We start from the raw sequence: 138921 nt of genomic DNA on the forward strand, positions 1-138921 counted from the left end.
ATGCTGCCCACGAACGCTTCTTTTTAGTTTTGCCCTCGTTTCAGGCTGCGGGGGAGGGTGAGAGGAGGGAAAGAGGTTTCCCCAGCTTGGGGACAACCTCCCAAAGCAGCTTCGTGCTCTGGGGGATGCTGGTGAAGGGACTGATGACACCCCTGAGCTGCAGGGCATCTCCAGTGCTCAGTGGGTGTCTCAGATCGTGGCTCTTCACCCGCGTCCACTGCAGCCCTTCCTCTGAGCAAGGGTTTTGCTGTCACCCCCAAGCAGAGGACACTGGGCTTGTCCAACAGTCCTTGATGGGCATCTTTCTGCCTGGACACCTCAGAAGCACCCAAAGGGGCTCAGAAAAGCATTTCCCACTCCCTGTGTCGTGTAGCAGCCAACACCATACTACAGGCAGGGGCAGCAGCCAAATCTGCAGAGGGCACAAATGACAGCTGGCAGGGTAACATGCCCCTGTAAGGCAGGCAGAGGTCCCATACCTTCTCACTGGCATTTGCTTGCTGTGCCAAGCCCAGCTTTCCTCCAGTGTGGTTGTGGGCATTTGCCAGGAGGGGACATTCACCCTGCCTAGCGCTTGCAACTGCATCACCCACTTATCAGCTTGACTTTTTCCCAGCAGAGGCTCACACTGTACTGCCAGCCCCTCTCCCTTCTCCCAGTCCGAGTGCCTGGTGCTGCAGCCTCCAAACCGAGTGCCTGGCCTGATGTGGTTCAGCTGATAGTTGGGTGCAGAGGTCGGCACTGGCTGTGCAGAGGGCAGATGCAGAGCTGCTCTCCCTGTGCCGTGGCTTGTACCATCTCATTTCTGTCCTGTCAAGCCACCTCTACTATGCCTTCGCTCTTCACCTCCTCCACAGCCTCTGCGAGCAGGCTGCCTGGCAGCATCCCTCCCTGCACCAGGGTCTGGATCTGGCTGAGCTGTGCACTGGGCTGGCGTGGGCTGTGCCGTGTCTCTCTCTCAAGGCCTCCTGCCTGGGACAGAGCACTATCTGTGATGCTTTGGGAGCAGCTCCATCCTCCTTGGCATCAGTTAGAGCAGAGAACTTTCCCTGAGAAGGAAACGATATGAATCAGCTCTGCTTTTTCATGCTCTCCACAGGCAGAGAGAAGAGGGGAGTGAGCTGGGCTGGGCATGGGCACTGTGCACCAGGGACTGTGAGTCCCTCTGACAGAGGCGCCTGCAGCTTCGCCTGCTTCTCTCCCCATCCCCATCACTTTCAAATCATCTCTCTCTGCCACAGAAATGCCTCTTGTTCAAGCACTGCAAAAACACTCTTTGTACTTTGAATAGGACTCTTGAAGGCGAGGCAACGTGCCAGGCACTGGCAGCCAAGGCAGGGAGGGAGCAGCTAGCCCTGGCAGGCAAACCTCACTCTGCTTTTGGGGACCAGCCCCTGCGCAGACCCAGCACCGGGTGAGTGCTGCCGGGCCCTTGCCTGCAGCTGGGGTTCCCCTTGCCTGCACCCTGGCCCTGCACGTGGTTGCTGGAGTTTGGACATGTGTGTGGCACGTCCCTGCCTGCCACACATGGGTGTCTGCCCTCCGCAGCCAGCCCGCTCCTGGCTTGTGGTGTTATAGTTTTGGAGCACCATCTGTGCCTTGCTTGTAAATACAGATGGCTTGAGTGTCCCCAGGGATGTGCTGTGGGCTGCCCCCAGCACAGGGGAAGGGAGCACGGGCACAGAGCAGGGCACCAGAGCACAACCTGTGCCTAACCCCCTGCTAGCCCCTGCAAACTGTCCTGCCGACATGGCGAGCGCTCATGGGGCAGAGCCTGATGCTGAGGACGAAGCCAAACCCGAAGAGGCTGTCTACGAGGAGGTGATACCCTGCGAGAGGATGGAGCTGAGCCAGCGGCTGGCTGTGGAGGAGCTCATCACCACTGAGGCCAGCTATGTCCACAATATCCAGCTCTGCGTATCGGACATCCGAGCACACCTCCAGAAGAAGCAGGTTAGAGGGGGGTATATCCCTGACCAGGGGCTGGGGACTGTAGGGTGAATCTGTTGAGAGCTGTGAGATGGCCAGATCATTGCAGGGAGGTCACCACATGCCCACCTTCCACCTTCCTGGGCTGCCTCCAAGCAGCTGAGGGTCCTGGGTCAGATGGACATTGGGTCTGACCCAGTACAGCCATGATATGGCTTTAACCCTGTATCTGCATGGCCTTATTGCCCTCCACGGGAGCACAGCCATGTCTCAGCATTCCCAATGCCTCCTGAAACAAAGCATTGCTCCAGCTCCTTGGGTGTTGCATGGGACAGCTAGAAGGACACGAGTGCTCAGGAGGGTGTGAGTACCTGAAGAACACATGGTCCACCTCTGTCTGATGCATTTCGCTTACCCTGGGACGTCTTTGTTCCCCTCAGCTGCCTGATCTTGACCTGGAAGGACTCTTCTCTAACACTGACGACATCCTCCATGTCTCCAGACGATTTCTAAAGGGTCTTGAGGCCACAGCCACCCAGGAACACGAGCAGCTGCTCTGCATCAGTAAGCGATGCAGCGCCGAGAGCCGACCCGCGCCCACCCGTGCCTTTGCTGGTGCTGGCAGTGCTGCTGCCTGGCACTGTGCCCAGGTGCAGCCCTCAGCCCACCCGCTCCAATGCCTCCTGTGCCTCCCTCTGCTCTGGGAAGTGCTGCTGCCTGCACCCCACCGTCCATGGGAAGCCACCCAACCTCACCCCAGAGGAGTAAGGTGGACCTGCCCAGCCTGCAGAAGGCGAGACAGGGGCAGCATCAGGCCCAGCTTAGCGGAGGTGCCCGGGGACGCAGAGCACTGCCCCAGCGTGTTTGGCTGGCACCACTCTGCCGCCTTCACCCTTCCAGCAGGCTGGGGAGAAACCTCCGCCTTTCCCTGAGGCCGTACGAAAGGACCATCCTTTCCAGCCTCATTCTCCTTCCCCAGGCACCCTGTTCCAGGAGTTCAAGGAGGAGATGGAGACCGTCTACAAGATCTACTGTGCCAGCTACGAGCATGCCCTCCTGCTCGTGGAGAGCTACTGCAAGGACCCCAGGCTGCAGGAGGAGATCTTGGAGACCCTGAATGCAACAGTGTAGGTACCTACTCCTGAGGTGACCACCTCCCTTTTCCCTGTTTTACCTTCTGTCCTTGCCCTTCTCTTGGGACAAGCTGCCTGCACAGATATGTGCCATCACCTTTGTGGCATTGCCTGGTGTGGTCCCTGGCACCCTGTCCTGCATCCTCGGGGCCATCTGCCAAAGGGTGCTACAGGCTGGTGGTTTTTATGGTGGACACCAGAGCAAGGGATGGGGTGGCGTCTACAGGTCCTGCCTGTTCCACGCCCTCACATCGCTCACAAGCCAAAGAATTTGTGTCCACAGAGGGCATGTGTTCCCCAGCTTCAGCCTGGCCCCAGGGCACCTGCTGGACCCCTCCTGCACTATCAGGGTGGCCACAAACACTGTTGGAACCAGGAGAAGGAGAAGTGCCAGCAGAGATGCTGCTGGGATTTCTGCTCCCTGTTTCTGGGCACAGAACTCTCTAACGCACCATGCCTCGCGTGCGGGTTGAAGGGGAGCCCTGCCTGTGCTGTGCCCACACCCTCCCTCATGCTGCCCTCGGAGCAAGCGCTGATCCCGTGTTTCCTAGCTAGACAAGCGCAGCGCTGTTCAGCGAGGCAGGGTGCCCGCCCGGGGCTGGCACTGCCTTCGGGGCTGGCGGGGATGGCGTCCTCCTGCCAGCACTCACAGGGAGGTGGCCCCACAGCTGGCAGGGAGCAGGCGTTCACAGCCAGAAGCCCCTCACGGCTGCTGGGCACAGCTCACCTGTGGGTCCAAAAGCAGCAAAGCTTCCCCGCAGCTGGAGAGGTGCTGCTTTCTCCCCAAAATGCTTGCAGAGAAGCTGGGAGGAGCTGGAAGGCGGAGGGGCAGCCCTCCACACTGACCTCAAGTGATTCCCCTCTCTATCAGACCTCACACAGGTGCATCGAACCTCAGCTTCTTCCTGGTGATGCCGGTGCAGAGGATCACCAAATACCCGCTGCTGCTGGGGAAGATCCTGGAGAACACCCCCACCACCTCCAGTGCCTACCTGGCCCTGCAAGCAGCCGTCCGTGCCATGGCCCAGGTCAACGCCAACATCAATGAGTACAAACGGCGCAGAGAAGTAGGTAAGCGGGCAGGGGGCACGGCATCTGGGAAGTCCCAGCCCAACCCTGGTCCTCTCCTCTTGGTGTTAGCACTAATCCCTACTCAAATCAGTTCAAAGCTCTCCTGGCCTCCACCCTTCTTGCCTGGTGGAGCCACAGGCACGTGCAGGCAGCGTGCGGCACTGCTCTGGTCCTGCAGATGCTACTCTGGGCAAGACCTGAAGGCTGCAGGAACAGGGTGCCATGGAGGGGCTGAGCACAAAACCAGTCTGTATGCATTCCCGGGGCTGGGGAGTGGGAAAGAACAGTCCTGCCCTTGGGATAGGAGAAATCAGGCTCCCCACAAATGGGAGCTGGCTCTTCTTCTTGGTTTTTGTGATACTTTCCCTGGGGCTGCTCCTGTTTGATGCGGATTGTACTTATCCTGTTGATCGCGACTTGTCAGCTCCAGCCCTCGGCACTGCTCACCCGGGTTGCCTGCTCAGGCTGCTGAGGATGCTGCCCTCAAGTTTCCTCTCTTGATCTTTTTTCCTCCCACCTTGTGTGCCCCGACCCGAGGCAGCAACCAAATACAACAAGGCCGAGCATCTGACCCTGCGGGACCGCCTCGCGCGCCTCAACACGCACTCCATCGCCAAAAAGACCACGCGCCTGAGCCGGCTCCTCATGCACGAGGCTGGCATCATGGCCAAGGTGGGCAGCCCACAGCCTCTCCTTGGCTCGTTTCTGGGGCTTTCTGCTGGTTCCCGATACGCCTGGTCAGCGGGAGGGGGAGAGCGGAGCCAAGGTGGCACGGCGGGTGCTGACACCCAGTGGCCCATGCTGTTGTAGAGCCACAAGCCTATTTTCAAGCAGCCTAAGGATGACTCCTGGTCCCCCATTCCGAGGATCAGTAGGGTAGGAGGGATGCAGGTACACACCTCGCTGCAGGGGAGCCCTTTGACCCCCAAAACACCCACAGGATCCTCGGGCACCCCGGCGAAACAAAAGACACCCCAGCGTTTCCCAGCACTGCAGTCAGACCAATAGCCCCATTTCTACTGCATCCCAAACACCCTACATCTTGGCTCTTTTCAATTTCCTGGAGCCTCTTGGGATCTCCCCTGCCTGTCCCCACCACTGTGACCTTCATGCAGGTGCCTGGCTGCTTTCTGTGTTAGCACCCAGTGAGGGGCATCAGCCCTACCAAGGCGTTGCCTGCCCGTGCTAGGGATAAGCTGCCACTTGCCTTGCAGACACAGGACAAGGAGTATGACGACCTGGAGGAGAAGTTCCAGTGTGTGGTGTCCAGCGTGACCACGCTGAAGGAGAACGTGGCATCCTACCTGGGCCATTTAGAGGTAAAACCCTGACCACTTGCAGGGGGTTGGCCCCATCCAGGCCTCAGGACCTATGTCTTGGGGTCACAGAGTACTTTCAAGCCCTATGGAAACCAGTAGCGGTGGGGATGTTCAGGGACTTACATCTCTCAGCTAAAACATACTCTTGTGCCAGGGGCTTGCACAACATCTGAGGATTGTTCAGGTCCAGAGGAGCTTAAAACAAAGTTGAGGCATTGCTGACATAGCCTGAGCTGGGTGTCATTTGAGGCCAACCAGTCCTTAAACTGATCATTATTTCAAGGCATTAAATAGCTGAAAAGGCCAAGCGTTGTTCAGCCTGGGAATTCTCGCATTAATAACAGGTATGAGGCAGAAGCATCCCCAGATCAGGCCTGACAACAAACTTCCCTTCTGAGATCACCTGCGTCAGTAGCAGCTGTGATTTTCTCATGGAAATCCCTTGGGGCATCTGAGGGAAATGAAACTGAGTGATGGCAAAGCTTGCAATCTCCAGACTCTGTATTATCAGGAAAGTCTCAAGAAATGGCAGAGGGTTCCAAAAGCAGCAATTCCAGGGCTGGAAAGACCTTGTCATGAAAATATTGACAAGGGCTCCCCATATAGAGTTGAGAAGGGGGAAAGGGGGATTGAAAGACTCCCTGTAGGCCCAAGAATAGGTAAAATAGGGTCAGAATAGAAAACACAAGGATGGCAATCTGTGTGACTGCAAGATGTGGCATCGGCTAGAGGAACAGGGGTATGACTGTTTCTTGGGACATTGGGAGCTCCTGAGGACCTGCCTGCCACGGCCTCTCATTGAGCTGCATCTCTAAGGCAGCTCCTTCGCTTCAGCTGGGGTATCAAGTGTCTGCAGATAGGCTGGGCAGCCTAGATAAGCTGTGGTTAAGAGTCATACTGTGGCTTGGATGCAGCTTCAGAGGCTGGTAGGGGAAGGTGGGGCTGCATGCGTGGTCCATCTCTCTGAAAGCCTCTCACAGCCACCCTGAGGAGCTGATGGAGATGTGTTTCCATAGGGCAGAGGTAGCCTGGCCTCTCTTTGCCCTGGCTGGCAGTTCTGTCTTGTGCATCTGTCTGTACCAGTGCCCCTACCACAAGGAACGCAAATCTAGTTTCATACAACATCATCACAACCACCTCTGCTTGTGCACTCAGGAAACACCACAGGTCTCAGAGCTGCTGCCTTCTGCTCAAAGCATCAATCCCATTTTCCCCTTCTATATTTCCATCTCCAGTCCCTCCTGCAGCAAGGAGGACTGCAATGGAAAGGCCGGGGTTGATGGAAATCAAACAGAAACTGCTCCTCCTGCTCCAGGACCAACTTCAGGAGCAGCACTCCAAGGAGCAGAAAAGTCAAGCCCAGGCAGCAGCAGGAGACCAGGTTTCCCTTGGCACTGGCAGCAGGCTGGGGCTCAGAGCTCAGTGCTCCCTTCTCTGGGTTGAGACACTGTGGGTCAAAACCTGCCTCCAGGCAGGAAAGAAGCTACTGCCCACAGGGTTAACATTAGAGCAAAGCTTCTCAAAGCAGAGGAGGGTCTCCACCCATCCCTTCCTTAGCTGCTTGCCCTTCCCCCCACTGTCCATGCAGAGGCAGGGGAAAGGTTTTGCGCACAAATACAAGGAACCGCAGAGCTGTTAGAGCACCAAACCCAAACATCAAAGCGCCAGGCAGCATCAAGCTGGGGCAGGCTGACCCGGGGCCACAGGGCAGCCTTGGCCACCTTGCTGGGGTAGGAGTACTTTTGCAAGCTGTGCACGACCCCTGCTTGAGGGGAGTTTGTTAATGCCCGAGCGAGCTCCCTGGCTCGCAGACCAGGGTAGCGCAGAGCATCGGTTGCCCTGGGCTGCTAGCACAGAGCACCCAGGCTGGGACATTGGTATGTCTTTGGGAACACAGGGACAGGTTACAGATGGGTTAGCTAGTTGCTGAGCAGCTTCTGCAGGTCAGGTCTGATGGCTTTCTCCCTTTCAGGTGTTCCTGTTGCCCACCCCACACAAGCGTGAGCTGCAAATGGACGAGGGACCTGCCCAGCAGTACCGCCACTTTGCAGAATACCTCCATTGCACCATTTTCCCAGAATTTGTAAGTGCTCCTTCCCTGTAGATCTCCTTCAGGGTCACAGCCAAGCATTGCTCTCACACCTTCTGCCAAGGCACAGCAGGGGCTGGCTGCTTCCCCAGGGCAGGGCAGCCAAGAGTTGAGGGGCACCCTGGAGCAGGCAATGTCCTCACCAACAGGCACAGTCCCCTGGGGCCTGAACATAAAGGAGCGGGTAACAGGGTCTATCAGCAGTCCCAGACACTGAAGTGAAGAACCAGCTCCAGGGTCCATCCAGGAAACAGGACCAGAGAGAAGCTACAGCACAGCTCTAAAGTCCATCCAGGGCTGGAGACAAGCTGCAACATGCATCTAAGAGCTGAGCTACCTAGAGCAAAGGTCCAAGGTCCACCCAGGAGACAGAGGCAGAAACCAGCTCACCCACGGCAATGCTCAAGTAGCAGCTGAAGGCCCTTAAATGGGTTGTGGGCAGGGGAGTGAGTGGGGACATCAGGTGAGGCTGGTCTGGTCTATTAAAGACTACTTGTGCCGTCAGGGCCTTGACACGTCTGTGGCCAGCCATGCAGGCAGGGCTGCAGTGGAGCACTGGATGGTGGAAAACCAGGTGTACTGTTTATTTGACTTGCACAAGCTGTTCGCTGCCAAACCTCAGCCCAACCTTCCCACATCTTGTGTGCACCCATGCTTGCCTTTGGGAGCCCAAGAGCCCCCCCATCCTTCCACCACCACTGCCTGGTTGTCCAGGACTCCCTCTTGGATGATGACTGCCACTGTAAATGCAATCAGGGAGGTTTTTAGGAGCGGTGAAGAGTGTGGCAGGGCAGCCTGAATCCCACACCTGGATGCTGGAATGCCCGGAGAGCAGCAGCATGGGGAGGGGAGGGAGAGCAGCTACATGGGATAACCACATAGACTCAGGGCTGAGGGCCTCTGTCAAACCAGGATGCTATGACCTGCATGGGACAGTCACTGCAGCACACTCCTTGGCCCATGGGACTGTGTGTGTGAGGGTCCTACCCGATGATTTTCATGGAGCGTGAGTTTTGAATCATGGCATGTCTGCTATCTACCAAGGGTTCATTTTGGTTGGCATCCTATGTGCCTTCAGGGAAGGATGCCTCGATGCTCCCTGCTCCACACAAGCCCTTCAGCAGGTCCCGGAGCTTTTTCTTCTGTGTGAGGCAGTGCCCCATGCAGACAGCTGGGCCTGTCTGGGGGGCTCACATGGAGATTTGGGTTCTCTTGCTCCACAGAAGCGACGCCTGGACAGGCTGGTGTGCCAGCCCCTCTGCAGCCTCTCGGACATGCTGGTGGGGCCACAGCAGCTAGTCAAGAAGCGCCTGGACAAGCTGCTGGACTATGAGGAGATCCAAGAGCGGAAGAGCGAGATGGGCAGCATAACGTACGATGAGGAGGCAGCCATGAACACCTACCTCGCCATCAATGCCCTGCTTGTGGCTGAGCTGCCACGGTTCAACCAGGCGGCTCTACAGCTCCTGGGGCAGATCCTGTGCTCCCTCAGCACCCTGCAACGGGACTTGGCTGCCCAGGTCCTGCACCAGGCAGAAAAGGAGCTAGAGCAGGTGAGAGTGACCCCTTGGCACGTGTGCCCAAACTGGTGCAAGTGCTGAGCCAGACCTGCCTTCTTCAGGCTTGGGACATCACTTGGGTGTCAGGGCGCTGAAGGTTTGCTGTAGCCCAAGCCTGCCCTTGCAGACACAGCTCCCTGTCTGGCACTTGTAAGTGATCTCTCCTCTCCTTCAGCTGCGGAAAGCCAAATTTTGACTTCTTCACTGCCAGGAACTGTCCTGCTCTCTCTTTGAGAAATTGAAATTACCACTGGTAATTTATTGATGTGGTGCCTGAAAGATCAGTGTTAACTCAACTCCTGAGGGCTCTATGCTGGGAAGGCAAGGAGGAGAAAGACACCTCCTGGCTTGAAGAATGAGAGTCCCTCAAACAAACCCCCATCCCCTGGGAGATGTCTCCCAGGACTCCTCGCTGCAGACACTCTTTCTGAGCCTGATGTTTCCAAATGTGAGGATAGTGGTTCAGGCCTTGGGGCAGAGCATGGCCCTGGCCTGACTCATGACCAAGATGAAAACAAGATGCAACCACGTGGAGGTATCCTTTCAGGCACTGCTTATGCGTAACTAGTCATGAGAGTGGGTTCCTCTTGTTCAGTCTGGGATGCTGCAGACGTCTACTCTGTAGCTACATCTACCTGTTGCACTTTATAGTCAGGTGTGACGGGCTTTGGGCTCAGGGCAGGACAGCAGGACCCAGGGCTATGTGCAGCCCAAGAGTCCTGCATGTGACAGCCCTGCCCAGGGCAGGTGGCTCAAAGCCAGTGAGGAGCAGCTTTGATCCTACATGGAAGGTGCACCTGTAGTGGCAAGGTCTTTTCTCTTGCTTCTCTTTTGACCCTACCTACAGCTCTTCCCCTCCCCAGGGCCCTCTCTGATCTCAAGGTCTGTCTTCACAGATGCCCCATGGACACATGCCTCTGCCCAGTTTCTGGAGGATGGTGGAAGACACCTTGCAGCAGTCCGGCACTCAGCTCCATACCTTCTGCCAGACATTTGAGACAGTCACGCCGAGCCCTGTGACACAGGTGGGAGCTGGGAAGGGGATGTCTGAGGCCAGCTGGATGAAGAGGCAGGACTGCAGCTTTCCAGGGCAGAACGTCTCCTTCGGGGGAGGTTGACTCAGAAAGTGGCACAGGGGGTTGCCACAGTATTTCCCCGAGGCAACCAACAGTTGGCAGGAAATAACCAGGCTGAAACAGTCTCAGCTCTTCTAGTTCTGGAGACTTGTCTCCAAACCATGAGGTAGAGCAGACGGTTAGTGTGAAGGAGTTTCTCTTCTAACCTCTCACTGGAATGTGATCATGCAGGAAGGAGAGCATGTGTACATGGAGGGCCTCAGTCTCCTGCCTATCTCATTAAGTGCTCCTCTGTCTCTTGCTCCCCACCAGCCTCTGAACCCTGCCGAGGAGCGGAAGGTCCTTTCCCTTGTGAGCAAGCACGGCCCAGACAAACTTTACCAAGTGACAAGCAACATAAGTGGCAGCAAAGACTTGGACCTGACCTTGCAAAGGGGACAGATTGTAGCTCTGCTGCAAACTGTGGACACTAAGGGGAACACGAACAGATGGCTGGTGGATGCTGGAGGTACTGTGAGTGCTACGGGGAGTCTCTTCTCACATCGGTATCTGGGTCAGAAACCAAACCTGAAGCACTTCCTCATCTTGGATGAAACAGCAGGCCATTGCCTCTTGGGTCCTCCCTTCAGGGTTTGCTCAGCCCCAACCCACCTCTGCTTTGCCAGCTGCACCCGTAGCCATTAGCTGTAAAGTTCAGGTTTCCCCATGAGGGAGCACTCGTGGCTCGTCATGGCTGGGAAAGGAGAATCCTGAGCACACAGAAATGTCTTGAAACCCCTTTTGGGGGGCATTTACTGCTGGATATCCCCTAGTGATGGACCAGTTTGAACAGGGCTGCTGTGCCCTGCCAGGCAACAGCCAAGTTGTTGTTCCTCTCTCCTCCAACCAGTCCCGCATGTGCCAGGCAGTGGGGCCCCATGACCTATATGTGTGCGTGTCCTCCAGGTCCCAGAGGGTTTGTGCCTGCTGGAAAACTCCAACCCTATTGCCCAGTACAAAGCCAGCAGCCTGGGATGCAGATGCCAGCCCTGGAGAGTGACACAGAGAGAAGGCGACATTCCTATGCGTCCCCTGAAGCTCCCAGGCCCCAGGTGGCCACCTTCACCCCAGCTTTCCAGGTGAGAGTGGGAGACAACCCCGAGGGCCATTCCTAGCAACCCCATCAGCTCCATGCTAGTCCTTGTGTGTGCAACGTGTGGGTGGGAGGGAAGGTGGACCTGCTTTTCCAGCTCACACATAGCCGTACACGTGCAGCCATGTGCCTAGCAGGGCAGTGTCACAGCCCCTGGCTGAGTGTCCATGAGGCTGATGTCTGCCTTTCTGGGACCTGGGGAGGACAGAGCAAGAGAACTGCACTTGGTGGGGTCCCTGGTGTCCCTCCATCGATGGCACTACTGCACTGCCCTCTTGGAAACAGCCTCTGTGTCCCCTCTAGGTCCTGCCCTGTATGTCCTTTCCCTCTTTGACTCTTATGTCCAGCAAGGGCTTCCTCCCTCCTTCCCCTGCCTTTTGCAGGTGGTCGCTGGCTTCTCCTTCGCAGCCAGGAGTCCACAGGAGGTGAGCCTCCAGGCAGGGCAGCCGGTGGTGGTGCTGGAGCCGCATGACAAGAAGGGGAACAAGGAGTGGAGCCTTGTGGAAGTGAACGGCCAGAGGGGATATGTGCCCTCCAGTTACCTGATGACTGTCCCTGTGCAGGAGCCTATGGGCTGGAGCTTGCCCGTGTGAGCATGGCCAGCCCAGCACCCAAGGGCACAGGCTTCGTTGGATGAGAGTGATCCGCTTGGCACCCAAGGACTTGTCACGGGAGATGCTGGAGGTGGGATGGTTGTGGTGGCCCTGGGCCAGGGAGGCAGTGGGAAGCAGCTGGCAGAATACAGTCCAGGGGCCGTGAACGCGGGGGGACAGTGATCAGGAGGCACTTTTTGATGGGTAGGTGTGAGGCTGCCATGTCCCATACGTGTTTGCACAAAGGAAAGGAGTGTGAGGGAGTGAGGGCAGGTGGCTGCAGTTTTCCGCGATGGGCTGAAATCCATGGCGGTGACGTAAGTGTCCCTGGGGGCGATGAGACAGCACTGTCCCCAGTGAGATCAGGACTGAGCTGCAAAGGGTGCAGCTCTCCAAAGGGGGTTGTCAGCCTGACATGGAGCATCTGGGGCTCTTGGAAAGAGGCTCTCGGGGGAATCGCTGGTTGTAAGGACAGAGACCGAAGCGAAGCAGCCCCAGTGACGCTGGGGCTTCCTGCTGCTCACTGGGGCACCATGTCCACTTGGGTGCCCACCCTGATGGGCCATTGCAGTCCCTTTGACAGCACAGCCTTCATGTCCTGCTAAAGGGCCTGGCAATGCCAGCCTGCTCCCGGCCGCCCCGTCAGCGATGGGAGGGTGCCAGGCTGAGTCCTGCAGCCGGGGTCCTGCCCAGCCCTCCTGGCCGCGGAGCGTGGCTCCTGGCCTCAGTTTCCCCCGGTGCAGCGGGGCTGGAGCTGCTGACCCCTCGGAGAGGCACTCCGAGCTCCGGTGACAGACGCGCTCTGTTCACCGATGCTATTTCGTGTGACCGACACGCTGACGTTGCCGGCCGTCATGCTGCCTCTCGGCCCCGCCCCTGCTAATTGGCTCCGCCCCCGCCGCGCGGCGCCGGGCCGCGGGGCTGCGCAGCGCACGTGGCGGCCCGGCCGGTGGCAGCGCGGCCGCCAGGTGGCGCAGCCGCCCCGCGCGCCGCCCGCGGCACCGCGCGGCTCGGCGGGACACGGGGAGCGCGGGCCTGGGGCACTGGGAGCGCTGGTTTTGGGGGCACTGAGAAGGCTGGTTTGGGGCACTGGGAGCGCTGGTTTTGGGGGCACTGGGAGCGCTGCTTTGGGGGCACTGGGAGCGCTGGTTTGGGGGCGCTGAGAGGGCTGGTTTGGGGTACCGGGAGTGCTGGTTTGGGGCACTGAGAGCGCTGGTTTGGGGGCACTGGCGGGCTGTGGAGGGATTCCGCTGCCGTGGTGGAGTGTGCGTGTCCTTGGCGGGCATGGGGACAGCCGAGACGCCGGGGCTGGCAGTGCCGGTGTGAGCTCGGCTGTGCCAGGCAGCGGCTGAAGGCGGGCTGTGCTCCACTCCTCCCAGCCGGTGCTGCTCAGGGCTGGGGACGGAGAGCGCAGCTCCCGGGGCCTCAGCACACCCGGTCCCCCTTGCCGACCCACACAAATCCCCAGCAGTTTGACGCATGCGTGATCTCTGGAAGCACATGCCGAGTGGAAGAGGTTTTTGGAAGAACCAGTCTATGTCGGTTGGTCACTGACCTAAGGCTCAGACTGGGGACGGAGACAGCACTCTGTCCCACCGCTGCCTGAGATGTCACAGCTCTGTGCCTCAGTTTCGCCGTGGTTTGTTCTGCTGTGTTGTTGCATGATGCTGATGGGGCTCAAGGCAGGGACCTGTGCCTGCAGCAGTGCTGACATGGTGTTGGAGGGGAATTTGGGAGCTGTCAGCTGCAGCCCCTACGGACTGGCACCGGGCTTCCTCCACCAGAGAGCTCGGCCTGTGGTGCTGCACTGCCCAGCCCTTGCTGACGGGCAGTGGAGAGCAGAGGCACTCGCTGGTGCAGCAGCCTGGCGGCATCCTGGCTGCCCTGGGCACCTGCTGCTTCCCACATCAAAGGTGCAATGGCCTGGCTGGCAAACGCTGGCATGCTGGCTCCTGCACTCTGCCTGGCAGGGAGGCAGCACACTCGGCCACCCACGGGCTCCTCACTGAACACACTTTGGTGGCATGGCGGCTGGGTGTGGGTTCCCACGGTGCTGCCCTGCGGCTGTGGGTACGGGCTGGGCAGCAGGGTAAAGGTGGCACATCCTCACCCAAGCTTGCACCATGTGGGAAGGGATGTTGTGGGTGCCAGGCAGGTGGGGACATGCCCCAGACACTGCTCTGCTTTCGCCGCGCACCCCATGTGTGGGTCTGGGTTCAGGGCAGAGCTGCCTGTGGGACTCAGCTTCCTTTGTACCTGCAGGGTCCTGGCGCTTTATCTGTGGGGAGGCTAGGGGCTTGCTACCTCTGCCCAGGTGCCACCAAAAGCCCTGAGGCAATGCTCACCCACAGAAAGCCTGGGAAGGGATGGCAGCGCCGGAGCTGGGGACATTGCCTGGGCTTGCTCCCTGCCTGAGGAAAGGCCAATGGACTCCATGAGACAGGGATAGGCGGCTGGCTGGGAGACACGGGATGGTGGGCAGGGGCTGTTTCTGAGGCTCGCCTGCCAGCCCCAACCCTGCAGTGGCGGGACCCACACCTCCAGCTTGCTGCTGATGGCTCCTCCGGATTTTTCCGTTCCTAATCAAATCACATCAGGTTGGATTTCCCTTCTGAGCCACCTTCCTGTCAGCTCAGCGGGCTGCAGATGCAATCAGCCCCACACCAGCACAGGCGATGGCAGGAGTCAGTGGCTTGGGCAGGTCCCACTCTGCAGCCCACGGGTGCCCCGAACCCTTCAGAGGGTGAAAGGTGACAGTGGAGCAAGGAGCACCAAGAAACTGCTGCTGCCTGCACCCTGATCTGCCTGCTGGAAGGAGACCTGGGGCAGGCAGGACTTAATTGACAGCTTATAAAACTGGTTGGGCTTTCTCTGTCCCACACATCAAGACTCTGGTTTTCATGTGTTCTGAAACAACAGCTCCACTTTCCCTCCCTCCAGCCACCACTGGTGCTACCTGCATCTTGGTGCTGGCCCAAGGAGCTCTGTGCCCTGCCTGCAGCCAGCGCGGTGGGTGCAGGTGGTTGCGAGGTGTCCTAGGCCCCTGCTGCCTCTTCTGGGCCCCCACTCTACCCATGAAACATCCATCTACCAGTGCTTGCCAGGGCTGGCACATCCCACCGGGAGATGGACATGAGCGACATGCCAGTGCTCTGCAGGAGGTGGCTTGTGTCAGCAGTGGCTTGTGTCAGCAGTGACTGCCTGTCCTCTGCCAGACATCACAGTTGTGCTTGGAGACGGGTGCAGCTGAGGCACCAAGAGGCTCCTTCGTACAGTGCTGAGCCAACCAGCACCAGCACCCTGCCCAGCGGCAGTGGCATCACTGCCCTGCCTACCCTGAGGTCCCGGTGGTGGCTGGAACACACTATGGACGACTCTGCTAGGCAGAAGGGAAATAGTTTGTGTGGCTCCTTCGGTTTATGGACCTGAATGGGTGAGCTGGGCTCTGTGGTACCCACCAGTCCTTATCCCAGCCTTGATGGCCATGGGACCTTCCCCATGGGGTCAATCCCCAGGACATGCCCTAGTATTTGAATGCAGGACACAGGATGCCAACATCCCTCACTTCTCCCCTGATTTCACCCAAACTCATTGCACCTGCTGCTGCCCTGAGCCTGGAAGTGCCCCCTTGAAGTCACTGGAGGGTATGGGACTCTTCCAGCCTAAACACAAGAGGGAATAAAGGGCACCAGTGTGCCTTTAAATAGCCCAGCAAGGACAGGCTCTCCTGGGAGGAATGCTCTGGCTGGCTGGGTGGAACATGCTTGTGGCCGGGGGCACGGGGGGACAGCCGGGCAGGGACGGCTCCTCACCAGGCAGTCAGGTCAAGGTTAGGCATTGCCCTGGCTGGGTGCCACTGTGCCATGGCTCAGCTCTGCAGGAGCAGGGCTGCGCAAGGGGGAGGGAAACACATGCCAGGCTGGGGTCTTGCCATGCCCAGGGGCTGATTTGGAAGGTGGCAGTGGAGCGGGGCAGGCATTGCTGCCTGCACCCTGCCTGCTGACCTGCAAGGGTTTTGGCACCGGCACAGCCTGGCTGCCAAAGCAGCCTGCCGGGCGGCTTGAATTGTCCCGGAGCGGCTGCTGCACTCCTGTCCGGGCTGATTCATATCCTGGACATGCAGGCATTTGGATAGCATCCACCCGTGGGGTGTGACAGTACACAGCCTTGTCCCTGGGGTGCAGGGTACCAGCCCAGCCACGTGTCGGAGAGCAGGATGGTGGCAGTTCCGTCTCTTCTCTCCCCTGCCTTGTGGGGCACATTTGTCCCTGGGGACACACCACTGGCCCTGGGGAAGGTGGGGAACCACAAAGCACATCTCTGGATGGAGACACCTGGATCGCAGTGAGGATGGCCATATGCCCCGGTGTCAATGTGCTCACTGGCTCTGCTGGGACACACAGACAGCAGGGAGGCACAAGAGGAAAGCAGCTGCCAGGGAAGCCCCGAGCCTGGTCTCCCAAACCCAGATCGGTCCCCTCACCATTGGGTGCCAGGAGGAGATGCCAGGAGGGTTGCATCAGGGCTGCAGAGTGGAGGGAAAGAGGGGAGTGGGAGCACCCAGCAGGTGCTGACCTGGCCTTAGGGCTGCAAGACAGGAGTGGAGGCATGAGCAGCAGTTCTCACTCCAGGCTTGTGCAGCCAGCACCTGAATTGTCTAATAAAGTGTGAAATTGCTTTCATGCTCTGCTACCTTTGCTGAGATGGACCGTCATTACGGCCCCCCCTTCCCAGCCAGCAGCCGGCTGCTGCCCATGTCCCTGCTGTCGCGGTGCTGCCAGATGAGCCCCTGGCTGGAGCCGTGCCTGGCGCGGACCCGTGTCTGCTGTGCCGGGGGCTGCCGGGTGATATCCAGGATGAGCACCCCTGCCCTCGTCCTCAGCACCCACACCATGGAAAAGCATGAGCTGCTGCGAGTGCATCACCCCGGCGGGGAGTGAATTCCTGCCATGGGGCTGGTCTGTGGGGTGGAGGAGGTCAGCTCAGGACTGAGCCCTGCCCTGGGGCTGTGTCACTGCCAAAGCCCTACCTGTTCCCAGGAAGGGCTGGCAGGGAGTGTGCCCATCAGATACAGCCTGCAAGGAGATAGGGCTCCGACTGCACCAGCAGTGCCAGGAGCCACCTCGGACCCTCACTCAGGCAGCGCAGGGCTCCTACCTCAGCAGGGACAGGGGGGCAGCCCAGCCCCCCTCGCTGGTGGGTGACTAATTGCTCCTGAACCACCTAGATGTGCACAGAAACTGTTATCCAGCCTTAATAACAATCAATCATCCTGCTCTGGGCAGGGGTTGTGGAAGGCTTTCCAGGGCTGGGGAGCTGGCAGGGCTGCCAGGGGAACTCTGATGCCATTGGTGGGGCTCCCCATGAGGGGACACAGAAGCCCCTGCTCCAGCAGTGGTTCTCCACCCATGCAGCCCGCCGGGAGAGCAATCCATGCCCAGGTACACCCTGCAAGGGGAAGTGCCAGCTCCTCGCTGGCATTGCGCCGGTGCGCCTGGGTCTCTGCAAGCCATGATTTTGGAGGGAAGATGGGGCCAGCTGGGAGCCCAGGTCATGCATGGGATGCGGGGTGCTCCCTGCCCCGGACGGTCTCGTGTGCTCCCATACCAAAGGGCTGGACACGAGTGCCAGGGAGCTGCCGAGTGGGACCCAGGACAAGGAGCCGTGTCTGGGATTTCTGCAGGGATCGAGATACTTTGCCCCAGGGAAATGGTGCCACGTTTTTCCAGCCGCTGATAAAATTAAACCCTTGATCTGGTTAAAGATTTAGCCCACAAGGCGAGCCTGGGTAGGACAACAATGCTGTTGGTGCTGCTGACTTGACACTTGCCCAGGCAGAGGGGACTAATCCCGCAGCCCCCCTGCCCTACTGCACATCCCTGCAGCCCAGCCCTGCCATCCTTGGGCCTCATCCAGCCCCCACGTGGGGGATGGAAATGGAGCATCCCTGAGTGCCGAGCTGAGGCCAGGCAGGCGGATGGCACACAGCTGGGGAGAGGACCATCCTGCCGGGAGCTGCTGTTTCTTCGGTGTAACCTTATAATCCGCACCCCCCCGCCACCTGCCCTGGCCGCAGCTCGGCCCAGTGCCACCGGCTGGGGGGAGGCTCATGCCGGTGGGAAGCCAGCCTGGCCCTGACGTGACATGAGTCAGCTGGAGCACCCAGGCAGCACTGCCCACCACGAATAGCTCGGCCAGCATGCTCTCCCCAGCACCATGCGCCTGTGCCCCGCCGTGACCCCGGGGGTCCCCAGGTGGGAAGCCCCTGAAGCCGTTGGTGCTAAGGAGGTGCACCCTCTCTCCTGGGGCTTCCTCAGCCCCGTGGCATGAGGGGCTTCGTCTGCCTGGCAGCGAAAGGTGGATCCCTGTGGGCTCATCCTGTCCCCAAGGTCACTCCGCTGGCTGGAGAGTGCTTCGGGGCTTTCCAAAGGCCACAGGAGTTAAGGAGCGAGCACCCCCTGCCTTCCCGCTGGCTCCTGTGACAGCTGCCCTTTCCTGCTGCCCAGCCCGGCAAAGGGGACAGAAACCTACGGCCACAGCCCTCCGCCCGCAGCCCCGTGCCTGCGTCCTTGGGCTGGCTGCACATAGCTGTCGCAGCAGTACTTGTGACTGCAAAGGCTTCCCAGATAAAACCCTTGGTCCATCTTTGGGGTGCTGATGCTGCCCCAGACTGCAAAGACAGCGCTGCTTTGAGCCATTTTGAGCATAAGGGCTCTGGACCCCTGCTCTGCTCCCCTCTCTGTGGGTGAGCAGATGGCCTCCCCTGCCTGCATGGGCAGGAATGTCGTCCCCAGCCAGAGCCCTGTGGCTGCAGCTGCGCCCCTGCAGCTCTGGGCAGGGGTTTCCCTCATTACACAGGGAGGGCTAAAAGGGCTGTTGAGTCCCAGACAGCCTGGGCCCCTGCTCTGCAGCCACCATGGCTCAGCCTCCTCGGCCAGCTCCTGGCTCAGCCGGCTGCTTGCGGAAGGCACGGCCCGCTGGGGGCTGGGGAGACCTCAAATGGGCAGCTTTTTGTTGGAGCAAATGCTGACGGTGCAGATGGGAAACAGGGATGGAGAAGCCCAGGTGAGCACCGAAGGCAAATGTCCGAGGGCAGAGGGGTCATCCTGCCTCCTGCAGGCTTGGGCCTCTAGGGGTGCCAGCCGCAGCCGCAGGGGGGATGGCACATACCTCTTGTGCCACAGGCCCTTTCAAAGGGGCCACCAATTCAACATCAGGAGCCATTTCAAAGCCCTCAGGCACCCGAGGCAGAAAGGCTGCCTAATTCCCCCCTCACCTCCCCACTGCCTGGAGCCATCCCATCTGCTCGGCAAAACCAGGCACTGGGAGCAGCAGTGCGGGCCAGTGGCACTCTAACCCAGCAGCATTCCCAACCCCTCCTTCATTAGCATTCCACCTCTCCCAGGCTGCACAGCCTGTTCCCAACACCCCGAGTGTTAATTGAATTACTTCCCCCAGAACTGCTGCAGCTTCGGGGACTCAAACATCTGTGTACACTCCTGGCACCCTGCGCCACACCGGCTCAGTCCTTCCCCACGCTCCCCACTTTCCCTGCGGGATGAGCCAGCTGCAGGGAAGAGAAACAGACCTGACAATGGCAAGTCCAGGTTGGTGTGAAGTTGCAAATGGCCCTATTGCAAAGACTCACAGAACAAAGCGTAGATCAGAAGCCCCGAGGGCTTGGGGAGCCCCAGTAAGGTCTGCAAGCGTCCAGCAGGCTCTGCAGGGCTGGGAAACATCCTGCTGCTGCCAAAGCCATGGCTACACCCACTGTCAGGCAGCAGTCCATCAAGCCGTCAATTCGAGGCTGTTGCTGCATCCCTACCCAGAGGAGGTGATTTCTGAGTCTAAAATTTGCCTCCATTGGGCTGCACCCACCAAGCTGCACCCGCCAAGCTGCAGACACGAAGCCCCTTTGTGTGCCCAGCACCTGGGCTGGGATTTACCTAAAACCACCCCAGGGAGGAATGGCTGGGCGGGGAGGGAGGAAGGCTGCCTGGTGTTTGTTTTTACTAATGAAGCCCCATAATCAAATAATTTCAACTTTGAAATTGTAAATTGTAGAGCCAGCAGGCGAGTTCTGTCTCCAGATGGGATGTGATAGGAATAGTTGAAGGCTGGGCATGTTCTGCTGCTCACCTTAGTACTTGGAGTAAGGCTGATGGGAGCAGCCCTGGGGAGGCTCCCACCTTGCCTTGGAAGAGCTTGGTTCCCAAAGGGTGTGGGGGCCATATGAGGTCTCCACAAAAAAAAAGACTGAGGAAATAAAAACCAGGGAAAGAGGGATTCCCACACCCCGAGCCATTCCTGGGTGGAAGTGGAGGGACATCCAGCTGTGGCGCTGACCAAGCCTGGGACCTTGTCTGGTCCAAACCTCCCCACCCCTGGGGGCAAAGAGCCCTTGGGCTTGGACAGGGGATGGCAGCAGTTGGATGGCAACGTGGGGCTTGAGCTGGGGTCAGCCCCAAAGCCTCTCCTGCTTCTTTGACACGGGAAAGCCAACCCTGGGGTGGATGTGCTGCTGCCCTACCTGGGACTGACCAAGGGAGGCAGGAGCTGTTTCTCCAGCTTTCATCTCCTGGCTCTGTCAGGATACATGAGTTCTGTTTGTGGCTTTCACCTACTGTGTCATTTTCTGGGTGCTTGGACTTTGGGAAAAGGGAAAAATAAAGAAACTGGGTTATTTTCTATTTATTTGGAGCAGTTGAGATGTTAGCCCTCCAGCTGCAGGGAGCTCTGCTCACGTCTCTGTGGAGCTCACCCAAGTAGGAAGCAAACAACAGGGGACAGGAGAAACATCCCCCTCACCAAAGATAATATGCATTTTGCCCAGCTTCTTGTTTAGGCTGGGGGGGAACTGGGTGCAGTGAGATTGGGGTTGCCCTCCCAATCTAAAGCAGCTAATTCAGGTTAAATACATCTGTTTGTTTCTCGTGATGGGAGAAATGCAGCCAGGAGGGGCTGGGTTGCTCTGGAACTGATTAACCCCTCCAGGCTAGGGGCATTCCCCTCTGCCTGCCCACCTCGGCTATCACCCAGGGACAAGGGACGGTCAGCCAGGTCCCTGGTTCCAGCTGGAGGTGTCAGAGGTGTCTCCTCTCCTCCCCATCAGGTTTATTCCTCCCAGAAGAGGACAAGTTCAGAGGGCTGGGGTGGCGCAGCACGATTCAGGCAGGTCACGCAAATATAAAATACCCAGTGATCTTGTTAGTGCGACTGCCATAGCCATAATGGGGCAGAGCCCATCTCTTATCAGGGATGGCTGCTTCTGCTTTCACTCCCTGAGCTGCTGCTCACCTTGTGACTGTGGTCCTGCTCCTGGTGCCGACAGCATTTCTGGAATCTCGTGGAAGGGATCCAGGCTGGGGGTCACCAGGCACTGAGCAGCCACCAGCATCCCTCCAGCCCGGCCTCTTTGCTCTTATCTGCTCTGGCTTTTCGTGCCTGAGTCATCAGAGACAAGAGCATCAAATCAGAAATAAAGTCATTAACTCACTAAGCAAATATAGATAAAAATCCTCACTTTATTTTTTGAAATTGGAGCCCCGGTTCCTCCCGGCTTTAAGCAGCGTCTTCCCTTCTCCAGCCTTCCCGTGGCCAGGTCTGTTCCAGCCCCACAGACATCCCGAGGGTGAGGAGAGGAGGGAGACATGGGCATCCGCCAGGCGGGGCTCAGCTTGGCCCACAGCAGCCCATGCCCTTGCTGTCGATATGACGCTTCAGCCGGGATGGGGAAAGCCCGGTGCCTGGTGCGCTCCCTCGCTGATGGCCTCCAGCCCCATGAAACCACAGCAGCTCTCCCAGCCCAGGCTCAGGTGTGCTGGGCACATCCGGCGGGAGCAACGTGTCCCTCTCCTCCACCTGTGGCACCCATCCCTGCTGCCAGCGCGGCACCCTCTGCCCAGGGCTGGGCGCATCCCTGGCAGCTCATGCCTCCTGTGCAGCTGTGGCTCACGCAATCCCCATCCCAGTCAATCCATGTCTATCCATGATTTCGCCCTTCTTCTTCTTTGTCTTTTTTTTCCCCCCTGTACAAATGGGAATTAAATTGAGGCCACTAAACTCATTCGTGCTCGCAGCTGTAATGGGATCGCAGGCAGCGTCTCACCACCAGCTCCACAGCAGCTGCCTGTCTCCGGCTGGAAAACCGCAGCGTGCTCGCTCTTGCTGCCGGCGCTCGGCGTGCCGCTGCCTGCTCCCTGCCAGGCCCTCGTGCCGGCTGCCCACACGGGAAAGCAGGGTTGGGGTTAAACACAACCAAGCCAAAACACAAGTGAGCCATTTCTTTCCCATGTGAGCGAGCCAGGAGCCAAAAGGCACCTCTCATCTCCTGCTTGGAGTCCCGCGGCTGTGCCTGGCCCAAAGCCCCACCGCACTGGGTTTACCCGGGGGTGCACACCCGTCTCCATCCCTGCCCAGGGGAGATGAGTGTCCTTTGGTGTGAGAGGCCAGTTCTCCCACTGGAGCTGGCAGTGCAGTGCTGGAGGAGGGCTGGGCAGCCACCCCTGCAGTGTGGCTCAGCCTTGGGGTGTGAGGCACCATCACGAGGAAATGGGAATGAGCCAGGGCCAGGGAGGCAGCTGTGGGCACTGGTAACTGGTGCAGGGACTGGAAGTGCCAGTGAGCACACAGGGCTCCTGCTGCGGGGTGAGGACCCCCCAACCTGACATGACCCTCTGCGCTGGGGCAGAGAGGAGGCACCGTGGGGGCTGAAGCCCCAGTGGGTGCAGACCCTTGAGCGAGCAGCCACCCCCAGCTACCACCCCCCCAGTGCTGGCCGCTTATTTCTAGAAGGCAGGAGGAGAAGGAGGGATGCTGGTCATGGGTGAACTTGCTGGAAGACCCTCTCTCCTACCGCTCAGGGAAAAAGCCCCCGAAAGCGCCTGTGGGCAGCGAAGGAGGGTGGGTGTGAGTGTGCCGGGAGGGAACAGCTGCTGGGAATTTAAATGATGGCCTGTGAATGCTGGTTTTGTTTTGTCCCAGCCACAGTTGCGCTCCACTCCAGCCAGGCAGCATTCAAATGTAGCTGTTCATGGGGCTCCTGTCTGCAAATAAAGCCCATTTGGAAAACCCAGGGAGAAACGGGGCTTGAGAGGAGCCCTGGCACACACCCTGCCTCTGCCGGGCACTGCCAAAAGCCACAGCCCCGCAGGAGAAACCGGCTGAGCCGGACAGAGCAGGCAGTGGCAGGGGTGTGCAGGAGCTCGGGTGGGCTCTCCCTGGGGACTCTGGAAAAGTTTTGTTCCCATCTGCCATGGAAAAGTGATGGAAGGAGAAGAGATGACCAGGAAGCGAGCAAGGCGTGCTTCCTGCTCTCTTCCCACATGCTTCCTGCTTGCTTCCTGCTCACCCCACCTGATGGGACACTGCCGTGGGCTGGGGAGCACAGACAGACTTTTCCAGAGACAACCTTGGGGTGAAGCTCTTGCCTTGGCCATCAGGCTGGGACGTGAAACGCTGCCCCATGACAGACCACGGCTCCCTGGGCAAATGGAGATGCCGCAGGTTGCCATGGTTTATAGCCTTGGCCACGTGCTGACTCAATGCACGCTGCCAGATCCATGCCCTGAAAATCTAGTTTTGTATGGATAAACAGCAGTTCTTATTACTCTTGCAAATGTGATATCGGCATTTTGCAACATAGATATTTTAATAATACAGAGTTCTTTTAATGAAGCAGCTTAACAGACTAATTTACTTTCCGACATTTATATATGTCCTGTTTGCTCATTTGTTCATGCAATAAAATTTAGAAAATAACAATTATACATATGAAGTGCACCTGTGTATTAAACAAAAACCCTCAGGCACTGCTTTTCCTGGCACAGATGCTGCCTGCAGGCACACACACGCTGCCGGATGTTTCTTCCTCTGTCCGTGTGGCAATGCAGGCTGGAGGGGAGTGCAGGTGGGCACTGCCAGTCCCCCATTCCAGGGGATGCTGACAGTTGTGACAACCACTGCGTTTTTATTTTTATCATGCCGACGATGTCGCTGTTTAGATCAGCTTTTATTAAAAATAAATAATGCTTTTAAAACGAAGCTGGCACCAGGGCACCAAACTGTGACAAAGGACAGGGAGGCGGTGCTGAGGATGATTAATGTGATTTTTCCAGAAAAAAACTGTAGCAGTTCTCCCAAGTTGAGGGCTCTGCTGAGGGGTGCTCAAAGAATGAAAGCACTTGGTGCTGCTTGCAGCCCCATAACTTGCTCACAGAGGGCTCAGCTTGCGCTTGTGAGAGGTCTATCTGCAGCCCCATGCTCTGCCCGGGCCAGGTTTTGGTGGCCACGTGTTAGGCAAAGGCAGGCAGCTGAGTCACGGAGCCCTCCCAGCCCCTTTGCAGCTCCTGGCTCTGTATTCATCCCTCCTTCAGCCCTTGTTCCCCACGCCTGCCTCCAGCAGACCCATCTACTTGAGCCCAGCTGGGTGATGAACACTGCGCATCTTCAAGGTAGTTAAATGGGACATGTGATGGACAAGTGGTGTACGGTGTCCCTGGGACTTTGGTAATGCCATATACCCATCTCTTCACCAAGCTGCACAGGCACAGGGTGGCCCATGCCAGGCACATCTGTACGGTGTGGGGAGGCTTCTTTCAAATTGCGGCCTCCAGGTGAAGCTGAGCAAACCTCCAGCACCCCAGAAAAACTGCCAAAAGCTGTGCAAGGCCAGGCTCGCTTCCCTGGGGCAGGCTCAGCCTGCTCGGGCTTCCCAGGAGGGTGCACCCCATCCACCCCAGCACAGGCACGTTTTGCTGCATGGAGCACTATTGGAATGACAGAGCTGCCTCTGCTTACGGCCATAGGACTGGGCTGCAGCTGCTGCCCTGTTGTGGCAACCCCAGTTGCAAAACTCCTGCAGCAAAGGAGGCTTGTGGCTGGAGGGCTGTCGCCCTCGCCTGAAGCTCGTCCAAGAAGTGCTCAACGCCTCAGCTTTGGCCCCGCTTCCTGCTCGCAGTGACCAGAGGGAAAAGTAATGAGCAAAGTCTTAGGCAAACATTTCGGGAATCAAAAAACCTCACTCTCTGAGCGCGGTTTGGCTTAACAGCTTGACGGGGGATGGCACACACTCAACGTACAGATCTGGAGACAGAGACGCTGCCCCACAGAGCCTGCAGTTATCTGCTCTGTCAGCGAAAGGAGAAGGCCCTGCCGTATGTTGCTTTGCTCCATTTATCATGGTCCCTCCCCTGCCTTTCCAGGCCTGAGCATTTTCCAAACTCTGCTTTATCCCATCCCTGCCGCTTCCTTTCCGCACTACCAGCATTGCTAATAATAACAGCTCTAAATTCTCGCCTGGCGCTTAAGTCGGTGGCAATGGATGCTGGGCAGCCTCGTTGCATCTCTCCCTGTGTCCGCTCACTCCGCAGCTGTGCGTGCACCCTTAAATACATAAAATGCGTGGGCAATCACACACCACTCCCTCCTCCCCCAGTTGTGCAATTTGGGATGCAATATCCAACCCCCTGGCTCTTTGCTCGTGGGAATATCATGCCGGTCCCTGTGGCAGGCAGAGTAGCTCGGTGGCTATATTCCTTACCTCTAGAAGGAGCCGGGAGTGCGGAGAGAGCTGGAAATAGCCCTGGCTGACACAGATACCTGTGCAAAACAGCAGGAGCCTGCACTTGCCTTGGTAATTGCATACTGCATGGCGATGAGTCACCCGCAGCCCCGCTCCGGCGGGCAGCATGCGGCCTCCCTGCCTCCTCCTGCGCGGTGCAGGCAGGATTCGCCATGCTCAACTTGGTACCGGTCGCCTGGGAAAGCGCTGCACAGCCCCCCCGGGAAGGGGGGCCCAAAGCACAGGCAGCGAGCAGCAAAGATAGCAGGGAGGGAATGGGAATGAGAACGTTGTGCAGCTTTTTAAGCTCTCGAGATGCTTTCAAGTGCCAGGAAGACTGCGCGAGCCGTGATTTTGCTGCATTATTTCTGTTGCTAGCCATCTCTGCACGGGGAGCTGCTGTGTGCAGAATAACTGCTTGCAGTGAGCAGGCATTCACGCACCACCTGGGCTGAGGTGGGCTCAGCCCCCTCGGCTGACATCGGCTGCCTCGGATCAGGGACCACCCTGGGACGAGCCGTCAGCACTTCCCAGAGCCTCTGAGATGGGTCCCCCTTATCTCAGCTGCTGGTACAACCGTAACTGAAGCAGCCAGAGAAGGAAGCAGCATGTCAGTTCACCCCGAGCTCCCTCACCATGGCAGGAAACCTCCACCAGCACAGCACTCCATCCTCCTCCTCATCCTCTTCCCCATGGCAGGGGGCTCAAGGACTGCCTCACTGCCGGTGATTGCACTGTCAGGAGGAGATTAATAAATAATTAGCCAGCAAACTTCCACCGGGGAGCTTTGTTTCTTCTCCTCCAGTACCACCGGCTGTTCAGAGGGCGAAAAGCAGGGGAGAGCATCTGGGGGAGGGGGGCTGGAGCGGGTGGCATTTTCCTTACCAGGCTGGTGGCTCCCTGAGCTCCTCTGCAGCTGGCTTCACGTATCAAAGGGCTACAGGAGGGAGGAGGAGGAATGGGTAAAATCAATGAGGACCTATTTGGCGGGATAAAAGAGTGTGTTTTTATTTATAGTGCTGGCTGGAGCTGAAGTGTCTCCTGCCCAGGGACACAGTGCTGAGGGGCTGAGGAACAGCAGAGCGGTGCCTGCGCACGTCTGAGAGATGTGCCAGCGCCCGCTGCCCCAGCACCCTGGCCTCCAGCCCCACTGAGCCCATGGCCCCATCCCCACTGCTCCCCAAAGAGCCAGGGACAGCTCTGCTCCCAAGATCAAGGCAACTAAGTGTGACCCAGCCACCAGCTCTTTGCCCACCCATTGCAGCAGCTGCTGGATCCTTGCAGAGCACTCCCTCCCCCTTCCCTGCTCTTAAGCATCCCTGCTGCTCCTCCCATGCACTCTGGCACACTGAGACCAGCGCCGCCTCCTACCCCTGGCCAGGGGCTGAGCTCCAGCCTGTGGTCAGGGGAGCCTGGACCTGACAACCAGCCCCTTCCCACCACTGGTGCCCAGGCTGGGGGTGCAGTAGTTGGGGACAGTGACGGCTGGTTGCCATGGGGGATGCTCAGAGGAGAGCTGGTGAGGAGGGCAGGGGCAGTGTGGAGGGGGTCCTGTGGGACAGGGGCCCGGGGACAGACAGGGGCAGTCTGGCTGGCGATCGCCCTGGGCTGGGAGCCACGAGGTTGGGAGATGCCCACGGACATCCCTGCCAGCAATGGCTGCTTGAGGAACAGCAAGTCCTCACTCAGCAGTGCTGGGGATCCGCAGCAGCTCCCTTTGCTGCTCATCCCCTTGGCCAGCTCTGCTGGTGCAGGGGTTTGGGACCTGCCCGGATGATGGTGGGGCTTCTCTGGGAGGAGGCAGTTAAAGAAAGAGGAAGAGAAAACAGTGATGGCAGCACCCACACTCTGAGCAGCTCCCACGGAGAGGCAGGAGGAGCCGATCCGCTTGGGGCCAGGGTCAGCAGAGGAGGATGAGGTCTGTCTGGGTCTCGGCCAGCCTCCTCCCGGTCCCTTGCTCTTCCCAGAGAGGGGAGCAGAGAAGCTGCCAGCAGCAGGACGATGGGATGGAGGAGACACCCCAGGTCCTGATGTTGTCCTGCCTGGCAAGGATGGGAGGCCGAGCAGCATCACTAGGACCAGAGGCAGCCCGACAGGCAGGGACAAGGCAGATGGGCTGGCAAGGGAACAGTGGGGTGACATCGATGGGATATGACAGACACAGTCAGCGCAGTATGAGGGCTGGCAGTGGCATGGCATGGCAGGGATGGCGAGTTCAGCCAGAGTGAGAGAGTAAGTGTGAGGGACACACGCTGTATGTGCAGCTCGCTCTGGTCCCCGCACGCCCATGGCCGGCTGGTGCCAGCACACCAGGATGTGTCCAGGGCATTGTGTGGGGACGTCACTGGTGAAACAGCAAGAGGAAGGCTTGGATCTCCATGGTGGGATGTCAGGCAGCACAGAAAGAGCGGTGCAGGGAGGGTTTCTTCCCCCAGATAAAGCGAGGTATGGGGTGAGCAGAGTGCCCTGGACTGCTGCTGGGCTCTTGGCCCTGGGCAGAAGGGGCTGGCTGGCCCCTCTGTGCCGGAGCAGCCTGGGGAGGAGGACAGGCTGCTTCAGCTGCTGCGCGTGTGCTGCTTCCAGCGAACAAATGAGTCACTGAAAACGCCAGAAGGAGTCAATGGGCATCCTGGTCTCCTCACTCAGCCCACACAGCTGGTGGGCAGCATGAGCCATCACGCAGGAGCCTTCCCTACCCTTCACTGCGCTGCCTGGCCTCTGCCGCTTGCTCCGGGAAATTCCCATCTGTTTCAATAGCTCATCCACACCCCTCTTCTTATTCCTTTGCCACCGCATTTCTCTCTTCTTATGTTTCCTCTGTGATTATCGCATGGCTTTAGCTCCATGGCATGTGCAAGGCTGCTGTTTGGGAGAGAAGCAGGCTGCAGAACTGGGCAGGCTGGAGCCCTTTACAACATCACTCTGTGTGTGTGCATCTACCCTGCCCTCAGTGCTGGCCATGGGCTACTCTGCTGGAGCTGGAGCAGCCCAAGTGCCTGTCTCTGCTCCAGGGAGACAGAGTTGCAGCAAGCTGAGTTTGGGGGCACGAGGTGGGGAGAGACCCTCTGCCAGCTGCACTCCAGAGAGGGGACTGGGAGGTCTCTGCCATGGCAGATACTGTACCTGTGTGTGCCTGCATGAGGGGCTTTGTCTGCACAGTGAGCATCCTGGACGATGCCCGGGGATGCTGGAGCACAGGTCTGGTTTTGGAGGGGGAGCAGCAACCTCTGAACAAGCATGGCCATGGTCCCGCTCCCTGGACAAGCCAGAGCTCAGAGCCAGGGGCCCAGTCAGCACCCACTCGTCTTCTTGAAGCCACTCTCTTGTTTCTCAGGTCCCCTCCACCCCAAGAGGCCATGTCCTCAGTCCTGTGGCAAAGAGGATGTCAGACTGAGAGCAGAGGGGCGGTTGCCACCGAGGCTCATGGGGAGTCAGGGACCACATCACCCAGCTCTGCGTTTTTAGAGGTCTACTCCTTACTGACCATTAAGCGTTGCAGATCCCTCACGTCGCAAACAGAGGAGGAGGAGGAGGAGGAAGCAGGATGCTCCCAGGTGAACATGCCTGATCGGGAGCCACTGGCCACAGAAAGCGTGGATGAAAAGCGACACTAGGTCCTCAGGCTTGGTGACTTCAGGTGAAGGACAAGGCTGAGCTGGGGGCTGAGAGGATGAAAAAGTGGAGCTCATGGAAAGGAGCCAAGCAGAGAAACTCAGTGAAAGCCAGGGGCACGGAACCACTGACCACTGCTGCCCTGGGGGGAGCGGAATCTCCAATTAGCGGCCCACAGGAATGGCGATTGCTTTAGGGGAGGTCTTTGGGAGAGCCATGGGATCACTTTCCCCTTCGGGTGCCCCCAGCTTACCCAACAGCAGCTCAGAGGGACGCAGCCAGTATGGGGCACTGAATTGGAGTGCCAAGGAGAGCGTTCTGACACAGGGGGCTGGCGAGGACCCACCAGAGGCCAGGGAAGTTGTAACCCTGAGGCGCCCCATTTGCTGCTGCCTCTCACTGCTCACTCTGCCCGCTCCTTACAACATTTTCCCATCCACAAACAGGGGCGGCTGCAACACGAAACCGCAGGAGGGAGTTTGCCCAGCGTGGGGTGTCTCCTGTCCAGCCGCCGCTCATTGGCTCCTGCCCCTGTCCCACATTTGGCCTTCAGCAGGCTAAGGGTACCTTCAAACCCTGTCCCCTCCCGACCACTGCCCTGAGGACATTACTTGCTCTCTGCTGGTTTGAAAGGGCATTTGCAGACTTTTTCCTGTTACATTTTACCTTGGTAATATTATCCCCAGCCCCTCCGGGCTCAGCATCGCATTGCCACAGTCGGCCGCAGTGCCGGCGTGGTGCCGCAGAGCTCAGCTTAGCCAGGGCTGACAGCGGAGGGGTGGGCGCGGGGGGCTTGCTTCTGCCCGGCTGTGGCTGATATCTCTTTGAGTACGTAAATACAAAGAGCAGCAGAAGCCGGAGGTCTGGCAGCTCTCCTGCTCACAGAGCTCGGGTTCTGGTTTAGGAGGAAAGCCACGAGCACTCAGTGAAACTGCACGGTCACTGTGTGCACGGACAGAGAAGGGTGCATGTGTGTGGGGAATGTAACGTCCCGTTCACACCGTTGCACTCAGGTACCGTGGATCGGATGCCCTCCCTACCCACCGCGGGTATTTCTGAGGCTGCCGCATGACTGACTTCTAAGGAGGTGGAGACAATACCAGCTATAACATCTTGTCCTCCTTCACCTCTCTCCTGGTGCTTTCGAAGCCCTTTTTATGAGCATTATTCAACCAGTCCCCCCAGCAGCTCCAGAGCACAGGGAAGCGGTGTGATTTCCGTTCTGTAGGTGAAAAAAACCCCAAAAACACAGAAAAATGCTTGGACTGTGCAGAAGTCCAGAGGAGTCAGGAGCAGAAGTTGAAGCATGTTAACACCGACTTGCAGCCACGTCAGCAACTATACTTCGTCCTCCAAGATCCCACTGAAACCCAGAAGTGGCAGCAAGTTCACCCCTCTGAGATGCCACCATTTCGCTCTGTCTCTGCTGTCCTCTGGGGCCTTCTCGGCACAAGGGCAGCCTGACCCCAATGTCCCATCCAGTTGTGGCCGCTTGGCTGAAAGAATCATAGAATCAGAATAGTTTGGGTTGAAAGGGACCTCAAAGATTATCTAGTTCCAATCCCGCTGCCATGGGCAGGGACACCTTCCATTACACCAGGTTGCCCAAAGCCTCCAAGTCACGTTGGTTGTAATTCTTAATAAATGTAGCTAAATACATGGTGGAGTTGTTCACCTGAGGAATACAGAACCTTTTGCCTTTACCCAGTTTTCTATAGCCTGCAGATATTTCCTGTTGAAATAGTTATCATCAACGTTGGGATGGTGGTGCTTAGTTTTGTGGCAGACAATATCAGCATTCATCTGCCCTATTTCCCAATCCCTTTGCTTGAAAAGGAGAAAGAAATGTGCTTGCTGTTGACCTGGGGCCCTAGAGTCTCTGGGTCCAGATGTGTTTGAATCTGGTTTTCATCTAGAGTGGTGTTGGTGCAGTTGCTCTCAAGAACAGGGATGAATTGTGGAGTTGGTGTTCAGTAGTGAGAGGGCTCTAGACAGGGCTGTAGCTCGCTTCTTGGTTCTAGAGCATGTTCTAATTAGCTTATTGGTTCTAGAGCATGTTCTAGCTTGAGTTCCAGATCACTTGTTGGTTTTAGATTGGGTTTCAAGCTGGTTCCTGATTGTTATGTAACGAGTTTGGGATTCAATTCGCTTACAGTTTCATGATAGTTATGTACTCAATTTCATGCTCAGGTTGTTTCATTTTGGAAGCTCACTACTTGGTTCTAGAGCAGATTCTAGATCACTTGTTGGTTCTAGAACTGGTTCCAGGTCACTTGATGGTTCTAGGGGAGAGGGTGGGTTTTCCTTTTCTTTTGAGAGGAAGGCTCAGAGAATGGTGATCCTCTCATCCTCCCATAACTCTCCTAAGTTTGTGGTCACTCTTTTCTCTGTAGAGTCAGCATATAACAGTGAAAGAATACATTATCATTATAGATTATAAGATTAAAATAAGACATTATTATCAAACATCCTATGCAAGTTAAGTATCTCCTAACATTACTGGAGCTGAGACCGTAATCCTGCTCATCACAGCACAGGAGTAATTACCTACCATTTCTAAAAGTGAAGCACAGTTTCACCAGCAAGCAACTGGAGCAAGTATTTCAGGGTGGAGACACTCATAACGCATCACACTGATAGGCTTTGCTGTAGGCTATGTCTAACCTCAAGGATTGGGAAGACCATTTCTGGGTTCAGTTGCTTATTTTGACTGCATACTGACTCTGCAGTGACCCAAAGAATAACAGACCCCCCTGCTCCAGTTTCACATAGGCTGAACGGGACAGCCAAGGAGCAGGACTGTAGGGAATGCTCAGACTTTTAATGTCCTCATACACCTCCCTCCTTGGGCTACTTTAGTCAAACACCTTTAGCTCACACAAAAAGATTCCAACAGTAGGACCAATACATCTTCAAGGCATACACTGATTATTTTTTGCCAAATGTCAATAAAAGACAGATGAGATTTAATGACCTATTAGGCTAAGCATTAGCAAGCAAAATGAATCTGAAACACATTTGTTACGTTTCTTTTCCAAGCTCTGAATTGAATCATCATACAATGGTTTGAGTTGGAACAGACCTTCAAAATCATCTAGTTCCAAGCCCCCTGCCCTGGCCAGAGACAAGTTCCACTACACCAGGTTGCCCAAAGCCTTGTCCAACCTGGCCTTGAACACCTCCAGCAATGGGGCATCCACAACTTCTCTGGGCAACCTCTTCCAGTGCCTCACCACCTTCAGAGTGAAAATTTCTTCCTTATATCTAATCTAAATCTCCCCTCTTTCAGTTTAAAGCCACTGCCCCTTGTCCTATCTCTACACGCCCTTGTAAAAAGTCCCTCTCCAGCTTTCCTGTAGGCCCCCTTTAAGTACTGTAAGGCTGCAATAAGATCACCCCGGAGCCTTCTCTTCTCCAGGCTGAACAGCCCCAACTCTCTCAGCCTGTCTTCGTAGGAGAGGTGCTCCAGCCCTCAGATCATCTTTGCGGCCCTCCTCTGGACTCATTCTAGCAGCTCCATGTCCTTCTTGTGCTGGGGACTCCAGAGCTGAATGCAGTACTCCAGGTGGGGTCTCACAAGAGCAGAGTAGAGGGGCAGAATCACATCCCTCGACCTGCTGGCCACGCTTCTTTTGATGCAGCCCAGGATACAGTTGGCTTTCTGGGCTGCAAGTGCACGTTGCCAGCTCATGTTTAGCTTCTCATCCACCAGCACTCTCAAGTCCTTTTCCTCAGCGCTGCTCTCAATCCATTCTCCGCCCAGCCTGTACTTGTGTTTGGGATTGCCCCGACCCATGTGCAGGACCTTGCACTTGGCCTTGTTGAACTTCATTAGCTTCTCACAGGCCCACCTCTCAAGCCTGTCAAGGTCCCTGTGGATGGCAACCCTTCCCTCCAGTGTGTCCACAACATCACACAGCTTGGTGTCATCTGCAATCTTGCTTTGAGTGCACTGAATCCCACTGTCCATGTCACCAACAAAGATGCTAAATAGGACTGGCCCCAGTACTGACCCCTGAGGAAGACCACTCGTCACTGGCCTCCACTTGGACATTGAACCGTTGACCACAACTCTTTGAGTGCGACCATCCAGCCAATTCCTTATCCACTGAGTGGTCCATCCATCAAAACCATGTCTTTCTGGCTTAGACACAAGGATGTCATGTGGGACGGTATCAAATGCTTTGGATAAGTCCAGGTAGACAATGTCAGTTGCTCTTCCGCTATCCATCAATGCTGTAACCTCATCATAGATGGCCACCAAATTAGTCAGGCAGTATTTGCTCTTGGTGAAGCCATGTTGGCTGTCACAAATCACCTCCTTATTTTCCATGTGCCTCAGCATAGTCGCCAGGAAGATCTGCTCCATGATCTTGCTGGGCACAGAGGTGAGACTGGCCTGTAGTTCCCTGGGTCTTCTTTTTTCCCCTTTTTAAAGATGGGGGCTATGTTTCCCCTTTTCCAGTCATTGGGAACTTCACCAGACTGCCAGGACTTCTGAAATATGATGTATAGCGGCTTAGCAACTTCATCTGCCAGTTCCCTCAGGACCCGTGGATGCACTTCATCAGGTCCCACGGACTTGTGCGCCTTCAGGTTCTTTAGATGGTCTCGAACCTGATCTTCTCCTACAGTGGGCGGTTCTTCATTCTCCCAGTCCCTGCCTTTGCCTTCTGTGACTTGGGCTGTGCAGCTGGAGCTCTTGCCAGTGAAGACTGAGGCAAAGAAGTCATTGAGAACCTCAGCCTTCTCTATATCCCGGGTAACCAGGTCCCCTGTATCCTTCTGGAGAGGGCCTATATTTTCCCTAGATCTCTTTTTATCACTGACATATCTATAGAAGTTTTTCTTGTTGCCCTTGATGTCCCTGGCCAGATTTAACTCTATCAGGGCTTTAGCTTTCCTAACCTGATCTCTGGTTGCTCGGACAATTTATTTGTATTCTCCCCAGGATACCTGTCCTTGCTTCCATTCTCTGTAGGCCATCTTTTTGTGTCCGAGTTGGTCCACGAGCTCCTTGTTCATCCATGCAGGCCTCCTGGTGTTCCTAAAGAAGCTCTAACCTGTCTCTGTCCAGAGGAGAAATGGGGCCGTGCAGGCAGGGCTCAGCTTTCCTCGTGCTCCTCGGGTGCCTCTGGGCTGCCTGGCCCAGCTGCACCGTGCAAGTGGCGGCTGGCAGGGTGGACGCCCGATGGCCCCGCAGGCTGCTGACAGCTGGGGGGTGGAAGGGGCCCATCATCTTGGGTTAGAAAGCAAGAAGGGAAGAACTGTGCTTGCACACACGCCAGAAGGGAAAAGGTATTTCTGAAACACACGGCTGTGCATGTCTCGATTTTAGAACAACCTTTCACAGTGAGTCCCGTGAATGGTTACTTCCTATTTGAGTACAACTGGTATAAAGGAAATCACGAGATACTTGTGCGCAAACCTCGCCTTTTGTGCAACAAATTCCTCCCAAAAGATTACTTTTACAGTGAGGCCTTCCAGTCCTGCTTTTTCTCCCGATGGAGCAAATGTCCCTCCTGTTCTCAGCTCACCTCCCCCCTCCGTTGCGTTCAGCGCTTGCATCTTCTGCAAAGGAGGGACGGGGAAGGAATGCACTCCAGATCACCAGCCTGCAGGACTAGGAATTCGAGTCTTGGTCTGCAACTAATTGCACGTGCCCCAGAGCAAGGCGATTTCCTTCCCAGGCCCTTCCTGTCCCTGCGCAGCAGCCTGGCAGTGCCATGCTCTGTGCCGTGCCTGTTGTGAGCTATGGCTGTGCATCCTGGCAGCGGCATTTCTGGGCCCAGACCTCCCACCTATGGGAAGGAAATTTTCGTTACTGGTGGAGCCGCTTGAAAAGCACCTGGGGTAACTGTTTCAGCACTTTCTAGCAGTAATTAGGAATAAAGTGCCACAGCAATGAGGAAGAGTTAGCAGCAGCTTCTGTCTCACTTTGTCCCATCCCAGCAGCCAAGTTGCCCCTGCCCTCAGCTCCTCAGCCATGTAACTCAACACACGCTGTCCGCTGACACCTTCAGTGCAAGGCTCATAGTCATCAAGGAAAATCCAATGCTGCTGCGTTTTGTGGTTTTCACAGCACGTCCCGAATCAAGGGGAGGTCAGAGTGTGTTAGAGAGTGGCTGGAAACAGCCCTCCCTTTGAAACAAAAGCAAGGCAAGCACATGGACAGGCAGCGAGCCTTTCCTACCACAAAAGAAGCACCTCCTGTTCATCCATCAGAGCCTGATGCAGAGCTCTCCACCTGGATCACTCCACATGGTTTTGCTTCATCAGCTGTTTGCACTGATCCTGCAGGCCCGTCTGAGGAGACCTGAGGATCTGGAGCCATTAGGCTGCAGGTGTTGCCACTCCGTTGGTTGTGTATCAGCTAATTCAGGCTGCAGTGCCAAGCCCTGCTCTTTCCCATGTAATTGCTACGAATAAGTAAATAGAACATTCATGAGATTTTTGGTCCTGTCATTAATTATTTCTGAAAGGGCTTTTAGCGTTCGCCTCAAAACCCCAGACAGAGAAATGACGTGCGTGACATCAAGATGCTCGCAGCAACAGTAGGATCAGCATTGAGATGAAAATGAGGGAAATCTGAAGATCTTTTGCTCCTTGTTATTCTTTGCTCTCAGCCACCTGGCCCCACTCCAGCACAGACCCACTGAGCTAGAATGTGACCCTCAGCCCAACACGCTGCACTCAGGGTTTATATATCTCAATACAGAGTGATCTTAAGGGCTGTTGAGTGGTGCCTGGTGATGTGAGGTGCCCCCACTTTTAAGGACTGACACTTTTAAGGTGTGCATGGCGACCTGAGTGGATGCATGTCCTGCAGGAAGGTGCTTGTGCCCCACATGTGGCTGCATTGTGCTCCACATGTGGCTGCAGGGCACTCTGCAACCATAGGTGTGTCATGTCGTGCTGTGTCATGTCATGTCCCTCCCTCCAAGCCTAAACGTGACCCTCAGTCCAACATGCTGCGCTCAGTGTTTATATCTCTCAACTTGGGGTGATCTAGGGACTGTTGAGCAGCTGGCAGCACGCCAGGTGCCCTCACTTTTAAGGGCTGGCACTTCTAAGGTGTGCACAGCAGTGCTTAAAATTGGTGCCCTTGGGTGTGTGTGTGCCCCATGGGAAGGTGCTTGTGCCCACACGTGGCTGCAAGCCCTGGGGAGCACCCTGCAACTGCAGACGTGTGTCCCACCAAGCCTGTGTGGGACCCTCAGCCTGACATGCTGCTCTCAGGGTTTACGAATCTCAACACGGGGTGATCCAGGGACTGTTGAGCAGTGCCCGGTGGTACCGGGTGCCCCCACTTTTAAAGGCTGGCACTTTTAAGGTGCCCACAGCGGTGCTTAAAGCGGGTGGCCCGGGCGGGCGCGTGTCCCGCGGAAAGGCGCTTGTGCCCCACGCGTGGCTGCAAACCCGGCTGTCCTCCCCCCCCGCCCCGCTCCTTTCCCGCTCCCTTCCTTCCCCCCCCCTCCCCTTCACCGCTCCGCCGCCCTCCCCGGCTCCCGCAGCCGGCGGGCGGGGGCTGTGGGCGGCTCCGCCCCGCCGGCCGCCCGGCTCCCCGCCGCCGCCGCCGCCGCGCCTGCTGCATGCTTGGTGCCGCCTCAGCCCCAGCCGGAGGTGGAAGATGGCGGAGCCGGGGCCGGATTGCAGTTCTCTGCTCGATGAGGATCTTTCCTCCTTCGTCTTCAGTTACCTCGCTGACAGCCAGGTAAGGGAGGGCGGTGGAGGGATTCTGCCGTCCGGCTCACTAGCGCGGTGCAACGGGGAGGGGGGAAGCCGGTAGACCCCCCACCTCCACCCTCCCTGGGCACCTGGGGGAAGAGCCGGTCCCCACACTCCCCCAGGGGTGCGGGGACCGCCTCTTTCCCCAGGCGCCCGGAGGCTCTGCGGGGGTCCCGTTTGCTCCACGGATGCACAAAGTGGGGAAATAAGGGGAGGGGGAGACGCGCGGAACGCTGCCGCCCCCGCACTTCGCTCCGCGCCCCTCCCCGTGGCTTCAGGGCGGCCCCGGCGCGACAGCAACCCCGCAGCCCCGCCGGCGCTTTCAGCACCACTCGCACGTGGACTCCCGCACCCTCCGCCCCCCCACTCCCCCCCCCGCCTCTGCGGGGAATTTAGGGGGAAGGGGGGAGAAGTTGATGGGTTGAACTGTTTTGGCACACCCCCCCCCGCTCCCCGTTGCAATAGCCCCCCCTCCTCTGCCGGGGTGGGGAGGGGGACGCCGCGGTGCGGGGGGCGGGGGGGATCCGCAGGGGGCTGCGCGGTGGGGGCTGGTAAGAGCCGGGCTGTGGGATGAGTCATTCCGAGCGTCAGTTACACGCATACGGGCTGGGATCTTGGGGGATGGAGGTTTGGGGGGGGAGGGGGGTGTTGGTAGGGAGCGGGGTCTCGGTGCTGCAAGTCAGCGTCTCCAAAATCTGGATGGGCTCCCTTTTGGACAGAGCTGGGTATTAAAATCAGATTAAGGCTCCTTGGCAGCTCCCACACGATCACGAGAGCGAGTCGTGCTGGCTATAGGGCTCGCATGCTTTTCCATTTTGGGGGGTGGCAGGGAGGCGCCATACAATGAGCCGGGCGGTAGCGAGAGCCGTGACTGATCTGGAGCACAACCGCGCATTTTGCAGTGGGATTGACGAGGCTGGTGCAAGTGGGAAGAGTTTTCTGTAGTTATATATCATCCCTCCGGACCTTCACTTTCATAACCAGAGATTACAAAATAGCTTCGATTGTGAAGCGAGCACATTCATCCCAACCCTTGCTTTCTCACCAGTTTAGCTCCGGGATTGCAAACAGCAGGAGCATGTGTGTAGGGAACAGGACGGGGACTAATCCTGCTGTTTGGGTTCAAAACAAATAAGGTCTCAAGGCTTGGTAAATCAGATTTGCTCCTGGTGCATGTGCCAGACAGAACCAGGCAGGTCTTGCCACCAGCTAGATTGATGGAGTCCCGGCGCCTCTCCTCGCATGCACCACCTCTGGAGCGCTCTGGCTTGGCATGGGACCCGGGTAGCTTGCTGAGGGCAGAGCGGGGGGAGGTGGCAGCTTCGGTTGTTAATGAAGAGCTGCTGACAGGTTGATTGCAGCAGAAGGGTCAGGAAGGGCGAGTAGTGGGCCGAGAAGATTTTGTAAATGGTTTGCGTTTTCTGATTTGGACGGATTTATTATTGCTGAGGGAATCGTTGGATAGAGAAGAGGAGGCTGGTTGTGTGGGATGCCATCCCTAGGAAGCACGGCAGGAAGGCTGCAGCTCCCACCAGCCCTGTCGCTCCCTGGGCAGGTGAAAGTTCTTGGCTCCACTTCCCTGCAATAACCTGCCTGTTCTCCGCATGCTTAACGTGAAATGAAAAGCTCGTGTGATTGCAGCACGCATCTCAAGGCTTGTTTTGTTTTGCTTTTTTGGTCAGCATTTGACATGCCAGTTTAGGAATCTTATTCCAAAAAGGGACTGCTAAGGGGAAAAAAAAAAAAAATCCTGAGAATTGTCGTCCTTCTCTGGTGCAAAACCACCATGTTGTGAACATCCCCTGCAAAATTTGGGACTGCGAAATGGCCTGTGATGAAATAAGACCATTTTTATGGTATCTCTTAAAATATGCTTTGCTGTGCTTGAACTCTCTTTTTCTCTCCCATACACGCGCTGTATTGGAGGGGGCAGAGCAGATACGCGCACGGGGTTAGTGCTGGTCTGATGCCTGCGGGGTCTATAACGTGAAGAGCAGCAAAGGGACCCTTGCAGCCCACTGCGGGTTCCCTCGGCGGCGGCGTGCAGCCTGCCTTCGCCCTCCTGCCCCGCGCCCGCTTTCGGTAATTGCATTTCCTCTCTGTCCCCACGTGCGCAGCGGGTTAAAGGCTGGGGTAAAAAGGAAAGAAAAAAAGAAAAAAGGGAAAAAAAAAAAAAGCCCCCCCCCCCAGCTATGATTTGCATGCATTTGCTTAAGAAGCGCCTGAAGTTGTAAGCGTGTGTTGTGCTTGTACCTTAACCTCTGATGAAATGCCGGGAAGGCTCCGGCCCCGCTGCTGTCACATGCTCCGTCACCGGGCGCGGGGGCGGCCCCGGTGGCTGCTGATGTCCCTCCCCGTTACTACCGTACGAGCCTCTGCTTACAACTGGGCTTCCGACTCCTCAATGAAGCCCAAAAGCTGCATCCACAATGTCCCCGGTGCTTCGGCACGAGATCAAATTATCCTGGGAGGCTACGATGTCAGGAGGCCATGAGATCATGGATATTAGCTGTTTCCTTCGTGGAAATCTTGAGGAACTCTGACTCTCCCCTCTCCCCTGCGCTCCTCCCCAGTCCTCGCTTTTGCAGTGGGTTTCGAGAAGGGTGCAGTTGGGTGCGTGCAGGTGCCTGATGAGCCCTTCCTCTCTAGGGGAGGAATCCTCAGGAGGGCTCTCGGACAGATGTACGGTGAAGGTTTGACATGGATATTTGCATCAGTCCCTTAACTATATGGACTTGTGCTGAGGTTGCCTGCTAACCTCTATTTACATATCGAGGACAGCGATGATTCATGTGGTACCTGCATTGCTACAGAAAGAAAATCAGGGTTTTTCACTTGATATGTACTTTTCTCCTGCCAACTCCTCTTCCCTTTTTGACAACAAAAAAAGTGATTATGTTTTGCTGCGACTCAAAACGTGTCATTTCTGGGCCTGCTTAATCCATTTTGTGCAACTCTTTGCAGCTCAGAGGTATAAAGCTGGTTGAGGCTGGTTTGTCTGCTGGCACCCGGCGCTGGAAAGTGCCAGGCAGGCAGCTCTGCCGAGGCATCGCGGAGCGGCTGCAACTCTCGGCATCTCTGCGAGGGGCAGGAGCAGTTTGACTCTTACGCTTCGATTTGTTTAAAAACCCGAAACAAAGTGCAGCAGGGGGAAAAAAAAAAAACGAAAAACCAAGCTGCTTCTCGGAGAGATGCTTAAAGATCGTATGAACTGAAATACAATATTCTCTCTTTAACTTCCCAGCCTCCTGCTAACAGTTTAATCCATTGATGAGTGCAGGAGGCACAGTGAAGCCCTCGGTGGAAATGCAGTCTGTCGGATGGATCGTTACTGTTAGTAATGAAGGGAGGCTGCACCCCTAATTTCTGATGGTTCTCACTGAGCAGACTGATGTTCTGCTTTTTCTGTGGCTGGTCTCGCAGATATTTTTGGGAGGGGGAGCTGAATGACTGAGACAGCCCAGAGGCCTGGGCAGTGTATCTCCAGCCTGGCTGTATCGCTGCAGCTCGGGTTGAAGGGCTGCTGCAACGCCGGGGCCGGAGACCCCCCTCGCCTCTCCCGGGGAGGCTCCACAAGGAGGCTGTGGCACGGGGGCTGTTACTGACCGTGGCCGTTAGCAGAGGCCATGCAGGTACGTTGGCAAAGCCGGGGGTGGTGATTGCTGGGGATGCCGGCAGCTGCCCGCGGCACGGCAGGAGATGGTGAGCATGGCGTGCTGCGAGCTGCTGCTTGGAGCCAGGAGAGAGCAGCCGGAAGGGAAAGGAGGGCTGGCCTCAAATCTGGCCCCTAGAGAGGCTCCCTGCACACCCGCCTGCCATCACCCTCTGCTTTTGGCCAGATCCCTGGTGCTCCCCACTCTGGCAGGGGTACGGGGCTGCCCCAGACCGTGGGCTTTCCTTCCTACCTCCTGCCTGCACATCCCTGTCCTGGTCTCATGCGGTAATGGAAAGGTAGCTCTCCAACAGGTGAATAATTAAGGTCTCAACCTAGTGCCTCCAGCAAAGGGAGCTTTGTGAAGGAGATGGATCTCTCTCCCACATTAACCTTTCCAATGTCAAAAGCCTCTTTGTAGTTAGAAACTCCACTTGCTCCGGCACTTCGGTGCTGTTGATCGTCCAATGAAAAATGCCCAGAGGATGCCCTTCCTGCCCCAGACCTCTTCCTGGCTTTGAGGAATGAGTCCTGCAGTCCCCGGCACCGGGCTGTGTTGCCAGCAGGCAGAGCACTGACACTGGCATGCTCTGCCCTGGCCAGCACCCATGGGAGCTCGGGGACATCACCCATCCAGCTGGGGCAGAGGCAGTGTATGGAGACAGTCTGCCTTTGCTGCCCAGTGCCTGCAGGGCAAACGCCACCAAAGCCACCGCTCCTGCCTGCCCATGGCCTTGGGGAGATGGTGTCACCAGGGTGGGAGGCACCATCCCTGCAGGGCATTCTGAGCCTGAGCGCCCCATGGGGCTCTCCAGCGCGGACCGGGCCCTGGCCCTGCCTGGAAAGGGCTATCCCCAGAGAGAAGGCTCGTCTGGGACCACGCACGTTGTACTCCCTCACCACCACTGAAGAGCAGGGAATGGGGGGTGCCGTCAGGGCCTCGGTCGCCAAACGTGTTTGCCGGAGGAATTGGCTTCAGTCTCCCACGGCCAAACCCCGCTCCATGGCAACCCTGCGCGGGCTTACGTTTCTCGTGACTGCTTGGCAGCCTGAAGTGATTTAGCAGAGGGGGAACTTTGTACGTGCTGGAGCCGCCACTGCCAGTGCGGTCGTGCCAGGCCAACCGCCGTGGTCCTGGCCACGTGGCACGCCTCCTCCCTGGGGGGCACGGGCTGGGACAGCGCCTTGCCCGCACCCCAGGAGTGGGCAGCTGGCTCCTGTGCCTGCATGCCGTGCCAGGAAGGGCAGGTTCCCACCGCCTGCCTGCTGCCTGGCAAACCACCTTCTTGCGAGCGCCTGGAAGAGGGTGTTTTAAGCTGCCTCTGCTTGTAGTAACGAGCCAGAGACTAAAGGTTGAAGTTAATGGGGCGGGTGGTCAGGTGAGGTAGTGACCTACTTCCAGGGGCAGCCGTGCCATAGGCACTGGGTGACGGTCCAGCCAATGTGTGTCCCTTCCCTTATCGCTTGCCTGTTCTGCTTTTCAGCACTTTTCCTGAGCTCTGGCTCACAAATTATTATTTATTTATTGTGTGGTGGTTTTTTGTTTGGTTGTTTTTTTTTTTATAATGGGAGCTTCCAAGAAATGCCAAAGGACTTTGCGCAGATCTGGCCGTGCTCAGGGTCTCACCAGTCCCGTCCTTACCCTGCTCTGTCTCACTGCACATACCCAGGCAGAGGCAACAGCCAGGGTTGAGCCGCTGCCAATTGCTGTGTTAAACTGGCTCACTTCAGAATTAAAAAATTCTGAAAATAAAAGCTGGAAATCTCCTTTGGCCTTGTAAAAGCTGGAAACCCCTCGGGGAGGGGTTCCGCATGTGGTAAGTCTAGTGTCTGCTGGTGGGGATGTGGAGACGGAGGCAGCCCTGGGGGCTCTTCGGGATGGCCCCATCCAGTAGCCAGACTAACCTGGTCTGATCACTGCTGCCTGCCCACAGCAATGTGGGGTTTAGGAAAAATACTTTGCTTATCTTGCTCCCTGCTGTCCCGAGGCGAAGCTGGCAGGCACTGGGTGCTGGCTGCCTCCCCAGTGCCCCCTCTACTAAGGGCGTCATTTGGGGAGCACGATGGGGGTCCTGCTGAAGTATCACAGAAGCTTTTTATATCTGCTTGTACATACCCACCCTTCCTGCGGCACTCTGCCCAGCCAGGCAGCCAACAGGCAGGCATTTGCCCTCGCAGCAGGGAGCAGGAGGCCTCTGCCTTGAGCCCTGTGTGGTGGGGGCTGAAGTGGGAGAGACCTTGGTGTGACGGGAGGGCTGATGTGACACTTCTCCCCTCCCCTGGGACCAAGCGGTACATGCTTTATATGGATGGTTTTGTGCTGAGGTGGCAGAGGATGAAATGAGTGCCTTGAGCTCTTGCAGCGAGTACAGTTGCAGGGCAGCGTATCTTCACTGCGATGCATTTTCTAAATTCTTCCTTTGCGCCGCTTCTGCGCCTGCGGCCGCTGCCCACAGCAACAGGGAACACGGTGGCCGACGGCCCCTTCTGCTGACCCAGCGCCACTGGCCGGGCTCCCTGGTTCCTGTTTCAGTTTGCAGCGAGTTCATCGCTGCTGTTGCTTCTGCTTTCCCGGCCTTTGTTTGGGGAGGCTGCAGGACCCTGTTCAACCCTGGCATGTGGGGCAGCCAGCAAGGGGTGTGGGAGGTGTCATCCTCTCAACCAAAAGCTGCCTTCCCCACCTAGTCCCCGAGGAACCCTCATTTCCTAATTTTCATGCACATCAAGAGCAAGGAAATCCTGTGGAGGGGGGGAGATGGAGGGGAGAGGGCCGAGCATCCCGCGCAGGCGGGGGGCTGAGCTGGGGCTGTGCTGCAGCCGGAGCAGCGTGCTGGGGCAGCCGGCTGTGCCTTGCAGACGGAAGGAAGCCCAGCTGCCTCTAATCATGTTTCTTCTCCTCCCTCCTGGCCGGATGAGGGGGGACTGCAGGTTTCGCCTCTTGCAAGTGACAGCTGGAGACCTGGTTGTCCTGCCACAAGGGAACCCGCCGCCGGAGCAGCCCCAGCTGTCTCTCAGTGCACAGAGCTGGGGTGCAGGGGAGCTGCTGCTGGGAGCAGGCAGCATGGCCCCTGTCTCCCAGCCTCAGCAGCCTTCTTGCTGAGCCCTTTCTTGCTTTGCTTTTAGCCAAAATGCCTAGGAAGGAGTGAGTTATATTATTCTTTTTTATGAAGAAAGTACAAATGTAGCCGTGGGGTGTTTCAGGAAACATCCCAGTGGGACGCTGCCACGACCCTTTGCATGCACACGAGCCCGCAGCAGCCGGGCTGGGTTAGAGCAAAGAGCAGCGCTAATGGTGATGGTGGTGTGATGGCTGCACATGTGCTTGGGTAACAGCACGGAGCTGGAGGTGTAAAACTTCACACGTTGCACTCACCCAGCTCCCCTTGAAGGCCAAAGCAGGGACAGGCTCTGGCTCCTCTTTCCCCAGCAGAGGCCAGCCCCGCTGCTGGCATCATGTGCCAACGCTGTTGGGCGCAGGGCTGCGGTGGACGCAGTCCTCCGGCTCCTTGCACATTGCCCAGGCAGAGCATGCGCTCCCCGGGCAGGGAGCAGAGAGGGGAGCTGCTGCCCGTGTGCTGCCAAGGTGGGGGCTCTGCCTGCCCACAGCACTGGCAGAGGGCAGGGCAGGACAGCGGGGCTGAGCCGTGGTTTGTGCCAGGCGAGCCTGCGGTGCCCTTCCTGCCTCGCAGAGGTTGCTCACCTGGCGCCCAGCACAGCGGGGCTGAACTTTGTTCCAGCTCAAATCCCTCCCTCCTGATTTCCCGGGACTTACATGGCCTCGGTACAAACGGCCTCGGTACAAACGTTTGCAACTTCCATTGCCCGTGGCTTCAAGCTAATTAAACTTCTCCTTCCTGTCGGCTCCCTTTGCACTGGGCTGCTGAGCTGCCTTGCTTTCTGCACTGCGCGGGGGCCTGCAGCCCTGCCTGCACGGGGTGCCGCTGGCTCAGAGCCACCTCCCAGCATCTTCATGACGGGAGGATTTTTAAACCTTCCCTTGAACAGCATAAGCCCCAGAGCTCTGCATAACTGAAGATGTAAACCAGGCAGTATCATATGTCCTTGTGAGCAAGCTTGCACACAGATAGCCATGACCTAACCATGCTAATAATTAAAAGAAAAAATTACAAAAGTTTTTTCTTAAAAAAAAAGTTTCTGTCTCTGTGCAAGCCCCAGCAGGAGACTGGCATATGTGGATTTTTGGTGCTAAAACCCATTTCCCAGGTAACAGAACTCAAGCCTGTGAGAGCTGTGTGGTTTTCTCAGGCTGAAAGGTTGAATGGTATTTAAACTGCTCTTTTTTTTTTTCTTGTGGCCATGTCCTTTTAGGAAGGAATAAGTATGTCTATTTATATATATTTTGAAAATGAAAGCACTTGGTACATGTCCCTAGAAACCCCCGCGATGTGTCTTGTCACCCAGCTGTGGCAGGGATGCTGCTTTGCTGCTGACTAGAAACCAACCCTCCAGAGCAACTCGCGCCAGCGGCATCTGAGCTGGGGAGCAGGGGCAGCCCCTGCCCTGCAGCCCCGGGCTTGGGGGGAGCAGCGGTGGGTGTGTGGGACGCACACGTGTCCCCTCTCATCGCGGGACCAGAGGTTTTGGGATGTGGAAGTCGGTCCAGGAGGAAGTAAGTCAGCAGCTGAGCAGGGAGGGATGACATCGGGGCACTGTTAGGTCAGGCAGGGATTGAGAGCTGCTCGATTTATTTACTTCCGTTGACTCTTTCTGCCCATGTTTTCTGTCATGCTGCCTGGCCTGCCTGCAGTGATGGATTCTCCATTCCTGTGTTAGCACACCCAGGACAGGGCACAATGGCAGCTCCCACCCCGCTGCTTCCCTCCAGTGACCAGGGGCTGCCCATGAGGGTCCGCTTGCCCTGGCTCCCTTGTTTCAGCCTGCACTGCTTCCCTGCTGCCTGTCTGCCCAGAGGAGCTGGAAACCCATCTGCACATCCAGCCGAGTCAAAAATAAATGTAAAGGCAGATTATCGGGGGAGACTGTCCTCGTCTCTGCTCCTCGCTTGTGGCAGTGCAAGGACCTCGACACACAGCTTTCAAGTTTCTCTCTGTATTTATGTAACCCAAACTAACTCTTTTTTGGAAAGAGCCACACTGTCTCATTTAGATACCTAAATATAGCAGCCGCTGTGGAGGGAGGATTAGCCTGCGAGTGCCGTGGCGAGTATGGGGCCTTTGTGGATGGGTGTTAGGGGGAGTTTAAACCTCTTTCAATCAGGCCAAGGGGACTGGTTATTCCCCCTGCCATCAGCGGGGTGGGCTCGCAGCCGTCCCAGGACAGCAGGGAGCTCGCAGCAGTGATCAGGCTGGCCGGGGACAGGAGCCTGTGGAGATGTGGACTGCAGGGCTTTTTCTAAATGTCTTGATGCTTTTTGAGGCCAGAGCCCATCTATGCCCAATCACGCTGTGTGCTAGTGTGCCATTGCCTCCCCTTGGAGGAAGGAGCCGTGCTCTAAAGCACAGAAGCAGAGCTGAGCTACAGGGCAAAGCCTCCACGTCCTGCCCTGCTGAAGGGCCCCGTGGGGCTGCAGCTCCTCAGGGTGATTGTTGAGGGCTGCTGGAGAAGAGCCACTGCTGCAACATGGGGTTGGGCAGAAAGGCACGGAAGGGCGAAGGTCTTTCTGTCCTTAGATGTACAGGGCACCACAGGCATCAAAGTCCTTTGAGCTCCTTTAGGGAAAGATGCGGGTCTGACCCTTTGAAATGCCGAGCCGAGGGACGTGCATTTTCCCCTTGCCAGGGACGTACACTCCCCATCCTCACGGGCACCAGTGTCCCGTACACTTGGCTGAGACGCAGGCAGTGACAGGATCCTGGCACTGGGCACAACCCAGGGACACGCTTCTGCTTCTGCAAGACCCCTTCTTGCCTTCAGAGCGAGCACAAGAGATGGGTTTGCCCGAGTGGTCTGACCAGCTCGCTAGCTTGCCTACACGGTGTGGTGTTCTCTTGTGTCACCTGCAATCAGCAAGGCTTGCACATTGCACCAAATTTTAATGGAAACTGAGTTTCTCAGAGATGCACAGGGTGGCCTCTTCTTTTATCTCTTGACGCCTCTGCGTGCGCTGCGATGACAGCGCTGTGGGTCCCTTCCCAGGAAGCAGGGAGCTGCCACTTGTGTCCGTGTGTGCCAGTGTCCCAGGGACTTGGGGCATGGGACACATGGTGTGCCACTTGAGTCTCCACAGCCAGTTATTTATACTCACGTGGAAGGGGCACCTCCACGTGCCCCCTCCCCTCCTTGCTTCACAGCGCTGGCAGTGGCAGCCTGGCTCCTCAGCCTGGTGCTGTGGCTTGGCGGAGCTGCTGCAGGTGCTCCCTGGTCTGTCTTGTGATTTGGGCCCTGATGGAGACGTGCAGGAGCTGCCTTATGTTTTCTGCAGGAAACTAGAGGGTCCCTCAGCTATTTGAGCCTTCACCTCTGTGCTTTTCTTATTGTTCGCTCCGCACGCCATGTCTCTGTCTCCCTGCACGCCTCCTCATCTCCCTGCAGCCCATCCCTGCCCCTCACCATGTCCTCTGCCCAACTTGGAGCTGTGCAGCCTCGTGCCAGTGCTCAGGTCGGTGTGCAGGGTCCTCTGCCACCCCTGCCACCCCACTGGGGCAGGAGCCACCTGGCTAAATGGTGGAACCTGGGGGAAGGTGTCAGTGAATGCGTGTGCGCTGGCTTTGCATGGTGCCCTCATATAACCATGCAGACCTTGGTGCAATGCCCCTTCAACTCCCATCGCACAGGCAGGGACCAGGTAGGTTCGGCACTGCCCCGTGGCATCCACCAGTCCTTGCTGGGTGGAGGTGGCCTGGGTCTGAAGGAAGGACCCTGCCGTTTTGGTGATGCCCTCCTCAGGTCTGTGCGACTTGGCCCTGGCAAGGTGGAGGTGAAATAGAAAAGGTGAAGGCTGTGCGTCGGAATGGGAGGAGGCAGCGTGGCGGGGATCCGGCTGCAGGGCTCGCAGCATCCCCAGGATCCCCGAGCTGCTCTGGCAGATGGCTGCAGCCCTCTTGCCCTGCTTGAAGGAATACAAATGCACGGCAGATACAGTTACCCAGCCTCGAGAGCGGTGTTAGCTTTCATCTAGATCGATATCCTCGCCTGCCTGCGTCTGAGGGAGCACTCAGCTGGCAACCCAAGCCTGGCCAGGAGGAGACACCCGCCAAGGCTCTGCCACCCGCTCCAGACCCTGCCTGTCTGTCTGCGTTGGCATGGTGGCAGAGCCAGCACTGACTGCAGTGCCGTTGCCGTGCTGTCGGACTCTGTCATGCGTAAAATGTAATAAATAGGGCCGTAAGCCTTTTACGAAGTCTATTTCCACTCTTGGATCCGGGATTTAATGCATGGCTGCTTAGAGAGGCTGAGGATTTCAGGGGTCAGCAAGGCTAATTGCACTGCTGGAATAAAAGGGCCTGCGGCAGGATCCGTTGGGCAGGTGGGAGGGGGTGCCGGGGGTCCCGGCCGCCCCAGCCCTGCGTGCTCCCTGCCAGCAGCCTGGGAGAGCAGCAGGCACATGCAGCGGCTTGGCAAGGGACGCAGTCCCCAGGGAGTGCCCCTCGGCTGGGCACTGGTGGCTTTTGAGGCTGGGGGACCATGCCACCTGGGGGGTCATGTGCTGCAGGTGCTTGGTTCCCCACTGCTCCGTGGTGTCATTGGGCATGACTGAGCACGTCTGGCTGGAGCACTTGATCTTAGATTGCCTGGAAGCCAGGGAAAGCCTTGGTGGGGGCTGAGGGCCAGTGAGGATCAAGACTCTCCTGGTGCAGGCTGGTACTACTGGGCTTGGCTGGCCCCAGTGCCAGTTCAGCCCCAGCCTACAGCATCTCCTTGAGCTGCAGAGGGGAGCTGGGTACTGCCCCGCTGGGCTGCCCGCTGTGCCGGCTGGCCTCGACACCACGGCTGGGGCATGAAGGGATGTGGTGCTGTGGGGAGACAGTCCCACCAGGAGTGGAAGTGCAGCGCCAGGGCGAGAGAGAGCCAGGGGCACAAACCTGGCTGGGTGCTCTGGTGCTGGATGTGCATCTGGCTAGGATGGGTTTGGGGATCGGGACCTGGTCTGTGCTTCCATAGAGGTGTTGGGGAGGGACTGATGGGATGAGCAGGCTCCACTTCACGGGGATATCCGGCAGCTGGCACATCCCCCTTAAGACAAGGGGGACCCAGATGCCCCGAGGCTCCCAGGGCTTTGCCCTGTGCCAGCCGACTGCGCAGGGCTGGCGGGGCCGCGGCAGACGGAGGACGCCAGCTCCGCTCAGTTACTTTCCTGGCTGATCCTGTCATCTCCATCTCTCGCCAAGTGCTGAAGTCGTCATGGAAACCGGCACGGCGGCAGCTCCCGCGCGGGATCCTCAGTCTGAGCGCCTGGCCAGCACCGGTCTGCCGTGGCGGTCGCCACTAGTGGTGGCGGGTGGCCGGCTCAGTCGGCCACTTGCTGTTGGTCCTTGTTCCTCGAGGGCATCAGTCTGGGCTGCAGCGATGCACACATGCGGTCGCTCGCCTGGCATTGTAGCTGGGCCCAGTCCATCAGCGTTTACCAATCCCAGAGAGTGCTTTGCAGAAAGCACAAAAAAAAAGCTCTGTAGTGTTGCTATTAATAGTACCGATTCCCAAAGTTACCTTTGGCAGCACCGTTCCCACCTTCATTCATAACAGACATCGCACGGGTCTGATTCTTCTCCCTTCTGCCCAAGTGGCTTTGAGGTAACCTCAACCTCCTGGGGTGCCCTGCTCACCCCGCGCTTCCACATTCACCAACGTTTCATTTGGCTGTGGAGAGTCTGTCTGCAGGCCTTTCCCTGCAGTGGGAAATGGAGCAGGATATTTTTTTCCAGGGTTAGTTTTTCTCTGGTGACCATAGCTCTGAACTCTGCTTGCCTTTGCCTCTCCTCCCACGTCGCTCTTGTCCAGTGGGGCTGTGTCATGCCAAAGGTTTTCTCCCTGGAGCATCATCCCTGCTGGAAGTCTGTGCTGGTGCTGGGATTTTGCTTGATCAGTGGAGGAGGCAGTGCCTGAGCTTGACTATTAGGGATGGAGTGTTTTCCGCTTGTATTTCAGTGGGTGTTTTCATGGGTTTCATGCTACCGTCCTCCCTCCCTGGCATCTTCCATCTTCAGAGCTCAGGCAGACTCCTGAGAGGGCACAGGGCTTTGAAGGGGCTTTGAGGCTCCATGGGCTCAGCCCAGTCCTTTGAGGCAGCATCTCCTGCCACTGCCAGGAAAAGGCCTATTGCTCTTATTCTTGAACTCGGCAGTCACAGAGTTCCTCGAGTTCCTGTGCTAATCTGTTCCTGCCTTTAACGAGCTGCCTCATTAAAGTGTTTTTCCCTAATAACCAACCCTCTGGGGTGGGCGAGAGGCTGGTGCTGTTTGACTGTAGACAACTGGAGACCTGCGGGCTGCAAGGGGATTTTGCAGCTGCTTTGGGGGGTGCAGGATGAACACCAGCCCCCTCCTCCTGCATAGTGCTGGCAAGGCTGTGCGGAGGGGCAGCAGCCCGGAGCGCCCCAAACCATACCTCTGGACCCACAAACCACAGCAGTGCAGCTGAGGGGAGCAGGTTGCGCTGGGGAAGGAGCAGCTGCCCTTGGGGTGCAGCAAACCGGGGATACCGGGACTAAACTGCCCTGCTGCCCTGTGTAACATCCTTACCCAGCGATGTGCCGCGCTGGGGCTGCTCAGCCTCACCCTGCGAGCCAAACCCGTGCGTGTGCGCTGCCGAGCGGGCATGCCTGTGCACCTCGGGCCCGGGAGGTGTCTGCCCAGCAGTAATGAGAGATTTTGAGCTCGTTGCCTGGGTGCCTGGGAGCTGGGGTGGCTGGTTTCAATAAATGGAAGTGGGAATTTCCCTCCTGGGGGCCTGCTCTGTGCAGAGCAGTACACACACAGCTTGCAGCTGGGGCCTCCTGGGAGCATCTGTCCAGCGGACCTCAGTCCCACCCAGTCCACCCCAGCCTCCGTGGCGGCTGTCTTGGCTGAGGGGGCGCAGGGCTGGGAGCCCTCGGACGATGGATAAGAAGGAGTAGATTCAACAGTGCCTCTGACAATGTGGCAGCATTTCAAGTCTGCCACAGCCCAAGCTCCAGGCCATGGTTTTTAGGTTGGCAGTGATGCAAGGTGGGAAGCTGCCTGGTACTGGTACTGCTGGGGCTGCTCCGTTTATATATAGCTGACCCACTTGCGGAGTGGGGGCTGCGCTTGGGGTGTGTACGTGCACCGGGGCTGCACTGGTATCGCCCTGAGAGCACAGGGCTGCGGGTGCCTGCAGCCAGCTCCATGGATGGGCTGCGGGACCTCTCCACTTGCAGGCTGTGGCAGTGCTGCCTGCCGCTCAGGGGGCACGGGCTCTGTAGCCCACCTGCTTCCCCAGAACCCCTCCCAGCCTCACCCACCCACTGGCACCCCGTCTTTCCCAGGGAAGGAAGAACTGCCGTAGCCCCAGGAGAGACGGGAGCAGGCAGGAATGGCTGCTGGAGGGACCAGCCTGAGGCTCGCCTGGCTGTGCCTGGGCTGAGGCAGGATCCCAGCCCGGGGCAGCGCTCAAGACCCCATCCTAAGTGGCAGCCCAGCCTCTCACGGGGTCAGCCTGCCTCCCGGCCTTACTCCCCTCTCCAGCCAGGCCTGGGGGTTCGAGTGCTGGAGCAGCCACGTTGCTGCAAGCCTAGGGTGTGCGTGAGCAGGTGTGCATGGGGCACATGTGTGCATGCACCAGCGAGGCAGGAGCTGCAGCACACGGTGCCCGGGCTGCCCGCCTGCGTGAGACAGGGTACAGCAACGGGGCCGAGCAGGGTGGGTGGCAAGAGGAGAGTGGGCTGTAAGTGACGAGGATGCAACCCCGCTATGGGGTCACATCCCCTTGGGCCAGAGGACCCAAGAAATAAGGGAGCAATAACCCACCAGAATTCATGCCCTGGGCCACTCCAAACACAAATCTTGTGTCCCCTCTCCTGCTTGGTGCTGGTGGGGCTGTCCCATTCGCTGGGCACCCCCAGCCCCAATTTATCCCTGCTGCTGCCTGCTGTGGGTGCTGCCAGCACACAAAGGACTTGGAGGAGCCCTTGGAAAGCAGTGGGCTGGCAAAGCAGTGCCTCCCAGTGCCGAGCACCTGGGAGCCAGCCGGTTCCCCAGGACGGGAAGGAGATGGAAAGAAAATCTCTTTCAAAGTGCGGCTGGTGGGATGCCAAATCAGGTGATAGCCACGGCACGCAAGTCACCCAGGCAGGGAGGGGGGAGACGTTGGTGCTTCAAAGTCTGCACCCGCGCAGGCCTCGGCAGGTTTCTTGGGGAGGAGATGGTGCATAACCGCCTGCCCATGCCATGGCCCTCCTGGCCGTGGGCAGGCACGGGGTGAAGTGGGAAGGGCTGACCCCTTTCTAGGTGGACTTATACTACTGCCCCTACAGAAGCAAGGTCTGTCCCTGTGGAAGGGGTGTCGGTTTGGTAGGAGAGAGGTTGGGAGCCCCCAGACGCTGCAATTGTCTGATCTGCCCCAGATGGGTACACAGAGCAGCCTCCGGTGCTGCCCCACTGGTCTTTTGCCCACTGGAGCCCCTCGGGGCAGAGCATCCCAGGGTGCCCATGTGTGGGGACAGAGTCTGGCGCTGAATCGCCCGTCACACAAGGCTGCAGGTGACCGTGCCTTTGCTCCTGCCTGCATCGAGCTGCTCTGCAGCAGGACACCGGTGCTGGCATGGGAAGGTGGGTGCCAGGAGAGTCAGAGACATGGCAGCAGGTGGCATGGGAGCGTGGCAGGGTGGCCCTGGAGAGGCTGTGGGACTCAACCTCATTCACCCCGCAGCTCCATGCCCAGGCTCAGGGTGCCTGGCCAGGATGCTTTCCCGAAAAGAGCTGCTATCCACACGTAGTCGCCTCTGACAGTCGAGCGGGAACATGGTGTTCCCGTCTGACAGCCTCTTGCCGTCCCTTTGGCTGGGTGTTTCCAGAGCTGCTGTGGTTGGCACACCTGGAGAAAGTCCCCAAGGTAGGTCAAAGCAAAAGGCTTGCTGCGGAAAGGGAAATTAATTATAGGCGCTTTGCTGCGCTTCAAGCAATTGCAAAGGCTGATGTTGCTCCTGTTGGCCAATAAACTAATTGTAATGACAAAACCTCAACAAAAGCAGTGTGCTTAAATGCTTTCTTAATTAATAATTCTCAATAATTACTTGACGTCAATGACCAATAAACATTTCGGAGACGGGAAGTTGCCGTTAAGCGCCTGATCCCTTTGCTCCTCAGTTGCTGTGCCTGGGTTCCTGCAGCTCTGATGGATCCCACAGAACAGCGCAGGGAAGGCCAAGTCTGATTTTTTTAAAGGAAAACATTAAGCAGGAAAAAAGTGATTATTCACGTGCATGTCCACAGGGAAAAGAGGAGGGAAGCTGAGCAACCGCTCAGCCCTGCCGCTCCCCACTGAGCAGCTAGCAAGGGATGGCAGTGCTGACAGGCAGGTGCCTCGAGGGGTGGCACCCATGGGTGCCCCTTTCCTGCCCCTCCCAAGGTGTTTGAGCACCCGATGGGGTGCTTTCCTGGGGGCAGCATGAGGGTGAGGGCACTTTCCCAGGGAGCCCATGTTCAAGGGGTCTTTGAGGTCCTGCTGTCATCTTGTACCCATGGAGGGTCACCTCCCTCCTGCAGCCATCCACCGTGTGCCTCTTCCTCTTCCTCTTCCTCCTCCTCCTCCTCCTCCTCCTCCTCCCCACAGCCTGTCTGAGGGCAGCATCTCCCCACTCAGTGCTGCCAGGCCTGAAAACACCAGCTGTGTTTTATCCAGTGGGAGTCGGGGCAGACCCCGGTCCATCTGCCGTTAAGTGGAGCCTTGGGAAACCTACTGTTCTTCCTCACCGCGGTCTCCTGGCTGCAGCACAGTGCTGGGAGAGTTAATGTCATCCTCCTCCTCTCAGCTTCACAGCCATCTTAAAACTGCTGGAGCCAGAGCTGTGCAGTCCCTTTTCCCACTCCTTTTACAGTATGGGCCAGCCAGGGAGCCCAGCCGGCTCCTCCGTCCATCTGACTCCTTTCCTTCTTTGGATGTCCCCTGTGCTCACTGCCCGGGCGCTGCCTCCTTCCCATGGGATCCCCCGGGACCCGGTGCCCCCGCTGAGGGTCGATGGCCGGGGCGAGGGGCTGCCCAGGGCCGGGGGGCGGCAGGCATGGGGTGCGATTTTTGCAGAGGTTTCTCCAGGACAGCACTGGGTGTCTGCCAAGATGGATGCCAGTCAGCTCGCAGGCATGGGTAGCACTTAACGAGCCCTTTATAGTTGCAAATCCCTTGGCAGGTGTTAGCGAAATCCTCCTGCGGAGAAAGGTGGGAGAGGGTGAGGGGGGGAAACTGAGGCACAGTCAGGGCACTTGAGCTGTTGGGGGTGAAGTAGCCTGTTGCAGAGCATCCCATCAGGGATGGGGACAGGGTTTCTTCCGGCAGGAGAGGAGCAAAGCCTCACCCAGCACATGTCACCATCCAAAATAAGCTGCCGTCCTGGAGGGACAAAAGCAGTGAGGCCATGGGAGCTGCCCTGAGCCCAGAGACCTGCAGACAGGGAGGGCAGAGGTGCAGGCAGGAGGGCAGAGGTGCAGGCAGGGAGGGCAGAGGTGCAGGCAGGAGGGCAGAGGTGCAGGCAGGGAGGGCAGAGGTGCAGGCAGTGAGAACAGAGCTGCAGGCAGGGAGGGCAGCCTCTGCTCCCTGCTGAGCCCTTCCCCCATCTGCCACCCGCCCCATCTGGCCTTGGGGGTCCCGGGGGTGGTTGCTGGCAGCCGTGGGAGAGTTGCTGGAGCACGCGCTGCTGCTGTCCTGACAACCGTCCGTCTGTCAGGACAACAGCAGCGCATGCTCCTGGCTCTGCATCTCCAACAGTGGCCTGTTACCCAAATACCAGCTACTGCCCAAGGGTTTATGCCCCCCTATGAGCCTGGGGAAAGCAGGGGAAAGGCCTCTGGGGCTGAGGGAGGAGGCAGAAGCACGGTGTCCGAGCGTCCCTTCTCTACTGTTTCCACAGATGTCAGCGCAGGGAGGAGGAGGTCATCCAGAGATCACGTTTGGGTTTTTTTTGGGTTGCTGTGAGGCTTTTTGCATAGGATGGTCCCTGAGCAGGGAACTAGGGGAGAAGGGGGAGCAGCCCCCAAAGGCATGGGGTCTCTGATGGGCCTCTGCCTGGTGAGCCCAGACATTCCCCCAAAAGAAGGGCAGTTCCGTCTGTGAAGTCCAGCTGAGGAACATAGCATGGGACCGGCTGCAGTGAGAGTCAGACTGCTTTGGGCTTCCCTACACCCCAAAAACATGAAGGTTGATTGGAAGATAGTGAGATCTGGGGGGAATGGGTCGAATTCTGTCCCCCGTCTCCGGTCGCCAAGTGGAGACAGAATGGGAATTTCAAGACTGGGAGCATCCTGTTGTATCCAGGGCTGGGCTGAGGGGCGTTTGTGGGCTCCCGTGAGCTTGCAGAACCCCAGCTCCCTCCCCATCGTGCTGCTACAGGTCCCCGGGAGCCACTGGCAACAACAGTCCGAGGACCTGTGAGTGAGAAGGTGGCTTTTTCAGCTGCCTTGCATGAGCCCCACGCCTTGTCCTGCCTGTCCTGGCACAGGGACAGCAGCCTGGGGTGCGAGCATCTCTGGTGTCCAGGGGCCTTGGGCTGTTTTTGCAGCCACCCAGTTTAGCTCCTGAGATGCTCAGGAGCAGGAGGAGTCACCTCCGCCCCTGCCCAAGGGACACTCAGGGTGCCTGCATTGCACCCTTCCAGTGCCAGTGATGGGCAAGAGTGCAGCAGGAGCGTGTGCGAGGCGGGGAGTGTGCAAGGCAAGGGTGTGCAATGGGCAGGTGTGCAGTGGGAGGACGTGCGATGGGCAGGAGTGGGGCGGGAATGCCATGCAAACCCACCAGCTTCCCGATCCCCACATGAGTGGTGGCACAGGCGCTGCGGACGCCATGTCTGCCTTTGCTGCTGCCATGGATTCACCCAGAGCTGTGTCCGAGGCAGCCCCCAGCAACCCCCTGCCACTCTGCGAGACCCTTGGGTGGTCCCAATACCGGGGCGAGTAGGGTGCAGGACTGGTGCTCCTGTGGGTGCTGTGGGCCCTGGTTCCAGCCACTCTCCAGCACGGATGATTAATGGCTTAACCCCTTCCCTCCTGCTGCTTCCCAGCCTCCCACTTGGCTGGTGGGATGGCTGTGGGAGAAAGGCCGGGTGGGCTGGGGAGCCAGCAGGCTGTTTCCTTTGGCCGGCACTGTGGTCATGGGGCAGGAGCCGTGGCCGGGGCCGGCAGTATTGGCAGCGGGGTGCCCTGGCCACCCAGGGAGCAGGTGTCCCAGCGTGAACCGGCCAGCCGGGAGCGCCGGCAGCAGGAGGCAGGATGCCTGGAGTTCCTGTCCTGCTTGGCCCTGTCTCAATGGGACTCAGCGCCAAGAGCCGGGGGGACGGCTGCTGCAAGCAGCCAGCAGTGCCTCAGCCCAGCCTGGCTTCCTGGCCGCATGGGGCTAGGGGCTGGCTTGCAGTGCGTCCCCTTTTTTTACCCATTTTTCCCAGATATGTTGATGGGGGCAGCAAGCACACAGCCTGCGGCTCAATGGCACCCATGGGAGCATGGCTCCCTGCCCCTCCTGCCTCTTGCACAGGGCCCCTGCTCCAATGTCCCCACCAGAGAGCAGCAGGAAAGGTCCCAGGACCTTGCTCTGCCTGGGCAGGAGGCTGTGGGCAGCTCACACCAGCCCTGCAGCTCCTGGGACGGCTCTGCCAGAGCCGTGGGCTGGGGTCAGTGCTGGGGTTTTGGCAGGAGCACCTTTGGGGTCCCACCAAGTCCCACCCCCTCGAACGCTCCCCCACGGGAGCTCAGTGAAGGGGCGGGGGCCGCGCGGGCGATGTCAGCTGTCAGGGGACGGGTGTTGCAGCATGGCCGCTCGCAGCCGTGGGTGAGGGTGGGTGGCAGCCAGCAGTGTTTTACGGCGTCCCAGGCTTACCCCTCTTGCTCTTGCCCGTGCCTCATCCCCATGGCAGCTGCATTCATGCTGTGTCCCAGAGCTGAGCCTGGCAGGATTTTTTTGGGCATGCAGGATGCGGCCTCCATTCTCCCCTGCCTGTCCTGCCATGAGCATCCACCCCTTCCCCTCCACCACCACGTTTCCCATCAGTGAACAGAGTCTCAGGAAAATCTTGCCAAGGCATCATGGAGGCTTCTGGTCCCCAGCAAATTTTGGGGCATATCACCTTCCCTTTGGGATGTATGACAGAGGGACAAATCCTGTTGTGACCTGAGTGTTTGGCAGAAAAGATCCCTTGTCCGTAGTCTGAGGGAGATGGTGCAGTCGGGTCGAGCGCTGGCATCCGTGGCTGGTTTGGGTGAGGAAGCCTGCCTGCCTTCATCAACAGGGAAGCCAGAGGAGAGCCACGCATCCTTCACTGGGAGGCCTGGGTACCACGGCTGCTCTTGGCAGGAGCAGGGGGAGTCCTTCCCCCCAGGCAGGACCTGGTCCTGCCAGCGCATCACTAAACGCCTCTGGGATGCAGAGTGGGGGATTCAGACCCACAGCGTCTCACCAGCAAACCAGCCTCGTTTCTCAGGAGATACTCAGGGAGAAGGGTCATGGTCTATTTTATGCTTTGCAACCTGTTTACGCCAACGTGAGTTCCTGCACTGGATGTGCATGGGCAATCCCCAGCATCAGTGTAGCCCCCCGGCTCCTCTCACCGAATCCATCAGCCGGCAGGGTAATAAATGAGGAGTCTATATTTAGATGCAGCGTCTGGAGGAGCGTCACAGCGTTGCCAGTGGGTTTTACTATTCAGCACAGGCAGGTTTCCCCACTCCTCCAGCTTGATACCACCTTTGTGGAGAAGCTCATCAAGGACATCCAGCACCGGCTGGAAAAACACCCCAAACACAAAAGCTGACACCCGCGACAAGAGCTTGGCACCCGCTGAGGGATGGATAGAGTGGAGCATCCCAGGGAGCCTTGGAAGGAGCTGGCTCGGGTCCCATTTGGTTTGGCAAAGGCCTTATTTTGTTGCACAGAAGTTTGTAGTAAAGAAACACGTTGCAGGGATGGAGCCATCTCTTGTGCCACCCTAGCCCCGTGTCAGCTCCCTCTCCCGGCAGTTCTCCATGCGCTGGGCTGACTGATTCCTCTCCCCTTTCCAATGAGTGGTACAAAGGATGGCTCTGCAGCACTTCTCCCTCTCCATGTTCCCACCTGGGCTCCCTGGGTCAGACCATCCATGGCAGGACCCCCGCAGCCTTGGTGCTGCCTTCATCACTCTTCATCCTGCGTTTCAGCACAGCGTCAGCTATTGCCCTGCGGAGCTGCTAATCCATACAGCGCCTAACCTGTGGCAGCAGCCCAGCTACCCTGGCCGTGCTGCTGGAGCTGCTGGGAACAGCTAGGGGTGGTTGGGAACATTTCTCTGCCGGAGCCAGCCCCTGCTGGGCCTCTGCTGACTCAATCGGTGGCATATGAATTTCCCTGCAATCCGTGTTGAAATTTAAGGAGAGGCCGAAGTGTTGTGCAAAGGATGAAGAGCCTTCACAGAGCCGAGCTGCAGGTTTCCTGTTGTCCCAGAGCATGAGGTCAGTGCTGCCTTGGGAAGGATGAGATTTGCATGAAGATGCCTGGTGCTCAGATCTGGGGTTTTTCCCGTTTTGCAAGATGTCGGAGCCTGTTTGGAGCCTGTTTGGAGCAGATGCTCTCCATGCCCTGGCTCCTCTCCTCTCCCAGCCTGGGTAGTTTCTCCAGGAAAAACCAAACACTGAGCCATGGCCTTGAGACATGAGTGTGGCCGAGCCAGCCAGTGACAGACATGGTGACCAGCTCTACCAGATGCCTCCTTTGTGGCTCAAAGCACCTTGACTGTTTTTTCCTGCCCCCTTCCAAATTTTGATGGCAGCAGGTCACAGAGAGCAGTTTGCTTAGGTTCCTGCATCCCCCCAAGGCTGCAGACTGGGCGGGAGATGCCAGCACGGCCATAGTGCTGGGCAAAACTCACCAGCTACAGAGCAAACGGCCCCTTCCCCACCTCTGCTGCACCCTGGGACTGGCACAGCCCCAGCTCCCTGCTCCCGGCTGAGTGCGATGGGTGCCATGTGGGTGCGAGCTGCACGTGGACAACCTTTCCTCTGGTTGCCCGTGGTGCACCCTGTGCATTGGCAGTAGCGGTCACTTGAGGACACCTCAAGGACTGTGAAACCTGCTGACGGGACTGGTTCATAGCTGCACTGTGGGATAACAGCGTGCCGTGCCGGGGGACGGCAAGACCCCGCACCTGCCCCCACCTCCTGGGGCACCCCAGGGGAGACCCCCTTGTTCACAGCAGGCACAGCGTGTTCAGCGTGGGGACAGAGGCACGCGCTGGAGCCTGGGCAGCTGCCTGCAGGGGCCTGGCAGCCTTTTAGGGAGGAGGAGGAGGAGGAGGAGGAAGGCACCTGACTGCCAGGCAGCAGTCCAGCTAGTTGAAACAGCTCGGGTTGTGGTTTGCATAACCGAGCGTGGCTCAGTCAGGTCTGGGGACACACGGCTCCACCCCGCCGCCCATGGTTGGAAACCACACTTGCAGAGGAGCGCTGGATGGAGAGACCGAGGGGTTTGCATGCTGTGGCACCATGCCCGCCATGCCTGCACTGCCGGGGGCTCGTAGGCACAGGGGACGCTTGTTCACCTCCGGCAGCGGCGGGAAGGCATGGAGCCAGTTTCACCCACAGGCTCAGCCCACATGGCCTGGGCAGGGTCCCTGCGAGGTTCCCCCGCTGGTGCCACGCTGGCTGTGGCCACAGACCCTGCTGCCCTGCTTCCCTGCCGGACCCGTGTCCGTCCCCTCCAAGGTGACATTGGAGGCTCTGCCCAAGGACACCTGGCCGCACTCCCACATGGCAGTCCCTGACACGGCGAGTGGAGGCAGCTGAGAGGGAGACGGATGGCTTCCATGGAGCGGGGAGGTGGACAGGATAAAAGCAAGGCACAGTGGCAGGAACGGGCGGTAACTGGAGCTGCTCACATGAAGGGAGCTGCTGCCAGGGCTGGAACCATTCAAAGTGTGTGAAGGTGGCACACCCAGCAGGCGCCTTAACCCCTGCGAGCCTGGTATGGGGATTCGGGCCGTCTGGGACATGACGCTCCCATGGTCCTGATCCAGAGGTGGATGCTGGGTCAGACCAGTTCTTGGGCACCAGGCTGTCAGATCCAGATTTGAGGTCTGGACTTCAGGCCAGCGAACCCCAAGGTCTCTGGCTTTAGGATGATCTCTGGATTAGCTAGGGTCAAAAACAGCAGGGACAAGGCTGGGGAGCAGGCAAGCTCAGGGCAGGGCTGTAAGGGAGCTTGAGCAGGACAGGGAGGGGGTAAAAGGGTCTAAGCATTGGAAGTCATGTTTGTGGGCTTTGCCCCTACTGGTTTGGAGGAGGGAGAGGGGTCCCAGCCTCCAGCCGCTGCAGAGGGGAGCGGCCAAACCCCGCCTGGGTGGGCAGCTCCCGTGCACCCCACCGGGCTGGGGTTTTCGGGAGAGGGAAGGTGTGGTCCCTCGCAGGGAGAAGTTTGGAATAGCACAAAGCTTTGTGCGCGTGGGTGATCGCCTGGATTTGCATATGCTCCCAAAGGAGCGTTTTGCCCTTGGAGGGATTTTTCTATCTGGAGATCTTGGAGCAGTTTCTTACTGGGGTGAGTCAGTTGTTTGCAGGGGGAGAGAGGGGAGCGCCCAGTCCCAATGCCGGGAAAGTTCAAAGCAACGCTGGCTCCAGGCTGCGGCTCCCAGAAATGCTCCCTGCAGAGCCAAAAAGCAGGGACAGGCTGCAGCCCTGAGTTCCTGGGGCAGGTGGGCTGGCTGGGACACCCGCTGCTTCCTGGGACACCGGCAGTGCTCCGGTGCAGACCCAGCACAGCAAAACCTTATGCCAGTCGGTGTAGCACTGGGAAATCCCCAGGCCAAACAGGTTGTGCCAGTGAAAGTGCAGCAGGCGCCTGCACAGCAGCCCCAGACGTGCTGCTCCGGGATCGCGCCCCTGCCGTCCGCCTTGTGAGCCATGTGCACAGCCTGGGGTCGCGGGACCCCTGGAACCTGCTCTTGTTTCACCGTCCTGTACCTCAGTTTCCCCACTATAATAATTGAATGGTGTCAGTACTGTTAATCAGTTAATACAGGTGATTTCCCAGCACTGATGGTGCCCACCTGGAAAATACCCAGCTGTTCAGCATCGCCCTTCCCCACCACGTTTTTAGGTGGTTCAAGTCATTGAAAGGGCGATGCAGCCCTGCCAGCTCTCTGCAGTTTTGGGGTGCTGGGGCTGGCACAGCCCTGCCTGGGAGAGCCCAGGTCAGCAGTGCCCGCTCTGTGCCTGCCAGCTGGTGCCCAGGTTCCCCCGCTCCCCCCGCTCCCCCCACACCGGCTTTCCTGGGGAGCGCAGGCAGAGCTGTGCCGGAGCCGAGCCAAGCAGTGACCACTCCGGGTGGTGAAGCGTCTCCTCTGTCCAGGACACCTCCAGGTGCTGTGCAGAAAATGGGCAGTAATTGAGTCAGGGAGATTGCAGTGCCCAGCTGGTGAGCCCAGCCGGAGCGGGGAGAGGAGGGAGCCCCCAAATCAGGAGAAGGGGTGGGGGAGTGGACCCCTCTCCTTGCTCTCATGGGGGACCACAGGGAGGGCTGGGCAGGGCTGGTTCTTCCACCCCTGCTGGGATATGGGCCTGGGCATGCGTGGACAGGCCTGGTGGGAGGGTACGGACAGATCTGAGCAGCTTTGCCCTTTCCCAGCGGTTTTCATCCTTCAAGTCCTCGTGCATCCAGCTGCAAACTTCATTTCTTGTGCGGGAGCTGTGCACAGCGGGGTTCCCCCAAAGCCCCCTGCAGGAGGGCCAGCACAGCTGGTGTCCGGCAGGAGAAAGGGTCCGTCGCGGGTCACAGTGGGTGGGTTTGGCGATGGTGCCCTGACCCCGGCAAGGCACGGCGCGGTGTTGGAGAGTGCCTATGGCAGCAGAGCATCGGGGCTGGACCTGCTGGGAGGTCAGGCTAATGCGGGAAGATCCTCCTTGCGCCTTCTTAACCCCAGCTTGAACCTTCCCTGTCTCCTTCCTCGGCCTGATTAGCACTAAGAGGGTGCTTTGCTGCCGACAGCGCGGGCAGCACTGAGCGGTGTGGGGCACCGTGCTGCCTTCCATGGCGGGGACAGCCTCAGCATCTCTCTGAGCTTCGGTACAAAACCTGCAGGCAGGAGACATGCTTTCCTCCCTCTCCTACCTGCCACCTACCAGCCAAAAGGGACTGGGAGTGCTCCCGGCAGGGGACAGACTGAGAGCCAGGCTGCATGCCGAGCCACTGCCTCCTGCTAGCTGCTACCTGGAAAGCCCTGTGTTTGGTGTCGTGAGCCAGAGGAGGAGGATTTTTTGGTAATGATAGTTCACCCCGAGCTGGCCTCCCCTCCCCTGTCATTTTACAGCCTCAAGGCAGCAACCCCAGAGCTGGCAGCACTGTGGGGTGAGTGGCTCTGGTGCCACTGAGAGCTTGCCCTGCCAGCATGCTCCCTCCCTGCCACCTGCCTGTGGACCCCGAAAGCCTCCCGGCTTCCCCACGTTGCCTGTGCCAGCCCCAGGGAGCAGTTCAGGGATTCCCAGGGCCATAGGCTGCGGCTGTGGCCCCTGGCAAAGCCAAGGGGAGCTTTCCAGGGACAACACCGTGGAAGAACCTGAGGCTGTGGCTGTGGGTAGGGAGCACAGCTGAGGCTGGGCAGCCTGGGCAGCTCTGGAGCGGGAGCCCAACGTGGCATCACACACGTGTCTACCATGCTCCCTGTGGGCAGCAGCTCTGCTTCCCTGCTTGTGCTACTGCAGGTTCAACCTCGCTTGTAGCGTGGGGAGCTGGAGGGACAGTTTCTCGCTGCCTCCTGGCAGGGATTTGCTCTTGCAGCTGGCTGAGAGGGGCAAAGAGCTGCTGGTGCCAGGGTGAATGATGCCCGTGGCGCTGAACTGGTGTTAGCTGGGAAAGGCTGTGCCATGGGAGGACGTTTGCAATATCCTCCAGATGGAAAGGGCCTCATGGAGCCTGGTCAGCCTGCGAGCTGGTGACCAAACCTCCAAAGGGGCCGGTGGCCAGAGCAAGGCAGGACTGCTTCTCCTCCAGCCCCTGCAGCCACCCCGGCCCTGGAGGAGCCTCCTTGCTGGCATCCCTCTGCCCACAGCCGTCATGTGGCTGCTGCCTGCCGGGACATCAGAAGAGGAAAGTCTGAAAATAATCGCCCCCTCATGTTTTCCTTTCAAAAGGAGGGAGTTGCCATCATGGGGAATTTTTGTGACCAGCAGAGCTGGCTAATAGTCAGCTCCTCACTGAGTCAGGCACTTGCCCTCTCCCATGGCACAGCCCAGCCCCCCTGTGCCACCACCCTGGCTGGTACTTGGGAGCACCCCCACTCCTGGGGATCCCCAGCTCATCTCGCGGGGCTACAGTGTTTCCTGCCACCTCCAGCTGTGGGTCTGTTAGTGGAAGCAGTCCTGAAGTGTTTCGGGGTCTCCATGCTCCCGCCAGCCTCGGCAATGGCCCCCGCGGCTCCCTGCCCCGCTGGGTATCCTGTGCAGAGCCTCTGGAGGTTGCAGGGCCTGTGCCACCTCTGGTGTGGTCCTTGCCCCATGCAGCCGTGCTGCCTGGCGAGGAGGTGAGCGTCGTGCTGGAGCCCAGCACCTGCCTGCTCCTGCCTCTGCCTCTCAGCCCGGCCAGGGGATCGCGTGGCAGGGCTGGGCACTGCCTGAGCTGGTGGGACATTTCAGTTCCCGCTGTGCTTTTGTACCCGGCTCAGCACGTGCTGGTTGCTGTCTGTTGGTCCTGCCTTTGGGGCGATAACAAGGAATTTCTTAGAAAACACCACCAGGGTTCAGGACCGGGCCCGTGCCCTGCCTGGCTGATGCCATCGAGCAGTGCCAGCCTCACTGCCTGCAGCACCCATCGGTGATGGAGCAAGGCTGGCAGCAGCCACTGGCATGTGCATATTTCGAGGTGCTGCTCTCTGCTGTGCAAGGATCAGCGGGTGGTGGGTGGTGTTTGCCAGGCTGGCTGCTGACAGGGTTGGCATGGGGTGCTGCTCTTTGCCTCAAGGGGTGCAGGATAAAGCTGTCACACTTCTTTTGCAATGAGAGACACTGTTATCAGCATGCTGTGTGTGCCCAAGCATGCTGGCACTGCCCGGACAGCCCTCCGCCTGGCAGACCGTATCCTGGGGACATGGCAGCAGCCGTCACGGCATGGCTCTTGGCAGCAGCCACAGTCGGCAGGTGCTGTTTCCATTAGCTGGTGTTGAGAGAGGAGCGTCCCGCTTTGGGAACGACCTGTTCCCATCTGTGTGTACCTGCTGCCTCCTCTCCTTGCACGGGGCAAAACAACCGTCAGTTCTCCTTTTCTGCCCTTGCCCGGTGCTTGGTGGTGTTGCCGTGGCAGCGATGGTGCCAGTGCCGGAGAGTGACGGTAGCAGGCAGGTGATTTGGGCTCCGTGTGGAGTGGCTGGGGCTGTGAGGTCTCCATGGCTCTGCCATGGCACTGGCAGGTCTTGCAGCCCTGGGCTGGCCCGTCCCGGGGCTGAGGCAGAAATAAAGTGGGTTTTGTAATTTGGAGCCCAAACAAACAGCTGCCGCGCATAGTATGAACACGCAGCTCTGTAACCTGTGATATGCTTTGCTGCTGCCCTTCTTCCTAAACCCGACACACCTTTGTTTAAAATGTTCCAGCAGAGAGTTGTTTATTCAGGGCATTATTACCAGTATCTCAGGCTCCTTTTTTCTGTCCTTTGATTCGGGGATAGTTTAGTGCAATTTCTTCCATCTTTCCCCCATATCAAAGATATCCTGGCAAGTTCGTGTTTATTGTTTGCAGTTAATGTTTAATATTTCCTATTACTGGCATCTCATGGTTGATCTTAATTACACCCTGCTAATGTAAGACAAAAGTCAGCGAGCGAGACCACGTTCACGCTCGGGCTGTGGCTCAGAGCCTGGCACCAAGCACCCCTCATCCTGCTGGTGCCGCCGGGCCGGGTCCCTGGTGCTACCTGACCTTCCCCTTGCCCACCCTGTCCTTCGTGGGCTGCGTTGCGATGGTGGCTGCTCCACGCGTGTTGGTGCAGGGCATCCGGCGTGGGGCCCGGCGCTGCCGCGGCAGCTCCAACATGCCGCGGCAATGCGGACAAGCAGCGGTTGTTTTTGAACGGCTCGAGTGGAAGAAGGGATCAACCTGCGATTTATTTTGTCCAGGCTTTAAATGCTAGTGCAGTTTTTTTCCTCTTGCTGGCTGGGCTGAATCGTTAAAACAGATGAGTAGAAATTGGAAAAAATTAAAAGTCGGCAGAGCGCAGAGGGCGAACTGCCTCGCTCCCAGCAGGACAGCGAGGTGTTGCACACCTCTGTGCAGACCTGGGAGCCTGGGAGATTCCTGGGCTCCTTTTCCGCAAAAATTGGGGAGCCTGCAGCTGCACAGCGTTGCCTCTGCACCCCTCGATCCTCTCTCCACCATGTCACGTCAATGTGTGTGCAGGCAGGGTCCCCCCTGCCTCCGCTGCCTCCTGAGGAGAGACCGACCGCTTGCCCAGCACTGTGGGGCTCTTGGGCTATAAATACCAGGGGGTGGCAAGGGGTGGCCAGGCCAAGGCACAACCCGACACCACCTCTCCCTCATTCACAGTGACATTTTGTCAAATGCCAGTGGGGAGGGGGGTTGCTTATCTGCTGGCACGGGCTACGGTGACCTTCACAGCTCTGGCCAGGTGCCTCCTTGCTGTATTTACACTTATTTATAGCTCTCTCCTCCATCCTCACCTCTGCCCTCCTCCCTGGTACTGGAGGGGGGCTGCCCACCCCACTCAGGTCCCACTGAGCTGGGAGGGCTGGGAGAGAGCTGGCGCATCCTTGGAGATGATTTGGGGCTGGCAGCACCCAGCTTCACCCCCCTGGGGTGCTGGTGGCCTGACCACATGGGGACCATGTCCCCTGGGTGGGAGCTGCGGGGACAGCAGGATGCACCCTGGGGCAGATGGGGCTGGGTTTGGCCCCAGCGTGGGTCGTCGCAGTGGCTACGTGCCCCCATTGCCCCCCAGCTCTGGTGCTGGGGCAGCCCGGCAGGGTGCTGGGGGTCTGCAGGTGCCCGTCTCTACCTGCCTGAGTGGGGCTGCCCCCTGCCTGAAGCAGCTGGTGGGGTGGGCAGCTATGCCCACCGCTGTGCCAGCTGGCCACTCCTGCCTGCCCAGGGAAGAAACAGTGTATGGTGCCCGGCTCCCTGCATGGCTGTAATCCCTGTTTCAAGCAGTCCGTAATTACGGATTTCCCTGATAAGCCCGGACGGCTCTCTCCAAAACCCCTGCCCAAGGATTTTCTTTCTTTTTTAGAGACAAGCCAGGGGTGAGGGCGAGGAGGGGGAAACTCCCTGGCTGGCCGCAAACGCGGGCACTGAGAGCCGGCGCTGTCCGTGCTGCCCAAGGAGGGCTGGTGGGAGCTGGTGTTCGTGTTCTCGGCATTTCTCACCGTCTGCTGGTTTGGGTCCCAGCCTAAACGCCGCTGGCTAATTTGGGGCTCTGTCTCCAACGTGTGGGGATGTATATTTATGGGTAGGCACTTGGCTGTGGGGAGGGAGGAGGCTCTGTGCAGGGCTGAGTTACTGCTTCCGCTCCTTGGCAAGGAGGTGGGCTGCCTGTTTCTGGCCGATTCCTTCGGCCCCTCTGAGGAGCTGCTACTTTCCTTCCTTTTTTCCATACAGCAAAGTGGCATGTGAGTGACAAGGCAATTGCAAAGCATCCTGGGGCTGTGTATGCAGGCGACAATGCAAATCTGGTCTTCCAGGCTCAAACAGGATTAAGTTCCTGCGAAGGCACTGTGCCCATCCAGCAGCGCTTTCACACCGGCAGGCTTCAGAAGCTGGAACTTTTGCAGCCTCACTAAGCAGGAGCACAATGCGTGTGCCATCGCCCGGCGCACTCGGAGCCTCACTGCTAAACACTTGGCCACAACTTCAAGAATCTGGACCCAAGGGTTTTGCAGATAAGGGGAATTTCTATCGGCGCCGTTGTCGGGGGTGTGACAGAGGAGAGGACCTGCGGGTCAATTCGTCACGGTCACTGCCCCATCCCCAGCCCCCCTGAGCCAGTTAAGCACCACAGGCACCAGCCAGCTGAGCTCTCTTGCTTGCCCTGGTTTAGGTTGCTATTGCCTGGCACAGGGCTGCGGTTCCTCCAAGATCGTGTCTGGAGGTGGCATCGCCCCTTTGCTTCTTTCCCAGGCTTGCCACAGGGAAGGCAAAACCTCGAAGCATCAGCGTTTGCCTGAAGGCTGCTGAGCTCCAGTGGCAGGTGCCTGTTTTCAGGCTGGCAGGCAGGAGGGCCGTGCCATGCACTGCCTGCTCCCTGGGCAAGCTGGCTGCACACTCCTGGAGCCAAGGTGTGCTCTTGGTGGGTTCACTGGGTATGGCTGCCCCAGGGAGCCAGCAGCCCGGCCCCAGCTGGCCTCTCCAGCCCCACTGACCAGGGGGTTTAGTGTGAGGAGCCCAAGTTGACACTGAAAAAGAAGAAAACATTTCCTGCCTTGTTAATCCAATATTTGAATTAGAGTTGGGCTTGGAGAGGAACCTCGTGTCTCTGCAGAGATAAGACCTCATGTGCTCCCGCACCAGAGTTAATGCTGCTCCAAAGCAGGATAAAGACCTGAAAGGAGAAGCGTCCCACCTGCCATCCCCATGGTCTCGGGGGCCAGCACTGAGCTGTGCTCAACGGGTCATCCTTGAATGTGGCTCCAGCCAGTGGCTGCCATCAGCCTGCTGCAGGTCCAGCCCTGGACACATGCTGGAGCTGCTGGGGGCTCTAAGACACAGTTGCCTGCATCAGCTGCCCTCACGATGGGGCAGGGAGATGGAGCTAACCTCTATGCCAGCTCCTCGTCCTGCTCTGCCGCTGCCCCAGAAAGGGCAAGGATTGGGGGCTTTGCAAGGGGACGGGAAGTCCAAGCAGCAGGTGCCCCTCTGGGTGCAGTCTCCACAGGACCTGGGAGCTCTTCCATTCACAGCCCTGGGAGACAAAGGGATGCTGACTCAGGAGCCAGCAGAAGCCCTCAGGCTGATTTGCTCGCATGGGGTTTCCAGGAGAAGGCGTAGCGCAGGCTGGTGGGATCTGGCCCCTCCTCACCTGCAGTGCTTAGGGAGAGACCCCGCCGGTACTTTGGAAACACTGAGGTGCAGCCGAGGCTCCCTGGGACAGGAGAGTTGGTGAGGTGACCTCCGAGTGTCCTTGACTGCCAGTTTGGAGACTGTCCCTTGCGCTTTCCCGCTATTGCCAGCTCCGCCGTGGGGGATGTGGACGGTGGGGCTGGCAGCAGGCGGTGCAGCCGCGGCGGGCGCAGAACCCTCCTGCTCTCCCGGCTGTCCCTGGGCGCGCACAGTGTGGCTGCTGCCGGGTCCAGCCAGCCTTGGCCAGGGCACGAAGCGAACACAAACCCGTGGCATGAAGGTCCCTGCCAGCCTCCTGGGGCAACCCCTGCTCCCACGAATGAAGTTATAAACCCCTCGCAGTGGGGCAGGGCTGTCCGAGCCCAGCAGTAAATGAATAAACACGTTAATGCTCCGTCCTCCCAGCGAGCAAAGCCTCTGCAGAGGCAAAGCTCCTTGCAACACGCAGCAAGTATCAGCTGCCTCTTTGTCCTGCAATTGCGATTGCGTTTCTGCTGGGGCTGAGGTCGGAGTTGGTTCAAGCTTTAAAGAAAGCCGAGGAGGATGTCTGTGAATGGGGCTGTTACCCCAGACACCCTCTGCCTTTTAGCTTTGGCTCTCGGGTGCAGCTGCGTGTGCAGTGTTGCTGTGGGGCGCTCTGGCTGCCGGAGGGGACGCCCAGGCTCGGGCTCCTGCTCCCCTAAAGGATGTAGGTGTGTGGCAGGGGGACACCTGCGTAGCTGCCTGGATGTCTCTCTTCACCGGAGCAGGGATTCATCAGACAAGTTGCAACAGGCTGCCGGCAACTTTCCAGTTGCAGCCACACTGCAGCGTGAGCACGGGCCAGGTGTCTGGGCTGAAGGATGCCTCCAAATTTTTGAGCATGTCTCCATGGATGTTTGCTGGCTGCACACCAAGAACCCATGGCTGATCTTCCTACAAACTCCCAAGTAAAATTAGAACAAAAGTTCACTCCTCTCCCAAGGCAGCAGGAAATGCAAAGGGTGGGAAAAGGGAAAGTCAGAGCAGATGAGGTCCAGTGCCCACAGGCAGCATCCCCATCGCTGCTGCCACCCTCTACCCGGGCGGGGGCTGGGTCCTCCCCTACCGCTGCGGCCAGCCCAGAGGGGCTCTGCTCTCGGCGCTCAGTGCTGGGCTAGCAGTGCTCAGAGTGCTGAGTTCACAGAATCATAGAATGGTTTGGATTGGAAAAGACCTTAAAGATCATCCAGTTCCAACTGCCCTGCCATGGGCAGGGACACCTTCCACTAGACCAGGTTGGATTCCCTCCAGAGACTCCAGGCAGAGCTGAGTTTTTGAGCACTCCTGACCTGTGCTAGCCAGGAACCTGGGAGCATCCACTGCCAACCACTGCCTCAGGATGGCTGCACGCAGCACAGCAGTGCCGGGGCACCCCTGCCCCAGGGTGCCCAGAGAGGGCAGCTCAGCAGCGTTAGATTGCAGGAGTTTATTTTTACCCAGCCCTGTTGCCAATGGGGACATGTCACATCTGTGGAGCTGATCAAAAGACATCTCGAGCGCTGGTGTCAGCTGCTCCTTGTGATCTCAGCACCAGGATCTTTTCCCTTGTGGCATATCAAAAGGAGCAGGAGAATTTGACTGCTTTGCTATTTTTAATTGAACGCACACACGCACACATAGAGACACACGTATATATATGTATGTATGGCTTGTCTAAAAATAAAAGCCTTTGCCTGTGTTCCCATGGGAAGATTTGGGGGAGCCAAAGTTGTTGCAAGACTTTTTCTGGAGCAGGCGCAGAGCGGTGGCAGGAAAGCAGAGACACAGCAGGTGAGGGACACATCTGAGAGGCCAAAGGACTCCTGATCGCAGCGCAGCCCAGGATGCCCCTGAGCAGAGAGGACAGGAGAGCTGGGGGAAGGGTGACATCTGTGTCCCCCAGAGCTGGCAGTGATGAGGACAGGGACCCTTGACATGTGCTCTGACCACCCGGGAAGCAAAGGTTTTTGCAGGGCAGGTTTAAAGAGCCCTGGCCTTGGGGGGCCCATGAGGAGTATCCAGATCCCAGGACCATTCAGGGGATTGCATCGACCTTTTGTTGTGCCTGATACACTTGGCAGCACCATGCTGGTGAATGTGTACCTGATACACCACCGTCCAGCGGCAGGGAGGAGGGAGGATGCTGGGGAGAGCATCCCCCCAGCTCGGGGGCGGCTCCCCGGACCATGTGGGATTTGCTCGCACCGGCAGAGCCAGGGCAGCGCCAGCAGCTCCCCACAGCCCCCAGCCCTGCTGCAGCCATGGGCACAGCCAGGCCAGTGCTCCGCTGCTGGGACATGGTGCTGGCTCGCTACGGGGCCGTGAAGCTGCTCTCTCCTTTGCTACGTCTTCCAAACTGCCCACCCTTTCTTCCACCATCTCTAGGAGGGAGTGGGGCAGAAAGCAGGTGAGAAACGCAAAATGGAGAGTGTGTCGGGTGCGCACAGGAATGTTCTTTGGTGTGCCATAGGGCTGTGGAAACACAATAATCCCACATTATCCTAATTTAAAAAAAAAAAGAAAAAAGAGAGAAACACTGTTTTTTCCATTTCTGCATCTCTATTTGAAATCCCTTTTCCTTCCCATTGAGTGTGGGTGGAGACTCTTCCAGGGCACTTCAGGAGGGGAGGCCCTGTGTTCTCCTGCCCCTGCAGCCTCTCTCACGTGCTCAGATGTTTGCCTGCTCCAAAATCTGTTTGCTATGTAAATAAACTTGCTTCCCTCACGGCCAGAAAACTCCCCCCGGGGCAGCCAATACTGGGAGGAATCACACCAGACCTCTCCCCTCCGCGTTTGAACCTGGGCAATGGGAGCAAACCCGAGCGGGACCCGAGGGATGGTGCAGGCAAGCGAGCGGCGGCGCAGGCAGTGCCGTGCCCATGCCCATGCCAGTTCTCTCTCCCCTCTCTCCCATGGGTGCTGGATGCCACTACGGCCTTTGTGGCCGGGCAGCGGCTGGGAGCCAGGCAGAAGTGGGGCAGGTCCCCAGCTGCTTTCTGTGGTTAAATGGAGATTTTTATTTCGGTTCCCTGTGGGCACCCGGACATCGCTTTGTTTCCGTGCCGTTTTTCTCATCCTGTGTGTGCAATGCAGGGACAAGGGTCTGTATGGCCTCAGCGGTGCCCTGGGATGTGCAGGATGTGCACTTCCCCAGAGAGACTGTCCCTGAGTGTTTCAGTGCCATGTGGTGGGAATGGGGATGGGGTACAGAGCAGCCGCGCTGACCCGGTGTGAGGCCACTCACCAAAGCTTGGCCCCATGCGTTGCTATCTTGTGCGCGCCCGAGTCTCTTGTCTCCCTCCATTATCACTGCCCAGGGCAGCTGGATAACCCTGGATGTCCCCCTTAGGGTGCCAAAGGCAGGAATGGCTTCAGTTTCCCCAAAGAGCACCAGCAGCTGCTTTACTGCAGCCTGGGTGGCAGCTCCGTGCCCTGAGCTTCTGCTCGCCGGAGGGGACAGGGCTCTGCTGCTCCAACACCTGCCACGGCACGGGGTGCAGGCGGGGGGTTTGGTGGCAGTTGCAGGGTGGCTTTCAGTAACCAGCAGTGCCAGTGCGAGGCTGTGGAAACTGATTTGCAAAATGCCTAGAGAAAAGCTGCTCTCTGTGCTCTCCACCACCGTGTAATTGCTCCTGAAGCCACTTGCCAAAGCTTATTTGAAAGAGGGTCTGGGTAACAGGCTCAAGCAGAGGCGGCGGCACACATGGGCAGACTGGCCATCTCCACTGGTGGTTGCGGCTGCCCATTGCTGCCCACCCCTCTGGCATGGCGGTGGGCTCACCCCCATCTCTTCTCTCCCCAGTACGAGGTGTCTGGCGAGGAGCACCTCTACTCTGACTTCCCCGAGATTGATTTGTCTCAGCTGGATGCCAGTGACTTCGACTCGGCCGGCTGCTTCAGCGAGCTGCAGTGGTGCGGGGAGCACTCGGAGACCGACTCCAGCCAGTACAGCACCGACGACTCCGAGCTCTTCCAGGTACCCCCGTCCTCCTGGGTGACAGCCTGGCACAGGGGACCCGAGGATGGAGGCAGGGAGAGGGCTGGGGAGGGGGAGAAGGAGGGAGGAAGAAGGGGACACACACAACTATTAATAGCTCCTCCCCAGCTGATTAGTGCTCCATTAATTTGTGCACTGGCTCTAAATGGAGCAAGCGGAGTCAGGCTAATGAGGAGGTGGATGAGCAGAGGAGGGCTGCTGAGCCACCCTGCTGGTGATGTATTATTAAAAGGGAACTGCAGTTGGTGCACAGCACATCCCGTTCAATTCCCAGGATGGCAGGTGTGCTGGGGCAGCAGCGTGGGAGTCCCGGGGCTGTGGTGTGGGGCACATATACTCATTTCCCGAGAGCAGAAAGCTGCCCCTTTCCCCAGCTCTCGAGCTCTGCCATCCTCCTTGTGTTCAGGGCTGGGGTCCCTCTGGCAGGGGGCAGCTTGTTTCTCTCCTTGCCTTTGCTCTGGGATGGCCCTATATTGCTGTGCCAGCACCTGGGACCACGCGGTGCCAGGGCAGAGGATGCTCCCAGGCACTGACAGGGCTGATCCGTGTCCCTCAGCACATCTTTCCCTCTCCCCGCGGAAGAGCTGAGCATAGGGCAGAGCTGCAGTGCCAGGGCTGGGCTGTGGGTGCATCGTGGACAGGCTGGAGGCAGGGGGCTGCCGAGGCTGCCCGGGGAGTGGGTGCAGAATGGACTGGGCAGCCCGCTTGCCTTTCCCAAAGCTCATGCCATGCCCTGGATGTGCCCCATCCTTGGGGGCTGGGGTCTCTGTGCCCTCCTGAGCGACGCTCAGGCCCTTACCTGCTCGGACAAGGAGGCTGCAACCCACTGGTGCCCGCTAGTCACCAACTGTGGGTTACTTTTTGGGAAGGAGGAAGATATGTATTTAAACAAGGGGGGAAATTAAAAGCCCCAATCTTTTCTAACCTGGCCATAATAACAACTCTTTGGCTTCTATGCTATGCTGATGCTGTGCTTGAAAATGGTCCAGTCCAGCTGAGGGACCTTCATCACGAGATGCATATTTTCCGCTGAACTTCCTGGGGAAAAGATAAACAGAAAAGAAATGCAAAAGACAGGCCCGTTAGGAGCAGTGGAGTATGATGAAACATATCCCACTGAACTTGTGTGCACAGCGGTCTCGTGCCAATAACAGGAGGAAAAGAAATGGAGCCAAAAATGGAGCATCCTGCTGCCTTTCCCTGGAGTGTGCTCTAGTGACTGCAAGCAAGGTTAGGGCATGGAACAAAAGATATTTAATTTTCAAACAAGATGAGAGAAACACAGGAGGCTGCGTGCAGTCACCAGTCCTCCTTGCGAGCCTGAATTTACCCCTGTGCTAATTTTATAGCTGATGGTAGTCTGCTTCTTGTTGGACATGGTTTACATTAAGGATATGATGGAGGAGGATCAAAAAGAAGAAACTACTGGCTCGCTTTGGCCATTCCTTGGCTTCTACATCCTCTTCTGGGCTTTTGCAGTGTATTTCCAGACTGGAAGAGGACTCATGGGGCTGCGTGGGACTGGGATGGTGCTGTGCCTGCTCACCTCCCGTGTTCCCGTCCCTGCCGGGTGCTGCTCCCAGCCCCGCTCAGCCGCACTGGGATAGCCAGCGCCTGGGGGGCTCGCAGCCCAGCGTCAGGAGGATTTGGGCAAGGAGCCTTTTAATCATAGATCCTTTATCTGCTGCTCGTGGTGGGGTGGAGGCAACTATGGGGAGAGGAGATGCTCGGATTCATTATTTTCCCACTGGGGGTGTGGGGGGACAGACTGATGCCCCTTTTCCAGTTGGATGTCTCTCCTCCTGATCCTATCCTAGTGCTCTGCTGGAGAAAAGCTCTTCCAGGTCCCCTGCAGGGTCACTGGGAAGTGTGGGTGCTGGTGTGGCACTGCCAGCCCCCCCAGTCTCTTTGCCCAGCCTAACTCCCCCTCTCTCCTCTGCCTGCTCCTTACAGATAATAGACAGCGAGAACGAAGCGCTGCTGGCAGCCCTCACCGAGACATTGGATGGTATACAGGGAGATGACGTGGGCCTGGCTGCCTTCCAAACTATGGAAGAGGGGGACACGCTCAACCATGCCTACACCTCGCCTGCCCCCTCCCCCAAACCCACCGCCCCGGTCACGGGGGGGCCGCCCGCGGCCCCCGAGTTTGATGAGCTGTCTCTAGTAAGAACCCACTTCCTACTGTTTAAGGTGGATTTGGATGAGCCCCTGATAAGCCGGCTGCATGGGTATGATAGGAAGCAAAGGTCTGAATTTTTTCATTCTAGGCTTAAAACTCTCTTTAACCGTCAATACCAAAGCATATACTTGTATTGTATACGTATACATGTTCTGCATCATTGCTGTCACCTCCATCACCATTCTCACGGGAACAAGCTGTGTGTATACAAATATCTATGAAGGGGGTGGGAGCGGGTGTCAAAGGGGCGGTGGCTGCTTTGGCAAGACCCACACCTGCTTTTAATGGGACGTGCGGATGTGGGGCTGCCCGGGGTACTCCCTAGCGCGTCCCAGCCCCGTGCCCATGAGCAATGGTGGCTGTTCCCACCCGGCTCTGCCTCGGGCTGAGCTCCCCGCTGCTCTCGCAGGAGGGACCGAGGGGGCTCGGCCAGAGTGTTGCCCTCAAGCATTCAGCGGGAGGGTTTTACCCCCCCCATGCCTTCCACCACGACCCCCTCAGGGGCTGTGTGGCCTCCAGTCCCTACAGATTTGGTGCCTGGAGCATCCCTCTCGGTTCCCTGCAATATCGGAGCTCCAGCCCTGCACCACCTCGGGGCCCGCACTAACTGGCAGCATTTGCTGCAAACCGCCGCCGCCCCCGGGAGGTCCATGGGACAGGGGCACCACAGGGGCACCACTCCCTCCCGGGGCTCACGGTCCCCCCGCCCGGGACCTCCAGCCTGGCCCCGGGGCCTCCCCAAAAGCTGGAGCTGTGGCGGGGAGGAGTGACATCCAGTGGTGAGAGCGTGCATTTCCACCGTCCCCGCCCTTCACGGGGGGTATATATCACACACTATATGTATGTGTATATATAGGATGTATACGTTGCAGGGGTGGGGGGGAAAAGGTGCTGGTTGCTTCGACCAACAGGAGCTGTGCGCCTAAAGCTGTGGGTGCCCCGGCTGACGTTTCCTGGCAGACCCTGACCCGGGCATCTCCGATTTCTATCACCCCTTAAAACCCCCCGCGCCCGCCCTGGGGCTCCGTGCCCACCGGCCGGTGCGAGAGCCCCAGATATGTCTCCTCTGTGCAGTCCCCCAGCGCCTACGCAGTTGTTTTGCTGTTGAGCTGTTGTCACCTTTGGTTGTTAGCGCAACATGGGTGGAATATGAAATGTTGTTGCTGGGTGTGGGGTTTGTTCTTTTTTCACCCTAACCAAAAATGGGTTTGAGTAGAAGAAAAACACTCCGCTGACCTTGCCATCAGAAGTGGTGGCACGGCGGGTGACCCAGGGAAAACCCCACTCCCGCTGCCCATGGGCTTGACGGAGCACGTTGGGGAAGCTCTCAACGTGTCCCACGGGGGCTCACATCTGCAAAACGCCTTGGAAGCTCATTAATGAGTCTCTGGATGTTTCGGCTAAATGAGCCTTGCACGGGGACCCAAGTGAGCTGTCCAAACCCGTCACTCGTGCCAAAGTAAAGTCTCTGTCGCCTAAGGGCAGAATTGATGGAGTGAGAAGTTTGGATGCTACGACAGCTCCTGGGGGGTCTGACGGGAGCGGAGGTGCCCCTGGGAAGTAATTCTCTCATGTCCCCATCTCCTCAACCTGTTTGGGGGTCCCTGGGGACATGGGTGAATGCTGTGGAGACAGCCCCGACTCCCTCAGGGCTGCGTGTGGCTGGGCGCCTGCCCCTGTAGCCACAGGGAGGTGGGAAACACCTCCCTGCCTTTTTATTTTCCTCCCTCATTTTTGGGTGGGATGCTCAGCAATGGAGGTGCCCAGCGTGGGCACGAGCCAAGGGGCTGTGGCCCTGACGGCACTTTCTCTTGCCCTCGCTGTGATGCCGACTCCTTTTCTTGCCACTTCTCTTTGCAGCTGAAGAAGTTGCTCCTCTCTCCATCGCACGTGCCTCCAAGCTGTGAGGCTCAGCGGGATGGGAGCACCCGCCGCCTGGGGACCCCTAAGTCCCGACCCACACGGCCCTGCACAAAGGTACTTCCTGGGTGGGCAGAGCTTGAGCCCGTCCAGCACCCACCTCTTGAGAACTGTCCTAAAGGAGGTGACCCAAGGGTGGTGTCGGGGAGCATGGGCAGCCTCGTAGCTGGGCCAGGGGCTGAGGACAGGCAGGGGCTGAGGACAGTCAGGGACCGTCACCACCGGCAAAGCAGCACGTGGTGTTCCCATCCCCGTCTGCGCGGGGGCTGTGGTCTGGGCTCAGCAAAACCTTTGGGCTTTGCGCTGGGCTGAGAAACGTCTCAATGTCATTTGGACCCAGCGGGGTCAGGCCTCTCCCAGCTTCCCTGAGCACTGGTTTGTGAAAGCCCCGCGTTCTCCCTGGCTGCCCCCTCGCCCCCCTCCCCACTGACTCACAGCCCAGGCCAGCAGCCATCGGCCAGGGAGAGCTGCGTGCCACGCTGCAGAGCCCACCCCGTCGCTTAAGCTAATCTCCTGAAACCCAGCAGAAGTTGCCATCAAAGATTTTTCTACTTGGCTAATGGTAATTGTGTGGTGCATTAGGCCCTGGCAAATTAGATTGCCTGGGCAGAGCAGCAAAGTCCTCCTGGGGAGAAGGAGCATCATTTCGTGCCAGCTGCTGGAGGGACAGTGCCCGGGCGGCTGGGCTGCTGGCCCCGTATGCCTGATGGAAACCCCCTTGGGCATGGGTCTGACCGCCAGGCAGGTCGGGATGCTGGTGGGCCGGAACCGCGGGGTTCCAGGATATGGGGTGGCTCTGTCAGCCCCGGGGGCTTCTCCCCCCATGCCTGGTATGTGTGTCAGGTGGTGGCTGTGAGGCTCAGGACTGACGTTCTCCTCTCTCCTCTCCGAAGGTGGAGGGTCCCCGGGACAGGAGAGTGAGTGTCCCACAAGCGCAGAGCCGCAGCTGCACTGAGCTGCACCGGCACCTCACCTCCACCACCCCCTGCCCCCAGACCAAAGCCCCCCAGGTGCCTGAGGAGTGCCCCAGCAGCCGCCACCACCCGTCCCCAAGTGGCTGCGCCCATCACGAGGACGACAGTGACTCCAGCGAGGACTCGCTGAGCTCCGGCGACTCGATGACCCCCCGCTCCTCATCAGAGGATGGCTCCGGCAGCCAGTTCTCCTGCGAGGGGGAGATGCACTCGGTGGTGGAGCTCATCCGCTACATGCACACCTACTGCCTGCCGCCGCGGAAGCTGCCCGCCCATGATGCCGCTGACGCCAAGCCCCAGCTGTGCAGCAGCCCCTTCAAGAAGGCCAAACCGGACTGCCCCGCGCAGCCAGGCTTCCCCGGCAGCGCCCAGAGCCGGCCGGGCTGTGTCTGGCAGGCGGCCGGGGGTTGCAAGAAGCCCAGAGCGTCCTTCTCCATCCTGAAGGAGCTGCTAGCGCGGGACCTGCTGTGTGACGTGAGCAAGCCATACCGCCTGGGCAAGCCTGTGTACGCTGCCCTCGCCCGGCCGCCCGGCTCCCGCTCCCCTGTGCCACCGGCCCAGGATGAGGAGGATGCCGTTGGGACTTGTACATCCAGAGCCAAAATGGCACCGGAGAAGGGTGAGCCACGGCAGAGCCCCGCAGCCGAGGCAGAGGCACCGCGGGAGCCGGGTGGCCTCGAGGACGATGCTGGGAGGCGTGTGGGTGCCCTGGGCCCAGCCGTGGGGAAAGTGGCCCGCAAGCAGGAGAGCACCATTTATGCCGTCCGCCGCTCCAAGAGACTCAACCCTGAGCTTGGCCACTGGCTCTCCTTCCTTGACGAGCCGCCCCCTGAGCCCTCCACCCCCCAGGAGGCAGGGGATGGCCATGGTCCCCAGGACACCCTGGCCTGCAGAGAGCCTGCACCATGCCCAGCACTGGAGGGCTTCTCTGCTGAAGAGCCCGCGGCTGAAGTGGAGGTGGGGGGCACGGATGAGGGCGACAACGGGAGCATGGTACCATCAGCGGAGCCCCAGCCCCTCTCCCTGGGCTCCCCTGGGGACGGTGAGGTGGGCGACGGGACAGAGAGCCGGCGCTGTGCCCTCCTGGAGCAAGCAGGTGAGGGGGGCTGGGGGCTGTCACTGTGCCCGCCCCTCCCCAGTGTGCCCATGCTGCCTGTGCCATCTCTGCCGCAGGCGAGTGCTACTGGCCAGACGCCTGGCACTCAGCTGGCAGCGAAGCTGTGAGCAGCCCCAAGCACAGCTGAGCCCTGACCCATATGCCAGCTGGCGGTGGGGTCCCATGCGTGGGGAGCTGTGGCTGGTTCTGGTTTGGGGGTTTTGTTTCAATCCGGGGGGGGCTTCTGCCTTGGTTTCCCCTCCTTATAACGAGATGAAGGAGTCAGGGTGGCAGTAACCCACCAGGGACAAGGCTGCCCCGTCCCTGTGGGTCCCTCTTCCCGCGGGCTCGCCCTGTGCCTGGGCACTGGAGTTCAGCTGCACCGGTGCCCCAAAATCGCAGCTGTCTGCAGACACTTTGTGAGCGCGAATGGCTCGGCCCTGGCAGCGTTCGCCCTCCCGCAGACGCTGCCGCCTCGCAGGCAGGCAAAGCCCAGGGGCCCGGGGTGGGCAGAGGGGACCGTCTCCGGCCGTGAGCACCGCGGGCGCTGGAGGGGGCGCAGCTCCGCTGGTAACCCTGCTTCTCTCCCTGCCTTTCAGAAACACCCCGGTGTCTCACGCTGTCCTTGGCACAAACGTAAGTGTGCGCGGGGATGAACGAATGGCGCTGGGGCTGGAAAGCCACCCCGGTTTGTCTGACTGGGCATGCACCTGCAACAAGCAAGCAAAGCTGCTTTCGCAGAGCAGACGGAGCCGTGCTGCTGGGCCTGGGGCTGCGGGATGCCGCAGCCATCGCTCGGGTGCAAGGAGCTGGGAGAACCCCGCGCCGAGGGCAGGGCATTTCTGTGTGCCAGGGGCAATGTGCCACGGAGCTCTGGCTGGGGCAGGGAGGGCACGCTGCTCACCCCACTGCTCCTCACACCCCTCTGTGGGATCACTCGGCCAGGCAGTAGCCGTGGTGGGAGGGTTTGCTTGTAGGCAGCGTTTTCTCAGCTTCTGTTTGGTTTTGGCGGGCTGTGGTTCACCTAAACACCTTCTCTCTCCTTATTTTCGGCTCTTCTCCAGTGACTCCACCTTTGGGAAGAGAAACTTTGAGCCGATGCTGACTGTGGAGCTGTGTGGGACAGCAGGTAGGACAGGCTTTTAATTTTTCAGTTTTGCATAAATCCTCCCTGGGAGGGGGAAAATTTGCCTTAAATTCATCCTGGAGTTTCTGGTTCCAGCCGAGCAGGCACATTCATCCCGCTGACCTGGGAGCCCCCCTTTGCTCCGCAAATGCCGGGGACTTCCCGTGTGCTGCCTCGCCTCTGCATCCAAGCACTGCCAGCAGCTTGTGAGCTGCATCCTTCAGAGATGCCAGTGCTGTGGGGACACATTTGGGATAGGGGGGTGGCAGTTCAGGAGGCTCCTGCATGAGCCAGGAGGGAAGGGAGGGTCTGCTGGTCCCTTCTGGGATCAGGCATCCATTTTTCCCCAAGTGCAGCTGGATGGATGAGGCTACGGGGGCCGAGCAGCCCCGCTCCTCTCTCGCAACGCCCGGTGCAGCCCAGGCATCAGGGCGGGATGGGGCAGGACGGCGGGGGCAGAGCTGACTCCTGCCCTTTGTTCGGGGGGGGGTTCAGGTCTCACGCCACCCACCACTCCGCCATACAAGCCCGCCGAGGAGGACCTGTACAAGCCAGACATCTCCCAGGAGCCAGGGAAGGAGGACGGGACGGCCGCCAGCCCTGGGGGCACAGGGGACGTGGCAGCCTCCCGGAAAGCTCCCAAGAAGCACCCCGAGAGGACAGAGCTCTTTGCCCACCTGAGCCGAGCCGCCGGGCGCCCCGTGCTCCCCGAGCAGCAGGTCGTGCTCAAGCGGCCCTTCTCCCGTTCCTTCGGGGACCATGACTACTGCCAGGTGCTGAAGCCCGAGGCTGCCCTGCAGAGGAAGGTGCTCAAGTCGTGGGAGCCCCCAGGCCAGGTGGAGACGGAGCACAAGAGGAGGGTCCCGGCCGCCCACTACCAAGGGCTAGACCTTGGCAGCAAGGAGGCAGGCAGCCAGATGCTGTGGAAGGATGATGTCAAGCTGCTGAGAGACCAGGAGATCAGAGCCAGCTTAACGAAGCACTTTGGCTTTCTGGACAGTGCTCTTGATGACGAGGACATGGTCTTCTGCAAGACCCCTGAGTATGACACCGTCTTTGAAGACAGCTGCAGCGAGAGCGGCTCCCCCGTGGAGGAGGAGGAGGAGGAGGAAGAGGAGGAGGAGGAGGAGGAAGAGGAGGAGCACAGCAACACCAAGCTGTGCCTGCGGAGAAACCCCCTTTCCAGGACCAGTTTGCATTACTGTTCCCGGAGCAGGTCCAGCTCGGGGTCTTCGTGCTGCCGGTCCCGATCGCCCGCGAGCAGACGCACCTTCAGGTACAGGGGGCTCGCGGGAGGGGCACTTGGGGCTGCTCTTGCCCCCTGAGTTTTTGCCCCAGTGCGTGGCAGCCCTGGCTCTCTCTGCGCTGCTGGCCCAAGTAATAAAGATGCTAATTAATGAAAGACAAACTATTGAAATAATTGGTACTACACCAGCAGCTGCTGCGAACATCAGCCATGGCCAGAGAAAGCAGCACCTGGGCAAAGCATCCAGGGGTTTCCATGGCACTGGGAGTGATGGGCATGGGCAGGGGCCAGAGTTGTGCCTGGGAAGGGGCGAGCGCCAGCTGGGAGCCCCCTCCGGCATCTATCAGAAAGGACTTCCCAGTGTCCTTGCCACTGTTTCCAGACCCCCATCTCTCCTTGGCTCTCGGTGCTCTGGCGTGCTGCAAACACCACGCGCCTCAGCTTCTCTTTGATGGCTGAAGCTTTCCCTGCTGGATCCCCCCCAGCTGACCTCCTCTCCCTCACTTCCCAGGTGTGAGAGCAGCGAGCAGTGTCAGGGCAGGAGCGGGCACCGGGGCCAGCTGGAGAAGAGACGGGAAAAGGCCATCGTAAGTGAGCGGGGACCCCACGCTGGGACAAAGCAACCCCAGCCCTCAGTTCATCTCCTGCTCCAGAAAAGCAGCGATGGAGCCCATTAGCCCTGGCTTCAGCATCCCTTGGTGCAAGGCCAGTGTTAAACAAGGACATGGGGGTGGAGGAGGGAGAGAAAAACCCGACGCGAAGCGGAAGCCACCGGCAATTGGCAATACACCGAGTCCTTGGCACAGAAACGCCCAGAGCATCCTACGCCGGTGCTTCAGCGCAGTTGGCATTGGCAATTAGTGGTGTGAGCTGGGGAATCCCAGAAGCTGCTCAACTGTTAGATGCAGTCCTGCTGCAGAGGCAGCCTCGTGCACCGGGAACCTGTGTGCGCCCACAGATGGGAACTGGGTGGGGAGTGGGCATTGTGCTGTTGTGTACACACACACACATGCTTACACGATCGCACATGCCCGTCTGGCACTTTTTCCTGCAACACAACTGAATTTTGCCCCTAGCAATTCTTGGGAATATTTCCTGGCATCTCCACCAGGCAAAGCTGGAAAAGGAGCAGGAATGCAGGAGGAATTTAAAAGAGAAGAAGGGGACGGTGGCACTTCAGCCTGGATATGGCTGTCCCCTGCAGCAGTGGTGTCCTGGGGCTGACACCGTGAGCTGGCTGGAGTGGGGACAGCCAGACCCTGGATGTGTCAGGCTGTGCCCACAGTGGTATTGCCTCGCTGCAGCCTGATTCCCAGTGCTGGCTTGCAGGGGCTCCTCCATGGCCCCATGTTTCCAGCACCCGTTGGCACTGCAGAGATACAAGTCCTGGAGCCTGAAACCTTTCCCTTGCTTTGGCAGGGGGAAGGCCGGGTGGTGTATATCGGAAACCTCTCCAGCAGCATGAGCTCCAGCGAACTGAAGAAACGCTTCGAAGTGTTTGGTGAAATTGTGGAGTGTCAAGTCCTGTCCAGGACTAACAGGTGGGTGCCAAGCGAGCTGCGGTCTGGGGCTCCAGTGGTGATTTGCAACCCCTCTCCTCAGGCAGTGTCAGCACTGCCACATGGTGCAGGGTCACCCTGCGTCCGGCTGCATGTGTGCGCAGTTGTGGAGGTGGGGTGCAGTGCTGTGTGCCACGCCAACCCCCTCAGTCATCCCAGCCCGTGATCTCAGCACTTTGGACAAGGAGGTGCAGTGTGTCCCCAGGTCCAGGGGCATGGGGAGGGCTGGCAGGATGGAGGGACAGCAGGATAGAGGGCTGGTGGAATGGACAGATGACAGGACGGAGGGACAGGGGTGCAGTGCCAGGCAGAGCCACATCAGAGGGGCTGCAGGGCCCATCACATCTTGAATTCTTTCTCTGGTTGCTCAGGGGGGATAAATACGGCTTCATCACCTACCGGTATTCAGAGCATGCCGCCTTATCGCTGAAGAACGGCACCTCGCTAAGGAAGAGGAACGAGCCTTCGTTCCAGCTCAGCTCCGGTGGCCTCGGGCACTTCTTCTGGACCAGATACGCTGATTTGGGTAAGAAAGCAGGAGCTGCTTTTTTCCGAAGCGTCCTGCTTATCAGCACAGAGCCGTAACGGCACGTTGCACTGCTGAGCCCTTGTCACGCAAGGATCCTAAACCTCTTTAGAGCCCACAGGGAAAGCCCACTGGCTCTCCTGTGGCTCACTTAGCTGCTCTTAGCTCAGTCGGATGGCTTGGGAAGCCAAGGGGAGAGAAGAAAAACAACTGGCCTGAGGACTCAGAGAGCATTGGCTGCAAAATGTAGCATCACACCCCGTGGCTTCTGGGTCTCAGCTGACCACAGCCCATCCTGTATCTGCTGCATTTCTGCACAGCGCTGGATGCTTTCCAGCAGAGAATTCCCTTCCCAGTTGTTAGAGAAAGCAGTCAGCGACATCTCATTAGCCCAAGGAGTGATCTGGGTGGTTTGCTGCTCTGCAGGGCAGATTCACCACACTGCACATGCAGTTTTGAGCCAAAATGATGGCCCTGAAATGTGCTGCAGTGGCATTAACTCTTTCTGTGCTGTATGGGCTTCTGCAAGACCTCCTGCCTCGCTTGGCAACCGCGTTAGCCAAGCTCTCGCTGGACCCCCTCCCTCCACGAGTGGTAGAGCTGCAGCTGAGCTGAGGGACAGGAGTGAAACCCTGTGCTAGCCCTGCAAGAGAAATGTGATCCAGGTTTCGCTCAGCCCTCCTTGCTGTGATCTTCAGGTGTTTCATGAATGCCACACTTTTATCCCTGTACTGTCTGCGGGCGGTGAAGTGGTTCTAGTGTCCCACTTCATGCATGAGAGACTGAGGCCCAGAAAATAAAGCCCTAAGTCATAACATCTCTAGGCACCCAGTCTGACACAAGTACTGCCAATCTTTTAGCACCTTGTAATATTTCATCTGCTCAGAGCAGCAATCCCTCTGACTTTGGTTGTGGGCGCAAACGCCTGATGTTTGTCTAATAAATCCCATGATCTCTCATTTTGGGAACATAGAAGATGAGAAACAGATAGCACCCCATGATGAAGGTGTTGGCATGCGGCTGTGCAGTGCTGTGGGGAGGGGGTCAGAGCTGCCCCCCTGTGCAGGAGAACCCCCCCTAGTGCTCCTCACCTGCAGATTTTTGCAAGGTCAGCAGTCACCCTTTACTGAACAGACGGTATCATCCTGCTCCCCCTGGTACAGGATGAGATGGGGAGCCCACAGGCAGAGGTGAAACGCAGCTGTGTCATTCATGGCTCATTCAAAAATATACACCCAAAAGGGTTAAGCCGCTGGTAAATTAGGCAGCCTTGTTTCTGGCGTTTGCTGAATTTCGCTGGCTTTGCGTGGCACTGTGTGTTCAGCTTCTGACGGGGGGCTGGGAGCACAGCAGGCAGGAACCCCCCTCCCCGCGACCGGCATAGCTCCCGTGGGGACAGCCCCGTGTCAGTGCCTCAGAATTCACCTGTATCCGGCAGATTTTTGCACACCTGGAAATGGGTCTGTGGTGTGTGACTGACCAGGCTGGGCACCACTCCAGCCCCCCTGCCCAACAGTTCCTCTTCAACAGGGGGGACACAGCACCGTCCCATTCCCTTTTGCCATCGCTGCCTCATCCGGGCTGGCTTTGCAGTGCCGGGATGCAGCATGCTGGTAGCGGGGGAGCGAGCAGTGCCCTGCCGTGCCTCAGTTTCCCTTCCCGCCAGGCAGCGAGCACACTTGTGCCCCGTGCCCTGACCTGCTGCCTCGTGTTCCTGCCATTCCCAGATTGCAGCGCAGAGGAGTCCTCCCCAGCTCTGGTGAAAAGCAAGTACGAGACCATGGATTTCGACAGCTTGCTGCAGGAGGCCCAGCTAAGCCTGCATCGGTAACAGCCTTAACCTTGGAGGAATACCTCAATACCTCAGTCAAGGCACTTCCAATATGTTTACGTTTTCAAAGAAATTATTCAGTCTATGGAAAGCGAGAGAGAGCGAGAGAGAGCGAGAGCACGCACGCACGAGAGAGAGACTGCTGTCCCTTCCGATCGATGTTTACATTGAACAAAGCTGCTTCTGTCTGTGAGTCCCCATGGTGTTGATGTCTCACTGCCACACGTTAGTCCTCCCGCTTCTGACTGGTTGTTTTAGGGTGAGCCTAGGAACACCCCCAGCCCCCCCTCCCCGCTCCCGCCCTCCCCGTGCTCCCACCGTGGAGTTGCAGCTGTGTTCATCATAACATTTTTTTGTCCGTAGTGTGTGATGATGAAATTGTTAATTGTGAATAGAATCAGGATTATAAACTAATTTTTAATAGAAGAAGAAGAGAAAAAAAAAGTATATACTTAAAAAATGTATTTATGGCTCAGATGTACTGTAATTCAGATTTATTGTATCGCTTCCTTGATTTTTAACTATGCACTGTAATGAGGCACTTGCCACTCAGCAAATGGGGGGTCAGAGCAGAGCCACGGAGCCGGCATTCACCCGTCGGCCGCGGAGGCACCCGCCTTCCCCGCCAGCCATCCAGGGTGCTTGGCAGTCGCGTCAGGGTTGCCCACTTTGGTAAAGCCATTCTTCTCACTCGTGTGGCCCGAGCCCCCCAGCCCCCAGCCCGGCTGGGTCACAGCACCTGGATGCTGAGCTCGGTCCTGGTGCATGCTGGAGCCGGCGGGCGGTGGGGCACGCCAGCCCCGTGCCACACTTGCCATGGGGCCAGGCAGCTCTGCAGGTGTGAAGGAGAGAGGTGGTAGATGTGTCACCGAAAACGCACTACCCGGGGGGCTGCGGGACCAACGCCTGCCAGCCAGTGCTGCTCCAGCCCTCTGCTGCCTTTGGAGCCAGGAGAGAGGGGCTGGAGGGTTGGAGCTGGCCAGGCTTCATCCGGTGGATCCTACCAGCACAACCTGGAGGATGAGGGCCTCCAGGTCCGTGCGAGGGAACTGGCTTCTCTCTGGCTCCTTGGGTGGCTGGGAGATTGGCTGGGCTGAGCAGTTTGCTCCCCACTCACTTCCTCCCCCTGCAAAGCAAGTGGGGAGAGAAGACCTGTCTGTAATCCCTGCCCAGCAGCCAGCCCAAAATCCCGAGAAGGGCAGCAGGAGGGGGCACGGCAGCCACGCCGAACGTCTGCCCCCCCAACACCCTGCCCGCACTCTGCCCCGTACCTGATAAGCCATACACTTCCCCAGCACCCAGTTGGTACCCAGGATCCGTCCCCCATGCCCACCGGTGCCCTGTGGCACGCTCGCCCGCTCTGCCTCTGGCTGGGCACCCTCGGGGCAGCACCCCTCCGAAATTTGCTTGCAAACTTGCCCTCCATCTCCAGGCGAGGTTGGAGTGGGCGAGAGCCCACCATTGGCTGGAGCAAATCCCACTGCGAGCTGGCTAGAAGCACCGTTTTACCGAGGGAGAGGGAATCTCGCTGCTCCCCAAGCCATCGCCATTGTCTCCCTTTCTTTTTCAGACCCAGAGACCACTAGGGATTCAGCCATCCTATGTAGATAGAATATTATAGCCTTAACTCTGCCAATAGATAGATTAGAGTCTCCCAGGGTCTCCCCTCTACATGACTTAGGGGTTTTATTCTCGTTTCCCTGGTGTGGATGCGATTTTGTCTTGCAGGGAGTATGACCAAAGCCTCCGAAATCGCTCGAGATGCGATGCCGAGAGCCTGAGCCCTGCCGAGGTGGCCCTCGGCTCCGGGGCCGGGCGTGCAGCTGGTCTCTGGCAGGAGCAGGAATGCCGGCAGCGCCGATACCAGCACAGTTACCCGGCTGTTTCTCCCCACGTTCGGGGAAGCCGTGGTTCTGACGACAACCAGCCCGGCAGCGCAAGGGCCCGCGGGCCACTGCGGGGTTTGAACTGCAGGTCCCTGGCCTGCGGCCGGTGACAATCGCCATCAGGGAACAGTCCTTGTGCCATGTCAGTCTCAGCAGCAAGGTTCAGCATCTCCTGCCACGAGCTCCCCTCACTCCTCATCCCACCTACATGAGCAGCTCTGACCGAGACTGAGCATCTGCTATTGGCAATTGCCTCATTGTAGCTTTGCCTTTTCTGTCCTAGTATTTCCTCACAACGATGATGTTTACATGTGATTGCTATAGAGCTTATGTAGAATGTATATAGCGACACATTTAGGGTGGGTAGTACTGTCCTGTGCTGTGCTGATGTTTTTCAGAAAACGATCAATCCAAAAAACCAAAAAAAAAAAAGAAAAAAGCAAAGTAAGTGGAATTCTTCCATCTCCCGCTCAGTTGAGGGCACCGAGCTGCCACGGCTGGGCCCCGCTGGGGATGCATCAAGTGTGGTGGAGGGGAAGGGTTAGTGCAGAGCTGGGCGGGGGATCACTCAGTCGCTTCCCGAGCATTGGTTTTGGTGTACCCAGATATAAAATTGCGCATTGTTTTCCTGCGGCTGGGCGCCCCATGTCAGCCCGCAGCCCCTGCCCGTGCCTGGCTTCTGGATACCGAGGCCGGTGCTCGGGAAGAAGAGGGCTCATCCTGCCAGAGCCGATCAGTACTGCACTGGAAGGCAGGAAGAGATGCAATAAGTGGTCTTCGTGATGCCTGAAGCCTATAAGTGGGGTTGGGTGGGTTTGTTTGGGTTTTTTTGGGGGGTGGGTTTTTTTTCCCGTTAAATTGGGATGATTTGTTTTCCCTCCTCCCCTAAGAAATTTCTCCAGGACTTATGCACTGTGCTCAGAGGTGTGCGAGGAATAGAGGCACAACTGTGGCTGGGGCAGCCCTCTGCTGCTGCCTGCACCGCCAGCCCATCGCTTCAGCAGGGAAAAGCAGGGGGCACATGCTGCCTGCCCCAGGGCTGGGTGCTGCCTGCCCCAGGGGCTTCCCCCAACTTTTAGGACTGGATGAGAGTGGACGATATTCCACTCAAGAAGCACAGGTCTGCTGCGTTTAGAATGCCTCAGGCAGGGTTTGTGGTGAAAATAAGTTTCCACTTGAATTTTTTTTTTATTATTTTTAATATAAAAGTGTCTTTAGCTCGCAGTGCTTCAGTCTGCAAAGGGGCAGGAAGGAGGGTTCAGGCACAATGGGCAGGTGAGAGCTCACTCCCTTAGCGGTCTGGGACTGTTTTCAGGTGCTAACAGGGAAACAGGCCAGGAGCAAAGCAGTGCCCAGACCCCCTGGGGCAGACAGGGACACCCAGTGCTTTGCAGGAGCTGCTGGGGCCAGGGAGCGGGGATTTTCCCCATCACAGTGGGTGCCCCAGCTCGGAGCTGGGCACCCCTTAAAGGGAACCCTTGCACCCTGGCCCCTGCGGCACCCCCAGGAAGCTGCCTCCCCACCCCCGCCTGTAGGGCTGGGGTTGCAGGATAAGGAGGAGCGTCACTTCAAAGAGAAACTGGGAGCAAAAGGCTATATTATGATTGGCAATAAGTAAGGAGGAAATTTATTTTTTTAAAAATATACGACTATAGAATGTCCCCCAGTAGTTTCTTGCAGGTGCTGCGGAGAAATGCTGAATGTGAAGAGTTTCATGATAAAATGCCCCTTTGCTTTTTTTTGCACACGTTTGCCCCAGAAAAGCTCGTTGTTCGGGAGAGGTACCGGGTTTCTGGCTGGAATCCAGCAGGTCCCCGGAGCTCCGCGGGAAGGAGCGAATGTTTCTGAGTGTCTGGGCTGAATGCAGAGGACAATCCCAGGTTTTCGGTTCGATGCTGCCCCAAAGGAAAGGTTCATCTGGATTCCTACTCAGTGCAGCTGGCTGGGCTGCACATCTTTAACGAAGCAGCAGCTCAGTCACCACGTTACAGTCTTGCGTGTCTGATTTCAGCACTGGTCCATGCAAAGGAGCTTTGCAATTGCAGACCAGCACTTTTTTTTTCCCCCTTCTGTTTTGGTTTTTTTTCCCCTTTCTTTTTGGAGGTATGCTGAATACCGAGCTACATCGTTGCTCGTAGCTGAGGCCTGACACCCTTTTTGTTCTAAGCGTCGTAGTCCATCCCTGACAATCTCAAGCAATATAGAGCCAAATGCAGCCTTTGGGTTCATTCCTCTTCCCTCGCCCACCCCAGGGTCAGAGGCGGTGGGGGCAGCCTGGCTGCGGTGGCCACGGCCACGGCCACGGCCGAGCTGAGCCTAGAGCCACGCTGCAGTAAATGCTGAGCTGGGGAGAGAGTGTGTGTATGCATGTGAGAAAGAGAGAGAAAGACTAAATTGATGCATTTCTTGGGAAAGGTGTAAGAATTTCACCTAAAAAGGGGCACATCTGCTTTGTTATTTATAAAAAAAAAAAAGCTAAATTCTGTCTTTTTCTTTTTTTTTTTTAAGTAAAAGGACACTGTTAATAATTATTAGGGGCCAATTCTGCCTCCCTTCCTCATGCCGAGTAAGTACTACTTAACTCTGTAATTTTCTACTTGCAGAGTAAGTAAAAGTAGCAGAATTGATCCCTCTGTGATTAAGAATCAAGTTTTTAGTCTGTTTTTTTTTTTTTAATTGTTTGCGGTTTTTTATATTTCACTTAATTTTTTCCCCCAGTTCCGTTCCATTGTGTCCTTATTTATGTAATATACTTTAACCTTAAAAGATGGCATGGATTCTTATGCCTTTCCTTTATTATTATTGTTATTATTTTTAAAAAAGAGATTTATTTCTAGTGTGATTTAACTGTCTACCTTCTAAAATGAGAGAACGTTTTCTTGTATTTTTACATTGTCAGATTCTATAGTTTCATAGATAATTTAACCAAATCGCTCAATGTATTATCTATATCTATCTGGTGGGTATAAAAGTTCTATTTTAAATTGTGTAAATACTTCAGAACTGGCTTCTTTTTCCAGACTCCCCTGCCGCGGAGTTACTTGTTTACATCAAAAAGACTGTAGAATCTCTACGCTCATGTACTGTAAATAGTGAAGTGATCTGCCTATAAATAAACAATAACATATATATTATAAAGTGGAAAGAAAAAAAGGAACAAGTCTGTGCCACTAATACTTTAGTTTATTAGTGCAAACCTGCTCTGGGAGGAGGTGTTTTGCTTTGCAGAAGGTGCTGTCCTGTGTCTGCCTGGCGGTCAGTGGGACAGTGGGGGAATGGCGGGGGCCGGGGGGGGTGGTGGAGCCCCTCAGCTCGCTCACACCATCGCTGCACCACTGCCGGGGACGCAGCTTGTGGGAGAATATCCCTCTATATTGCTGGTTTAAGTGTGGCTTCTTTTAGTTTAACTCGTGCAGGAAAAGCCTGGCCTCTGGACTCTGGACTTTGGGAGCGGTGCTGCTGCTGCACGACTCGTCACAGAAGAAACTCCGCAGACTGGGGAGGTTCAAAATGAAGTAGGGCATGCACCTCAAATTTGCTTGAGTGAGAGTAAGAGAGCAAAGGGCTGGATTGCAAGAAAAAGTGTGAATAAGACTCCAGATGGTGATGCAACGATACGGCACCTGGATGCAGGAGAGCAGTCCGCAGGAGCCAGCCTGCTCTCCCAGACATGGCCAAGGTTTCCCAGCACAGGGTGTCCTGGTGTCATAGTCATTGTGGGAGCCCAGGCTGCAGAAGGGACAGGATGGAAAGCCCAGGCAGTTGGTGGCAGCACGGGGGCAGCTCCCCTGCAGCACCCAGGAGCCCAGCACCAGCCATGGCCCCTGTGAGGGCTCGCCAGGCCGGAGATGTTGCACTGCATTTATCTGGAGCACGGTGCAGTGATGCCCACTGGGCAGGAGAACCCCAGTGGCCCGAAAAGAGGAGGTGTGCAAAGTGCTGAGCTGTCCTGGCTATTTTTTTTCTGCCAATTTGCACCGATTTAGGAAGCTGCCCTAGACCTGCCCATCTGTGGTGCAGCACAGCCAGCGGGAGCCCAGCGCCGGTCTGGCCACACAGCCACGGAGCCAGAAGCAGCCTCCCACCCCAAAGCCAGCCCCTCGTCCCTGCGACTGTTGCACCCCGAATGGAGAACCGACAGGAAGCTCATTTCTCTGCTGCTTTCCAAAAAAAAAAAACCAAAAAACAGGCTTCAGGGCCACCAAACAGGAATATTTTTCAAAGATACGTCAGGGCACCGTGACACTGCCAGTGCCAGGACAGATTAAAACATAAAATTGCAAGGAGGAAATGTGGGGATGCAGAGGCGCAGGAGTGGGGTCCCTGGCTGGCAGGGCTCCAGGATGGAGTGGAGGCACACGAAGGAAGGGTCTGCAGGGAGGGACAGACCCACAGCTGAGGCTTGTCCTCCCAGCCTGACCTGACCTGTACCACTCAGCGCTGCATTCCCAGGCAGCTTCCTGGAAAATAAAGGGCTGATGTCATCTGTGAGCAGACCTAGAGCCTGAAGGGAGCTGTTGGTGGATCGTGACATCAGTTCAGCAGCTCCGTTAGTCCCAGCAATTACTTCCAGCCATTGGGAAAAAAAACCAACAACGCAACAGTTTTCATTTTGGTATAACTTTGTGATAAAACAGCTTCTTTTCACGCAGGCAGTCTCTGCTTTTGTAGTAGCTTATATGGCTGCTCTCCAGCTGCCCGAAGGAAGGAAGCGGCTGTAATCTCCTGCGCTAGGCACACCCTGCCTTGGGGGAGGGCAAAATAAGTCAACAATGGGCTTTTGTGAATAGGGACGGCTTTTGTTGCTGACCTTGGCTGGCTGGCACCTGGCAGGCAGCATGGGCAGCGCACACAGTGCAGGTAGCAGGCACAGTGCCCACATCTGCCCGGCCGAGACCACAGCTGCCCCGGGCTTCATCAGCTTGGTGAGACCCCTCTGCCCCACAGGCAAGTGCCTACAGAAAGGCCCGTGGGTGGGCAGGGAAAGCAGGGGCACAGCAAGGCAATGCCTGAAAATGCCACACTAGGTTTGCGCTCCTGACTAGTGTGAAATGCTTGTGGTTTGAGATTTATTTCACTGCCTGGCGAGCTGTCCTGGGCTGCCCTTTGGAGTTTCAGCTCGCACCTGTGCCCTGGGCAGTGGCATCTAACACCAAATCCTGCCCTGGGCTCTGCTAGGTGCAGGAGCTCCCTGACAAGGACCTCAGCTTCTGCACCACACAAGGTCTGTCCAGGGTGCTCTAGAGGCCATACCTAGAGTAATGTACACGTTTGCCCACTCTCCATGTTTATCAGTGCCAGGTTGTCATCCAGGTGTCTTTGCAGGGAGGAACAGGGACAGGTTTGGTTTCTTTGCCCCCTGCCAGCTCAGGGAACCTCTCTGCCTGCTGACGCCACTGTACCAGCCTCCCTGCCCACATGGGACTCCTCCTGCTTTCCTTCCCACTCCCTCCCAAGCTTTGCATCTCTCTCCCTAATACACCTACAGCTCCTGCCTCCTGTGCTTGCTGTGTGTCTTTAAATGCTGGTGGAGAGCTTTCGCCAGGTGCTTCTAGTTTTGGGTCCTGCAATCTCCCTTCCCTCTTTCTCTCCCCCTCAGTCCTTGGCTGGATAAGTTTTTAATTTTTCATACACTGTCTCTGCCTCCAAATACCTTTCCTAACCCAGATTTGGACCCCTCATGTTTCTCAGCAGCTTCCTGCAGGTAAGAAGGCAAGATGCTCTCCCCACCGGCTTTTCTAGCACTGACCTCACTCCCCCAAACCCCAGCACCCACTCTGAGGGAGCATTTCCAGCTCCTGTATGTCTGCAGGCTCTTGCTGCCTGCAGTGCACAGGAAAATCTGCGCGGGCAGCGGCTGCGATGGGTCGGGTGCCAGTGCAGGGCTCTCAGGAGGCAGCCAGCTTCACACAGGGGTGCTGAGGCTGCCACCTCTCACCCTTTCTAAGCATCTCTGCTTCCCTTTCAGCTTGGCATCCATAAGGACCCCTCCTTGCTCATGCGATCATGCTTTGCTCACCACGAACAAGTGGCTGCCTGGGTGGAGGCTGTGCACCGAAGGAATAGCAGGCGGCTGGAGAGAGCCGGGCAGCCCAGGTTTGCTGGGAGCTGTCCTTGTCTCCTGCCAGTCAGCAGCCGGCAGAGCATAGGTAGACACCTCCTCACCGCCTTAGTAATAGCAACGATTTTCAAGGAAAGCTGTCCACACTGCAGTAGTGCACACATGCACATGATGCCCCAGGCTCTCAGTAGACCCCAAACCACTGAAGGTGGACTGCCTGTGCAGACCCTGCTAGAGAAAGGCACTGAGAGGGGTTAAATTGCCCTGGATCCCAGCATACGCTGTTTGTCATCTGTATCTGCTCACGCTGGTTTCGGATCGCTCAGAGCCTTCAGTGCAGTGGGTCTGCGAGATAGCGGCGTCTGCCTGGAAAGAGGCATGGGAAGGATTTGGCTCAGCACTACTAAATGGGCAAGCTCTTGGGCGAATGCCCTGGCTTTCGTCACCACCACCATCTCCATTCATCACTGCCAGCTACTAGAAGTTAGCTCCAGGCAGCAACTCAGCAGTCTAAGGAGAAAAGACAACTCAGCAGTCCCCCCGCCACCCCGTGACGCAGGACTGTCCCTGGCGCACTCAGGCAGCGCAGGGAGGAATACTGCGGAGGGAGGGATGCTGCTCCAAGCATCCTCACTCCTGGGGTTCAGCTCACCTTCAAGTTTGCATCCAGGAAACACAAGTCCGGTTTTGCTTTGCTGGGTTCTGCAATGTCAAAGCCAGCCAGCACTGAAATACTCTTGTATTTAAAAATTATACAGAAGAATAAACGCATCTGGCAACTAGCTATTGCTCTCTCCACGGTGCTTCTGGAATAAGCTCTGTCCCTGCTACTGAATTTACCCTCCCTTCAGTGCTGCTGGGGGTGGATGACCCTCACATCAGTGTAGCTGTGAGGCCAAAGGGAAGAGTTTAAAAGCCTGTTTGGCTGCAGCCGTGCACCGTTTTGCTGTGGGGGCTGCCTGTGAGCAGCCCAGGAGATACCAGCAGATTATTTACAGTGGCCATTACCTGCAGCTTCCATCATCTACTGGCTATCCAAACTCCTGAAGGAAATTAAGGAAATTAGTTTTTCTTCAATGAAAGAGCTAAGAGCTTCAATTAATGAAGGGTAAAGAAAGATTTTAGGCTAGGTGATTTGCAGGCAGCATGCGCAGCAGCACGCAGCAGTGGAGCAGCAGCTTGTCTCAGCAAGAAGGGCACGGTAAGTAACCAAGAGTGATCCACAAAATCTGCACAGGCTCCTGCAGAGAGTAAGCCCTTCTGCAGCCCTCATAGGCTCCAAGCAGATCAAACAGAGGATTTTTCCTATGCAGCACCAGGTTTTTGGGTTGGGATGCATGTAGCAGCGTGGCAGACAGCCAGTGCCACGTGCACTAAGGGTGGCATTTGCAAATTCAAGTTCTGCCACGCTGGAGGAAGTGAGGAAGGGCAATGGAAAGCAACAGTTTCATGTGCTTTCCGGAAACAGCAAAGCCAGGTGAGCACTGCATACGGTGTTAGTCACGTTTGAGACAACTGTGGAAAAGGGATTAGCAGTAGTGAAGTGTGAAGCCACAAACCCCATGGAGGAGAGAAAAATAACGATAAAAGACACAGAGTGGTTAGGAATGAGAATAAGAAACACCACTTGGAAAGTACAGCCAACATCTGAAACATCCCCATTCAGGGAACCAAGGTTGTAAGAAAGCATTAGGGAGCAGGTAATAGGCAGCGAGCTGAAAATGGGCTTGTGCTCTGATATGGAGGAAATATTTCTACCTACTCCCAGCAGGTGCATCATGTCAGAGAGGACTGAGAGGCCAGTACCATCAGGAAGAGATTCGTATGATGAATTCTCGTAAAATAACTAAAATAACTATTGTTCCTCTGGGCATTTAGTCACTTACAGACCTTGCCTGGACAGCGGCTCTGGAAATCTCACTGGGTTCAAGTAATACATGTTTAACAAGTCCTCAGGAACCCAGGAGCAACCAGAGCAGTCCGGTAACACCAGCCTTTGCAAACACCACGGGCAGCAAGGTCTCTGCCACGGGGGGCTCACAGGGACTGTTTTTTGCTAGGACATTTAATGACAGTGTGCTTTGTGCCAACAGCTTCTCAGAATAACAGGACAGAGAGAATAGAGAAAGGGGTAGCTTTTAAAATAGTGAGTTGCCGCCATCCTCCTCTATCCCCTGCTCCTGAAACAAAGAGCCTTTTATTCCCCCGTTTCTAGAAGAAACTAAAGTCTAAGACTTAACGGCTCAAAGAAGGGAGCAGCCCTGAGCAGAGCCCTCTAACAGCTCCCAGCGAGGGCGGGGCCCTGGTACACCCGCTCGGCCGAAGGGCAGCAAGGAAAACTTTTTTTTTTTCTTCTGCCTGCTTTCTTCTTTGCACTCAAATGTTGAGGGCAGGTAAGACCCTGGGTAGTGCTGCAGCAGGGAGAAGGACCACTGGACAGAGGGCCAGGCTGTGAGGATGGAGGATCGCCGGCTGTTATCTCAACAAGTATCTCCAAGAGGACTGGGATGAAGGAAAGTTACACAGGGCGCAGACAGAACCGAAGGGCTCTGCCTCCTGCCCGCTGCCGGCCCCGTTTAAGCAGGGCCGGACCGCCCGTCCCGCTGCCCTCGCAGCGGCCGCGCTCCCCCCGCCGGAGCCGCCTGCGCGGCCCCCGCGCTGCGCCGGGCGGGGCGGGGCGGGCAGCCGGGCGCAGGGCAGCGCTGACCCCCCTGGCAAGGGGGAGGAGGCAGCCGGGCGCTGCCGGGTTCTGCTTCTCTTTCTCTTTCTCTTTCTCTTTCCCGCCCGCGCCGTCCGCCCGTGGCTGGGCCGGTGCGGCCGCTCCTGCGCCATGGCCGGGGCGGCAGCTGTAGCCGGGCTGGAGGAGGACCTGACGTGTCCCATCTGCCTGAGGATCTACAGCACCCCCGTGTCGCTGAGCTGCGGCCACAGCTTCTGCAAGGAGTGCCTCGAGGAGGCGCAGGGCCACCGGCGCGGCCCGCAGGGCCGGTTCCGGTGCCCGCTGTGCTCTGCCACGACGGAGCTCGCCGCGGAGCTGCAGCCCAACGTCCAGCTCCGCAGCATAGCGCACAAGTTTTTGGATGCTCTCGCTCGTCAAGAGAAGGAAGAGCAGAAAGTGCAATGCGAAGAAAAGGGGGAAAGTTCGGGCCAGCAGGACAAGGCGATCCCGTGTGATTTCTGCCTGGAGGAGCCCCAGCCAGCCGTGAAGACTTGCCTGAGCTGTGAGGTCTCCCTGTGCCCGGCCCACCTGAGCAAGCACAGCACGAAGAGCTCCCTGAAGAATCATGTCCTGATGGAGCCCTGCGATGCTGAGGTGTTGGCGGAGAGGAGATGCCCCCAGCACGGCAAACTTCTGGAGTGCTACTGCAAGACAGACTCGCTCTGCATCTGCGTGCTGTGCAGTGTTGCCAGGTCTCACAAGAACCACGACATTGGCACTTTGGATGAGGCTTTTGGCCAAGCACAGGTAAGAGGCAGCCAGGACAGCGGCCCGGGCACAGGTTGCACTGGGAAAACCGCGGGGATCTGTGGCATGGAGAGCTGCTCACGGCACAGGGATGAAACATCTCCAGAGTTTCAGATCTGCAGATTCAGGATGGGGCAAAATCTCCATCTTGGGCTTTTATTCCTAGATTTGCCCCAGATTCCCTCTGGGCTTGCCCCTTGGGATATAAAACAAGATGTTATATACACTTTCTCTCCATCCTGAGGAGCCAGACTGGTGGGACCGAGTGCCTGTGGCTATGCTTTTAGTCCTCCATGCACTTTCAAGCCGAAAGATCAGTGTGAGCTGCATTTATGCAAAGAAAATTAAATGACAGAGTAACAGAAAGGAAGCTGTCAGCACTGAAAGTAGCTTTAAGTGTGGCTATTGCGCATGAACAGTTTAGAGTTTCAAGATGTCTTTCCTGTGCTTGTAATTGTTCGGGGATAAAATCTTCCAGTAAACCTTTATGTATTGATTCGTCCTGAGACCATGTAGTGAACAAACTTTTTGCAGGTCTAGCTTAACCTGTTTCCATAAAATTGCTGATCTCGTGCACGTGTGTTGGTCCTACCCTGATATCTCCCTCTGGTTATTTTTATAGAGTGTTTTTCCTGAAATTCTGGAAACATTACAAATACACGAAGCTGAGCTGAATCAAAGCATAGCAAACCTGCTCAAACAAGAGGAGAAAGTAAAGGTTTGTTCCAAGGTCCCATATAACTCTGGGGATGGTTGCATGCTGGTAGCTGATGAGATAAGGTTTTCTTTTACCCTTCCCCAGTTAATGGATTCCAAAGCTTTTTTAGTTCCTGGTTCTCAGATATTTTCTAGCTTTCTTCTTTGAGGGAGGATGCTGAACAACTTTCTTATCAGTCCGGGAAGTACATTATTAGTTTCCAAAGGACCTCTGAGCTTGAAAGTTGCTGTTAAGTCCATGCCTCCTGATTAGTGCGTGGTGGTTGGCTTTTCTTTTCCCCAACATTTGCAGACCAAAATTTTTATGGAAGAGATACAGACCATGTTATAGTGATTTTATTCCTCTTTACAACAAGAAATCCCTTTAGGTTAGCCTGTGGTTCTAAGAAGTTGGTAGAAATGAGGTTAGAAGAATGCTCTAAAGTATCTAATTTTTGTTCCCAGCATGCATATACCTGTCTAGAAGCTCTGAAAGAGCAGGGAGTTTAACACAGGTCTCCAAATCCTAATTTGTTCCACTTAGGCAGAATTGGCACTTGCCTTCCTTTTACTTCCACCAGTAAAAGTGATGGGACTAGAAGTCCTGGCACTGGGTAAAGGAAATGTTCCCTTCTAGTCTGAAGACAAAAGTGTACCTGTTGGTAGTGTCCTGTCTGGCAACGTAGCTGCTTTCTAACAGGGAAGGAAGCTTGGAGGCAGGAAGCAGAGAAACTGTTTTCCTCACCCATCCTTAAAAGGACCAAAGGGAATGTAGCTGTAGAAAAATACCAGTGCAGCGTAAGGAAATGTATGCATAGCGGAAAGCCTTCAGCAAGCACTGTGCAAGGAGCACTGCGTTTTCATCTTTTTCTGTTCAGGTGCCAGATGCTGAGGAAGGCCACTTATGTCACTTGGCCTTTCTGCTGGCAGTGGGACATCTCGATTTGTTGTCATATGGAGAGGCACTAAGTTAGTAGTTACTTCTCTCAGCCCAGAAAAGACCAGCTAGTTAGGAAAACGTAAGATTCAGCCCCTAACAGCTTTGAAAGTGTTTTCTTAACAGATTAAGGAGAGCTTGGAGAGGAGTCAGCTGGAGAGCCTCTTCAAAGAGATGCATCTGCAGCTAGATAGCCAAAAAAAAAAGCTCCTGAAAATTCTCAGCGACAGTGAGGAGCAACAGCTTTCTCAGATTCAGACACAGATACAGAAACACAAAGAGGAGAAGGATGCAGCCAGCCGTGATATACAGGAGCTGGAGGCTCTGAGAGATCAGAAAGACCTACTGCTTTTCACGAAGGTACCTAACAGCATCTCCCTTCCCAGAGGTACTCAACTCTTGGGCTAGCCTTTGCCTGCACTATGCTAATTCTACTTTCAAAATGTCTTTCACAGGCTTTTACCGCAATTCAAGCCAGGTAAGCTCTTCTCGAGGTGGTCTACTATTGCATTTCATGTTGCTTTAGGTGACTGGTAGCCCGGCAGTGCGGGGCTACTAGCCCAGCCTGCATGCACTGCAGGCCCACAGTTCCCTGGGCTAGCCCTGCCTGCCCCCCGGGCACGCTGACTGCACACTCTGAGCCTGACTTCGTCAGAGACTTGGAGAAGCCCCAGAATGTTAACAGAGGTCATGTGTGACTCTTCATATAGAACATGGCTTCTGTACCCTCCACACCTGTTGTCAAGACCCATTCTGAGGGCAATTCCTGAATATTTAAGTCCGTAGATGGGCACGCGAAGGACAGATGAGCTTAGATATCCTGAGTCATCCCCCAGTTTGCATTGCCTTCTGCTTGTAAGAAGCAAATGCGGCAGGAGCCAAAGCATGCAGAGAAGCCATGAATCCCCAGAGTTCATAGCTTTTCTCCTGAGGCGTTCTCCCAGTGCCCACCCAGCACGGTGTGCACGCAGGCTGCCCTAGCCCAGCCTTTCCCCAGCCCTGCATTGCAGGTGCAGCAGTTGCCCCTTGGCTGTGATAACACAGCACTCCTCGTTTTCTGTCTCAGCATCCCAGCAGCTGCCCTGACACCTCGTTAGCTCCTGCTATGGGGACTTGAGGACTGGAACTGCAAACATGATGCTAGGGTCTGTCCTGGCAAAAGCTGGGGCTGAGGTGGCTGAGACAAGGTGCGCTGGGGACAGATATTGTCCATGGAGTGAACTTCATCCTAACGATGTTGAAGAGATTTGGGGTTCTGGGAAAACACCGCTCAGAGGGGAAGCTGCAGAAGGAGGGGAGGACAGAAGCTGCTTTCTATCTCCCATCGAGGCAGGGTGTGGAGCAGGGGATGCAGTTGTTGGCTCAGGGACGGGCTTGGTGGTGGTTTTCTGATGTCTTGCTGCTCTTCTGATGTATTTCTACATGTTTTAGGAAACGCAAGAAAATTCTTAACAAAGGTGGTGTAAAACTGCCAATGCCACCCATTATTTTGGATGAATCTAAAACACACGCTACTCTAAGGCTTTTCCAGCAATTCCTCTTAGATATGCGATCCTCATTGAAAAACACCATCTGGTAAGTACCGTTTCACTATGACAAGCAAGACAGAGAAGCTGACGAAACATATTTAAGAAAGGACTGCAATAAGACACCAAGTACACCAAGTATCTCTAGAAGAACTGATTACTAGCATTGTATTTGATTATTTTCACATATGTGTACATAAAAGGGTGCTTGTCCTGGGCTTCAGCACTTTGGGACGTGCCTTGAATACACCTTGTTAAAATGGGCTCTGGGTAAACAGGTTTGGATGTCCTAGGAGTTTTCTGGAAGGATTAAGAGAAGGGAATAGCAACACCTCTTCTGTCTGTAGCATCACTTTGATTCAAGGCACGGGCAAAGTTGAGAACTCATCACAGCTGTGGCAAGTGGAGTTTGTCTTACAGCATAAATAATCTACTCTTTCTAGGTAAATAATTCTACTCTTTTGTAATGTTTTGTAAGATCAACCTATGGTCCCAGTGCTGGGCACGGTGGAATGCTTGTCCAACTGATTCGAAAAAATTCAGGCTGCCTTGTTACTGCTCTTTTGATGGTGCTTGAGCCCTTCCTGACAGTGAGCCTAGGGCCAAGACCGAGAGACAGCTGGGGTCGACGGCTCTGCCCAAAGCGTGTGTGATGTGCGCACCAAGTTGGCTGCCATCACACAGCCTGGGGTACGCTAAGATGCACACCGTGCTCATGGCCACTCCTGAGCTCAGTCTCTGCCATCCCTGTGAGCATAGTCCAGACCTATTCTGGCTAGAGAGCCTCAGATCCAGGTTTTCCTAATTATCTTTGCCATCTGAGCAATTCTAGTTAGTTTCCCGAGTCACTGCCACTGTTTCGATTTCCTGAAGGAGTAACTTTTAGAGCAGAAAATGCCACAATATTGAAATGCGTTATGTGCAAGAGAAGGTCTGAATAAAAACATTCTGCAAATTCCTGAGGGTAGAATTAACGTCTTGTGACTGGCCATGCTAGGAAGTTTTGTGAGTTCTAGAAAATAACTGAATGATCCTAAGCAAATAGGCGTTTATAAAATGGCTGTGCTACTGTTCATACATTTCTTGTACATGGAAGTTAATCTGGGAAGTTTTTAAAAATGCCTAATGAAGCTCTGCAGGACAATGATGGAAAATTAAAATCTAAGAGTTGCTGTAGTTGGAAACCAAAAGCAGAAAGACACTGCAAAATTCTGGAAGAGCCACATTTCTTGGAATGGGGTATCAACGCCCTTTAGAATTAAACAGGAGCAGCTAAGAGGTGCAGACGGTGTTTCAGTTAACGTATGCTTGAGTGGGTTGGACTTGAATTGGATGACTTGGATTGACGCTTGGATGACTTGGAGTGGGAATCTCGCTCTCAGCGATGGGGATTTATGCAAATCTGCACAATTATCTGCTAATCATAATGTGTTTTTTTTTCTTTCTCTAGATCATGAAAGTCTGACTTCTTCACTGCGTTAAGGAGGTGGATTTGCTCACCCAGACAATGTAGCATTTACACCCTCAGTCAATTCTTTCCAATTTGGGGTACCAAATACACACAGTGCCATCTCCCACATGCAGAGCAACCAGAGCTTCTTGAAGGGCTGTCACTTCTGGGAGGTGGACACCAGCAATGCAAGATGCTGGAAGCTCAGAATTGTTCAACCCAAATTTGAGGGCTACCTGCAAATTTCTCATGGTTACCTCTCTGTGTTCTGAGGTCAAATGATTATCACAACTGCAGAAGAAAAACACTGTCATTTTATAACGCGTCTGTCAAGGATGAAGATCCTGCTGAGACCCTCAGGCACCCCTTCAAACTATCCCACCCATGCTAACTTCAGCGTGTCTGACGGCTCTTTGAAGCTCCTGTAATGATGTGGGGACAAGGTGCTGTTTTGTGTTTCCAGGCCTAGGTTATCGTGCGTCAGCACGGAGGCTGTGCGAAGCTGGCAGTTTAGAAATTGGATTTTGGGCTGCTGTGACAGCTCGTGTGTGTGAGGGCAAGGCCTCTCTGGGGCATATCACAGCACACTGCTGCTTACTGCAAGAGCTCCTATCTTACTTGTTCTGTTAATCATGATGGAAATGCTGTTAAGTTGCACATTTTTGCTCAGCTATATCAAATGCTGTGTTGGCTGCATGTTATTAAAGTAATTTAGTTTGCGAAACTTGATGGCAATTTAGTTTGTAAAAAAGTTGACAGCACAACATTAACTGCTACAGAACTAAGCAGCAGCAACGTTCATCTTTGCTTTTGTGCATCAGCTTTTACCTGTGCCTGTGCTGCACAACTTAAGCCACCCATTCCAGAAGCAAAGCTGGCCTGGGAGGCGAGTGGAGACTAGGCAGTGAGACACCTGGTTTCTCTTGCTCTCCGCTGCTGTCCTCCGCTGAGAGTTCTCTGATAGATCACTTACCTACCTCTTGCCTCAATTTTAATTTTCTCCTCACCTATGCAAAAATCTCACAGCAAAGGGAGTAATAAAGAGGAAAACTCTTGTGCCTTTAGTCTGTGCCATAGGTGTCTTGGATTAATTCGTTCTTATGATTGTCCAGATGCCTTGGAGAGGAAGAGATGATATTCCTGCCTGCTGCCTGTGGTCCTGCTGCCTTCAGACAGAGGCAGGGTATTTGCATGAAGAGGTCCAGGCAGGAGCTCTCCACCCCAGCAGGGACAGTGAAGGACCTTGAGGGACGCTAGTTTTGCATATGCTAAAATAAATCCTTGTTCAGTCTTCTAAGAAAGTGGCTGTGTTTTGTCTTTTGTGTTACAGGTACCAAAATGACATCATCCTGGTTTCGGCTGGGACAGAATTAGTTCTTTTTAGCAGCTAGAAGAGCTCTGTGTTTTGGTTTTAGTGGGATTTGCTATGAGATGAACGCTGACAGTGCACTGATGTTTATAGTTGGCACTGAGACCTCAAGGACTTTTCGGCTTGCTGTGTTCTTGCCAGTGTGCAGGAGCACAACAGGATAGGGGAGAGCATGGCCGGGACAAAGAGTCCACAGCTCCCCATAGGATTTGAATTTAGATTTATGATTGAGGGCTAAATTGGCCAATGGAGTTTTCCATATCAAGCAATGTCATGCCCAGTATATGGATGAGGGTTGAGCAGAAAGAAGGACTTTTGCTCTTTGGGGGCTCTCACTCTCAGTCTCTCAGAGTGTGCTCTCTCTCTCTCTCATTCTTTTTTTCCCAGGCCTCCCACTTGTCTGGGATTGCAGTGTTGAGACGTACCTGTTTCAGGATCATTTCCTGGGATGGGACAGGTGTTGGTCACCGGATGGTGAGCAATTACACTGTGCATCACTTGTTTGTATATATTATTATCATACATATATATATATTCATACATTATTATTACTAAATTGTTCTTACCTTAACCCATGGGTCTCCTTCCCTTTTCCCCTTTAATTCTCTTCCCCATCCCTTGGGGCTGGCGGAGGGAGAGTGAGCAGCTGAGTGCCTTTAGTTGCTGGCCCGATTAAACCATGACAGGTATGGAAAACCGTGCAGATCTGCCTGGTGTCAGGTAGTACGGGTGCAAAGCAAGGTAAGCAAGGCTGGTGTCACGGTACAGGGATGTTCCCATCCTAGAGTGCCTTTCTGAGAGCCTTTTCCAGCTCCCATTTCCTTGTCAGCTGGCTGCAGGTAGGAGACCAGCCTCAGCAAGTCCCAGTAGAACTTTCCCGAGTTCTCCCTGTTTTACCTTTATGGGAGCATCTGTAACTGTTGTGGAGAAGAACCAGACAAAGCAGAGGGGATTCCTGGCTTACCCCTGCCAGGCTCATACTCTTCTCATCCAGGGTTTATCTTTAATTCGCTGCCCTTGGTGTGAGATGGAAGATTTTTTCCGGGAGGGCAGAGTTGTACGAGAAGCGTCCACCTCATGCCCTCCCCAGCACCCCCTGCTCCCCCCCGCCTGCAGTGGGCTCACATGTGGAGCGATGCTGCCCGAGATTGAGGGCAAACGTCTAAAAGTGGCTGCCACAGCTCACAAGGGCTGCTTGCGGGTGGAGCCCAGGATGTGCATCCGCCAGCTGGTGGAGAGGAAGGACTCGCAGCCTCTGGGCTGGGACCTCCGACTGGGGCATGACGCTGAGGACGTCTCTTTTGTTTCATTTGTCGCAGACTGGCTAACACAGTTTCTGCAGCCATGGCAAAAGCTAGGGAAGAATTTATAAGGTGTTCCAGCCTGGAGGACGTACTCAGCTGTCCCATCTGCCTGTGTCTGTACAGGAACCCAGTGTGGCTGAGCTGCGGTCACAGGTTCTGCAAGCAGTGCATCCAGAAGGCACTCAATGCCCAGCAGCAATCCAAGACCCCTCCCTCCTGCCCCATGTGCGAGTCCCAGTTGGGGTCCATCCTGGAGCTGCAGAAGAATTCCCAGCTGTGCAGCATCATGGAGGCCACCACTTCCAGCAAAGAACAGGATGAGGACTCTGCACAGGGGAAGGAGGAGGTGATTCCCTGTGACTTCTGCCTGGAATCGCCCCAGCCAGCAGCGAAAGCCTGCCTGATCTGCAACGCGTCTCTGTGCCAGGCCCACTTGAACCACGGCTTCCCAGCAGGACCATGTCCTGGTAGAGGTGGGCGCGAACAGCGCGGTGGAGGAGAGGAGGTGCCAGGAGCACCACAGGCTGCTGGAGTGCTACTGCCAGGACGAGGGGCAGCACATCTGCATGCTCCGCTCTGTCGTGGGATGCCGTGAGGGCCACAGCAGCGTCACCCTGATGGAGGCACATGAGAAACGGCTGGTAAGGGGCTCTCTTCTCTCCACGGCCCCTGCAGGCTTTGCTCCAAACTCCTGACCTGGAGGAAGGGGGGACACCGCAGGAAGGGTGGTAGGGCTTTCACCGGGGAACGGGGAGGGTGGGGGCGAGGGCAGGCAACAGCTCAGGGCATTTCACATCCACCCCAGGGGAGACCAGTGCATTGTGCGGAGATTTGCTTTCAATTTCCTCCTCCTCCCTCTGGCAGGCTAAGCAGAGGGAGAAGGGCAGAGCAGGGTGTTTGGGGCTGACTGGGAGAAGGGTGGGTAAATCCTGCAGCGCGTGTTGGCATGGACGTGTGCGCGGGTGCGCGAGTGGGGGCAGGCACGGGTCTCCGCTGTCCCGTGCCATGGGAGCGGGTGCCCATCGCGTGCAGCCCCAGGCGACTGCAAACGGCCACTCACCAGTGTGTTCCTGGCTGGGATTAAGAAGTATTCCTGCAGGGATTAAGAAATCTCTTCCTCCACAGAGCCTCGGGGACTCTACTGCTGCTGAATTTTGGGTTGGGAAGCAGGTTTTCCCACTCGAGGCCCTTTCCTCTGACTCCCTCCTCCCTCTGCCCTAAGTTTTGCCAGAGTCCCAGTGAGCACAGAGATGTGGGACCTCCAAGGCTCTGCCTTTGAGTCCAGCTGCTGTCCTTGAAACGCTCCAAAATCAGCTCAGACTGGGAGGATAAAATGCATTTGCTGTGCTCGCTCGCTGCCTTGCATTTGAAATTTCTGGGCTCGGTTTAGAGCCCAAGCAAAACACCTTGCAGGAGCCCAGTGCGTGGGCAGGAAACACCTGCTCGCCTTGGACCTCAGGACAGGTCAGAGACTCCTTGGGAATTAGCAGAAAACATCCTTTGCAGTTATATGTATCACAAACTAACTTTCTCCCCCAAGTTGCACGTAAAAACTTCAGGGCTGCCAAACAGCAGCGGGCTGTGTAAGATAGCAGCCATTTCCTTCATCCCTGGAGCTGGTAAAGGAGCAACACTGCCCTGTCTATGGGGAAGCCATCTCCGTGGGTAAGCTGAGATCTCAGCTGCATGTTCCTCTCGTGTTTTTTTTTTAAACACCTCAGGCTAGCCAGGGAAATCAGGAATGCAGCTCTTCAGGAGAAATTATAAAAGGGTTTTGGTGCAAGGAACCCCAGCCAAATTTGATTATTTGTCTTTTAATTTTTAAAAAATTAAAATTTTCCAGCTGTGACAACTATCTCATGCAAAATCTAAGCTTTCTGACATCATTTTTATTAAAGAAATGGGAATCTGGCAGCTGTGTCTGCTGTGGCCATTCATGGATGCTGGAGATGTGAAAACACTACTGGAGGCAGCCATGAGCAACCAGAACCATTCAGATGCTGTCTAATCCCTGGAGAACAAGGTTTAATGTCCCCCTGAAATGTGTTACTGTGCAGTATAACAGCACTCAATGATCATGGTATCCATTAAAATAAACAGCTGGGTGGGTAAGTACTGCTGTTTTGCCGATCTTCAGAAAAGATGGTTACTTATTACCTTATCCTCAGATCCCACAGCTGCTGACAGATGCGGAAACTAAGGATTTGGATCACGTTAGGCATGTGTGAAGATACTGGCAGGAGCAGAGCTTTAACAGATAAAGTGAGATTTATTCATTAAAAGTGAAATTTACTTATTCAAAGAGAAAGTTGTTTATTAACCTACCACATGCAAAGGTACAAATAAATACAAATTAAACCCTGACTTGAAAGATTTCAGGATCATCTCAGTTTTCCATCATGCCCTATCTTTATGTGGAGGCAAGTGAACGCAGTTTATTGTAGGACTCGCTGGTGAAAGCGGGCAGGTAGAAGGCACTCGGGCCATGTCAGCAGCTCAGTCTGGTTTAAAGCTACCCGTGTTGCTTCCCTGCTATGAAGTTCAATGCTGCCTTTCTGTCTGCTAGGGTGAACTCTCAGATGTCGTGACATGGCTGCAGCAATGTGAAAGTGCTTTAGCTACTGCCCTAGAAGAGCTTCAGAAAGCGAGAATCAGCTCAAGGTCATTACAAATGCAGAACATCTTTCCTTCACAATTTCTAAGAAATAAGTGATGGCAACTATACTGTTAGAAGCAGATGAATAGAAAGAGATATAGTCCAAAGCAGGGCAAACACTGGTGCAAGAAGCGGCCAGAAGCCAAGCTGTCTCGCAGGCTCCCAGCATAGCTCCACAGGAGAAACCTTCTGAGACACTCCACCATTTATTGTGTTGCACAGACCAGGCTGCAGGACTGGCAGACCACAGACTGTATATATCTTTTTTTTTTTTTTTTAAGTTTTCTATTCATTAAATAAAAGAAAAGCAATTTGAGTCTACAAGTGGGATTTTCAGTGTGTACTGATACAGTTCTCACTTTGGTAGCTGAATTTAACTGATTAATTAACCCAGTGAACAGCTTTGGCTGCAGAGGTAACTGGCTCATCTCCCAAAACTTTTTGCTTCTTGTGGACAAGCTTAATAGCTAGACAAATTTATTATCCATTTTCTTGCAAGTGATACATTTAATTTGTAACTTATCACTTCCTGAACGATGTCTGGGTGTCAGCTGTAATTCAATGGTGCAAAACCACACCAACGGTAATTTACAGATCCACAAGAGATTTTGCTGCAGCACTAAACTCTCCAGCTGCATGAAGGGCTAGCTCAAACACCCAGCTGGGGTTTAAGATGTCATCTCTGTAACTTGTACAAATCAAAGCCAAGTTTGAACTTGGATTGTAAGGATAACTTTGAGTCACGGTGTACCTAGGGGCTATGCTGGCAGCACAGTCCATTACTCACAGCTGTGCCGCAAGTCAAATTCTAGCCTGTGGGATCAAAGTCATTTTCCAGAAGCCTGGACACCATTTAATATGTTTGGCATTTTCTTTCTATCACGATGGCGGTTGTGCTAGAACAGTAAGAGCCCGCCTGCGGCAGGTCAAAGCACTATTCGCACAAGGGTATTAGCAAAACGCCTCCTCCCTATTATTTTCAGCGTTTGAAAGTTCCCATCCAGGTGTGGTAAGCGAAAGGCATTGCCAAATAAATCACAATATATAACAATCACAACTCACTTAACCTTATCAGAGAGTCGTTCACCTGCTACTTCAGGTTGCCAAAGCACCCTCCTCTTTGTAGAGTCCTTCCTAACCAAGGAGTTTGTTAACTTTCTGCTGCTAAATGTTTTTCCCTGGTGAAATGACTGCCTGCGCCCTAGGATTGTGAGTCAGAATTTCAGAATCACAAGGATGGACGTGATGGTGGTGCAGGTGGATGAGGCCAGGATCAACCACCACCAATGCCTGATGGAGGACTTCTTGAATCACCTGGACTTGCTGCTGGAAGGCGTGCACAGTGAGCAAGCTGCCCCGACCCGCTGGCCACACACCACTGGCCCTGGGCAGAGAACAGCAAGCCCTGGGGTGCAGCGAACCGGGCTGATGGCTGCCCAATGCTGGCTCCTTCGTACGAGGCGTGTGCATGGCCTTGAGGGGCCAGTGAAGATTTGGGTGGGACCTTCGGGGTGTTGGAGAGGGGATGAAGGGAGCAGAAGGACTGTTTCTGGGGCTAACAAGGAAGAGGTCTGCTCCTAGCAGTGTCAGACCAGCTTCTCCTCTTGTCTGATGCAGTTGCCTGCTCCCACCTACCTCCCGAGTCTTTGGGTGCTCAATCATGCTTTTGAGAAACGCCCTCTTCATTTGCCCACCCCTATCCCCACCTAGTTTATCCCCGACCATGAGATCTGGGGGTCACAGTACCAAGTCCCAAATTTGAATGCATTGCCAGCTTTGTAAAACATTCTTCTCCATCTTTCCTAGGTGAACTCACCAATCAAATTAGGTGGAGCAGGTAAATCTTTTGCTTTACTTAAAAAATGTTCCCTACAAATTTCTCCACTAGTTGTTCATTCAAGGATCGTGTGTCCTGTGCTTCTCTGCTTTGGTCTGAAGGAGAGCCAAGCAGAGTCTAGAGTGCTGTGCTTCATCTCAAAAGAGAGAGTCAGATCTATTCACATCTCTTATTTTGTTATAAACAAGATGCGATTCGTGTTTTATGACGCACTAACGTTCCACACTTTCTTTACAGTGGGGCTTCAGATACTGGCATTTCTTCAAACCGTAAGTGTTCAAAAATAGTAGTTATTCCTCAGGACTCTGGCCTGGGGCTGTGAGCCTTGCAGAGAAAATATCTCACCTAAAAAAGTGAACAGCATTTTGTTGCGTGCATCTCCTCTCCTTGCCAGAGGTGAGACCGGCGGGAGTGCAGCCTCCAGGCACAGTTCTCAAAATCTGCAGTGGGCAGAAATCTCTGGGAGCTCACCAGAGAAATCGTTTATCTTCAGCCTGAGGGAGAGACTGGGTTTGTTTCAGCACTCAGTAGCAGTCTGAGCCTTCTCCAAGGAAAGACTGTGGAGGGGTTCCCACCAACTGAGCAGGAGCTGGAGCGAACACAGTGCCTGAAAGGATTCCCAGACAAATCCAAATGCTGCAGGAGATACTAAATCTGTAAGCAGCATTTGTCTTCAGATAGCACTAGTCCAATGCTCAAATAGGTTTCTGCTGGGTACAGCGGTGCGTCTTTTCTACAAGCTTTTTTGAATAAAACTTATTTAGAAGTTATTTGAAAGATTTTTTAAATGTTTTTCAATTGCTTCAACTAAAGTTCAGTGTGCAAACAAGTTTTTCTTAATTCATAAATTAAAAATAAAATCCTACTTTCTTCACCACTGTTTCATTTTTGGAGGGGAAAAATTTCTCTTCTGACAAGCGTTTCTTAGGGACAGGTTAATGTTAAAATTTTACTTTGGAAGGGATGTGTTTGAGAACAGTTGTTCAATGGAGGGGTTGAGGACAATGTCGTCTTGCCCTAAATGCAAAAATATTTGTTTTACCAGAAACATTCAAAAAATAGAAAAAAAATCTTATTTTCTTTTTTCAGTAATTCATGTAGCTGATAATGGATGGAGAGCATGACAGGCAGGCGGTGCAGGTAAGCGATTAAATGGAGTTTTAATTACACAGCGCAGCTTAACAATACATTTGCTTTCATTTAACATAATGCCAGCCTCAGATCTAGAAGTATATTTTTAAATCGGTGTACATGGCCATTTGTTTGTCTTGAGAGCTCAGTCTTCTACAGACATAGTAATGTCTGTGTTCTATACAGAACCAGACAGTTACCCAAAATGGAGGAAGGAGAAGAAATATTTTTTCTGGGCAATGCAAAGCTGGACTTGGAAGCAACTTGTCAAATATATTATTAGCATAGCAATAAAATGTTACTTTATTATTACAGTAAGTGAAGGTTTTCCATCTTGTGTATTCCTACAGCACAAAACTAACAGAAAGGATCACTGTGCTTCAAGTGGCAGATGTGAACAAAGTGTATGGTCCACATATGCCTAGAAGTAAGGAACAGATGAAAAAAGAAGTCAGAACTGAGATGGAAAGAAAAAGTTAGATATTGTCCAAAATGTCCTCTAATACAGGGACCTGCCCAAGTGTCTTGAGCTGCCCTGTGTACCTGCTATTAAAAGCAATTCTGCAGCACATATGCAAATTTAGGAAAGAAATGCTAAGAATTAACACGAACATAAGAAAATCTCTAGCTGCTGCTGGCTTCCAAACTGTGGACTGTATCATCTCATTGTGCTAATGATACTTGTATTATATTAATTGTGGTGACTATGTTGTCATTATGTGGTTAGATAACCAAATAAATGGCTACAGATACAGAGAAGCAAGGCTGTCTGATTTCATCCCATCATCAGGAATTAATTGTTGAGTGCGTTGCTTGCGGACGGCTGCAGTAGAAAGCTGTTCAAGACCATGTCACAGATTTGGATTATTACATTTAACACAAGTGATCTTTGTAGCAAAGAATTAATTATCTTTGTATGAAACGAGCTTAGTCAGCTTCTAAGCCACATTTTGACACTTCTACAAAGCACTCAGAGCCCTGCAAAATACCATGGTGATGCTTTACTGGCCAGATCTCCATGTGTGCAGATGTTCTCTGATCAAGCACATGCTGTGCTTTCCAAATGTAGCCCTTATTGCCCGCGTTAGCTCCACAAAGGGATTTCATGGATGCTGCCAGGCAGATGGGCTCACTCTTTGTTGCTGTAGGCTGCTCCATGCCTTGCTGTGGTTCAGACCCAGCAGTAGGTTCACAAACTGGGTGCTTCTTCTTCAAATGATAAAAATATTCTACTGCAAACCAGGGTTGCAAACATAAACATTTTTAAGAAATAAAGGCTAAAGCTCTGGGTGCTTCCATATAAATTAGAATTCATGGCTACATCTCTATTCTGTCAGTTGTCATAATCAACATACACCTAATTGCAGGGATTAAAAGTAATAAACTCAGCAAAATCCATCTTGGATTTAGAGTAATGTCTCCCTTCGTGGTTTAAATGGACTCACCAAGCTGTAATGGATCCGCAGCCTTTGCTCTGCTGCACACATCAATTGCCAGCGTAACGGAAAGTGCGTGGCCAAATTCTGGGAGCTCAGCAGTAGCTCAAGGTGACTCTGCAAATACTCCCGACCGCTGGAAGCCAGCGAGACACGAAGGACAGCTGCTCTCAACCACTCGAACGAGGCAAACCAAATGAGCCTGTCCCTCGGCACTTTTATTACCTGGGCTGCTCTCTGGCTGCCTGGCAGTTATCGTTTTCCGCCCAGGCGCGGGAGCCATGACCCGCCGGCGCAGTTCAGTGCCGCTGCTGCGGGCAGCGATTCCTGCACTGCTGGCAATCGCTACGGAGCGCGAGGCATTTACTCGAGCGCGGTATTTTAAGTAACTCCCTCCCTCCCCATCTCACAGCGCTTCCTACATTGACTGCACTTAGGAAACGTTGGCACCTCTGTAGCCCTTTCTGAAATAGCATTTCCTCAGCGACACCCACGTTACAGGCACGTATTCCTGTGCCTCCAGCCACAGGCTGCTGCAGGAGGATGGGAGCACGGCTCTGTCCCTCACCAGCAGAGGGAAAGGGCAACTGGAAGCAGGGCGCTGAGCAATTCCTGCGCTCCCGGGCAGCTGCCCTCACCACCATCTCTCTGGATATATGGCTACCCCCTTGCCTGCAAGCAATTCTCTTTTTTTTTTAACACTGTTTCTGACAGTCTTGGAGAAGCCATGATGGTATTTTCTTTCCCCAGGGAGGATGAGGTACTGACTTCACCTTTCCTCTAAGGCCAGCCATCAGCTCCCTGAACCTCTGAGCCCCTGGCAGAAACGTCTGTGACCTGTTTGGAGAAGGGCCCTCCCAGAAACCTTGACCGCAGGCAACTGTCCAGTTCTCACGAGTCACATTCACAAGAGGCTTTCGGAAGGGCTGGGAGCAGTCGAGAAAGGATTTTGTCTGCAGTGGGCTGGGTAAAGGCCATTGGTGCTCTAAGGAAGAGCTCTGCAGCCCTCACAAGACAGTTGTCACGTTGCCTTCAAAGCATCGAACACAGATAACACAGTACCACACTCAGATTGAAGTACTTAGTATAAGTAAAACCCAGGACCAATGGGACTTATTGACCAAAATGAAGACAATAATCGGCTGGATGGAACTTGCCTAGCATCTAATTTGGAGGGCCAAGTGCACACAGCTCTTCACTGCTAGGCTTATCAGACTCGAATTTGGGGCTGAAGTAAACGCCAAAACAGAGCAAAAGACAGTGACACTATTGTAGGCAAAATTAATGTGATATAGGAGATAAGGACTTTATAATTACTGCTATATGGCAAAAGCAAAGGATTACATTTCAAGTAGATTGGAAGAAAATACATTTTTTAATACTGCTGCAGGCTCATAAAGCTTTTGGATGAGAATTAGTATTTAGGATGGTAGATATTCTGAGACAGACACTAAGCGGATGGTACAATCTCTTTCCCCCATACATTTGCCTGCTATAGCATGAGCAAAGATAGACTCCTCTGAATTTGAGACTTGTTGCATTTTTAATATTCCACACAGTAGCTTGAGGCAGCAAAGAGGAGTGAAAGACCAGATGAAAGCAATGTAAGAAAACACACTGCAGTCCAGCAATTATTTAACTAAGCCTTCTAACTCACAAAAACACTAAAAATTTCAACACTAATTAGTTTTTGACTCGGGAGACAATATTAGACCAAGGCATACACCGAAAGCATAGCAATTCTACACAGATATTTGTGCAGAACACTCGTTAGCAATATAATTGTGAGATACGCAGTGCTGAGATATGGACAGAGCTTATTTCATTTTGATATCTTTATGGCTGAAGTATTTTGATTACCTAAGGACTCTGATTCATTGCATCTTTCATTATTTATTACGCTCTCTTCCCTCCACCCACTTAATTTTTACTTGGCATTTGTCTCATCCTTGATGGAAACCTTTAGAGGGGAGGAGAGTGAAGCAGATGATTTTATGGCTCTTTTTTTTTGCTTTCGCCAAGCATTGCATGATGTGGCTGAATTTATAATCAAATAAATAAAATGCATTTCAAAAGCTAAGACAGGCCTCTTTCTGTTACTTAGTTTGATGGGTTTTCTAAGCAAGTCAGACGTGCCACATCTAGAGCTTTACGTGTCTGACACTAGGGCCTTCTAAGGCCAGCAGGTACCCCAGGGGTACCGGTTTGATTTTACATACTGGACACCGCAGCAGGTCTTGAGGAAGTTTGGCCTAAGGCCCATGATTGCTCCTCCCAAAGGCTCAAGTTCAAGAAGGTCAGGGTAGCTTAAGGTTACTTCTGGTTTATCCTTATTTCCTATTAACTTTTGCCTGGGTGACCAGGCAAGCTGCCTGCGTGGGGAGGCAGGTGTGTACCAGCTCCGACACACAGACAGATCTCACTTTCTGGGCAGCAAGCTAGACAGTTCCCATCTTCTCCATCTCCAAACTTCATGCAACATTTTGCAAATGCAGGTCTGAATCTCAGCGGACGGCAAGTTGTACAGGGAAGGAAGGACAAGGAGAGAAAATAACACACGTTTAGCTGCTTTCACCGTAGCCCACCCATCCTACCACGGAGCAGTACAGCCAGCAGGACCGAGGCAGTGGGCAGGGAGGTAGCAGGAGGACACTACTGAAAGCAGGAGGCTCCCTACACAAGGCTGGGAGCCAAGTGGCATAAACCAGCTGAGAGCTGGGGGAAATCAGAGTGTGCCTTTATCTGCTGACTGATAAAGCAGAGCTGGAAGCCTGGAGAGGACTGAGAAGAACCAGGGAGAGCCACTGCACTGGGGTTTTATTAACAGGGCAGAGAGGGACAGGACAATAAGACCATGCCTTGCAGCCCATAGAGCTCTTTGTCCAGGGGACCAGGGCGCAGCAGGGCTGCATGAGACTTGCCAGGCAAGAGGCAGGGCAAGAGGGCTTTCTCGACTGCGGTGCGTGGGGCTGCCCAGGAGCGTGTGCCCAGCAGAACAAAACGGAGTGTTTTTCAGATTATTTTGCAGTCTGAAAAACTGGTCTCTGGAGATCTGATACTATAAAGATCCTGGGGCAATGTGGAGAACTGGAGGCAGCAGGTTTGACGGGCAGACTGAGAGTGATGGACAGATGGCACATGCTAGTGTTTGTGTTTCGGCAAGCCCCAGCTCACCACTCCTTGGCAGGAGATTCTGGAATGTGAGAAGCCCAGAGGCACATTTCTCCAAGGCCAAAGGTTCCTTTAGCACAGAAATACATTAACCATAAATCTTAATACACCTCAAGAAGAGGAAAGCAGTTGGAAGTTCAATGATTTACTTATCTTAAATATTCACTTGGATCTTTTCCCCCACTTTTTATAAAGTCAGTGTACAGTAAAAAGAACTCCTAACAATAGCAATGATTCAGAAAAAAATTAATGTTTGGGATTTTTTTTAATATCAGTTTATTTGTGCTCCAAGAAGGTATTATATCCCTGTTTCTTCCATGAAGACATGATGTATTTGATGTACAGCCAATGCCTGTAAAACAACAATGAAAATGCTGTAATGCCTGTTGCTTGGTTTTGTGGCTTCTTACCAGGTTTCTGCAGAGTCCCTACTCAAAAGGCTTCTCTTAGTGCTTTTGTCATGGATGTCACTCCTCACAAGGATTCACTCCCGTGCTCTTGAAGTCACGATACACTTCAAACTCAATTAAAACTCCCATGGAAGTCCCTAAGAAGTCTGGGAAGTCAGAGCCACTGATGCTTTTGATGGTGGGTAGCCAGGGGCAGGGGAAGGAGCGCTTTTATTTCCTTTGCAACTTGCCTGTTCTAGTTACCGTGACATCTAGTTAAACCCTTGTGAAGAGGGTAAATGTTTACTGCTGGAAATATCCTGTGTTTCTACAGCAAGATTTATAGCATTTGCCTAACACCAAAAGACACGAGCATGGATTCTGCAGGCTTGAAGTTGGTCTTGCTTTCTCCAACCGTGTATTCATGGGCTTTCCGGCAGCTCAAGGTCCCACCTGAAAAGCAAATATTAGGCAACGTTTGATTCCAGAGAATGTCTGCTTTTCTGTGCAAGTGGCGAAGGAAAGGCAGACGAGGTGGGGTACAGCCCCTCCGACCTTGAACCTCCATTCCAGAGATAAAGAGTACTGAACAAAAACCTGGTGTTTTTCAACACCGACATTGTCAGAGAGACAGGAGTCCTCCTCTGTCGTTCCCAGTTGGAAGTACCTCCTGGGCAGGTCTGGGCAGGGGAGCAAACTACACTGAGGGATTTTAAAAGCCTATTTTTTATGTGTACTAGTGGTACCCCAAAGCAAAACGAGGCCATTTTCTCCATCAGAAATTGTGAGTTTCCCTATCGGTGACAGCCATTGAAAGTTTAAGGCCACTTTACCTCAAGTTACCAACACATAATTAATCTTTCAACTGGAAAGCTTGAGTGTGACTAATTGACGGAAACGTGGATTCTTCACTAGAGCTCCCCTGGTTCGTTTTTCGTTTCAGGGTGGTGGTTTTTCCCGGGTGAAGAGCAGAACCGGTCAGTCACTCTGCGCCAGGCTTTTTCAAGCCGCTCCTAACTCAGAACACGCTCGGAATTAATCAGAAAGTAAAAGCCGAAGCGTTGGGGCGGGGAGCTGGTACGGGCGGCCCCGGTGGGCCGGGCCTCGCCCGCCACGCCGGGCCGACTCGGGGCCCCCCCCGCGGCCTCTGGGCGGCCCGGCCCGGCACTGCCCGGGCGGCGGCGGGCGGGCTCCGAGGGGCGCGGCGGGGGCGGCTCTGCCTTTCCCTGCCCGCCGCTCCGGCCTGTCGAGCCGCCCGGAGCCGCCTCGGCCGGTCGGTCCGTGGCTCCCGCCCGCCGAGCTCTGCCCGGAGCCGCCGGCGGCCCCGCGGTGAGTGGGCGCCTCCGCGGCGCCGTGGGGCGATGGAGGCCGGCGGGGCGGGTGCGGGGCGGCGCGGGGGAGCGGGCGGGCCTCGGCGGCGGGGGAAGGGGCGGGCAGGTCGGCAGCGGCGTCCTGCGGGCCGGCCGCGGCTCCCACGGCGGGCTCCTGCTCGCAGCTCCGCTTACGGGGCGGCTGGCGAGACGGTGCCTCGGGATGGGAGAAAGACAGAAAACGAAAGCCGGGCAGCGGGGGAGAGTGCTCGCTGCGGGGGGGTGTGTGCTCGCTGCGGGGGGGGCGTCTGCCCGCGGGAGGGGCCGGGCGTGAAGGAAGTGGTGGCGAGATCGAGAGGATTGAAACTGAATGTTGTGTAAAAGCGTTGTAACTTCCCTGTCGCTGTCGCTGTCCTGGAAACTTACATACTGGTGGCTTCCAAAGTGGGATACAAGCCCTCAGCCAAAACCCACTATTTTAGGAGTATTAACAGTGCATGCGGTTCTTCTTGCTGTATGTTCTTCTTGCAGATTTAAATTTAAAAAAAAAAAGAAAAAAAACCCCAAAAGCCTTCCGCAGTGCAGACCCCGTGCGGGGCTTTCCGTTCAGCGCCGGACGGGTCTCCTGCACACCCCGTGCCACGCACACGCAGCCCGCCCACCGCCACGGCCCTCCGGCTGCGGGGCGTGGGCTGGGCTGGGCTGGGCTGGCAGCCGCTGCCCGCGGAAATGCCTCCGGGGCAGGACTTCTTCCTGCCAGTCCAACACGGCTCTGCAGTGGTTTAACTTCGCCAGCTAACGGTGAGGGCGGGAGGAGGGTCCTAACGTAGACATGACCGCTGAAGCCGCTTGGGGAACTCTCTGTAGCAAATCCGGTTCGGATGGAAGCTGCTGGAGCGCTGCGTGAGGCCGCAGGCGGCTGATTTCAAGAGCGGTCGGCTTCCGACAGGGCAGGGCAGCTGTGACGGTCCCTCTGGATGTACAGGTGCTTTCTCGGAGGTGAGCCGACTTTCCTGGAAGGGCTGGCTGCGAGCGGGGCTGCCGTGGGACCTTCCCCGAAGAGGCTGGGGGCTGCGTGAGGCTGGTGAGCAGCTTTGCTGCTGCTGTCACGCGGGAGAACTGATGTTTGAAGCTGGAGGAGATGGACTATTTCACACAAGCAAGGTTTATTTTCTGGCTTTGCAGGTTTTCCCCGCTTGAGTTAATGGCTGGTGATTGTTGTGCCGGCAGTAAGGTAGCTCTGTTCCCAAGTGTGTTGCTTAAAGGTGGTAAATGTGGTATGTCGTTTTATGGTTCTTAGTAGGATTTCAGTATTCATATGATTTTAAGTCTCTTGCTGAAATATGTGTTTGTAGCTTGAATGTTCTGTTGGAGGATGCTAAGGATTTTGTCAGAAATCTGAATTTTCTTCTGAAATACGTGCAGTGCTGTGCTGGTGCCTATCTCGGTGTTATCATGACAGTATTGAATTCACTTGTTGCCTCCACAACAGTTAAGAGATTGTTTGGAAAAGGCTATGTCCAAAAAGAGCAGGGACAAAGATTTGGTTTTCAAAATACTGTGATACTCTTTCCTTTTATACTCTTAGGGTAAGATTTTCCAAGGACCTCGAGATAGTAGCCCTACTCTGGTTCAGTTCATGTGGAACTTGGACTTCTAATTGACCTGCTTCTCCTTTACATCTCTTCATAAGTTGTTCATGTCTCTTTAGATTATCTGTTTTATGTGTTTAAGTGCATGCAACTTCTCATATCTAGCAAGCGGGTGTATGAGGATGGGTAGTGATCGTGTACAGTGACGACTCACACACACAAATTTAGAAAAATAATCTGGTAACCTGAGTTTGGTGTTATAGAACACTTTTGATTTAGTTTCTACCCTTAAATGCTCATGTCTTAAGTTTACGCTCATAATACGTTATTCCAGCAGATGAGTGAGCTTCACAATCCATTATTCTCTTACCGTCAAGGTAACTGTGATCTGCGACAAAGAAATGGAAGTCTGAGCCAGCAAGGCCCTGTGCTGCAGGTAGTGCTTCCCCAAAGGCAGATGCTAGTTCACCTCTGCCGTTCATGGGATCGGTAAGAAAGGCCCAGGTGGGTTCCAGAAATAATCTGTAAAAGTCATCGGATCTCAAGAATGCAGTACCTCCCCATAGCTTTATTTTATGGCAGCAGTCACTTGGTAACAGAAAGATACAGGAAATTTCCTCAGTTCTGTGTTGTAGTCTTTTTCTTTGTGTCTTAAGTAAAGCTTTTGCGGCAATTAGACACCCTTGAAGATCTTACTCAGGCCAAAAGGAGCTGATAAAAGTGAATTCTAGGCATACAAATTAGTTGTACATAAATAGCGGCTTTCAGAATAAAAAGCATAGTAGCCTCCTTTTCCAAGTTAAATATACATAATATCCTTCAGTATGCTGAACCAAAGGGTGTGTATGGTTTTTTTTTTAAGATCAAAACCCAGTTTTACTATGCAAGCTGGGCTAAAACGGTTTGCAAAAATAATACAGAGCAGCGCTTTCAGGCAGAAAAGGGTGAAACGGTTGTTGGAAATTGTGTCATTTCCTAGTCTTCTGACATGAGAGGCAGCGACTGTGTGATGAAAGGTCCTTTTCATGCCACGTGGAGAAAACCGTCATGCAGGTCAACACAAAGATCCAGTATATGCTCAGAGTTTAGTAGCCAGAAAAATTTTTACTTGGGACATTTCTCTACTGTCTAGACACGACCAAAAAAAACTCAGGTATCAACTACTATGCAGATGTTTTTCAGCACTGCACAGAACTAAACTGAACTCTTTCAGTTTCGTGTTGGAGTTCCCTGGCACGTTAAGAAAACTCCCAGGTTGAGGTGAGCTGTCTACAAGTCCTGGATGAGGGAAGAGGGGAATCAGAAGGATTTTCATTTCTAAAATGTTCACCAAAATCTCAGAAAACAAACTCATCCAAGTAATTTGCTACACATAAAAAGTAGTCTGGGGTGAATTTTTCCCTCAGCTTTTACAGTATTGATTTGCTGAGCTTTGAGTGAAAAGCTTTTTGATTTGTAACTCTGTGCTTGTGAAATTAGTAAAACTGCTTGAGCAAATACAACTGCAGAATGCTTATGCAGAGTACTGCAGGCACATGCTTTTGTACGCTACATTCGATTCATTCTCACTGTGTAGTATTTGCTTTTTTTTTTTTTTTGTAAGTGCTATAAATAATCCCTGAGCAGACTTTGCAATACTGTACGAGTGGGTGAGATTAGATATCTGGAAAGTAGGGATGGGTTCTCCTGCAAGCACGATCACTATGTGATCTTGAGTATGTCACTTCTTGCAGTGCATGTTTTGTCATTGTAAAGATCCTAATTCTTCATATGGCTCTTCTGAGCCAATAATTATTCTAAACATGTTAAAGATGCTGAATTGGAAGGCATTAGTTAAGGGAAGTTCATCGTTATAAGGTGTACATAGGTATGTGATACAGTACTTGTGCGTGGCCCAGAGGCTGTAAGATAGAAGTTTAGAATAATCAAGAAGACAGGTAGGCAAAACTGAAGCTTTCTTCTCTTACCTTCTATTGTACTACGTGACTCGACTGTCTAACAAGAATTAATATAGAGACAAATCAGTACATTTTAAAATTTACCCCTTAAAAATGTGTATGTATTAGAGTTCTGGGTAGACTCATCTTTGGATCCAGAACTCTTAGTTCTCCAAGTTATATGGCTGAGGATCAAAAGAAGGACATAGATACCAGAAACAGGACTTGAGTTCAAACTATGGAATTTTCCACTTACATCTCACCTAACCCAGCAGTGCATTAAAGCTTCATTTTTCCTTTTTTTTGAGTTCAACTTTCCCTGAGTAGCTCCTCTCCTGTGCTCAGAACAACAGCTACAAAGAGCCGTGTTCTCCCCAGTTGTTGTGCTTAGAGCTGTTTTCAACTTTCTGATTTGCAGGCCACCTTGCAGACCCCATGCACAGTTCAGATGAATTAGGCATAGAGTTGGAGGTTGTGGGAGTATGGAACAGGGCAGGAGCTGGAGAGAAAAGCATCAATGTGTTGCTAGAAGTATTTGGTAGGTGTGGAGAACAAGAGGTAGGTATTAATAAAGTATCTCGCACAGAGCAGGAGACCTGGCAATGCTGTTCATTCTGCCCTGGCCATGTAACAGAGCATGAGTTGTATAGGTCGTTATACTGTAACAGGAGTGCGTACAGCCCTCTCTTACGCAGAAAATCCATCCCTGCTCATGCCGTTATGCTGTTCGCAGTTTTGGAGCCAGGGAAGTCTCTGTTGGAAATGCAGCTCCCTTTCAGTTGCAGTCCAGTGCAGACTCATGAAGAGTGAGCTGTGTTCGGTTGTTCGAAAGCATGCAGGAGCTTACCCAGCAGAGAGAGACTCGCTGTCTCTGGGTCTGTAGTGAATGAAGACACCTTCTGGGAGTCCGTCCCAGCATGGAGCAGAAGATAAATGCGAACCTCTGCCTCTGGTATTTTCTCTTGTCTATCTATGGGCATCTGTCCTGTGTGTTGACTTTAGATAGCCCTCTGAACACCGTAGCTTGGGAACTCTAGGGAGAAGTATGCTATGGTGTAAGGTGGAAGAGTTGGATTTACTCTGATTGAGTTGCTTCTAATTGGAAGGCTGTTCTAGAAATCTCTGGATATTTTTATCTGGAAAGAGAAGCCAGTCTAAACATGAAGTATTGTAGCTGCCTCTGCTCTCGAGTAGGTTCCTTTGATATGATTAGGATCATTTGCTTAGGCTGTTTTAAGACAGTAGGTACTTGGCTTGGTATTTCTTTCCAGCGAGAAGAACCAAAGATAGTCCATCTCTGTCAGGGCTAGCAGACTGCTGGAGGCATGGCTGTGTGTGAACCATTATATGGGGCTGATGCACGGCTCCTTGGATGCCTCTGTATGGCAGCATCAAACCTGGAGTGGAAGGATGGAAATTGTACACTCCACCCAGCTAGACTGAGGTCTACGAGAAGGTGTTTTCCTCTTTGCAGAGCTGTAGGATCAGTGCCTCGTAATGAGCCGACTGCAGGAGAAATGGGTAGTTTAAGCACCATTCTCAAACTCCCTTCTCTCACTTTTCACATTGCATGTTTTTGAGACTCACACTGAAGTGATAGTAGCAGTGAAAGTTTTATAGCTACATGTGAAATGGTGATTAAGTGAACGGATTTTGAGACAGGCTTTTCAGTGGCATCCTCAGCACTGCTAGCTCCAATACCGATTTGGTAATTAATTCAGTTGTAAAATTGCATAGAACATTAGCTGGGCTGGTGTTGGCACTGCACAGAGAAGGTGTAATTAGCATAATAAGGGGTATGTTGTTATTAGCACCCTGGGACTGCAAGGCAATGTTGGAAAGGGGTGCCTGGGAGTTAGACTTTTCAGGGTTCTACTGCTGTCTCTGGCCTTGACTCCACTGTAGCACCAGGCGAACAGATTTCTGGCTGAAATTATCAGCTGCACTGTAGTAGTAGTAGGAGATACTGTGTCTGAGAGAGAGTTTTCTGGAGGATTCTGGATATTTTCTGGAAACCAGGAGTGCTGTATGGATGCATGTAATCCCTGTTGGTATCGTCAAGTTTCATTAGGGCTTGCATTGTCAAGGCTTTACTCTTTCACATTCAGGCGATATGTTTCCAGTATTAAATGTGCTTTGATACAATTACCTTATTTTACTGTTTGTAGGCAGCTTGTCCTAGAGCACAAGTTCTGGCAGAAGTGTTCCGCCTACTTCCATTGTGCCCATTAGTATGTTTTCCACTTGCGTGTATTGTTTTGGTCAGATGTAATTTACTTGAAAAACAGCTTTTAGAAAGTGTGAAGAGCATTCTTTGCAGTGTGTCATTGGCTGAAATAAAGCTACTGTGTAAAGATTGCATCTTCTTAGGTAACAAATCTTTATAATATTCGGCAGATGTAACCACTGCGTTTTAAAATAAATAAATAAATAAGATTTAGAGCAAGCTGTGCAATGCTAGAAATACACTAATTGTAGTTAATTTTCAGCAGCTGAATTGAAGTTACTGTCAGACTACAGTAAACCCAGTGTCTATCTTTGCACAGTGGAACAGGCTACAGATAGTGATTTTTATCAAGGAAGCCTCCCGGAGAAACAGTGCTGCTGCATTCTTTTCCGTTTCACAACATTGCCAGCAGCAGGTTTATTCTACCAGGATATCAGTTTCCCTCCTAGGGGAGGTGTTTCCTTGCTTAACAGGGATATAATGAGGAGGCTCTTTCAAGTTTGCTTGGAAATGGCTTTCTCTGTGCTGAACTGAGATTTTTAGTCCTTGTTTTTCATAAACACTGTATTCACGTATTCATTCTATTAAAAAGTCTCATGTAGCACGTTCATTTATGGTTTAATGCAACTGGTCCTTCTTCATGTTTTTAGGGAGTCTTTGAGATGGCAGCGATGGCAGAACTCAACAAAGTCTGTTCAGTGACTGAAATGCCAGAAAGAGACGATGCTAAACGCAGTTTCCATCACAGAATGTTCTTGGAACCCCAAGAGAAGAAGAAGAACATGAAGGCTCTGGTGGTTAAGCAAGCAAAGAAAACTTGCAGCTGCACTCCAGCCAAAGTTAAAGACTCTGTTTTCAGTTTCTTTCCTGTCTTGCAGTGGCTTCCTAAATACAAACTAAGAGAGTACCTCCTGGGAGACGTAATGTCTGGTGTGATTGTGGGGGTCTTACTAGTCCCACAGTCAATTGCCTATTCTCTCTTGGCTGGACAGGAGCCTATTTATGGCCTTTATACATCCTTTTTCGCTAGCATTATTTATTTCATATTTGGAACCTCTCGCCACATCTCAGTTGGCGTCTTTGGTGTGATTTGCCTGATGGTGGGACAAGTGGTGGATCGTGAGTTACAGAGAGCTGGCTATGACTTAGAGCCGGCTGCGCTCAGCGTGCTCGCAGGTACAGCAGCACATGTGAACACCACCGCTTTGCCTGTGAATCAGACATCACCAAAGCTGCTGTGTGATAAAAGCTGCTATGCAATTACAGTGGGAGCCACCATGACCTTCATCGCTGGAGTTTATCAGGTAAGAGAAGGTGGACAAACAGGATTCTGTGGAAGTAATTTTGGTTCTTCTTTAAATGTTTGTCCAACATTAACAGCCTCCTGGGCTTGCACGTGTCCTCAGTCTGTATCCCGTGGGAGGGGACATAGGGAGGATTGGAGGTCTCTCCAGTACTTGTGGTGCAGGAAACTCCTCTGTGTCCTCTCCTTTTCTTAGTAGCATTTTGTGCTTGCATTGCTACTCGGTTGGGGACTGTAAGGACCTGCATGTAACCACCTGCTGCTCTCACACATCTGCTCACCACCTTCCTTGCTATGGCCTGAAGCTTGTTTTTTTTTTTGGCTGGCTTATAGCTTAGATCTCTGTTGCATTGGGACAAAATGTGGTGTGTCAGCTTTTAATTCCAGACTTCAGTCATTTGTCTTTTATCAAAAATAATCTGAGCAGTACAAGTATCTTCAGGGTTTTTTTTGTTACTGTGCTTGTCAAAATTTGCTGTTTGCCCATTCAAAGCCAAAACAATGCCATTGTATGAAAAGGATACTACAGAGGTGATCAAATATATTTGAAATAACTTTTAATTATTACCATATTAAAATATATTACTCAACAATATTTTACCACTTCGTCTCTGCTCACTTCCTAGAATTCACTGCTTGCTGAGATTAAAGCAGGTATCTTTGGTTTTAGTGTCATGCATTAACCAGAAAGGGTTTAGTTTTAACGGTACTGCAGAGCTGTGGTATTTCAGTTTGTGAGTTCGCATTTATTTGTTTTTACAGTGACCTCCAGAGTGACAGCTAATCAAACTGTATAGGAACAGAAAAGGAAATATACCTGTGATACTCTAAAACACTGGGTTTAGACACAACCTGGGACTTTTTATTGTACTGCAAGTTAGTGTTGAGTAATTTCAGAGACGTTCCGGGACTCCTGAGGTACACTGGCTTTTGTGTTCCATCATTGTAGGATGGGTGCAGTTTTGGAGCTGTGAATGCACTTAATTTTCTTTGCAAGCACAAGTACAGTTAAGGTTCTTTATATGAAGAAGATAACTTTATCTTAAGTCCTTCTGAATGTTAGGCATATTCTACTTGCTGTCTCTCTGCCTGCTAACCAATAGGTCTTCACATCCTCAAATATTTTTTTACTGGAAGCTCCACCAAAATCACCTGCTCTTTGTATCAGAAGCTTTACAATCAAATGGCAAAAAGCAAGCCTGCTTATACCGGTTACCTAGCATAACTAGGTAAGACATTATTGCTAATGTTCTACAGTTAGAAAGTCTTGAATTAACTTAATCACCAAGGCTGTGAGGGAGCCTTTTTTGAGCTTGGCTCTGAGCCGATGTCCAGATCCTGAACCAGCCTTCTCTTCAGTAGTGCTTTGTGGTTCTTCTTTCCAGTCATGAGCCTAGCCTTCTTTGTTTTGCCTTTAACTACCTAATAGAATATATCAAATTGACACTACTTAAAGTTTAGTAGCTGTAAGTTCTGGCCTGCAGTCTTCAGATAACATTCCTGTAGGCCAGAGCAGGGAATTAAAAGGTTTCTTGCAAACTGCTGTGAGAAGATCCATGCACCATTTGGCATGAAGGTTGATAGGAAGGAAGGGACATTTACCAGGTAAGAAGACACAGGTGTAGAGTAGGTATCCATAAACCCAGTCATTCCCATGAGAGAGTGCCAAGGATTTGTCCATTCAACTGGCATTAATAAAGTGAATGACAAGGCGCTTAAAAAATTTATCTCTATTTATATAATCTGCATCAAAAGAGTTTGCGGCTCATATACTTTGAGTCAAATGCACCAAACTTTATGCAGTGCAAAGTACAGCTGTCAGACCATAAGCTGTATTTTTATTGTAGGTTGTGAGCTCCAGTGTAAGACAGAGAAGGACAACCAGAAAAGTTTTGGATCTCTGCAAAGTTCATAGAGATTATAGGAACTTGAGAGAGAAATGGCAAAAGCAGCCAGTATTTCAAATGCTTTTTTTCCCCAGGCTTCTTTTTTGCCTGCTAGGATAACTAGAAGTTACAACTGAACCAATGAGCAAACAGTAAACACTGTTCAGAGGTGTTCAGAGTATGAAGACCTCCAAAAAAGCTGGCTCTGTGTTAAAATGCATTTCATTTGTGTGGTGCACCAGGAGGCTGTTTTCTTCATGCTCACACCATGTCTTGTCTCCAGGGCCATGCACAGTGTCTTTTTTTATCCCACCTCCGTCCATAGCCCCACAGTGATGACATCTGCAAGATTTGTGTCCTAATCTGTTGTGTGTGCTTAATTCCTTCCAGGTGGCCATGGGTTTCTTTCAAGTGGGCTTTGTCTCGGTGTACCTTTCCGATTCATTGCTGAGTGGATTTGTCACGGGTGCCTCCTTCACCATCCTAACCTCGCAAGCCAAGTATCTCCTGGGCCTAGACATTCCACGGAGCAGCGGCATTGGGTCCCTTGTAGTCACGTGGATAAACATCTTCAGAAACATACATAAGACCAACATCTGTGATCTCATCACCAGCTTCTTGTGCTTTCTTGTCCTTGTCCCAACTAAAGAGCTTAATGAACATTTCAAATCCAAGCTCAAGGCTCCAATACCAGTTGAACTAGTTGTGATTGTAGCAGCTACTCTGGCATCTCACTTTGGGAAGCTGAGAGAGACTTACGGCTCGAGCGTTGCTGGACACATCCCAACTGGGTTTCTGCCACCTCGCGCTCCAGACTGGAACCTGATTCCTAATGTGGCTTTGGATGCTATCCCCATAGCTATTATTGGCTTTGCCATCACTGTCTCCCTCTCAGAGATGTTTGCCAAGAAGCATGGTTACACCGTGAAGGCCAACCAGGAAATGTATGCCATTGGCTTCTGCAACATCATTCCCTCTTTCTTCCATTGCTTCACAACAAGCGCAGCTCTTGCCAAGACTCTTGTCAAAGAGTCCACAGGCTGTAGGACACAAGTGTCTGGCATGGTGACTGGTTTGGTAATCCTATTAGTCCTTCTTGTGATTGCACCTTTGTTTTATTCCCTTCAGAAATGTGTCCTTGCTGTCATAACCATAGTAAACCTCCGAGGAGCCCTGCGGAAGTTCAAGGACTTGCCAAAAATGTGGCGTTTGAGCAGAGTGGACACAGTGATCTGGCTAGTTACTATGGCAGCCTCAGCACTCATCAGTACTGAGATTGGCCTTTTGGTTGGTGTTTGCTTCGCTATGCTCTGCGTCATTTTCCGAACTCAGAGGCCAGAGGCACCGCTGCTTGGCTGGGTGGCGGAGTCTGAGACGTATGAATCCCTGTCTGCTTATAAGAACTTGCAAACCCAGCCAGGAATTGTGGTGTTCCGTTTCGAAGCACCGCTCTACTACATCAACAAAGAGTGCTTTAGATCCACCCTGTACAAGCAAACTGGTGTCAACCCGGTCTGGGTGAAGGCAACAAAGAAAAAGGCATCAAAAAGAATGCTTAGAGAGAAAGAGGTGGATTCTGATGACAACCAGACCAATGTCTCCCTGGATTTTGTCTCCGAACCTCTGGGGTTTCACACAATAGTGATTGACTGTTGTGCAGTACAGTTTCTGGACACAGCAGGAATACGCACACTCAAAGAGGTCTGCAAGGACTACAGAGAGATAGATGTCCAGGTGCTGCTGGCCCAGTGCAATCCTTCGGTGAGGAGTTCCCTGATCCGAGGAGAATTCTTTAAAGAGGGGGAGGACCACCTTCTCTTCCACAGTGTGCACCAGGCTGTGGACTTTGCGTTGGGTGCACAGGGGCATGGTGGGGCCAGTGCTTCTAAGAACTAGTTGTGGAAGGGCAGCAAGTTGGAACAAAGCATGGGAAAAAAACATCTGTGGGTCTGTATGTCTATGCAATATATATGCACTCGTAAAAGGAGGCAGGATTGTTGTTAACACACTGGTTACTGTGCAGTCTGTTTTGATGCTTTAAATTTGCCTGTTGGGTGTAGTGATTCAATAGGTAGTACTGAATGAAGGCGATTCTTAACTTGATTACGGTCAATCTGTGAATCTAAGAGTTTTCACATGGTTCATCTCATTTCTCTTCTCTTTTGAACTTTCCATGTGTCAGTTCCCCTCTGACTTTTGGTCATTGGCATTGAAGTCTTTATTGCAACCCTGTCTTTATGAGTGGGATGGGATTTTGAAGTAGTCTGGGCATCCTCTCCAGCCGGATAATGGGAGGCAACTTGCCGCTTGTCTCTTCTTGTTCTTGTATGGCTTTTCTGTATCGCCACACCCTTGTATTTTGCAAGGAATGACTGATGGGGACTGTTTGCTCTGGTCTTTACTGTGGAGTGATAGCTCTCTGCATTTGAGATAGATACATATATAAAATCTAAACATGCACACAAAGATCTTAATGAATAGCTTCTAACCATGTATCACCTCCAGAGGCTTTGTCATAGTTTCCTCAGAGCCTAATGCAGCCAGGCAATGGGGGAGGCATGGTTATCCCATTTCTGCCTGGGCCTTTCGGTGCCAGGAAACTTTGCCTCATTAGTTTAATTTGTTTTAAATTATTTTTATCCAGAGGTGACTTGTTAGAAGTCTGATTCGTGCTTACGGTCAGTTATTTGTTTTCCTAATATTTAGGAGCTCTTTATAATTGCAGACATTATATGTGGAAAATCTCTAATTCTTGAGTTTCAACAGAAAACAGTCCCTTATAGCTGGTTTTATGTGCCAGGCAGACAGAATCACAAGCACCAAAACGAAAAGGGTCAAATAGATTATCCAACACGTGTCCAAATTCATCCATGTCACACAGACTTCATGTGTGAATGCAGGTTTTATTGCCCATAGACCCTTTACGCATGCTCTGCCATGGACTTTCTGTAATGGGAGTGGACGAGCCAAGAAATACAGCCATTCGAAAAGGAACCAGAGGAATTATTTGCTCAACGTTATTTCACCATATTAGTGTAAATAAAACTTTGTACTTTGATTTTAAATTTTGCAGAACAGTGAAAAGTGCCTGTTCTTCATGCTAAAATACAAGCACCGGATAAGAAGAGATTCTCTTTTCTTACAGCAATAAAATACAATTATGAAGGCCGAATTGAGAGATTAACAGTTTTTACTGAGTATCAGCTATACATAGCACACAGTACATCTGTAGAAGATGGTGGTTTCTCCCAAGGGAGTTTACAGTCTGAATTGCAGGTTCTTCACAGCTTTTAAAAGGGAAAAGGTGTTGTAGATATACAATATTCTCGTCCTTAATCGTTCCAAAAATGAGTCATGAGTCAAAAAAGGAATAAATGCAATATGAATTGTGAAATGTTTTCTAAATAGAAATGTATTTTGAGTTTAGGATTGTTTTCTTTTTATCTGAGCTAGGAGCAGTAACTATTCCCTTCTTTTTATGAAAGCTGAAGTGTCACCAGCGGCTGGGTGCCAGCTTGGGAAGGCTGGTTACTGCGGGGGTTTTGTGCCTGGTCACCGTCGGGCTGGCCGGTGGCAGGGGAGTGGTGCAGACCTGTGCACGTGCATTCACTGCATGGCAGTGCCGTGGCCTGGCGGAGTCCCTTTTCAGCACAGTTTGTTCACATCACTGGAAAGCATCTCTAGAACTTTGAACAAATCGTCGATGCCATTTTTAAATGCTGATTTTTAACTAAAGTTTTTAAGAGAGCAGAATAGTGCTAGAAGCAGTGCAGAGGGGAAATCTGCTGTACCTACTGACTTCTATGCCTCCTCTTGTCCCTGCCTCACAGCTTAATTTCTGTTCTATAGGAAGGAGGAATCTCAGAATAATTGTTTTTGAGTTTATGCATCTGTCCAGAAAAGGAATGTTGTTCCCAAGTGCAGCCTTCAGATCTGCAGGCCAGACTGGAAGATGGTACAAATCAGTTGATCTCCATTCCCAAATGTACTAGTCAGCAATTATCAGTCTAAATGAAGAATTAAGCGATCATTAGCACATTCATTAATGACAACAACACAGCATTATGGAAATTAACGCTCACGGTCTCAGCTATAGTAAAGACTCCTGGAGATGTCTTTAGTAGTCTCCTGCTAAATGTCAGGCTCTTTTTTTACGTTTATTGCTGCTATAGATAGTGGTGCTAGTTCCTCCTAATGTGACAGTTGCGCTAATAAATGTTTCACTTGTGCGAATGTTTTGACACGGAAGCAGTTTTCAGTCCGCTTCATAAAAGAGGGAAAGGTACTGGAATGGGGCACGCGGTACTTATTTTTGGATTTATAATGACATTGCCAACCTTAGTCTTTCTTGTGTGATTTAGTGGTCCTAATTTCCTTGTAAGACATTGCAGCTCCGTCTGCTCCTCTCTAATTCACTGTGAGACCCACCTCCACCTTTTCAACACTTGTTTCTCTTTTGCTGTGAGACATTGCATGTGATTGACTGTAAACAGAAGAATCATTGCCTTTGTGGATGTTTTATGCCTTTTTATGCCTTTGCTATTATAGAATCATAGAATCACAGAATGGTTTGGGTTGGAAGGGACCTTAAGATCATCTAGTTCCAACCCCCCTGACATGGGCAGGGAAACCCTCCACTACACCAGGTTGCCCAAAGCCTCATCCAACCTGGCCTTGAACACTTCCAAGGATGGGGCATCCACAACTTCTCTGGGCAACCTCTTCCAGTACCTCACCACCCTCAATGTAAAGAATTTCTTTCTTATATCTAACCTAAATCTCCCCTCTTTCAGTTTAAATCCATTGCCCCTTGTCGTATCACTACACACCCTTGTAAAAAGTCCCTCTCCAGCTTTCCTGTAGGCCCCCTTTAGGTACTGGAAAGCTGCTATCTGTGAAAGCTTATGTGTGACCTGCTGTTCAGTTTTCATGCCAGATCTATTGATAAGGCTAGAGCTCCTGAACAGTGTAAAACAACCCCCAAACCCCACCAGTCCTCTGGGTGCTGGGGCTGGGAGAAGGGGGCTGTGGGCAGCTGGGGGGGGAGCACCACTGCGCGTGTGCCCCCATGAGCTGGAGCCTTGGCCTGGTGCGAGGCTGTGCGGGGTTTGTGTAGCCACAGGAGTAACGGTGGTAGCCAGGAATGACCGATTAACCTGGGAGACTGCTGGTCTACAGGAGATCATAGAAACTGGAAGAAGAGGAAACCCTTTGAGTTAAGGGTGAAACTCTTCAGGCAAATAGTTTGTTTCAGGGCATTATCTTCTGTCGTGTTTTTTTTCCACATGCTTTGGAAAGGTGATTAAGTGGTTGAGGTGATTTACATTTTTTTAAATTTTTTTTTACCGACATGGCCAAGCTAATGAAGCTGTAAGGTTGATAGCAGCCATCTGCTGCTTCTGCCACACGAAGTGCCTTGTACCTCTGTGGCTTATTTTGCTTTGCTGAGTCTCAATGTAGGATACAGTTGTGAAACTTCAGTATTGTTGTAACTGTCCACTCTAGAAGGGCTTTGCACTTCTGCTGTGCTGGCATAGATGAAAGGAGCAATGTCTGTAGTGCAGACTTTGTGCTGTGAATGACCTTGTTAAGTCCCAAGAGTTACTTGCACTTGGTTATGTTTGTAAGCCTTTGTAGGATCAGCTGCTCATGTGGAAAACTACCCGATCTTTACTATTTCAGTCAAATTCCATCTGAAGTGGAAATAATTCTGAGTCTTGCTTTTTCTTTTGAGATCATTACAATGCTAAAAGTGAGGCCTCTGGTTGGGTAAAATGGCAAATATTTAATACATATATATATTTAGTTCATAGCGTAATTAGTATCTTATATTTTATTTTCTAGAGATAGTATAAGCTAAGGCATATTGCTATTCTCTAATGTGCAAACACACAAATACTACAGCAGTGGATGGAGATTCAAATCTCCATTGAGTAACTTGATTGCCAAAAGTGTTTGAATTCCAGCGCTTTCCAGCTCTGAAAGCACTTAGCTCTTAGTCTGGCTCCTAAATGATCTCAGGACTCCACAGGAAGATAGGAAATGAAACATTTTACTGGACTTGGGTCCAAGTTATTTATGTCTAATTTTTGACTTAAGGAAGTAAATTTTATATATATTTGAAATGCAGCTGAAACAGTTAAAGAGGGGTAAAGCCTCACTGTTTCTGGTAAGCACAGGATGCTTTGAGTTCATCAGCCTCTTGAGTCCCTGACTGTCATCTCTGGTACCTTGGTATGTTCTGGGGTATGATTTTTGAATTATTTTAAATTCAATATAATTTTAGATATTTGTGACATAAGGTTTTGCAGAATAAAGAAAATGGCGAGTTTTGCCTGGAGTTGCTTTTTCAAGTTGGAGAATCAGTTTAACCAAACAGCCTGAGGAATGGAATAGATCACATCGGTCAGCTGACCTAAACAGTTTACAAAATAGTTTATTTGAGTGAAATGTGGAGAAGTTGCATAGTATGTATAAAAGATGACCTTACTTTTTCTGTGACTTATCTGTGCAGTAAAAAACAGGTGTAATGTTTCCCCCAGTTCAGTGGTGGAACCCAGGGTGCTGGGGAAGCGACGTGCTCCGTGGCGTCAGTCCGTGCTGGATGGGTGTTTGCTGACACGGACCTTGCCTTGTGCCCGGTGCAGGGAGAGGTGTGTCGCCATCAGCTCCTCACTGAGTGCTGTGCTCACCGACCACACGTTTGTGATGGGAGTTGTGTTCTGTCAGTCTTCTTGTTGTGTCCTGCGGTCAGCTCTGGGGTACGTCCTCTGTGTGTTGTTGAATCTCCTTTACGCTGTCTCTGCCTGTGCGATCTGTGTATCAATTGTCATTTTTAAAAGCTACTGTGCCTTATTGTCATTGTAGAAGATTTGTTAGCACAAGAATTTTCTATCAAATATGGTAAAAGCTTTGTGATTTCTTCATCATGATTAAAAGATATTTATGTTTTCTGTTGTCAGACATGTGCTTGATACCTTAGAAGAGCCACACGTCTTTGAGCAGTGATTGCCCGTTGTAAAGTGCAGCGCAGACGCCGCTGCGTGTGCTGCTCTCCCACTGTTCGCCCGCGCGCTGTGGTGCACACGTAGGCACATGTAGGCACACGTGGAAGTTTCCTGCCAACGTGCACCAGGGCATTGACTGATGGTACGTGGCCGGCAGCGCGCTTCCACCTCGTTCTGACTTCTGTGCGCTGTGCAGCCGGGCTGTGGTTTGTCTCATAAGTAATAACAAGTAATAAGCACTGTGATAACGATGTGCCATGTGCCGGTGAGCAGCACCCTCCTGTGGGCCAGGTCCATATTCCTAAGATCCAAGAATGACAGATTTGGTCAGGTTTGGTGCTACTTGTTATGGGTAATTACAGCACATGATATTACACATTCAGCCTTACAAAATTGCTGCAATATATTTCAGCATTATTTGGCGTAACAGGTGATATGACTTGGTCAGGTCATGGCTAGTAAGAGTCAGAGCAAAAATTAAGAGTAGCTCTGGGTGCAGTTCTGAGCAGTTACTGTGAGCTGCATCTCTGCATACGTGTCCTTGAATTATGATAAAGAATTTAATGATCCGGCACAGCTCAGCCTTTACCTGAGGATGCCTTTTACCTTAGGAGACCTCAGCGCACATGCTGTAATTTTTTTGTTGGTGCCAACAGAGTGGTAGGAGCACTCAATTATGGAAAATGCCAGCAGGAGCTTTCTGCTCTCTTGAAAAGCATAGGACAGCCATTGCCTTCAGCTGAGTGACTCTGATTCCTGCTGATACAGAGCTGAGCTAACAGGCTTCAATCAGCAGCACCCTTTACCAGTGCAACTCAAGGCTCTACCTTACCTGCAGGCAGCTGTAACTCTCACCATACATGCCCCTGTACTACATGAGACCCCCCCAGCCCTGTCTCCTGGGTCAGAGCCTGATGGAAGCTGCTTGAGGAAGGTGTACCAGGATCCAGCCCATGCAGAGCCCTCCCAGCACCTGGTAAGCAGCAGGCTAGAAACTTCCCAAGCACTTAAACGTTTGTTACAGCTTTTGCAGCACTTCTCCGTGAAACTTCCTAATCCTTTTTCTCAAACCATTTGACTCCCACCATGCCACCATGCCCCGTGACAGTCCATCCCACCATTTGTTTTGTGTGAAAAAGCTGCTCCTTCTGTTTAAATTCTAATAGCAGGATCCCACCTTGTCATATGGCAGGTAGTTGGAGATGTGCTGTGGTTTCTGGGCTTCTTGCCCATCTGCTGGAGCATTGTTCTGTCCTGTGACATTGAGATGTGACCTCTGTAGGATCCTTCTCCACTGCCCCGGTGCACCATGAGCTGGTGTGGGATAGCTGCTGGAAGAGCTCGGGAGCCAGCTGCAGAGCTCCGCCCGACACACAGTGGGCTGTGCTGGGCCGGGGGTGGTGGGGGTGAGGGATTTTAACTGCAAACAGGGTCACCCTGTGAGCCAGCCTACAGCTACAGGGAGAAGCAGCATCCCACCAGTACGGCCTCAGCGCCATGGAGGGCTCATAGACAACACACACAGGTCAAGGCTGAAATGATACCAAGGAGCCTGGGCTCAATGCCAATTCAGTACGAAATAGAAATGTACCTCTGTGTTTTTATTCCACTGTGTTCATCTATAATCAATTTAATCTGTTTACAGAGCCATTATAGCATTTTCAATTATTAGCTTGATAATTTGGAAGAGAGTCATAAGCACTGGACATTGGTCATGCAGGGAAAAACATGAAAACGGCAACAAAGTGCTGCAAAAGTCGGCAAGGAGTTATTTTCACCCTCCTTATATGAGCTGGGAATGCTCTCCAAATTCTCTAGCTTATGTACCTGGAAGTGCTCTTTTTTCCATTTTCTAGGAATGAGGGAAGGACTTGTAGCAGGGTGTTAGCAGGGTGGACCCAGCATGCGGTGTCCTCAATAGCTGAACAGTAGATGTGCAGTGTATGACCTCTGCAGCCAAAGGTGCTCGTCCACAACCTTTTAGATCTGCTGCCCCTGCACTGAGTCTCTTTCCAAGGACATATGCTCCATCTCACATCTTTCAAAATGCACTAAAAAACCATTCCTGGCATGTCTGTCTTCATGGCTCATTCCTGGGAGCACACAGTAGTTTAAACAGATGTTCTTTATCATTACTTATTTGTAGGCTCCTTGGTCCCGCTCAAACTTCAGAGTGGCGTGACTGCATTACCATGTGCAGTCACGGGTGAGCAACACCTTTGGCCTCGCAGTGTTTATGTCTGGAGAGAACGTTTCTCTCTGCTTTGCTGTGACCCCTACACATTAGCATAAACTGCACTGCAAAACAACAGGAGGCTGCAAAAACTTGTATTTTCTGGGACCTAGTGTACTGCTTCCACGTTCTCTGGTGTTATCTCTTGCAGAAATGCGAATAATTGCTTTCCAAGAAGCCATCGGAGAGGTTCTGTTCAGCTTTTTTGTCCTCAGGTGCTCTTGTTGCATTTTGCTGCACCTCAGCAGTGGGACCAATTCTGGACTTGTCTACTTTTCTTTGTTTTTTCCTTAAAAAATGGTAATGTTTTGCAGATGTCTACATCTTAAAAATTTATTTCCAAGTGGAACTGAACCAGCGGCCATCCGAAAATACTGTCAAGTCTCAAATCTGAAGGGAAGGAAGAGCATCTCTCTTAGATATCTGGCACCGTTACCTGGCTCACTTGCCTTTTTTTTAAGAAAGTTGCATGTGACCTAAGTAACTGCAGAGCAGTGGGGTGCAGCCGTGTGCTAAGCCAGGCTGGTCCATTTATGGAGCCAAAACGTGGGATGCTACTTGAAAGGCTTCCAGGAGTCAAGTAGTCATAAGTGTATTTACAAGCCTTAAAGCAAATCAGAAACCCTTGCGCAGTGCAGTTAACTGTTCCAAAGAAAACTGAAGATGGTAGGTCGTCTTGTTAAACACAAGCGATGCATTGACACAGGAGCAGAAACTTGACTTTGCTACACTTACCCATTGCAAAAATCCTGGGTAACAATCACAGACCCAGATAATTTCATGATTTTTTTTCTTTTTTGGGATAGAAAAGCAAAATAGCCCACTACTGCATTTTCCTTGTACCCAGAGTTTGGGTTTCCACTGCTCTGTTTCTAGCTGCAATGGCTGTTGCATAGACGGATGTTACATTGCTTACATACTGTGCCAGGTATGAAAAATATGAATTTCATGTTTTCTCCTTGTCTTAAAAACTGAGGGTGTTACTGGTAGGCAATGTTCTGACTACGCTTGCATTGTTCAAGCTAATACCATCTGTTCAATCCAACCTTGCCCATAAACAGTTAAGTGAGTTTATAGTGGCAATAGGGAACAACTCTTAAAGATGGGTTTGAAAACAAACAGTTTCAGCAGTTAGCTGTAGTGACCTTGCATTTGGAAGGCAGCAGAGCCTTAGCAGCTCAAGGTCACATGCAGTTCCGTTGTGAGTTTCTTTTTTTAAGCTGTTTGCTACACAAGAGACACGAGAGTAAATCAGAAACGTTTGTAGTTTCCACCCTTGCCTCACCTCATACAGTAAAAGTGATTTCAGTGACGTACACGGTGTTCAGTATCACCAATTATGTTCTTACATCCTTTCTGCCAGGATGGAGAACATAAAATGGCCTTTCCTGAGCGCCCGCAGCCTGAATTTCCAGCGCAGAGAGGACCACGCAGAAGCTGCCGTAGCATGAAGACTCACTGTTTCGAAGAGCTCAGCGCAGAGAACCGAATGCATGGCGAAGCCAGCTGGGACAAGGAGCTGGAGAATGTAATTGCAGGGAAAGTATGGAATATATTTGAGTATACAAAAGCAACTGGGAATTTGCATACAAGACACAGGAAAAAATTTGTAGGGAAGGCTTCAGACTTAATTGAAAGGATAGTCACATTTACAAAGGATGGCAGGGGAAGCACGGAGACAGAAGGAATGGAAAAAAGAACTGCTCACCAAAACCAGTGCCTGGGAGAGGTGGAAGAGCATGACTATATCAAGGCTTACCAAGATATATCAGGTGATAAAGGAAATGATAACAAACGAAAGAGTTCCACAATATGTAAGTGAAGATGGAAGTTGGAAGGAAAAGCAGCAGCAGGCCATGAAGACAGGGTGGAGGTTAAGGGTAGCCTAGATACTGTCACAGGTGGCAAAAGTGCTTTGTCCTCTTTTCATAGTGGACGGATCAGAGATCCAGAAGTGGAAATGAATGCTGCCTAAATAAGATCAAATCCCAAAGATGGATTGTGCTCACATGTCTTTCATCCCAGTAAACCAGCCAGCTTAAAAGATCAGTCTGGCCAGCTCTTCAGTGACTGAATTTCAAGATGAAGGAATCATACAGAAGATGAAAAATTAGGTCGTTTACTAGGGAAGAAGATGGAAAAGGAAAGTAAGTGAGTAGAGACAACATCAGACAGGCTAAGACACAAATCAGTTATAACTAGGAAGGATTATAAAGCATATGAAGGGATCATCTTTTAAGGACAGGAGGAATGACAAGGCTAAGGAAAGGTACAGTCCATTACAGAAAGAAGGGGAAGGGAAAGGGGAGCTATCAACAGAAATACCTGAAAATACCTGAGCTGTGAAGGAATGGCACAGAGTAAAGAATTTCTGTAAATAGATAAATACATTGAGCCGCTGTCTCCCTTACCATGTGCTCTCATTTTTTCCTGCTGCCAGAGAGCACTGATGTTTCTTATTTGTTTACTTGTAATTACAGAGGTACAGACTTCCACTGATGAGATAAATGTAGCTCAGGATGCTCATCTTCCCCTTCTCTTCCCTCAGGGTGTCTCCCCAGCATCTAAATCAAAGCCTTGTGAAAATGTCATTTCTCCATACCCCACACCATCTCTCCAAATGCTCTCAGCCCCCTCCCAAGCCCAGAACACAGTCAGTGCCAGGGGCAGGGGCCAAGCCGCCCAACTGCCAGGCATTTGTCCTGCTCCATGGGGCAATGGCACATGCAGTAAAACCTTAGAGACCAGGTTGATGGAGAAGAGATGGAAAAGAAAGGGTGGAGAATGAGGTGAGACTGCAGGCGGGAATGTGTCCTGAGAGGGCTGGTGTGGATTGTTGGCATGGATCACAAGGGCAGGACAGTTACAGCTGGTATTTATGAGGCTGCTGTTTCAGTTCAGGATGATGAGACATCACTTTTTTCCTGCCCACTAATGCAATTGTTCACCTTTACCTACAGTAGAAATGCAACCCTGCACTTCACTGAATTGTGCTTACTTCTGCAAAGCAAAATCTGCACTGGTGGAAGAGCTACCAGGAAAGAAAAGTCATTCTGGAACAAGTTTTGCTTTTTGATTGTTTTGGGGAACAAAAGCTTGACCAGAATAGATGAAAACCTGAGTGGAGAAGCCCATCAGGACTCAGGCAACGATGCGCTCTCAGTTCAGGGAGGGGCAGAGCAATAGCACACGCAGGGAGATTTCTTTCCATCATTCCCTTGTTTAGCAAACACATCTCCAGCTACCAGCAATACTGCTGTCTGGCAGGAGCACTTCTCTAAACCCCTTCAATCATTTTTACGGCCAGAACAAGTTTTCATCAAAAATACTCTCCCAGAACGATGTTTGTTTTCAAAATAAAGCACTATTTGGCAGGATGAACCATCTTCATCAGCTGGAGCGAGATAAAAGGGCAGATCTTTTCTCAAGGGAAGCAGCACGCGGTCCAGAAGGAAGGCAAAGGACCAGGTTTGCAGTTGGCAGCCTTGTGCTTTCTCTGTTCGGTGTACGCTGCGAGGTGAGGGGACGGGTCTGTCCGCAGGGTAGAAGCCCCAGGTAGTGAGGAAACACCCAGTGTGTCTCCTTGCAGCCAGAGGTAAGAGATTTGGATTGGGACTAGTGATGTGAAACGAACCTGTAGGGCAGGGGAATGGGATTTCTTATCATCCCAGTTCAATTTCCGAACTGCAGCCACTCCAGGTCTCCTCTCAGGAGAATTTTTCTCTGTGTGTAGTGTTCAGTTTTGACAAAAAGGTATGTTTTGTTGCAGCTGCATTTTGACTGAAAACTTGGAGTAGCTCTGGAAAGTGTTTATGTTACTTAACCAGACTGAAAAAATAGGATGCTTTCATTCTGCAGAGAGGAGCCCCTGTGGTGGGTCTGTGTGATGCAAGCCAGTAGTTTAATTTAAAATTTTGAAATATTAAAGGAAAAATTATTTTGCAGATTACCTCCCTTTTCCACATGTTACATTCCTAAAGCATCACTAGGAATATATCAACATTTTCAAAATAGTTTTTGCTTAAGTAGAAGTGTTAGCAAGAAACTCATGGTTCCTGAAGAAATTTTAGTTTCAGTGAAATAATATTGTCTGATCTTAACTGGTTCTGCTGTCCTGTTTCAAAACAAGAGGTATGTTAGGAAGGAGCACAGAGGCGTCTGTAGCTCCGTCCCCGATGTGGGCATCTGTGCCAGTGTGAATACAGGGAGACAGTGAACCACAGTCTCAGAGTTGTGGTTAATCTGTTCCGTAAGTGAAAACAACGAATCAACTGGCACCACGGGAAGGTGCTTTTCTGTTTGATTTGTCTGAGGTTCTTTTCCTTTATTTATGTATCTGTGCAATCTGCATGAGCCCTGGCGCTAAGCAAAGCACAGGATGTACATGACTGCAACACCTCATAGCTGCCTGCTCTTCTGCCCTAGCTCTCCTGGTGCAATGGAGAACATGTCGAGCCAGAAGTCAGGACAGAGCAGAGAGGTACAGAGCTCCCTAACGCCAGAAGAGAGTCCTGCCAGTTTTATACATGTCAAATTGGAGGAGTATGAGCCTGCAGACTTCAGCACCAAGGATCTCATCCTAAAGAAAGCCAGAGAGGTCTGCACTCGCAATCGTCAAACCATCTTCTGTCAGCTGTTCCCAGTGCTGGAATGGCTTCCCCGTTACAACATCAAGACGCAGTTGCTTGGGGATGTCATATCTGGGCTCCTGGTGGGGATAGTTGCCATTCCTCAGTCCATCTCTTACTCCCTCTTAGCCAACCAGGATGCCATCTACGGACTCTACACCAACTTCTTCTGCAGTATCATCTACTTCTCTATGGCCACATCGCGCCATAACTTCGTGGGCTCCTTTGGTGTCCTGTGCCTGATGATTGGGCAGTCTGTGAACCGGCACCTCCAGCAAGCAGGGTACAGCGATGACGACACTAACTCTTCACTGGTGAACAACTCCACTTCCTTCAGTAACGGGACAGCTGCCTGTGACAAGAGCTGCTACGCTATCACTGTGGCCCTTACCTTAAGCTTTCTGGTTGGTCTTTACCAGGTACAAATGTTCACTGTTGTGCTGTTTCCTCTCTGTCCTTTCTCTGCTAGGAACTTTGAGCTAAAGATCTCTAAGCTCCAGTCTTTGTTCAGACTTACAAGTCGTGAGAAACCTTTCCTGACAAGACTTGACTCAAACACCCTTGAATCAAATGTAGTGATTTAGAAACCCCCAAACAGAGCTGAATGTGGGGTTTTGTTGCCCCCATGTGATAGGCCAGGTCCTTGGAAGTGTCTGAAACATCCTTCAGGATCAGACACAGCAAAGGAGGAGAGGGAACTGTGAACCACCTTACCACCACCCCACTCCTTGAACTGGGCTGGCTTCTGGTGCAGGTTAGAGCAGGTTTGGGGCTGGCAAGAAGAGCCATCAAGGACCCTGCTGTTGGCAGGGGCCCCTTCTAAGGTTATACTCCCTGGCAATGTCCCCACTGCCTGGGCCTAGCTGTCACTGAACATCTTCAGGATCTTTCAACAGGACAACTAAAATTCAGTGCCTTGCACTGGTTTTATGCCACCAAGTAACACACTCACAGCTGCTTTGATGTGGCTGCTGCCTGGAATTTTAGTGTTAGCTGTGCACCCTTATTGCTTGTAAGGAGACAGCGGCAGGGACCTTGTAGGCTTCTTTGTATGGCACCTCTAGCCACAGACGAGTCTTATAGGTAGGTCTCTAGTTTTCCGTACCCTGATTAACTACTGGAGACAAAGTCCTCTGCCTTACACTGAATGCTTAGCAGACAGAATAGCCAGAGCTGCTAAAGTGGAAGCAAACTGACATAAATTGCCAGCCACTTCTCCTAGCCCTTCTCATCGATTCTAAAGGTATTGTGGGCTTGCTTTTCAGATCCTGCTGGGGTTTTTACACCTGGGTTTTGTGGCTGTCTACTTGTCAGAACCTCTCCTCAGTGGCTTTGTGACTGGCTCCAGCCTTACCATAATCACCTCCCAGATGAAGTATCTCCTGGGACTGAGTATACCTAGTCACAACGGAGTGG

The 138921-nt window shown here is 54.0% G+C and overlaps 5 protein-coding genes across 5 annotated transcripts in view; all 5 read left to right on the forward strand.

Annotated features, from left to right (window-relative positions):
• The first annotated feature begins 1749 nt into the window (after positions 1 to 1749).
• On the forward strand, positions 1750 to 11901 carry ARHGEF37 (Rho guanine nucleotide exchange factor 37). The gene is made up of 12 exons (XM_086621668.1): positions 1750 to 1953; positions 2370 to 2493; positions 2909 to 3056; positions 3934 to 4133; positions 4675 to 4805; positions 5348 to 5452; positions 7425 to 7535; positions 8765 to 9094; positions 9997 to 10125; positions 10489 to 10684; positions 11122 to 11294; positions 11692 to 11901. Exons 1-12 carry the CDS (start codon positions 1750 to 1752, stop codon positions 11899 to 11901), a joined length of 2061 nt encoding a protein of 686 aa, XP_086477794.1.
• A 24803-nt stretch (positions 11902 to 36704) lies between these two features.
• Positions 36705 to 84067, forward strand: PPARGC1B (PPARG coactivator 1 beta). The gene is made up of 12 exons (XM_086621600.1): positions 36705 to 36788; positions 71413 to 71586; positions 73561 to 73773; positions 75650 to 75766; positions 76603 to 77779; positions 78379 to 78415; positions 78844 to 78908; positions 79401 to 80181; positions 80663 to 80738; positions 81571 to 81692; positions 82082 to 82236; positions 83964 to 84067. Exons 1-12 carry the CDS (start codon positions 36705 to 36707, stop codon positions 84065 to 84067), a joined length of 3105 nt encoding a protein of 1034 aa, XP_086477726.1.
• Positions 84068 to 94844: 10777 nt separating this feature from the next.
• LOC147527648 (E3 ubiquitin/ISG15 ligase TRIM25-like) lies at positions 94845 to 100164 on the forward strand. Its single transcript, XM_086621702.1, has 6 exons — positions 94845 to 95480; positions 96103 to 96198; positions 97240 to 97473; positions 97569 to 97591; positions 98545 to 98688; positions 100090 to 100164. Coding segments are annotated over exons 1-6 (1134 nt in total). The 3' UTR covers positions 100091 to 100164.
• Positions 100165 to 121104: 20940 nt separating this feature from the next.
• On the forward strand, positions 121105 to 125535 carry SLC26A2 (solute carrier family 26 member 2). The gene is made up of 2 exons (XM_009982641.2): positions 121105 to 121752; positions 124028 to 125535. Exons 1-2 carry the CDS (start codon positions 121111 to 121113, stop codon positions 125531 to 125533), a joined length of 2148 nt encoding a protein of 715 aa, XP_009980943.1. The 5' UTR covers positions 121105 to 121110; the 3' UTR covers positions 125534 to 125535.
• An 11780-nt stretch (positions 125536 to 137315) lies between these two features.
• LOC104376138 (sulfate transporter-like) overlaps positions 137316 to 138921 on the forward strand; it is a 3054-nt gene continuing 1448 nt past the window's right edge. The window contains exons 1-2 of the mRNA XM_009982642.2: positions 137316 to 137924; positions 138771 to 138921. The exon at positions 138771 to 138921 is cut by the window's right edge and continues 1448 nt beyond it. Coding sequence (XP_009980944.2) covers positions 137316 to 137924; positions 138771 to 138921 — 760 coding nt within the window. The remainder of the gene's footprint in view (positions 137925 to 138770) is intronic.

Source organism: Tauraco erythrolophus, chromosome 16 (assembly GCF_009769465.1).
Source record: "Tauraco erythrolophus isolate bTauEry1 chromosome 16, bTauEry1.pri, whole genome shotgun sequence".
Taxonomy (NCBI): domain Eukaryota; kingdom Metazoa; phylum Chordata; class Aves; order Musophagiformes; family Musophagidae; genus Tauraco; species Tauraco erythrolophus.

Coding starts and splice junctions, on each gene's coding strand:
- ARHGEF37 (XM_086621668.1), top strand. CDS start 1,750: ATGGCGAGCGCTCATGGGGCAGAGCCTGATGCTGAGGACGAAGCCAAA. Junction 3,057..3,933: donor GAGACCCTGAATGCAACAGT/GTAGGTACCTAC, acceptor CCTCTCTATCAG/ACCTCACACAGGTGCATCGA. Junction 4,806..5,347: donor AGGCTGGCATCATGGCCAAG/GTGGGCAGCCCA, acceptor CTTGCCTTGCAG/ACACAGGACAAGGAGTATGA.
- PPARGC1B (XM_086621600.1), top strand. CDS start 36,705: ATGGCGGAGCCGGGGCCGGATTGCAGTTCTCTGCTCGATGAGGATCTT. Junction 73,774..75,649: donor AGTTTGATGAGCTGTCTCTA/GTAAGAACCCAC, acceptor TTCTCTTTGCAG/CTGAAGAAGTTGCTCCTCTC. Junction 80,182..80,662: donor GCGAGCAGACGCACCTTCAG/GTACAGGGGGCT, acceptor CTCACTTCCCAG/GTGTGAGAGCAGCGAGCAGT.
- LOC147527648 (XM_086621702.1), top strand. CDS start 94,845: ATGGCCGGGGCGGCAGCTGTAGCCGGGCTGGAGGAGGACCTGACGTGT. Junction 96,199..97,239: donor AACAAGAGGAGAAAGTAAAG/GTTTGTTCCAAG, acceptor TTTTCTTAACAG/ATTAAGGAGAGCTTGGAGAG. Junction 97,474..97,568: donor ACCTACTGCTTTTCACGAAG/GTACCTAACAGC, acceptor TGTCTTTCACAG/GCTTTTACCGCAATTCAAGC.
- SLC26A2 (XM_009982641.2), top strand. CDS start 121,111: ATGGCAGCGATGGCAGAACTCAACAAAGTCTGTTCAGTGACTGAAATG. Junction 121,753..124,027: donor TCATCGCTGGAGTTTATCAG/GTAAGAGAAGGT, acceptor AATTCCTTCCAG/GTGGCCATGGGTTTCTTTCA.